This window comes from Chlamydotis macqueenii, chromosome 26, assembly GCF_036417535.1.
Source record: "Chlamydotis macqueenii isolate bChlMac1 chromosome 26, bChlMac1.mat, whole genome shotgun sequence".
Classification (NCBI taxonomy): domain Eukaryota; kingdom Metazoa; phylum Chordata; class Aves; order Otidiformes; family Otididae; genus Chlamydotis; species Chlamydotis macqueenii.
The window spans coordinates 5,791,045-5,912,940 of NC_141581.1; the positions used below are offsets into that span (position 1 = coordinate 5,791,045).

Here is a 121,896-nt window from a genome sequence, read left to right on the forward strand (position 1 = left end):
CGTTTCCTGCCGCCCCCCCGCCACACCCCACCGCGTGAACCCGCTCCCCCGTATGAGGTCACCGCGCAACAGTGACGTCGCACTGCGTCGCTCACCCACGTCGAGGATGTCCAGCATGACGACGTCGGAGACGGCCACCCCCAGCCGGTTGGAGGCCTCCACCCAGATCTCGTAGGGCGTGAAGAGCGCCAGGTCCTTGGGGATGTGGCAGGAGTAGGGCCCAGCCGTGTGGTACTCCTGGCACGTGTTGTCCCGGCCGTACCACCTGCGGGCGGGCGCTGAGTGCCGGTGCCGGGAGCCGCGGTCCAGCCCAGGGAGCCGCGGTCCGGCCCAGGACGCTCGCCCATCCCCGGAGGAAGCGGCCACTCCGGCCAGGACCGCGGCTCGTTTATCGGCCGCTCACCACCGCCAGCATCGAGCTGCCGAGGCGTTGGGTTACCGGCCCCGCGGCGGCCGCTCGCGGCTCGTCTGGCGGCTCCCAGCTCAACCAGGGCTGTGCGGCTTCTCCTCGCCCTCCTCCTCCTCCCCAGCGCCTACGCCCGCCAGCGCTCGCCACGGCTGAGACCCGAGGAAGCTCATCGTGTCCCCGGGAGGCACCCGGCTCCCCGTTCCCCTTTCAATCCCACACTGGCGGTTTTTTTTTTTTTTTCAAGAAAAATGGGAATTTTGGGGGACGGCCCCACCTGAGCTTGTACTTGAGGGTGTAGTTGGTGTGCAGGAAGGTCTCCCCCTCCGTCCCCGGCGCCCATTTGCAGGTCAGGTCCTTCATGTTTTTGGACCAGCAGGTGATGTTGACTGGTTTTTCTGGGGGTACTGGGAGAGAAAGAAAAAAAAAAATTAAAAAAAAAAAAAAAAAGAGGCAGAGGGGCATGAATCGGCACAGTGGTGAAACGCGGCGAGCGACACCACCGCAAACGCGTTTGCTGGAGGGGTTTAGGCTCCCGCCCGCGCTCGGCCCGGGGCTGTTTTCCTTCAGCAAGAGCAACTCGAAAAAACAAACCCCAAGCTGCGTTCCCAGTCCAGCCTAGGGACGCAGCATCGTCCTTAAAATAGCCCGAGATAGAAATCTTACGGTTATTGGTTCGGACAAGTGTAATTTTACCCAGGCTTTGCCAAAACGGCCTCTCCGCCGCGCGCTGCTCCGAGGCAGAGGCTGCGAGCTGGGGCGCGGACGGCAGTGAAAAACGAGCAGCTGCGCGCGACCGCTGCGAGCCCACGGCGCGGTTTGGCAAGGACGGGGGGGGTGTCGATCCCCGCGGGGGACCCCCGGTCGCTCCCGCGCCTTCGCCGCCAGCCGCCGCTCTCCCGCCCCAAAACGGCCGAGCAGCGCTGGGGCCGGGCCGAACCCGGCGCGAGCGCGCGCGACCGCGCCGCCGACGTACGTCCAACGTAAAGGCAGGAGCCGGCCAAGATGCCGCCGTCTCTGCTGTGACACACCAGGTTGTCCCCCGACTGCTGCTTGGAGCCGTTGAGGCGGGCGAGGGCCACGCTGAGCGTCGCGGGGCCCAGGGCGGCGTAGGAGGCGGCGGGCAGGCGGCGGCCGTTCAGCGTCCAGTACAGGTCCTCGGCCCGCAGCCGCGACTCCGGGCTGACCGTGCACGTGGCCACCAGCGAGGAGCCGATCAGCAGCGTGGGGTCCTGGGGGGAAATCACCGCCGGGTCTGCAGCCGGAGGGACAGCACAGGGGGAAATTATATGTCATTGAATATATATCTCCAGTTTTACAGATTTACGTGTGTTTTGTGCCTATTTTCCAGCTATTTTTATAGATTTAATATATTCTACATCAACTTTACAGCTATTTTTATATACTTAATATATTCTACGTCGATTTTCTATCTATTTTTGTGTATTTAATATAGTCTACACCTATTTTCTATCTGTTTTTACACATTTAAATATATTTTCTATCTGTTTGATATACACTCAGGCATATTTGTGTGGATGTATTTCTCACAGCCGCGCTCGCCCTCCCGGGAAGCGGAGGCAGGAGCTCCGGAGACGCCGGGCTCGGCCGTGCTCCCCGAGCTCGGGGGGCTCCTCGCCGCGGGCAGGGGTCCGGCCAGGAAGTGCCGCCAGCCCTACGGCGCGAGGCCAGGGGCTCTTGGCGACGCCGAGGCCGGCGCTGACCCTCACCCCATCCCGCCGCGCTCCGGCGGAGCCCATCGCTCGCACCGCATGCTCCCCGCGCCGTGACGCCCCGCCGCCATGGGAAAGCCCCCCGCCCCGCTTGACTTCGAGAGCGCTCTGCCACGAGGCTCCCGAGGAAAGGCTCCCCCGGCCCCGCTCCGCGATTTTCCACGTCCCTCAGCCGTATCGGCTCCATCTGCACGCGCCAGGCTAATATCCCAAATTACCTCCCGGAAAGCGCCGCGACCTCCGCTCCCCTCCGACCTCCGCAGCCCCTATCGCCTTTCCACACCCGCCGCCCGCGCCGGCTCCTGCCTCGCCGCAATTAATGCTCCGAAATCCCGGTGACCCCGGAGGTTCCCCAAGGAGGGGCTCCCGCCATCGCTCAGGGGACGCTGGCGGGGCGGCTGCGGAGGCGCCCGGGTCCCCTCGGTGCCTGGGGGACCACGAGCGTCCACGGGTGACCACGCATCCCCACAGCGAACCCTTCCCCGAGTGGGGTTCAGCCCCCGACTCGCCCTCCGAAAAAAACGCGTCGCCAGCCCCGCCGCCGAGCCCGGCCAGCGCCCACCCAGCACCCAGCCGCGGCTGCTCCAGCGCTGCCGAGAACGAGCCGGTGCCCCGGGCCCTCGTTCTCCTAAATCGTCATCTAAACAGCACCGAAACGCACACCAGCGCCGTAAAACGGCCACGCTTCCCGTCCTCCGAGCAGGACCCTCTGGAGGGGCCACTTTTCTGCGTATATAGATTTTTTTTTTACATATATGCATGTATTTTTCCCGCATTTTTTTTTTCTCTCCTGCAAGCAGAAGTCTCCGAAGGGACCAATTTTCCTTATGTTTTTTTTTCCCCCCCCTCACCGCGCAGCCACAGCGCCGAACATGTGTTTTAAAAGGGAAAAGTGTGAAGTTTTCAGATCGGAGAGGAAAGGGCCGGGGAGACGCGGGCAGCCTGTGGAATGTGCGAGTCGCAAGGAAAATACCTGCTCGGGGGTTTTTATGGCTTTCCTATTAAAAAAAAAAAAAAAAAAAAAAAGCAGATCAGGTGCTAAGTAATGCTATAAAGTAAAACCACATTTCCAAGGTGTCGGGAACGTTTATGCTCCTCTTCCGAAGGGCCGGGTTTCATTTTATTTTTACATCGGCGTTTAAGGGGTTGGGAAAGAAAAGCAAAACCCCTCCGCGAAGTGTCGGAGATCGCGCAGCTAAGAAAGATTTATTAGGATGTGCAGGGGGGTTAAGGAAAAACAATGGAAATAATTGCCCCGAGGAACAAAAGGAAATTTGGGCAGCCCTGAATTCTGCGAGAAAAATACATTTTAGGAAATAAATATCTAGAAAATGAGTAGGTAGAGCTCTTGCAGGGCTCGGTGCGGGCAGACGCGGCACCAAACCCGCCGTCCCGCTCCCGCTCCCGCTCCCGCCGGTGCCCGCGGCTCGGCCCGAGGGGGGGTTCGCGAGCGGCCGGGCCGGGCCCGGGGCCGCGCTGGCTCCGAAGGGAGATTTGGCTGCGCCCCGTCCCGGCGCCGCACGTCGAGGGGCCGCGGGGCGAGAGCTGGCCCCGCTCGGCCGCGCCGGCCCCCCGCGTGGGGGTCCCGGGGGGAGCCCCTCGTTAACTGCTCCCCAAGGGATTTGGGGAGCGGCTTTCCTTCCCCCTCTGCCGTTCCTGCCCCAGTTCCCGCTCTCCCAGGCTCTCCCGCAACCGGCGCGGCCGGGCCGGGGTCCGAAGCCCGGGTGGCCGGGACCCCGCGGCGTCGCGCGTGTCGGGGGACGCGGGAGCGGTGGCTTCTCGTGGCGGGACCCGTCCGCGCCGGGGAGCGAACATCCATCGCCTCGCGAAATTCCCGTCGGCGGGAGGAAGCCGAGCTTCCTCCGCGGGGAGCGGGACCCTCGCCCGCGCGCGGGCCGGAGGGGAAGCAGCGGTGGGGACGGAGGGCAGTTCGGGTTTTAGGGCTCTGCGGGGAGGGGGGAGCTCTCCCGTGTGCCCCCCCCCCGGTCCCCCGCGCTCCACGGAGAAGGGGGGACCCCGGTTCCCGCAGGGCTGAGGCCGCCCACAGCTCAGCTCACAGGTGGCACCTCTCGGATCTGCCACCGCAAGGTGGGACCCCCCCCAAATGGGCAACTGCAGAGCCCCACAGGGGGATTTTTTTGGGGGGGGGGATTCATTGTTTCCCGTGGGGGAGGCAGCTCCCTATTGTTCTGGGTGGGGAAAAGGGGGATTCATTGTTCTCTGGGACGGGGGGGGCTCTGTGGGGGGAAGGGGGGTCCCTGCTGGTCTCAGCAGGGGGAGGGGGGGTCTCAGAGGCTCGAGGGGGGAAGGGGGAGTCATCGCTCCCGTGAGTGGGAGGGGGCCGGGGGGGGAAGGGGGTCGCTATTGTTCTCCGGATGGAGGAGGGGGGGGTTCCATTGTCCTGGGTGGGGAATGGAGCCGCATTGTTCTCCGGGATGGGGGGGGTCTGCACAGCGAGGGGGGGAACAAGGGGGGACCGACCCTCCCGGGGAGGTGGGGGCTCCTCTCCTGCCTGGGGGCGCTCGGGGGGCGCACAAAAAGGCTCCGCTATTGTTCTCTGCGGGGAGGGGGGGTCCCGGCTGGGCTGCGGGGTCGGGAGGGGAGGGGGGGGTCCCGGCTGCCCGCCGGGGGGCGATGGGGGGGGTCTCGGCTGCCCTTGGCAGGGGGGTGGAGGGGTCCCCGCTCCCCCGCGAGCCGCAGCCCCGAGGTGCGCCCGGCGATGCCCCCGGGATGGGGGGGGACGACGAGGGGCCACGGGACCGGCCCCGCAGCGACCGGGGGACACCGCGCAGCCCCCGCCCTGACGGGACCCCCCGGCCTCGCGCCCCGCGCCCACCTTGCGGGACCCGCCCGCTGCCCCCGGTGCCCCCGGTATCCCCGGCGCCGCCGGTACTCACAGGCGAGCGGCTCGGCGCGGAGGAGGCGCAGGCAGAGCAGGAGCAGGGACGGCAGCACCGGGAAGGGCGGCATGGCCGGCTCGGTCCCCGTCGGTGCCCCGGGGGCGGCGGAGCGCACCGGCACGTCCGGGGAAGTCCCGAGCAAGTCTGAGCAAAAAAAAAAAAAAAAAAAAAACCACCCAAAAAAAAAAACCCCACACCCATCCCCCCCCCCCCACCCCGTTACCAAAGCCCTAAATGCCGCCCTGGCCCCGCCCCGCCCGGCCCGGGCCCGCCCCCGGGGGGCAGAAAGGCACCGGCCCCCGGGGTCCCACCGCCTCCCGCAGCCGGTGCTGCCGGCGGGATGCCGCACCCCCCACCCCTCCAGCCCGCCACCCCCCGCCCGGGGCCGGTGTCCCGCTCCCCCCGCGCCCCGCGGAAGGTGAGTAAGAGCCGCCCCGGGGCCGCCTGCCCACGCGTGACTCACGCGCGGCCTCCACGGACCCTCCCGTGCCCGCGGGGCCGCTCTCGGTGCTGCCCCCCCGGGGTCTCCCGCACACCCACCCCCAAAAGTGCCTTTAGGAGCCCAGAACCCCTTTATTCCCGGTTTTTGGGGGTGCAAACGGGAATGCCTTCCCCTGAACCCCGACGTTTCCTATCAGACCCAGCATCGCTGGGTTTTCCCCCAAAAAGGTGGGGAAACGCCCCGAGCGACCTCAGGCCCCCGCTGGGCTGGGGCCGTGTTTGTCCCCGGGGGTCCCGCCGGCCTGGAACCGGTGCCGTGGCCGGTGGTGGCACCGACACCGCGGCCAAGCCGCCAGCCCGCACACCACCTCCCCGTCCCGGGGCCTCCCCTGGCCCCCCACCCGGGTCCGGGGGCACCGCCGGCTTTGCGGACCCCCAGGTGGATGGCAGAGCTGTGGGACAGGGGGTCCGGGTGGCGGCGAGGCCGCTGTCCCCCCGCACGGGCCGTCCCCGGCTCCGTGTCCTTTTGGTCTGCCCGAGCCTCGGGATGCGGGACGGGGCGCAGAGGGGTGGCCCGAGAGCCCCCATGAGAGGGGGAGCCCCAGTTGTGTCCCCCCACCCACAGCAGTGGGGACATGGAGGGACACGGCCCCCCTGACCTCGGGGTCGGGACGGGGCTGAGCACCCAGGCCGTGGGGCGGCTGGCGTGGCCGGGGTCCGGGGGTGAGTCTGGGGGCTCAGAGCTAGGGGGGGCATTTCCAGCCCTTGGGGACATTGTCCGGTGGCCTTCCCTGCCCCTCGGCTCCCTGTCCCGGCGCCCCGCGTCCCCTCGGCTGCGAGGACGGGGACATCGCTCCCCGCAGGGCACGCAGCGTGGGGGGGGCGGCAGGGGACACCGGGGCGGCTGAGGGTGCCCCTCCCGAAAGGGTGACACTGTGGATTGGCGGGAGGGACAGGCTGAGCCCCTGCCCCACAGCGCAGGGGGGGCTGAGACCACACAGCTGCGCGAGGACAGGGGCGGGGGACGCTGCGTGGGGGTCAGCGCAGGGCTCAGAGGTGGCGGGCACCGGCCGGAGGGACTGCACGGATTGAAAAAATAATAATTAAAAAGAAAAGGGAGCGGGAGGGAGACAAAACAATGCCTTTTCCCATCGTCCTGTTTTTTGGAAGCTTCTGAACTGTTTTTGTTGAAATTTCCCAAAAATGTCAGGCTCCGGGAGCCACCCAGCCTGAGAAACTGCAACCCCAGCGGCCGCAGTCTGGCCGAGTGAATCACGGCTGCGCTGGGGCCGGCGGCCGCCCGCGCTCCCGACCCACCGCCCGGACCCCGACCCACCGCCCGGATGCCCCCCGGGATCCCCTCCCTGGGACAGGAGCCAAGGGTGGGTGCTGGGGTGGGGGAGGAAGGGGAAATCGCGCCCCCGGAGCTGGAGGGGGACCACAGCCTCCCTGGCGCCCACCTGCGCTGTCCCCTCTGCCTTCCCCTTCTCCTCGCCGAGCCCCCCAGCGCCAGCGATGAAGCGGGGTTCATTTTGGGAAGCGGGAGTGGGTGGGCTCCTGGGGCGGGGGGGTGACGTCCGTCCTGGCGCTGACAGAGGGGACGTGGTGGCTCCGGCAGAGGCATCACCAGAGGTGGCTTCAGGCTTTGCTGGGGGTTACGGGGGAGGCTGGGGGACAGCGGGGACGTGCCCAGGGTGTCACCCCGGGTGGCCCAGGGACCTTCGCCCTCCCAACCCGCGGCAGCTGCTGCGGAATGGGGCCGGGGTGGGGTGACAGGGATCCCCAGCCGTGCCCGCAGCCCCCGGCCCGCACAGTGGCGGGGCGGTGGCAGGGTCCGGGGAGCAGCCGGAGATGACGGAGCCGCTCTCCCACTTTCTGAGTCAGCGGCAGACGCGGCCAGCGCTGCCCTTTGCCGGTGACCTTTCCAGGGCTGCTCCCTCCTGCCCACGGGCCGCCGGCCTCGCAGGCACCAGCGGGCAGGATCCGGCCCGGCGGCCCCCCCAGCCCTGGTCCAGGCCGATGGCGTCAGCGCCGTGGTCCCCCCGGGGCCGTCGCGGTCCGGCCGTCCCTCCGCGGCGTGGCGGCGTTCCCAGGGCCTCTTTGCCCCGTTGCGGTGCAGGATCCGGCCGTGGGGCCCAGCTCCGGAGCGTACGGCCCCCAGCTCCCCGCTCTGCCCGGCCCTGACGCAACTCCCCCGGGGACGGACCCCGGGGTGGCCCTGGCGACGTCCCCAAACCCCGGCACCCTCGGGCCGCTTTCCCGCCTTCCCGCCAGCCCTCCATCGCGTCGCTGAGGCCGGGCCCGTCCGTTCCGAATTAATCTAATTACTCCGTTTCCCAGCCAGAGCTCGCTCCGTGAAGTCCTTGGACAGAGACAGCATCTGGCTCAAGGGCCAGGGTGTAAAAACCAAACAACAACAAAAAAAAACCCCAAACCCCAGGAAAAGCAGGGGAGAGGCGCGGCGGAGCTGCCTCTGACTGCCTGCATCCTTTTAAAGTGACCTGGGGGAAAAATAAAGAGGCTAGCAATGCGAGGAATCCAGCAGTCAGAGTTTTCTTTCTGCTCCTCTCAGTCACATTTCCACATCCATGGGTAATTTATAACCCGCTTAACCCCTTCCCCGCCACGGCCCCCTCGCTCCGGAGCATCCTCGTGGCAGCGGCCGCGCCTTCCCGCCTCTGTTTGCTTTGGGAAGCACAAAAAGTCCCGCGGTGGAGTTTGGAGGGGAAAAAAACGCGGCGGGTGTCGAGGGGGTGCTGGAGCAGGAGGGATGGGCTCTGGGGGGGGCCGGGACGCGGGGTGGCGGGTCCCCTGCCCGTGGCAGGGGGGACGGTGGGGACGTCCCAGCTGGCTTGGGGAAGCCCACGGCTTCGCGAAAGGCTCCGGGGGAGAAAAAAAAAAAAAAAAAAGTAGGTCAGTAGTGATAAATGCAAATGGCATCGAGTGCTTCTGGAGAGGGGTGGGACGAGGAGGGAGGCAGCAAATATTTGCCAACTGGAATATTATTGCCTGGGAAAGGGGTTTTTCCGTCGGGGGGGGAGCGGACGGAGCGCGGGCTGGCGCCGGGCGTGGCGCGGGCAGGTGCGGCGGAGCTGCCGGCGCTGCTCCGGGGGGGTTCGGCGCTCTGGGGCTGGGGGCTCCGGCTCCGTCGCTCCCGGCCGACGGAACGCTCACCTGCGGCGCGGGGCCGTGATTTACGGCGGCGGCCCCCAATCTATCCCATTTGCTTGGCCATCCGTCACCGGTGCTGGACACCAGGCCGAGCGGCTGGAGGGGCTGCGGGAGGGGGAAGGGGGGCAGCCCCGCCAGCCCGGCCGGACCACGTTTTCTCCCGGCCCTGCTTTGATTAACAAGATGAATAAGCTGGCGGAGCGCAGCGGGGCGAGGAGAGGCCCCGCTCCCCGCTCCCAGGGTGGGGGGCACGAGGCTGCGCTCCCCCGCTGCGTACCCAGCCCCCTCCACCCCTCTCCCCCTGCCCAGGGCACGGGGCACCCCTCAGCCCCCAGCTGGGACCGGGAGACCCCCCCTCCTGTCTCTGTGCCATGTGTTCCCCATTAGGGCTGGAGGTTAGCAAAGCCCCCGGCCCTCCTCCTCCTCCTCTTCCTCCCCCCGGGCCGCTTTGGGGTGCTGCCATAAATAAGGCTCACGGGCAGGGCAGCGGCGCGCGGGGCCAAGCCTGCGCCTTTTATGTCTTTTAAACCCTGGGAAATCGAAGCTGTAAATCTGGGGTGTCAGGGAGAGCCCAGCACCCCGGCTGGGACGTGTGAAGGCCACTCGGGGGGGCCCCGAGGAGTGCGGGGAGGGAGGGGGGCATGCGTGGGGCCCAGGCTGGCTGGGGACAAGGGGCTCAGCCCCGGTGCGGGGGGCAGTGGGGCCCCAGTGCAGACATGCTCCCAGAGCCAGGGCGGCCCCGTCCTCTGCGTCCCCGTCTCTGCCACCAGTCCCCCTGCTCCCCCCAGTCCCTCTGTGCTGCTGGTGTCAGCGTGGCCCCCAGTCCTGCTGCTCCCCCACCCCCGGTCCTGCTTCACCCCTTCAATCCCTGTGCATCCCCCCCCGCCCGGTACCCCTGCATCCCCTGGGCCCTTAGCACCCCGCGCACCCCCTGGTACCCCTCCATCCCCCGGTGCCTGGGCACCCCCCAGTCCTCCCGCACCCCCCCGTCCCCCTGCATCCCCTGGTCTCCCTGCATCCCCCGGCGTCCGAGCATCTCCTGGTCCTCAGGGCCCTGCACGCTCCCGCATCCCCGGGCACCCCCGCATCCCCCGGTGCCTGAGCATCCCCCCCATCCTCCTGCATCCCCGGGCACCCCCGCATCCCCCGGTGCCCGAGCATCCCCCCCATCCTCCCGCATCCCCGGGCACCCCCGCATCCCCCGGTGCCCGAGCATCCCCCCCATCCTCCCGCATCCGCTGGTGCCTGAGCATCCCCCCCCCCCCCCCATCCTCCCGCATCCCCGGGCACCCCCGCATCCGCCGGTGCCCGACCATCCCCGGTCCCCAGCACCACCCCCGTCCTCCCGCATCCCGTGGTCCCTCCCGCATCCCGTGGTCCCCTGCACCCCCCCCCACCCCGCTCCGTGCACGCCCCCATCCTCCCGCACCCCCCCCCCCCCCCAAGGCTCCCACCATCCCCGCTGCCCGCCGCTGCCGCGGGCGGGGGCTGCCGGTACCAGTACCGGCGCAGCTGCGGCAGGTTGCGGCGGCTCCCCCGCCCCCTCCCCGCGCAGGGCGCGCCGCGGCGGGGCCGGCGGCGGTGGGTGCGCTCCGCTCCGCGCCCGCCATGTCGGCCCGCCGCCCCCGGGCCCTGCTCGCCCTCGGCCTGGCCCTGCTCGCCGCCGCCGCCGCCGCCGCCGACCCCTTCTCGCCGCAGCTGGGAGACACGGCCGGTTGCCGCGGGCAATGCGACCGCAGCCTGCAGCGCCCGGCCGCCGCCGTGAGTCCGGCCGGGCACCGGGGGCGCCGGGGGCGTCGGGGGTGCCGGGGGCGTCGGGGGTGCCGGGGGCGTCGGGGGTGCCGGGGGTGCCGGGGGCACTGGGGGTACTGGGGGCATTGGGAGCACTGTGAGTACCGGAGGCACGGGGGGGTACTGGGGGCATTGAGGGTACCGGGGGCGTCGGGGGTACCGGGTACACCGGGGGTATTGGGGGTACTGGTGGTACTGGGGGCGTCAGAGGTGCCAGGGGCACCGGGGGTACCAGGGGCACTGGGGGCACTGGGCGCATCAGGAGTATTGGGAGCGTCGGGGATACCAGGAGCACCCGGGGGGTACTGGGAGCGTCAGGGACATCAGAGGCACCAGGGGTACTGGGAGCACTGGGGGCATCGGGGGCACCAGGGGTACTGTGGCCGTGCTGTGGGGGGGCCGTGTGGCAGCAGGTGGGGGTACCTGCTTCCCCCGGCCCGTGCATGCAGATTCATGTGATGACCCCCCCAGTGTGTTCCCAGCCCCCCCAGCAGCCCCCAGCTCCTGCCGAGCCCCCCGACAGAGATGGGGGGGGGGGGTCCACCGTGTCCTCAACGGGGCGAGGCCGCGTGCAAACCCGACCTTCGGGTGCGAGCGTGGGCGGGCGAAGGCGGCTCTCCCGGCCCAGGGACGCCATCGCTGCGGGTTCGGGGCGCCAGGCCCGGCCGTGGGTCTGCGGGCGGGCGGCGGTGGCCGGTGCCCCCCAGGGAGGGTCGCGGTGGGGGTCCGGCACGGCCCCTGGGCCGAGCGCGGTGCCAGCTCCGCGCCCTCCTCCTCCTCGCCGCAGGATGCTGTTCTCAACGCCTGTTACCGGGGCTGCCGGCTGTTCTCCATCTGTCACTTCGTGGACGCCAGCGCCCAGCTGAACGCCACCACAGCCCAGTGTGAAGCAGGTGAGGAGCCGGTGGCACATTGGCCCCCGCGTCCCGCGCGCCGTCCCGGGGGGGATCCCCCACGTGCCGCTGGCACCGCCGCGACCCCTCCCGAGCATCCCGCCTCCGCTCAGCCCCGCGCTGCGCCCCGGGGCCGCGTCCAGCCCCCGCCACGAGCCAAGCAGGGTGCAGATTTACACCCGCTGGGCGTAAATGGGGTGGGGCTGGGGGGTCTGGGAGCGCAGGGCTCCTGCAGGGGATCGGGCCCCCCCCTAACCCTGCCCTCCCTCCTGCCGGCAGCGTGCGCCGAAGCCTACAGCGACGCGGAGGAGCAGCTGGGCTGCGTGACGGGGTGTCGCAAGCAGCTGCCCGAGGTGGAGAGCAGGAAGGAGAAGGTGAGGGGCCGGGGAGGTGGGGACCCCCTCGCTCCCCCTCAACCCCCCCAGCCTGTCCCTGGTGCCACCGGCCAGTGGCTCTGCCAGGCTTCTCCGGCACAGGGACACGGGGCTCGGATACTGGTCATGCTGGGCTGCCGGGCAGACGTGATGGAGACCCCTGCTACTGTGCTGAATCCATGGGCCACCCCCGCCCGGGACCCCGCGGCGGGACACTGACGTCACGGCTGGACCCCTGGGCCCCACTTTAGGAAGGACTTGTTCCTCCCGTGGGAGCTCAGCCCAGTTCCTCCTCTGCCAGGGGATGGAGGATGTAAAACCCCACATGTGCAGCCCAGCCATCCCTCCCTCCCTCCCTCCATCCTTCCATCCCTTCCTCCATCCCTCCCTCCATCCCTCCCTCCATCCATCCCTCTCTCCATCGCTCCCTCCATCCCACCCTCCATCCCTCCCTCCATCCATCCATCCTTCCATCCATCCCTCCCTCCATCCCTCTCTCCATCCCTTCCTCCATCCATCCCTCCCTCCATCCCTCCCTCCATCCCTTCCTCCATCCATCCCTCCCTCCATCGCTCCCTCCATCCCACCCTCCATCCCTCCCTCCATCCATCCATCCTTCCATCCATCCCTCCCTCCATCCCTCTCTCCATTCCTTCCTCCATCCATCCCACCCTCCATCCCTTCCTCCATCCATCCCACCCTCCATCCCTCCATCCCTTCCTCCATCCCTTCCTCCATCCCTTCCTCCCTCCATCCCTCCCTCCATCCCACCCTCCATCCCTTCCTCCCTCCATCCCTCCCTCCATCCCTCCCTCCATCCCTCCATCCCTCCAGCCCCATCCCAACCAGCCTCAGGGCTTGCTTGGCCCCGGCGCGGGGCCCTGGCTCCCTCGCTGCTCCCCCTCGCTGCTCTCCCGGGGCGGACGGGGACCACGCGCGCTCCTCGCGCGCTCCGGCTGCGCGGCACGGCCCTGGCTGCAGGACACCTGCCCACCTCTCTTTATTCCCCCCGCCGCCGCCGGCCCCTCGCCCCGCGGCGTCCCAAGCACGAGAAGCAGCTGAACCGGGCCAGCGCCGGGCTGCCAGGGGTTCGGGCCGGGCAGGGCGACCGCGCCGGATCCCCAGGGCCAGGGCGAGGAGTCTGACCGGTGACCGTTGCAGATTCCCCCGGTTTTTAATTGCTGTTCTCCTCGCCAGCAATTAGCAACGCTTTTTCCTCCTCCATTTAATTAATTCAGCTTTTGCCCAATTAATTGAATGAGACTTTGGCCCAAACTAGGGGCTTTTGGCTCTGCGCGCGGGCAGGCGGAGATGGATTTGCGCTGCGCAGAGCTGCGGCTCCTTTGGAAAGCCGCTCTGCAGCCTGTTTGTCAGCCCTTCCCGGCGTCTGGTCCCGTTCCCCAGCCCCGTGCCGGGGTCGGGATGGGGACCGGGCGGCGAGCGGCTGGCCGGGAAGGGCCGCCGTCCCCTTCAGCCACCCGACATGTTTTTTCCTCGGGTTCCCAGACGAGCAGGCAGAGCAGATTTAGCATAATAATTAGATACAGAATCTGACCTATTTATTTCCTGTTTGCTGGTTTGACCGTGCAAGGGGCTGTCGGAAAATGTTCGAAGCCAGTGGCAGGGAGCAGCCAAGCGGATTCCAGCAGGGATGCTTTAAAAATAACAAACCGCCGCGACGGCCAAGAATCCGGGGCACGGAGAGGCTGCCAGGAGAGCAACGCCCTCGGCATCTCGGCCGCCGTGCTCCCATTGTTGAAGGCGCTGGCGCGAGCGCGGGGCTGCGAGGGGCTGGGTGGCGGCGCTGGGGTCCGCAGCCCCGGGCTCGGTGACCCTCCCGGGGCTGGACCGCGGGTCCTGCACGTCTCTGTCGCCGGGAGAAGCAGACCCGAGCCCCAGACCCGAGCGCTCGGCTCGCCGCGGGCCACGGCCGCAGGGCGGGACGCTGCGCGGCACACGGGCGGCGAGGGGCCGGCGGTGACGCGGTGCCCCCGCTCCTTTGCAGGGCCCGGAGCTGAAGGTGCCGTCGTTCTCCGTGTTCGATTTGGTCTCCACCTTCTGCAACGACATCGTCAGCTCTGCCCAGAGCTTCATCTCCTCCACCTGGACCTTCTACCTGCAGGCGGACGACGGCAAAGTCCTGGTGTTTCAGGTGGGGGCGTCCCGCGTCCCCTCTCTGCTGGGTGCGAGAGGGGTGGGACCCCCTCGCTCACCGCTTTCCCCCTCTTTCCCACCCACCAGTCCCAGCCCGAGATGGAGTATCCGGTACCTGAGGAGACCCAGCCGGCGGGGCCGGGACCGGGGTCCAGCCCCCGCGTCCCCCAGCCCCATTCAGGTGCGGGGGGGCCCAGGCTGGCGGCGATGCGGGGCCAGGAGCCTCCCAGCTCCCCTGGCTCTCATCCGATTTCTCCAGAGCCAAACAAATCACCCGCTGCTCGGGCCTGATTCGCTTCCCGCACCCCGCGCCCACGCAGAGGGGGCGAGCCCGGATTCGGGAAGCTCCAAGAAGCTGCTGGGACCCTCTGTGTGTCCCCGAGTGGGTCCCTGGGGCGGGGAGTGGGGACCACCCGGCGCCCCAGCACCCCACCGTGCGCCGGCGAGGGGACGGGGAGCGGGGCAGGCCTGCCCGCAGCGGGTGCACGCGTGCTCAGCGTCGCCTCTCCCCTGGCAGGCCCCCGGGCGCGGGGGGAGAAGCCCCCCGTGAGGGAGCCGCGGGGCAGAGCCAGGGCGCAGCACCCGGAGCCCCCGCAGCCGGAGCACGACTTCCTGGGCTGCATGGCCAAGTAGGTGCAGCGGGGCCGCGCGGGGGCCTGGACCTGCTCCCCCCCTCCCCAAATTCCCAGCCCGTGCCCTGCCATAAACTCGTCCTGGTTTCTTTGGCGGGGGGCGGTGGGGTGTTACAGGCGCTCGGGCCTTCCTCGCTGGATCCTGGCCGCCTGCCTCTTCCTCTCCATCATGGTGATGCTGTGGCTGAGCTGCGCCAGCTTGGTGACGGCCCCCGAGCAGCACGTCAAGACCCAGGTACGGGGCGAGCGGGGCGCAGCGTGGTGTGGGGGGGGTCCTACGAGGGTCCCGACACCCTGTGTCTCACCATCATGGCCGGGTGAGCCTTGCGGGGCCGAGACGTGGTCGTTCGCTGTTTGCGGTCCCCGGCCACCGTGCTGGGCTCGCCGGCGTGTCCGTGCCGAGCGGTGCGTCCCCCGCTGGCCCCGTGGCGGTCCCGGTCTGGGACAAGGGGGTCCCGTCCCCTGCTCCGGCTCTGCATGGCCGCCCCTGCCTCTGTTCCAGCCTCTGAGCATCAACGGGGACAAGGAGTACCTGGAGGACCTGGACGGCCCCGGCGCCTTCCCCCTGCCGCCCGTCATCGCCGTCGCCCTGTGCCCCATGCATGGTGGCGAGGACGCGGGGCCGCTGCCCCTCAAAGTCGACCTGGACAAGACCATCCTGTAGCGCTCCCAGCCCTTCCTGTCACCTCCACGCCACCTCCCTTGTCACCGTCCCCATGGCGGCATCCCCCGCTGCCCCACGGCCCCGGCTCCTGCCGGAGCATCCCTGGCTCTGGCCCGGGGGGGACAGGGGCCGCGATTTGGCTGGGTCCCACTCTCCCCCGCAGGGACGGCCGCTGCGGAGGAGGCTCCCCGGAGCCGGGCAGCGGCTCTGCCTCCTCCGTAGACGTGCCGTTTGCTGGGATCGTGATTTCCAGCACTCGGGAGCCAAGAGGGGAGCTGCCAGAGCAGGGCAGCCGGGGGGAGCGCGTCCCTGTAGCGGGGCAGTCCCATCTCCTCCCGACCGCAGCCCCCGGGGCCCCGCAGCCCTCCGGGCAGGGGTCCAGAGCCGGGCAGGAGGGAGCCGGCCGCGGTGGGGGATGGAGAGCGCGCGGGGCCTTGGCTCGGCGCATCCCCGGCCTCCCACCTTGGGCTGAGCCCCCGAGGCGCCGGCTCCGGCCCTGGGAACTCCCTTCCGCCGGCCGGAGCCGATCGCCCTTGGGGAGCCGAAACGTGGCGAATGGATTTGGCGTTGGCAGCCGGAGAGAGGAGCGGATCTCGCCGCCTCTGTGCCCACGCGAGGACCCAGCCGGCTCCTTCCCGGAGCTGCAGAGGGCCCCGGGATGGCTCCTTCCCCTCCTCCCTGCTCCGTGACGCCTTTGGGGAGGCCGGCCCGACGCCAACGGGACCGAGCAGGGGACAAGGTGGCATTGCCTTCCCTCGTGCTGCCGCGGCTCGGGCAGGAAGTGGGAGCTGCCGGGACGCCTCTGCCCTGGGCTCAGCATCCCTGCCCTGGGCTCAGCGTCGCTGCCCGATCCCGGGAGCGGCTCAGCCTGCGGAGCCTCCGGGTCCCGGGGTTCACAGCGCTGCCCTGGCACCCCCAGCCCTGGGCTGTCCCGGCCCAGCGGGGACCCCTCACTGTGGGGAGGCCTCCTCCCTCCCTCCGCCCTGCAGGGCTCTGGCCCCGCGCGAGCCGGGGCGTCTCCCCCTCTCCCCGCCGTTCTCCATCACTTGACTTCGTGCGTCGTTTTGTGGTTTGATTCGCACCGGCATGCGGTTCGTCGGCCCCCGGCCCCCCGCGGGGACACCCCTGCGCTCGGGAGGGACGCGTCTGTACAGATTAACTTATTGCCCTGACCCCCCAGCCCTGGGTTTTCGGGCTCCCCCCGCGCGCCGGCTGCTCCCCGGCGCTGAGGGATCTCAGGGGGCCGTGGCATGGCGGGCGGGGGGGTCTCGCCCCCGTCCCCGCCAGTTTTGTGCTGCTCCGTATCACTTTCACCCGTGCAACGTGTCCGAGTTTGGGGAACGGGGTTGGGGAGGGTAGGGGGGGTCTCGTGTCCATTTCGGGGTACACTTTTTGTTGTCGCTTTTTGGCCGCCCGGCCCAGTGTAAAGCTCAGTGGAGCCTGCGGTGTCGTCCCACCGCGGCGTGCAACCACGCCGGGCCGCGTGCTCGGGGGAGACGGTGGCCACACGGCCCCCCGCCCCCCAGCTTCGCTTCTGGAGGGCAAACCCAGCCCCGGGCCGGCTGGGCGGCGCGGGCGGAGGGGAAATAAAAGGTTTGTACCAGACCCAGGTGAGTCGGTGGCTTCACGGGGAGCCCGTCGCCGGCCGGGGACCGGGTTTGAGCCGCGGCGCGGGGCCGGAGTGGGGGCGCAGGCCGGTTCCCAGCTTGCCATCCCGTCTGCAAGCTGATCCCCCCAGCAAACCGGAGAGAAATCCGCTGCTCGGGCTGTTTTGCTTGGACACGCGGAGCGACGCGATGCTGCGCTGCAGGCCGCGGGGCCAGCGGATTTGCCTGATGGAGACGTGCGGCACCAAGCGCAAAGGGGCGCTGGGACGGCACGGGCGTGCACCCCAACACGCGCACCTGTCAGCTGCGAGGAGGAGGAGGAGGCTGAGACCCGGCAGCGGGGGCGACTGCGCGTGCGTGCTCACGCGTGCAGGTAACGAAGGGCTGGGGAACGAGGGCTTTTCCCACCGAAAACCACCCGCCGACGCTCGGGCACCCATTTTGAGGAGAGAGAGCGTAAATTGCGTCGCACGCGTGTGACACGTCAGCAGAGCACGGCGCCCGAGGTGCTGGGACACTCCTGCCCGCGCCCACCTTTCCCCCGCGGCGTGTGTTTTTCCTGGCGCGGCGCCCGCGTCCACGCCACAGTTGAGCTCTCCCCGTGCCAAGCCCTGCAGAGCGGCTCACGCGGGGGCCCGGAGCCTCGGCTCCAGCGCTTCGGGAGCTCAGCGGGGTCCCGGCCTCGGAGCCAGCAGCGGCGTGGGGCCCCCGAGGAGCCGGCGCTGGCCTCAGCTCCCGGTTTTCTTCGGGATGCGGGGCCAGGGATGAGGTGCTGCCCAACCCGGGGAGGGCAGTGGATGGGTGCTGGGGTGCTCGACGCGAGTCGCGGCCAAAGAAAGGTTTTTCAAAAGGGATGCGGAGCCTGGTCTGCTGCGTGCCAGCCGCCTCTGCTGCCGGAGCACGGCCCCCGCCTGTCCCTACGTTGGGGGCGCAGTGTCACCCCCACGCAGCGTGGCGATGCCAGGCGCTGGAGGGGGACGCCGCGCTCTGCGGGCTGGGCTGGGCTCGCTAACCGGGGCGGGGAGGGATGGCGGGCTCAGCTCGCTGCCGCGCGGAGGATGCTCGGGCAGCCTGCGCTGCGTGGAGCCGGCGTGGGAGGCAGCGCGCATGCCATGCCGCATCGCCAGGGTGATGGGATCCGGGGGCTTGTGCGGGGTCCTCAGCAGGCGGCTGGGTGCCTCCGGTCCTGGGGTGGGCAGAGGGGCATTGGGGCCAGTGGGACGCGAGGGGAGGGCTGAGAGCTGGGAGCCCAGCGCCGGGCAGCTTTTGGCGTGGGCGCACGCGGACGACCCAGCGGTAAGAGCCCCCCAGCTTCCGAGTGCCCCCCGGACGGCGGGTCGGGGAGTCTTTCTCCGGCATTTTCCACGGGCCTCAGCGTGGCAGCCGCTCGCCCCCGACACCCTGCAGTGACCGAGCAGCGCTGGGTGCGAGCAGCAGCAAATAGGGAAACCCCAGGACGGTGGGGACCGGGGGTGGGACCCCCAACGCGGGGCTGTCCGCGTCGCCCTGCCGGGGGCTGGGGCAGAGGGAGACGGCAGGGCGCGAGATCGGTGCGGACAGCTGGCGAACCCTGCCCGCCGCGGGCCGCGGCTCCGAGCAGGTCCCCTCCTGGGATGGGAGCCGGGCTACGAACCGTGGACAAGCTCCTCGCCTTTAAACTGGAGTCAGATTCCTTCCTGCTGGCGCGGGGTGCAGGAAACCGTGCCCAGGAGCAGGTGAGGAGGGACCCCACTCTAACGAGAAGGAGACGCATGAAATTAGCTGGTTCCACTCCCCCCAGCAGGCAGCCGGGGTGTTTTCCATCCTGACGCCTTTTCCTCCTCGCTCCCTCTTTCATTTTTTCACGGGGGAAGCAAAATTCGTGGTGTGTGGCCCCATCGGCAAAGAGAGGAGCAACGGGCGAGCCGGCACGCGGTGGCATCGCACCCGCCGTCCCACGGCGAGGGGCCGCGGCACCACCAGCCCGCGGCGGGCTGCGTCCTCGCAGCGAGCACCCGCGCGCCCCCGCTCGCCGCCCACGCCTTCGGCCACGGGTCGGTGAGAAACGGCAGGCCGGTTGGTGGGCACTGCCAGCCACACTGCGGAGAGAAGCGGTCCCAAAAAGCGGGGGGAGGCCAGCAAGCTGCCCCCCACGCCCCCGCCGCGGGCGCCTGCAGCATCTCCCCGCTCGCGAGCCGCCGTCGCTCGGCCTACATGCCGGCGGCGGGTGCCGAGGGCTGCGGGGGTCTCGCCGGCCGTGGCTGGGGTGGGCAGCCCCCCTTGGCCGCTCTCTCCGCGGCAGCATCGCGCTGCTGTTCTCACCTCCAGAAAATGCCCCCTCCTTTCTGTCCCCCTGCAAATCTCAGCTGCCGGGAGCTGGCTCGGCTCCACGGCCGCTCGCGCGCTCCAGCTGAGGAGCCGGGCCACGCGGCGAATGCATTTGTGCACGGATTTCCCTCCCCTCTTGCCGTCTGCTCCCAGCGGCGTCGTTCGCCCCTGCCCCTCCTCGCGCTCTCTCACGCCAAGGGTCGGCTTTGGGAGCACCCACCGCTCCTTGTCCCGCTGCCGGGTGCCCGGGGCCCTGTGCCGCGTCCCGCCGGGACGTCTCCGCTTGGGAAGAGCCTTGGGCTCCGTGCTCCAGAGACGCTGTACGGGGCAGAAAGCCCAAGACTGAGAGCAGGGTGGGGAAGGGCTCCGACAAATCCCTGCCTCGCACACACGCGTGCCAATCCCCGTTTTTGTGATTTGCCACCCATTCTCCCCATTTGGAGCGGGCGCGGCGTCGGTTCGCCTGGGCCTGCAACCCCTCGCTCCCCCTTCGCGCCCGGGGAGACGCTGCTGGGCGCAGAGCAGCCGGCGGGAGGTCTCCTCTTGTCCCGTGTCGGAGGAACGAGGGTCTGTCGTGAGAAAGCACGACCAGGGGAAATGGCAGCTTTGGGCCGTGCCAGAGCAGGGCTTTTGAGGAGGACGGAGCCTGGGCTCCTGCCTCAGCTGGGGAGAGGATATTGCCGAGCCGCTCCAGCTGCCTCTCGCTGGCCCTGGCCCGGCTCCTGCTAGCACACGGCTGCAAGCCGCTGCTGTCCCGACCAGCACGCAGAGCTCTCAGCTCAGCCTGAGCCCCGCGGAGGCAACTCTCCATCTGGAGACGGAGCGAGGAGGAGGACACGGGTGGGAGCTGGGTGGGGGTTCACAATCAGCTCCGGCGGTGCCGCCGTCCCCACCCCGCACGCCGGAGCTGAGCCCTGGCTCTTACAAACGCTCCTTCGAACCGTGCCGGGCACCATCCAGGAGCTGCAGCGAAGCTCGTGTGGCCTTCAAAGATGGAAACCTCACGGTGCTGCCGAAATCAGGTGGCCGGGCTGGCGGGGGAGCACCGGGCCGCGGACGGCCACCCGGGAAAACACAGCCATGGGCTTCCTCTCCCCGTCCTCCTCCCTACGACCTACCCCAAAGAAGCGGAGCCACGGGTGATTCAACAGCAACGAAACCAAACGAAAAACAATCTCCTCATGCTAATGGGATTGGTTCTGTCCCTACCACGCACATTCCAGCCCGGCTCGAGGGACCGCGCGGGGCTGGGGGAAGGGGAGGCTAATGAAGCCAAATTATTCTCCTTCTTCAAATGTCAGAGTTCAGCGCGGTGCCGCTGGCCGGGCCTGGCGCAGCTGCTGTGCCGTGGCCATGCCGTGTGAAGGCGAAGCACCCTCTCGGCAGCCGGCACGGAGCGCCTGCGCGCATCCAGCCCGCCGCCAAGTGACATGCATTTTCCATTCCCTGGGCTTCATTACTTCTTGGAACGCAGACCTCGCTCGCCGGGCCATGAGGGGCTTCGCTTCCCTCCGTGTTTATTTTCCCTGCCGTGTGTTCTTTTGCCAGGTGAGGAGCGCAGCCAAGCTGGTCAGGGAAAGCAGGGACGTATGGTTGCGGTTTGGCCGGGCGGACGGGAACTGGGCTCCCCTAAGTGCCGGCGCGGCGCAGCACCTGCTCACCTTCGGGCGCTGGAGCCATCCCGCTGGTTTCACGGGGAGGACACGTGTGCTGAACACCGCAGCACGCGCAGCGGGGATTTGATGGATCCTGGCCTCGCGCCGGTGCCGAACGGCGCTGGGGACAGCCAACGCTTCCGGCTGGTGTGGGAGCCGGCTCCCGTGGGCCGTGGGAGCGGACGGAGCCCAAGACTCGTGAAAGAAGGTGTCCAGCCTTCCCACGGGCCGGGCCCCGCGTGGCTCTGCTGCCTGCTTCCCGCTCGCGCCCGCTCCTCCCGCTTGCTCAGCAGCGCAGGGCATGGCGACGCCCACACGTGCCCGCGCGGGCGTACGCGCACACATGCGTTATCTGTGCTGGATGAGACGGCGCCGTGGCTCCGCAGGGTGGGCGACGCTGCCCGGCGGGTCGGAGCCCAACCGACGAGCCAGGTCGTCTTCATCCCGGCGGCTCAGCCGGCGTGTCGTGCCGGAGCCCCAGCGATGGCTGCTGCGTCGGTTGGGCTCTGCAGCAGGAGACCGGGGAAGGAGACAGCATCTCACCTCCACCAGCCTCCCAGGATAGAGCGGTGATGTCTCAGGGAGCTAAATCACCTCTGAGCCGGGCAGGACCGCGGGGGGGTGCAGGCGGGGTATCCCGATGGGGCTAAATAAAAGGTAGGGAGCAGGACCAGCTCCCGCGATGCCGCGGCTCGTCGTTACACGGAGAGCCCTGGCCCCGCCGGCACACGCAGACGCAGCCCGGCCCGCGTGCTCAACCCCTCCCCGGGTTCACACGCTTGCCGGGATTACATGGGGATTAGCAGAGAGCAGTCTACCAGAAATGGAGAGGGAAGAAAACAGCCAGAAGCACAGGCACCGAGAAAGCCCGCAGCACCCTCCAGACACGCGTGGCAAGGAGACGGAGCGGTGTTTGGCGCCGACGCTGTGCGGAGGCAGGCAGCGAGAGAGAGGTCGCTCGCAGCCTCCTCCTAACAATAGCGAATAAAAGAATGCAGAGGCTTTGTAGTGCTGGGGAAAATCTAGCAAGAATTGGGGAAAAAAAAAAGCTCGTTGCGGCCAGCTGTCCGCCTCCTCCACCCAACACAAACTGCGTGGACCGACGGCGCTGCGAGCTGCGTGGAGTTCCTGTTCCTGAGCTCTCGCAGGATGAAACGAAAAGGTCGGAGGAAAAGGCAGCGCTGCCAGCTCATGATTTTGTCATTAGTCTCACAGCGCCGGACGCAGATTTGAAAGCCCAGCTGTGGGAGCCGTGGGCTGCGCGAGAGCTTGGCTTGCAGCAAAAGGTACACGGCTAGACCTCACGTTTTGTAGTTGGGGGGGGGGAAGCGAAAACATGACTCAAATACATCCCGATGGCTTAAAATAAGGATCAGAAAGAAGAATGTAAATAGTTTGGAGTTTATTATTTTATTATTTTTTTGACCCAGTAAGTTAGACCTATGATTTACGGGCAGACCACCGCTCTCCACGGTAGGAACAGCGGGACTGCGGCGACAGACCGTGCGCGCGGGATCAAGGTATTAGAGTTGTGCGAGCCGCTCAGCCGCTGGGTCGTAAAATCCACCTTCGATATACGGCAGGCTCCTCGGGGAAGGGGCTAAGTGCACTCAACAAACAATGAATGGAAATAAAAATAAATATCCAACGGCCCATAAAATCAAACAATAATGGTAACTAAAGAGTTCCTGGATTTGCTGCGAGAGATAAATCCCATCAGCGGTATGAAATAACAAGAAATACCCGCTCTGGTTCCCTCTCCACAGGACACGAGTCAGCACGCCTGGTCACCAGAGCGGTTATGGAATACATCTTCCTTCCAGCGCCTTATAAATGCATTTTTCATGCTTCGAGAGACCTTCTGGGGTTCGATTTAACTGGGATCTGGGGAACATGTGAAAGGCATTTACAGCATGCGGCGCAGCCGGGTTTTTCCTGCAGGGGAAGCAGAGGTGTAACGTTCACAGCTCCCACCCAGGACGGAGGGGTCCGCGGCGAGCGGGCAGCCCGGCCAGGCTAGCCGTCGGCAGGGCTGCTTTACTGCTGTACACACGTTGAACAGAAATAATGCACTTAAAACATCTACGTGGACCTTAAAAAAATAAAGGGAAAGTGCTTCTTTTGAACCTTTTAAAGAAGGAGGTGTGCTGCAAAGCTACAGCTGCAGAAAGCGGCCCTGGGAGAAAGCGGAAGGTGTCAAACGAAGCCGAGCCGGTGTCGGAGGAAGCAGGACAGGCGTGGGGGGTTCGTGAGGACGGGCAGGAGCCCCCAGACACCGCCAAAATGCACAACAGAGAGGTGGGGGGAGAGCTGCCTTGGGAGCCGCGTTCACCCGTCGCGCAGGCGGCACTGCCCGGCAGAAAGGGCGTCGCGGCGAAACGCCGAGGCCGGGCCGCCGCGGGCTCTGCCCACGGCTTACAGCACAAACTTCCATGCGCCGCCCCTCCCGTGCCTCCTCCCGCGCTCCCCGCACCTCGGCGTGCTGACATCTCCTCTTCGGTGTAGGTCAGGTCTAAAATAACAGGGCCCCGAGGTCCCGGCCGGGGTCTCCGTGCGCCGCAGCAATACAAATAGCAAATTAATAAGTACTGCTTCCCTTTCTCCCAAAGGTTTTATGAGGCTTAATTAATGAATGTCTGTAAAACGCATTTGGAGCTGGGAATGAAATGTGCTGTGGAAATGCCAAATATTTTTAATGCTCCAGCAGATTTAGAAGATTTAAATAAGAAAAATACACAGCTTCGCCTCTGAAACAGATTGCTCTCCTTGAAGCGGAGGGCTCCAGAACATGAAGTTTTCATCAGGCTGACTTGAAAGAGTATTGTCACGGCTTTCCAAGTCCGTTTATTCTCATCTACGAATTCCCCCTTTCCCTTATACAGATGTGGACACCGAGGCATGGGAAATCAAAGACATTTACCCCCGGTCGCTGGCAGAGCCACCGCTATGAATAATTTCCTGATTTCCACTGACGACTGGAATGCCCTCTAGACCGTCCGCTCTCTCCAGATGCGCGCCGGCTTTAAAAATTACACGGACCCCGCGATGCTTGGCCTCGGCCCCGCCGGTCGCTTTGGGGAGAGCCGGGAGCGGCTGTGATGCCGACCATGTGTGGGGGGGCGCGGGGCGGCGCGGGCACCTTTGGCACGGCGACAGCGCAGCCGGATCGGCGCGGTCTCCGGCGACAGGATTGCACCCTCTGGAGGGTACTGTTGCTCTTGCATAAAGCGCTGACGGCCATAAAACCTGGCCCATAACTGGCCGGATGGCGTGGCGGGAAGGCTTCGTCCCCGGGGTGACAGGGAGCCGCGGTGTCCCCGCGGCCCCGGGCTGGTTGCGCACGGGATGGGCCCTGCGGGAGACGTTCAACGCGTCGCACGTCAAATTGCGATTTGAAGGTGCCAAGCACTGGGGCTCAGGCTGCGGGCCGGGGCCGCCGGCCGCTGTTGGGTGGTGGGCAGCTGGAGGGGGCTGGCGTGAGGAGGCCGTGGCGGCCTGTGGGGGGTGACAGACCCCTGGGATCCCCCCGCTGTGGGGGGTCACGGGCCCCTGGAACACCTCAGCCGTGGGGCGGTGACCCCTGGGACCCCTCAGCTGTGGGGCGGTGACAGACCCCTGGGACCCCTCAGCTGTGGGGTGGTGACGGACCCCTGGGACACCTCAGCCGTGGGGTGGTGACAGACCCCTGGGATCCCCCCACTGTGGGGTGGTGACCCCTGGGACCCCTCAGCTGTGGGGCGGTGACAGACCCCTGGGACCCCTCAGCCACTGGGTGGTGACCCCAGGGACCCCTCAGCCGTGGGGCGGTGACAGACCCCCGGGACCCCTCTGCTGTGGGGCGGTGACCCCTGGGACCCCTCAGCTGTGGGGCGGTGACAGACCCCTGGGACCCCTCAGCTGTGGGGTGGTGACCCCTGGGACCCCTCAGCTGTGGGGTGGTGACAGACCCCTGGGACCCCTCTGCTGTGGGGTGGTGACCCCTGGGACCCCTCAGCCGTGGGGCGGTGACAGACCCCTGGGACCCCTCTGCTGTGGGGTGGTGACCCCTGGGACGCCTCAGCCGTGGGGTGGTGACAGACCCCTGGGATCCCCCCACTGTGGGGTGGTGACCCCTGGGACCCCTCAGCTGTGGGGCGGTGACAGACCCCTGGGACCCCTCAGCCACTGGGCGGTGACCCCTGGGACCCCTCAGCTGTGGGGCGGTGACAGACCCCTGGGATCCCCCCACTGTGGGGTGGTGACCCCTGGGACCCCTCAGCCGTGGGGCAGTGACAGACCCCTGGGACCCCTCAGCTGTGGGGCGGTGACAGACCCCTGGGACCCCTCAGCCACTGGGCGGTGACCCCTGGGACCCCTCAGCTGTGGGGCGGTGACAGACCCCTGGGACCCCTCTGCTGTGGGGTGGTGACCCCTGGGACGCCTCAGCCGTGGGGCGGTGACAGACCCCCGGGACCCCTCTGCTGTGGGGTGGTGACCCCTGGGACCCCTCAGCCGTGGGGCGGTGACAGACCCCCGGGACCCCTCTGCTGTGGGGTGGTGACCCCTGGGACCCCTCAGCCGTGGGGCGGTGACAGACCCCCGGGACCCCTCTGCTGTCGGGTGGTGACCCCTGGGACCCCTCAGCCGTGGGGCGGTGACAGACCCCCGGGACCCCTCTGCTGTCGGGTGGTGACCCCTGGGACCCCTCAGCCGTGGGGCGGTGACAGACCCCCAGGCCCCCTCGTCCGCGGGGCGGTGACCCCTGGGACCCCTCAGCCGGGCACTGGCAGCCCCCGGGCCCCCTCGTCCGCGGGGCGGTGACCGGCCCCGGTGGCGGCGGGGCGGCGCCAGGCCCGGCGGCAGCGGAGCGGCTCCCCGGTTCCCGCCGCGGGCCCCGCTCGCTCCTGCGCCTTTAACGCGGCCGCTCCCGCCGCCTCCCAGCTCGGGGCCCGGCGGCGGCGCGGCGAAGATGGCGGAGTCCGGCGGGGCCGAGTTCGGCGCGGAGCGGCCCAGCAGGTGAGCGGGGCCCGGGCGCGGCCTAGGCCGGGGGTCCGAGGGCGGGCGGCGGCGGGGCGGAGCGCGGGGGCCCGGCCCGGCTGGGCCTCGGCGGCGGCGGTGGGAGGGGGCCGGCTAGGCCTGGTGGCGGTCGGCGGGCTTCGCCGCCTTCCTCCGCCGCGACAAACGCCTGCGGTTTAATTTATTTTCCATTTATTTTCGGCGTTGCCGCTCCCCAGGGGTCCCGGCGAGGCGGAGAGCCCGGCCCGGTGGCTTGGGGCGGGGATGGGGGGGGGTGTCCTGAGCAGGGCCCGGCGGCAGAGGGTCCAGTGGAAGATAACGATGGTAATTAACCACAGCGCTTTCTGGAGGAGTTTCTGAGGAGGAAGGCTGAGCTTTGAGGCAGGCTGTAGGACAGAGAACGTGGCAAATCCCACCCGACCCCGCTGGGGCAGGGTCTGTGCAGCCACCGGCTCTGGGGGTCTGTGGAGGCACCAGGCTGGTGGGTTTGCAGACACAGCAAGATTTTGGTGTTTCAGGCCCGTTCTGCTGCACCTCATGCCCTCTGCCACCCCCCGAGGCTGCAGAGCCCTCCCCGGGGCGCTGGTTTGGTCCCCGGCGGGTCGCTTGGCCCTGGACGGGTGGCAGCCGCCGGGTGCTGCGGGGGTGGTGGTCGGAGGTGGTCCCTGTTCCCAGGGCTTTCCCGCCTGTCCTCGTCCCGCAGTTACCGCGCTGGACAGAAAGTGGTGGTGGTGTCTGTGGGATGTTACGCTGTCAACCTGTCACTTCACTTCAAAGCATCCTTGAGCCTCAACTTAACTCTCTCTGTGTTCGCTCCTGAAATAACCGCCCTGCACGTCACACCGCGGAGAGGGACGCTCTGAAGTCATTGTTCGGTGCTGGAGAAGCCTGTCTGAATTCTCACCTTATATATATATATATTTTATTTTTTTGTCTCTAATGACCACCTGTGTAAACTCTTTGCTGTGCTGCCTGGGGCATTTAATTTTATCTCTCTGCACCTCCTTTTTCTTCCCTCTCAGGACAGAAACAGCAGCACTTCTTTCACACGGATGTCGGTAGGGCCGCTTGCGTAGCGCTCGGGAGTTTCTCGGGGCCGGGTGTGCAGCGGTGAGAAATGGAAGCAATTTGTTTCAGGGCTGTGATAAATCACCCAGGCTGGAGCTGGAGCAGTTTTGTTCCCTGAGCTGTAGCTCCATCCTGTTCCCTATTGCTGCGTGTTTATTTTCTTTGCTAATTTTAAAGTAAAGGAAAGCCTGTTGAAGTCGGGATACTGCTTCTTGTTGGTCGTTTGTCTTCGGTTTTAAAGGGTGGATTTGTTGGAGAATCCACGGAGAAACCTGATGGGGGACGTTGGATGTGCCACATCGTCTCTGTAGAGCGAGAGGAGAATTTCAAGGGCATTCCCTGTCAACAATGATTCCTTGTTAGGTGCTTCCACTTGTGACTTTTTCGCACTTACTGCGTATTTACTCTCTAAGGCAAAAGGACAAAGTCCTCTCTTGCTGTAGCACACATGCCATTTCGGTGGTGCGCTGTTACGCAAACAGCACGGGCAGAATTTCCATCTTTGGAATTGCTACCGCGTGGCTGATGCTAGTTACCCATAAGTATGCTGCCTTCCCCAAAGCAAGGAAATTCACTTGCCTGCTGGGGTTCCTGCGCTTTTGTTCGATAAAGAACGTGCTGTGCAAGATGGTGTGGACAAAAGGCTTTCGACACACTGATGGCATGAGATAAGGCCGTTGCTGTGCGTTGAAAAGCAAACAGCCCGCGTCTTCTGTTTTGAAATAAACTTGCTTTTTCTTTTTCTCTTTTTCCTTCCTTTGCCTATGGGTAGAATTTAACGACCTACAAGTGGGTTTCATATCTTACTCCCAGCTCTCAGAATCGTGTGGAGGGAGTTAGAGGCTACGCATTTCACCCTGTCACACCGTGCTGCTCCTGAAGACAGGCTTTGAGAGCGGCGAGCAGCTGAGTACAGAGGGGACGGTGACATCCATCCGTACCCTCGGTGGAAGCTCTGTCCGCTTCAGACAGCGAGGCGCGTCAACTCCGCTGTGGTGTTGCTGAGGCAGAGTTGTGCAAAGCAGGGTGACAAAGATCAAAGAAAAACTTATTTTCAGGTGCTGGAGAGGATGTTATTGTGCAGGCCTTTAAACAGGAATTAATTAACGAGCTGCTGAGGAGACCTGTGTGTCTCTCCAAGTGGGAATAACCCCGTGGCGACAGGGAGGCAGCCGGGTTGTACAAGCACTCTTCCAAAACCTCCCCGGTATGGTTACACGCCGGCGCGTTCGCTGAAAGCGATCCCACCTGCCCGCACCGGAATGGGTGGGCGCGGGAGACCTGCAGGTCCTTCTCATCTGGGTTCACCTCCAGAGAAAGCTGCCCGGAGCTCCCCTCACCTGGTTCCTCCCGAGGAGAGCGGTGGGAGAGCACGCGTGCGCAGGAGGAGACAGCCAAGCCGTGCCGGGGGCTGAGAGCCTGCCTTGCTGCCATGTTCCTGTGGTCTCACGTGGCTTCAGGCCTCAGTTAGACTTCTTTTTCTCCTTTTGAAATGCTCAAAGTCTAGTTTTGTGTGGTTTCTGTGTTCTGCACTCTGCCACATGGCAATTTAAACACAGATTTAGTTGTTAGATCTGGTAGACGTGGTGTAAATGTTTACGCTCTAATCGTGTCTCTGTAAAAATAACCGCTGCTTTCGTTTTCAGCGCTGGGAGACTTCTGAGCTGGAGGTTTCATCTAGACCAAAAGTAAACTTCAGTGATTCTGAAAAGGTTCCTGTCTTACCTCCAAGTGTGGCTGAGCGTTGACTGCTTTGTAAGGAAGCCAGGGTGATGGCTGAGGCAGCTTTTCACGGAAGATAAGTGCCGAGCTTGCACAGGAACCGGTGACCTTTAAGAAAAGCTGTTACCGCACTTCTGGTGGGCTTGGGTTATTGCGTGCAGGCGGCACAAAGCCTGTGCGGAACCCAAGTGCTTAAGGATGTTTAGGATGGGGGCGAGCCTGTCGGAAGGTAGGCACAGAGGGTTTGGGTAACGAGGGAAAGGGGCTCCAAGCAGCCGCGGCAGTGAGAGGATTTGATCCTGGAATCGGAACCGGTCCTACGATGCCAAGGGCCGGGGCAGCTGCTCGCATCTGCTAGAAAACACGACTTCTTTAGCTTGCGTTAAAGGGGTGGTGAGTTTTTCTTCTCTTGTCTGCTGTTTCGTCATTTCACATCGCTTTTGCCTGAGATGCGGAGCTGCTCCGAGGCAATAACCCAGAGGGTGGCGGTCCGGGGAGCGGAGGGTGTGCTGCGGGTCGCTGCGCGCTGTAGCGCCTGTCTGGCATGTAACTCGTCCCGTCACTTCTATTGCAACACTGCCCAGAGGATGCAATCGCCTGCCACAGAAACGGGCTGGGACAAACCCCGCTCCAAGTACCTCGCAGACGGGTTTGAAGTTTTTCGAAGTTCTTTTCCAAGGTGTGGCGCGACGGGCCCAGTAGGGTTGTGCGGGAGAAGGTCGTGGAGTGATTTCCTGGGTGGGGGGCACTTTCTGCTCTGCTGGGAGCTGCTAGCGGAGCTGAGACGGGCCGTCCCCAGCGGGAACGCGACCCGGCCGTTGCTGACCTGCAGCGAGCCGGGAAGCTGAGACAGGTCCCGACGGATTTTTGCGTGAAAGCGGCGGTAGCTGTGCCGCGGCTCAGCTTCGCTCCGTTTCCAAAGGTGACGATGCCACCCTGGAGTGGGGCGGATGGAAGAGCAGGGTGGGAGGTAGAAGGCCGGCAGCAAAGCGGTGCTTGGGGCTGGACTGGGTGTCACTTTTGGGGTGGCCTTGGTGGCTCTGCTGTGCTTCCCAACACCACTAGGTGCCTCCCGGCCTTTGCTCAGCGGCTCTGCCACGGGTGCTGCTGGAGAGGGGTGCAGGGGATGGCAGGCACAGAAAACACCCGCTGTGGCGTCCGGCTGCTGAAACCACTGCTGTGGGGTGTGGAGAAGGACGGTTCTGCTTTTTCCCTTTTTTTTTTTTTTTTTTTTAATCCGGCATTGCTGTGGCGTTCCTTTTCCTAGCGCTGGGGTTGGCAGGGCTGGGCCGTGTGGCGGGGGAGACACGGAACTGTTTAAAGGCAGCGCTGTCAGCAGGAGTATCGGGTGTGCAGAGGGCCCGTACTTCGCCGCGTACCGTGGATACGCAGGCGAACTTTACGTGGTGTAAAATCCACCGTCCTTCTGGGGATCCGCGTGCGGCTGGCTGAGCTGGGGAGCAGGGGAGAGCAGCTGACTTTTTCATTGCTGTGATAGCGCCTGTGGCTGCCAGAGTGATTTATGTGCTTCCAGAGATTTTTATATTTGCTCAGTTTGTTCCTGGCTCAGTGGGATTAGGTTTGGGGCTGACAAGAATATAACCACGGTGAAGTTTGGGGGGTGGGGTAGTGTCTTCCCGCCCTCCGTCTCCACACAAGCGCAGGCTGAGGCTGTGGAAGGGCAGGGTGTCGTAGGTGACGGGTGATGGGTGTCGTAGGTGACGATGTGCGTCGCCTGCGCCGGCTCCACGCGCTCTGCTGCCGGGGAGGCCTGGGGCGGGACTGGGGCGCTCCAGCAAGATCCTCGTACAGGACAGGATGCTCTGGGTGTGGGTAGGGAGCACAGAAGTGGCAGACCTCGGTAAATTATCATCTCAGCCTGACCTGCTGTGCCTCTTCAAGACCCCAGTGCTACCAGTGTGCGAACTGGGGCTCACGGAGCCCTCACCTGCGAGTTGCAGCAGCTGCTTCGGCTGCTGAAGGAAAAGGACCAAACTGCTTTTCCCCGTTTGTCCCTGCACCAGCAGAAAAATGACTCTGGCTCTGCGACACAAACATTTTTAAGAATCTTTCTTCCCTCCCCCCCTGCCCCCCAATTTGTCCTGAGTACAGCGCGTCCCGACCAGTCCCCCGCTTTAAACTCCATGAGGTGGCACAGAGTTTAATGTGTTCAGGTATTTCACCCTCAGCTTTTTTGTTCCATGCTCCAACGCTCCGTCTAACCAGGCCAGCCAGCTTTTGACAGATATCCAGTTTTATTAGCAGAAACCAGAATCCCACCTCCTTTGGCTTGCGAACAACCTTCCAATTGAAGCCTGGGAGCAGAACATGTTTGTGTGTGTGTGTCTGCTGGGCCCTGTGTGAGCCCAGCTGGGAAAAAAGAAAAAGAAAAACGGAGATTTGAGATTTGGCAATGTGTCTGGGACTTCTCAGGGGACAAAAAAAAAAAAAATTAAAAAAAACCCAACAAATTGAAAAGCCTTTTGCTTCAACTTACTGTCTTACTTTGGTTATCGAGATTTCCTCGGTTCCAGCTTGGGAGAAGTAGGATGCAGGTAAGCAAAGGGGAAGAGGCTCAACAGGACCTGATTCAGAGAGCACTTAAAAATGGAACATTAAAGCACCTCCTGACTCTGAAATACGTCCGTCGTTGCTGTTGTCACTACTTGAAGGCTGAATCCGGCGTGGGTTGTTGGCAGCTGAGAGCGTGGGAGCCCAGCGGTGCCCAGTCCCGTCCCAGCACCGGGCAGTCCGTTTGGAGACGCCGTTCCCTCTTTGTGCTGGGGCCGGGCCTGCTGTGTCCCTGCAACACAGATACACCAGCTGGGTTCGTGGGGCTGTGTTGTGTAGTTGTGACTGTCGCTTGTTCTCCATTTGCCACGCGTTACTGCCCGTAAGTGCTGAGGCCCTAAGTGTGAAGGATGAAAGGCGAGGCTCTTCAGGCTTCACTGGGCAGCTTCAGGCGTTTTGCAGAGGACCGTTTTTTTCCCCACAAAGTATTGCTCCTTCTAAAACTCAGACTGATCTGTAACCCCTCCGTTTGAGTGCTACGGATTGCTTCGCTTCTGAACAGAGACGTTAGTCTCGGGCTTTCTGCTTGTGTGTGTTGGGTGTCAGGAGAGGAAAGTGAGCGGAGGCAGGGGAGACAAATGGGAGAGATTAAGGGAAGGAGGTGGAACAGGGAACAAAGAACTCGATTAAATCATTTTGCTCGCGTATCTTTCCTAAGGATGATTACGCTTCTCTGGAAAACATCCCCTTCGTTCGATGTGTTAATATTTAATTAGTTGCTGATCATTAACCGCTTATTGTTGTTGCCAGTTTGGACAGGGAAGCGCTGGTGAATGCTGTTTCTGCCGGGCCAAAGCATGCTTGCTGTTGGGAGTGTAAGTAGGCTAACAGGGCAGGCACTTCTGAGTCTCAGTGCCTGGCAGCATCTAATCTTCCTCGCACCCAAACTTCAGGGAACCCTCTTGGTGCCTTTTCGCAGGGGGGCGCAAAGGCCACGGGAGCGTTGTCCGAAAGTCCCGACGAGATTCTGTGAAACGGCAGATCTCCAGTACCGGGCTTAGCCTTTTTGCCCTGATGTAGCACTTGTTAGTGTGAGGGGCTGAAAACTCATTTTCATCATTTGGGCATGTGATATAAAGCCTCAGGATCTGAAATATTACAGTAACCATGGCTACTAGTGACTTATCTGAGGGAGTTTGACTTTTGTTTTGATTTTAAGAGTCTTAATTGTAGTTTAAAAATCAGAATCTGAATGTGTTTTTTACTTAGGCATGAAACTAAGGGCATTAAATGATTTGCATTATTAAAATATCTATAATGCTGCCTTTCAAAGGTTCTTCAAGAAGATCCTTAATATTCATACCCTATGTTCTAAATAAAGTTACTCCTCAGCTTTATGTTAGTTCTGCTGCTCTCGCCAGAAAAGATTTCTTGCAGGCTGGGGTGCTCAGGAGGTGCCTCGCTGGCTATTTTGCAATCCCAAGTCCTTTGTTTATCCCAGAAAAGCTGTGGCACTATGTCCTGCGAACACACACACACGCACTCTGCCGCTTTTCCTCCCTCCTCTCTTGTACCCCGGCCATGCCCCATGGGCTCCTACCTTTACAGCTTGTGTTTGCTGGAGAGGCTGGCTGTTGGAAGTTTGCCCTGCTTAGAAACCTTGCCAACCCCCTTGAATTCCTCCTGTACGAAAAATTACCGAGCACCACCTGCCCAGAGAGTGGGAGAACGTAGCTGGGTATTAGCAGGGATGCTGAACTGGGATGGAGAGCGAGCCGCGCTGGCACCAAGCTGTCCCTCCTTCCAAGGACGGCCACCTTATAAAAGAGGAGGAAGACGACAGGCAGTTGAGTAGCAGAAGATTTTTTCTTATTTAATTCAATCACTGAAACGTTATAATCTGGCCGGGTATAATTCTCTCCGTTTGTACTTGTGCAGTGGTTGCAAACATGCTGAAATGTGAACTCGGGCTCGGTAAGCCTTTAATTCCAGCTTTGATGTTTTTAATCATCAGTACAGATTTGGTAAAAATGATTCATTAGCTCGCAACGCGTCTTGGATTACATGTCATGCTGTGGAGAATTGAGGAGGCAGAGACAGAGGACGGTTGTTCGTTGGGATGTTCTCTGTGCCTCATCTGAACTGATTCTTGAAGTACGGCCTTTAAATATCTCTCGGCTCGTCGGCTTTAGGGGCCTCTTGGGCGTCCAGATGCCTCCGTGCTGCATCTGTTTCTGGTCAAAAACCCAAGCAGTCCTTGCGCAGAAACATGTCAGCTGCGGATGTGGTCAGCGTGCTCGGGGCGAGGAGGAGCACGTGGCCCGGCCCCTGCAATAGGTACAGCAGCAGGAGACTTTCTGGGCCTGTTGGCCTTCCCTGCCTGCTGTCCGGCTGGAACCGCTCCCTTCGCCCTTGCTGTGACGTTTTCAGAAGCCTACAGCGTGCGTGCAGCTTTGGGTTGGTTTCTCACCAGGCGACGGTCGCACACGCCGCGCTGAACTCTCACCCTGCGGTGCCTAGAGAGGGTTGAAAGGAATCTGGCTCCAGAGCAGCGGCTTGGAGGCAAATCCTCAATCCCATTACTCGTTCCCTGGCAGTCCCTCTGTGAAAACTGGGTACCGTAATGTTCCCCGGAGTCCTCGAGAGTGCTGCCCAAAATGGATCGCCCTTCTGAGTCAGCGTGTCTGTTAATTCCAGCTGCCCCCGCCGTTCGCGCTAGGGGTGCAGTTCCCTGAATGTAAAGATGCCTTTCACTGCGACAGCCATTTCCGTTGGGAGAGCGGGATTTCTGTTCCCGTAAGTCACCTTTATAACAATGTGTTCATGGGACAGGCTCCAGCCATGTGAAGATCCCCTTGCAGATCGCTGTGAAGCTCGTGGGAGTAGCTGCCTGGTGTGAATGTGATTTTTGTGTTTTACATTTTTTTTCAAAGGATAAATGTCACCGGGGGCAGCCAGACACACTTGACCCTGCTCTGAGCTAGCGTGCCCGGCCCCTGCCGCCGGACGCTCCGGCTACAGAGACCTCCGCAAAGCTCTGCGGCAGGGGAAGGACTTCACTCAGGGCCATCCTTTTGAGGAGGAAGACAAAAACCCGAGGAAAATTCCAGCAGCTCTCCTGCCCTGCCTCCATCAGAAGGGGAAGGGGGAAGGAGCAGAATAAACACTTCGCTATTGTGCGATGAAAGGCTTTTATCTGGAAGGCGTGTTCGGAACTGCTGAGGAGCAGATGCAGCTCTTCCGAAGTTTGTCCGCGAGGCTGTTTCTTCTGTAACAAATTGTTAAGCAACAAGTACACATCATCTCCAGATCTCAAATAAGATAGGGACAGCCTCACAAAGGCACTTTCAAATGTTCAAGGCTTCCTTTTGTGCCTTGGTTTTGTTTTTTTTTCCCTAGGCTCTGACATCCAACTGCCGCCTGTCTTCTCCCTCTGTTCGTGGTGCAGCAGGAGTGGAAAGCAAGGCCGTGCACACAATGCGCGCTGCGCCGGCGCGCCCCGTGCGCCGCAGCCTGCTTTGAGCCCAGCCGCCTTTATCGCGCTCCCTTCCCTGCTAACGCGGGGCACATGGTGTTTGTTGCTGTTTTCTCCCGGCTTTGTTTTTTGTAAAGTCTCTTACTTGCTTTCTCATGCTTTATGTGGATTTTATTTTGCTTCTAGCTTATGTGTTTCTTCTAAAAACTCTTTTTTTTTTTTTTTCCCAGACTGAAGAAAGCTGGACATTATCAATGCTTCTCTTACTGTTCAGTTTTGTTTTGTGGTTGTTTGTTTTGGTTTTTTTTCCCCTCCCTGGAGGATTGTGTAATCGTTGGATCCTTTTATCCTGTACCTGTAAATAGACAAAGGAACGAGAACAGGGAGTTTTTCTGGGGTAGCTGTTCACAATTACCTATTGAAATGAAACACACATGCAAACATGTTTATTCCAGCACAGAAATATCCACCCGCCGAGATTTTGTCCTCCGTTGTCTTTAACCTTACAGCGTGGTTATTGATGGCGCCTGGAAAAGTTAACTGAGAAAAAGGCAAAATGAGGAATGCTTGTTCGGGTAAGGTGGTTGTGCGAAGAGGCCCTCGCCCCGGGGAGGGGTGTGGATGCAGTGAAAGCAATCCTGTACGGGTAAGCCCTTCGGCTGGCAAACGCAATATTGAGAATTGGTAGGAAAAGCCGCTGAAGAACGTACCCATGAGGAGAGTCCCGCAGGAGATGGGACCTAACGGTTATGGTACGCTCGGGAGTTACCGTCTCTCAGCTGAGCGCCGGAGCCGCCTGTGCGCGTTTTACCTGTCCGGCGTGAAGCAGATGGGTTTGCTCAGGGAACGGCACTGTGTTCAGAGGCAAGGTCGTTTCCTTGCTCCTGCTCGATGTTTCCTCCTTTCCAGTCCAGCGAATCAAAGCCGTTGTTCAGAGAGGAGAGTAAAACGCGTCTGGCGCGATGAATATTCATGCACTCGCTGCCTCCCATCTCCTTCCTCTTGCGCCATGGGAAGAGCTGGAGTGGTGAGAGGTTTCTTGGCTCGGGGAGTCATGGATAAAGGTCTTGTCAGCAACTGACTCTTTGCTAATCCTTTTTATTCTGGGAAGGATGTTGTAGCTGGGCTCCGCGCTCTGAACTCAGACTCTCTAGTATGCTTTGACTTTAAGGCAGGGATTTCAGATCTGCGCTAAAAGAAGCACAGCTGACCGGTATCGGTCATGCCGGTAGGAACTCCTGTGCATCCTGAGGCGCGTTCCCGAGCCCGGGGAGTTTTGAAACTGACTGCAAAGGTTTGCTATCCGCATCCTGCGGCATCCCAGAGAGCTCTAGAGCTACTGGCGCAAGGCGGCTGCCCTCAGCGCTCTGATGAACATCACAGATTTCCCCAGCTCGCCTCTTCTGTAAAGCTCGCAGGAAATTGCAGCCCGATAAGTCAGGCCAGTAGCAGGTCCTGTCCATTGTTCCGTATTGTTTGGGGATTGTTTACATCCCCTTTTTGGTTATCCCATCTCCCTGACTCTTCTCTGACCCTGCCGGCTCGTTTCGTCCATTGTGTGTGGCTTTTGTTGTTGTTTGGGTAGGGAACTCTCCGGGACAGTTGGCGGGATTGTACAGCCCCCAGTACCCCGGCACCTCGCCTCTGTACTGTTTTTTTTGGCTTTGTTGGATTATTCTACCTAAATAATAACAATACCCTTTAAGCCCAGCACTAAGTGCACTCTCCCGCTGTGGGCTTGGGAGCAAGTAATGCAGTGTTCCAGATTCGGTAGGATCTGCTTAGGATTTTTTATGTCATGCTTCCATAAAATATTTATTAAAATGCTGAGACCAAATAGCAGGGTGCTTCAGCAAACATAAACCCCATCCTGAATACTGGTCGTCGTGAATGTTTTCTTCCCAGAAGGATTCGGATCTTGATCCTGGAAAGTAGTTCAGAGTCGGATTAAATTTGCAAATTAATTTAGAATTTTGTGCTTCTGTTGGCGTGAGCGGACCCCGTTTGGTGGGCAGGGCGTGCTGGCCCGCTACTGCCGTGCTGAGGAAACCTGCAGCGTAACTGTAGGTATTTTGAGAGGAGCACAGAGCATCTAAGAGTCTTTCCCAGTTGTGCAGAGATACTGCTGATGCTTACCTCTGGCTGACAAGTGCGTCTGAGGCCAAGTGAATCCAAGGGTGATGCTCTCCGCACTGGGAAACGTGTGCGAGAGGCACTGGGACAAGCAAGGAGATGTTTACGCTGGGAGGGGACCGTGTACAATGCTGTTCAAACAGCTGATGTTATTTAGAGGAGGCAGGGCGATAATACTTTGCCTTTGCCCTTCTCCTGAGGGTCAGGGGTGCGGGAAGGGTGAAGCAGGGCTAGCAGGGCCGTCCTGGGCAGAACAGGGTGTCTCCTGCTGCAGCCAGGATAGGTGGTGAGGCTCCGCTGTGGCTCGGCCTCGTGGCTGGAGTCAAGTCAGGGTGGCTCCGGGGCAGTCGTGGCGTGGGGACACCAGTGCTCGCTGGAGATTCTGGGCCTGCTAGCTGACGTTTGCACGGCCTCTGGAGCCCGCCTGCGCTGCAGCGCGCTGGGCTGTCAGTACAGTTAAACATTTGGAAGTCTCTTTTGTGCCGGGAGAAGGGAATACAACAGAGGTACTGATGTCATGATGCTCTGTGTGGCGATTGAGCTGGGAATTTGCCTTCAAACTGCCTCATGTTACAGTCTCCTCCCCAGCATGCTTTGTAGGTGTACCACATATTGTTTTAATTTCAAACCAGCCTGTCTCTCTTGTTCTGTTTTTAGCATGGCTGACAAGAACAGCACCCTGAAATGCACGTTCTCTGCTCCTGGCCACAGCACCACTCTGCTGCAGGGACTGGCCTCGCTCCGAGCTCAGGCTCAGCTGCTTGATGTCATCCTCACTATAAATAATGAAGTGTTTCAGGTTCATAAAGTTGTCTTGGCTGCCTGCAGTGACTATTTCAGGTGAGAATCCGATAGGGAAGCAGGCATTTTTACTTTTCCCATTGGTTTTCTGTTTCCCCATCCTCCCTCACCCCAACCTCCCCACCACACCCCAAAATCACACCCACGCACAACCCTCTGGAGGGATGGGTTGCCCGCGGCGGTCGGTGGGATTACCTACAGGCGCACAGAGGCTGGAGTCAGTCCCTCTGCACGCGGATGAGGTTTGCTCAACTACGGCGAGGGCTCTGAAGCGAGTCACCCCACCAAACGACGGTGCCCCCTGTAAATACACTCCGTTATCTTTCCGTACCGCTGATCCGTCTATAGTGCTTGCTGCTCACAGGCTGAGGAGTGCGAAGGATTTTATGTGTGCGTTCCCCAGACCCCCCGGGAGATAGGGCAGGATTGTTCCCTCTTGTGTGGGTAGAAAACCGAAGCCCAGAGATGACTTTTCGCAGCCAGTTTAATGCAGAGTGAGCCAATTGCAGGGCAGGAAATTCATCCATCTTGCCTCTGTCAAACTCCTTTGCAATGGTTCTCTGACTTGGAATGACTTCGCTTTTGAGTCGGGATCTTTTCTGGCAGCAGCAGTAGCAGCGTCAAGCGAGGGGCGTGCTGGAGGCAAGGGGCAGAGGGAGGGAAGGTTCAGAACCGCAGCAGACTCGCCCTGGCGCTGTTCCACTGCACGTGCAGATTCCTTCCTGACCCGAGCAGACGTGTTTGCTGAGCAGGTAACCAAGAGCAAGGGACTTCAGTGTCCCTTGGCACCTCTCTTGTATCCCTTCGCCCGTGTCTTCAGCGGCTCTGATGGTGTCTGTCCTACGTACGCGTGTTTTCTAGGCTCTTCCCTTCTCTCTCCCTCTGGTAACGTAAACCTCCCCAGCTCATCGCTCTCCCTAACCGGCATGCAATTAGCGATGGAGCTGATCTCCCCCCAGATGCTAATAGCGCTCTTTGTATTCATCAGTGCTGTGTGCAGTGCCACTGCTAGTGTGTTCTCCCTGCCAAAATGTAATTGCTGAGTAGGTTTCTTGTTATAACTTCTGCGTGCTGAGGAAGGTTGTCCTGGGGAACAATGGCAGAATAATGTAGCTTTTGAAAATATTCTGGTTTTATGCAGAAGGGGGGAAGGAAAAGAGTGAAATTGAGGCATTTATGTAATCAGCATCCTAGAACCGTAACACTTTTTAAAGGAATTGCATTCTATTTGATGATTTGTCTTCATCATGGCAACAATGATGCTGCGCTTTCCTTCGCGCATCCAGCTCCGTGTGGCTAATGCACGCGTACACGTGTTTCTGCGTGTCCCCCGGGGCAGGGGATCAGGGCAGCGTGCTGTTCTGCGACCGGGAGATGTGGGGGGATTTCAGCAGAGTGCTCTCATCTGCTGTGTGCACACATAATTGCAAACAGTGTTCCTGGTCACCGGGTTACAGAAAGCCCACTTCATGTGCAGATATTTCCTTATTTAGGTCATGTAGGATTCCTCGGGTGTGTGCTGGACGGCAGCAGGTTTTCTAGCCTGGTTTGGACAGGAAACTTGGAACTCCTGTCTTTTGACAGCGTTCCCAAGATATTCCTTCATTCCTCAGAAGAGCAGGCTCTGTTCAGCATTTTTTCTAACTCGCACCTCGGAGTCACTGCGGCTTCCTGAGGCAGCTCTGGGGACACCGGGCCTTCGCAGCGAATTCACCTTTCTGGGGGCAAAGAGCAGGTTATCCGCGGTGGCAAACAGCCCGAAGCGTGCAGGCAGCTGCCAGCAGTTTAAAAGATCTCCCGTGTGACCGTCCACAGCCTTGCGGTGATGTGTGCGCGATGGCAGGGGATGCCGGCACTCCACGTCAGCGTTCTTCCAGCGACCTGTTTCCACTCTGGCTTCCCCAGAACCGCTCTGCTACTGCTTGTTGAAGACTGCACAGAGCGCAAACCTTTGCCCCCAGGCTACCCGTATGTAACAAAAACTGCTGAAATTTAACGTAAACGTATAAAAACCCAAACGTGCAGTTACGTCCCGTCACGCCCAGCGGCTCTGCGGCTGGGAAAGGCAGCGCGGCTCTAGAGGAGCGGTTTACGAGATGTCTGTGCGCAGTCCTTGGCGGGTATGTGCTTCCTGTGGAATTTAGGAGCCTCCCAAGGAGGTGATCTAGGGCCTAATCTCTGCCTGGCCTGGTCAACTGATGTGCTTGCAGCTGTGCTGTAACAAAATCTTTTTTTTGGGTTTTTTTTTTGTTGGTTTTTTTTTTCTTAATTGCCTGTTAGCCCCCTGCTGTCGTACTGCAACATGACAGACGTTCTCTGAAGTGGCTGCAACTCCTGTTTTCCCAAGGCGCTGGGAATGAGCTTTGGCGGGAGGTCCTGTTGCGATAACCAAAGCTGTTGGGACAACGTGTGGCGCCTGCGATAGCTAAGCCGTTCCGCAGCCAGCCCGCGATATAACTGGTAACTGGAATCCTTGCCTGGAGGCAGCGCTGCAGGCGAGCTCCGAGGCTCGCAGGCCTCCTAAACACAGGTGTCCTCCCAAGTGTGTTCTTTCTTGGGCTCACAAATCCTGCACGCTTGGAGATTAAACTCCTTCGGGTACGGTTGCCAGTCTCTGCTGGTGCAGATCCCGTTGTGTCCTCTGGCTGTGGAATATCATGGATTCGTTGGTGTCCGCTGTACGACACTCCTAGCTTGACCAGCTTCCTGAAGCTTTGTCCTGTGGTCTGCTCTTATCTGTGCTGCCAGTGGGATTTGAAAACCGTAACTTTCTGATAGCTGAATATTACTTCTTAGCGCGCTGTTCATGCAAGCTTTATGTAAGCAATTGTGTAATCTAATTTCTCCTGGCTCTTAGAGATTTAGCCTTGATTTATTCCCTCCCTTCCCCATCCTCCCTAAGGGAATCAGCAAGTTTAAAAAAATAAAATAAAATTCTGCAGTGATGCATCATGTTACATGTATTTAAAAGGGGGGAAAATTTTTGTTTGTGTTCTTGACCTCCAGGGCAATGTTCACAGGCGGGATGAGAGAAGCCAGCCAAGATGTGATCGAACTGAAAGGTGTGTCTGCAAAGGGACTGAAGCACATCATAGACTTCGCGTACAGTGCTGAAGTGACTCTTGATCTTGACTGTATTCAGGATGTGCTGGGAGCTGCTGTCTTCCTCCAGATGGTGCCTGTCGTGGAGCTCTGCGAAGAATTTCTGAAGTCCGCCATGAGCGTGGAAACGTGTCTCAACATCGGGCAGATGGCCACCACCTTTAGCCTCGCATCCTTGAAGGAATCGGTAGATGCATTCACTTTTAGGCACTTCCTCCAGATCTCCGAGGAAGAGGATTTCCTCCACCTGCCGCTGGAGCGCCTTGTTTTCTTCTTGCAGAGCAATAAGCTGAAAAGCTGCAGTGAAATAGACCTCTTCCGTGCTGCCGTCCGCTGGCTGCAGTATGACCCAACGCGCCGTGCCAATGCCAGCCAGGTCCTCTGCCACATCCGCTTCCCGCTGATGAAGTCCTCGGAGCTGGTGGACAGCGTCCAGACCTTGGACATCATGGTGGAAGACGTCTTGTGCCGGCAGTATTTGCTGGAGGCCTTCAATTACCAGATCCTGCCCTTTCGTCAGCACGAGATGCAGTCCCCTCGGACCACCATCCGCTCGGATGTCCTGTCCCTCATCACTTTCGGCGGCACTCCCTACACCGATAACGACCGCACCGTGAGCTGCAAAGTCTACTACCTGCCGGATGCCGGCATGCGCCAGTTTAAGGAGCTGACGGAAATGGAGGTGGGCAGCAGCCACTCCTGCGTGGCCGTGCTCGACAACTTTGTCTACATCGTCGGAGGGCAGCACCTGCAGTACCGGAGCGGTGAGGGCGCCGTGGATATCTGCTACCGTTACGATCCGCACCTGAACCAGTGGCTGCGCATCCAGGCCATGCAGGAGAGCAGGATCCAGTTCCAACTCAACGTTCTCCACGGCATGGTGTATGCCACCGGCGGGAGGAACCGGTCGGGGAGCTTGGCCTCCGTAGAGAAGTATTGCCCCAAAAATAACGAGTGGGCTTACGTGTGCTCCCTGAAACGCAGGACGTGGGGGCACGCCGGAGCCACGGTAGGAGACAAATTGTACATCTCAGGTGGGTATGGCATTTCAGTGGAAGACAAAAAAGCCCTGCACTGTTACGACCCCGCCGTGGATCAGTGGGAGTTTAAAACCCCGATGAACGAACCCAGGGTTCTGCACGCCATGGTGAGTGCCAATAATCGGATTTACGCTCTGGGAGGCCGCATGGACCACGTTGACCGTTGTTTTGATGTGTTGGCTGTGGAGTATTATGTACCCGAAACAGACCAGTGGACAACGGTGAGCCCTATGCGTGCAGGTCAGTCAGAAGCTGGCTGTTGTTTACTAGAAAAAAAGATTTATATCGTAGGAGGGTACAACTGGCACCTGAACAACGTGACGAGCATTGTGCAGGTGTATAACACAGAGACTGACGAGTGGGAGCGGGACCTGCATTTTCCAGAATCCTTTGCTGGGATAGCGTGCGCTCCCGTTATACTGCCGCAGGTAACGACGCAGAGGTAACTGCGGCGACTGCCTCGGCCCGTCGGATCCCCGCGCGTTGCATGCTATCAGGGTGCTGTGGTCTTGCTCTGTTGTTTGCAAATGGTATTGTGCATTTTGTGGGTGAGGGAAGGAGCAAAATAGCTGGTGTTCCCTCCGCCAGAAAGTCCCTCCTCCTCTTCTGTAGTCTTCTGGCAAGCATGTTTCGTCAGAAGCACTTGTCAGCTAGTTAGACTTAACAGATGTTACAGCTGGAAAAGGCTTTTCTCTTTTTTTCTTTTTCTGATGGGGGGTGCATTTTGCCAACTTTTCATATTTTTAACAATATTACACATTGCAAACATCGGCAGCTCAGGAGTAACTAAGTACTGTGGTATGTTTCAAGAGTTCAGGTGTGATTTTTATCAATAGCTCCAAAAATCATTGTGTGTGGCTTTGTTGTTTTTTAGCAAACAAGAAAACCAAAACCAGAATAACTTACTGACCTCCAGAAGCAATAAAGGGACAGCGGGAGCTAGAAGAGCTCGGGTGCTTGGATTACGAAAGCATATTCTTGCTTTTCAAAGGTGACTCCCCCCCCCACCAAAGGGGAATAGTTATCCCTGCACACCGCTGGTCTCCGTTGTTCTTCTCGGCTTGGATTAGACTGCAGTTCCAGATCCCCTCCTCCCGCTCCAGCTCGCAGCATGGTACTCTAGTCCAGAAATTCTCCCTTAGGTGGGGCATCCGGAGCTTGCAACACTAAAGCCATGTTGATAACCTGATTACGAATAAACAGGCATGATTTTTTTTTTTTTAATAACTGCCAAAAATGGGTTTGGCGTTGCTGGCAATAAGCGGTCCGCAGTTGCTCACCTGGGCTGACCCGTGAAGCAGGGCGTGCGGAGTTCCTGGTTTAGGGCCCCGCCGCCTTCGCCTTTCTGGCCGCTCCAATACACCTCATCCAAACTCTTCTCCTACAGCCAAGGGGCTGGGTGCTACTTGTTCATAAGCCCGAAGGTTTTCTCCCTTGACTTGTACATAAGATGGGTGGCATCGTTTTGTGATGGAAGTCTGCGTGGAATGAGGTTTGTTGTGGTTGTTGCCGGTGGGTGTTTTAAATCAAGAGATCCATTTGAAGATGACTCTGTCATTTTAGTAAAATCTCTGTTTCCTGCACAGAATACTGTTACTTCCTGAACCTTCCTTTTCTCCAAGCCATTTTTTCACATTAATTTGACTGATTAATGAATTCAAAGTTTCTTCTTTTATCAGGTATTCTGTTTCAAGGGCTTTGTTTTGTATCTGTATGGGTTTGATTTTGATGTATGCAGTCTTCTTTTTAGAGAAGCCGTTGTGTTCTGCTGTTGAATAAACGCCGTGCTGTAACCTTTAGAGACAATATATAAGGTCTGTGTCGCTAGTGAATCACTGAGCCGGTCTGTGTGAAGCATGAACTCCATACCTCAGATTCACCTCAAGGTATTTTTCTCTGATAATGCAATAAAGCACCTTTGGATATGATCCGGCGAGGGCACGTGCTCTCTCAGTTAAGCCCTGCATTCTAAATTTTAGATAAAATGATGCATCGTTACATCTGCTCCTATCTGTTTGCTGGTTTGCCAATAATAAATTAATGAAAAGTGCTTGTTGCTGTGTAGCACGCTGAAGTCAGCGGGCGAGCTCCGCTCTCTAGCTCTCAGGCAGTTAATTTACTCCATTCTCTGTTCATTTGGTCTGGCAGAGAAGCTAGAAACACTGCAAAACAGTCTTGGCAGATAACAAGCCAATTTTGAAAGGATTAAATGTAACTCGACACAAGCTTCAAAGTTACAAAATAATGGATTTTATTTTTTAACGCTTCCATATGTTTATGGAAAGGGTACTTTCTTGGGTTGGTGACAGACGGAAGGGTGCTCGCTGTCCTATTTGTAGAATACATTGATCCTCTCGGAGTGTGTCGTTCCTCTGTCATTGCTTTCCCAAAATACTTGAGCATTCTTCACTATTTTGTTTAAATTTTCCTCCCAAAAGCATTTCTACTGCGGCAATTGACGTTTTGGGTGTTCTCTAATGACTGGGGTTTTCTGAACGTGCAGCCTTGGTGATCGCAGGCCACACCGCAGCAGGTGACTGCAGCACCCACGCGATGACCGCAGCTGGCGTCTCGTCGTAAGGAGACCCTGCTTTATTTCTCACCTCAAGCTTCTAAGGTACGTGTGTGTGCGTCAGGGGGTGAAAAAAGAAAAAGCCTTGGAAAAATGAAAAAGGATCTTTGGTCTCACTTTTAAAACACCTGCAAAAACGAACTTCAGCTCTGCATTCATTCATGTTGGAAGGGTGGCTTTGCAGACGGGAGGACGTTCTGCGACTGCGTTTAACAAACAGACCGACTCCTGCCTGCCGCGCAGCAAGCTGGCCTGGCACCCGCCTTCCCCTTCCCCGGCGCTGGGAAAGGTTTCCAGGTTCTTTCACTGAGGCGCACGACAAAGCGCGGCTGTGCACCACATCTCTTTGTTACCGGAATGTTCTTTTTATAGCAATATAAATAATTATTTTTCATAATGTTAGCTAGAAATATCCTAGCTATTCTAAATTTAGCAGAGACTGGCTAAAACATTTGTGGAAGTGCGTATCATCTGTACGGATAATAAAGTTTGTTTTACCCCTGCGCAGTATGTAGCTGTGGCTCAGGGCTGTTCTGTGCACAACCTGTCTGTGTTCTGAAAATGAACCGGCTTGATTCTTCCGCTGCAGCGCAGCGATTGACAGCTAGATGAAGGTTTGCGCGTACGTATCGAAACGATCGTGCTCCGTGGCTGGGCTGGAGAAATCGCTTCACAGGATGCCCCGCATGAAAAGCAAGTGGGCTGGGCTCCTCTCGTCTTCGAGAGTGAGCAAAGCCAGATAAAATGTTTGATTGCACTCGGAGTCATTTATTAGTCTCAGAGCAGCAATAAACATTACGGGGGTAAACCTGATTTGGTACATTTAAAATACCCCTGGACAGACGGGGAGCAGTAAAAGCACGGCATCGTTAGCTGTAGGTATTTGCAGAGTATGCACGTCCCATTAGGGACCGCTGTCAGGGCCGGGATAATAGCTTCTGTCTTCTCTGATGTTTTATGGCCCTGAAATTGTACTTAAAACTAGAAAGCAAGCAAGCACTGGAACTCTTGGCAGGGTGCGGAATAGCTCGCGATCGGGAGCGTCTGCATCCCATTAATGGTGTCACTGACCCTCTTCCAGAGGGTCTGGCGGCTCGGCAAGCCGACTGTCACTTCTCCCTACCCTAGAACCTTGCTAATTCGCGCCGACGTGTCCTAGCTTTCAGCCCGAGGTCTTGGAAGTTTAATAGCAGGGGAAAATTTCCCTTCTTTGATTTACAGTGAATGAGGGCACTCCCACCAGCTCTTCGTACCCGGTGCCGATGTAAAACGATGCTGTGCAACAGAACTGCTGGGGACCTCTCATCAGCCGCATCAACCTCGTCAGACGTTTCCACTTCCACGGCTGTGATAAGGTCTTTAGTTGCTGAAACTCTGCAAACTTTAGGGACATTTATCATGCTAGGATTACTGAAGCCAGACTACTGTCAGAATAAATAAAACATGTTTCCCAGTGCAACTCTAATTATGATTTTTAGCCAGTTGTGTAATGTGCAGAACTTTATTTACAATAAATCTTCCCGTTGCTTGCATAAATGAATGAGATTTCATCACTTGTGACTTAAAGGACCAGGAAACGTTCACGTGGCTGAGTAAATTCACGGTCCAGCCCGGGTGTGCTGGCACGTCGGGCGCGTGAGGGAGCAGAGCGGGCCAGCCACGGCCTCCGTCGGAGGGCTCGGCTGTCCTGAACGCCAGCCGGGAGCGCGCATGCGTCACAGAGCCGTCTCTCCCTTCACGTTGTTTTGTACAGAGACGGCCGAGATTCTGCTCTGCGTTTTAATGGTGAGTAGGCACAGTATCATCCCACAGACTCCAGAACTTTTGTTTCTCATTCCAAACTAATAACTGAGTTTCAGTAACACAAGTTTGGCACTTTTCAGTTTAACCTTTGAACTTTAGGGAGTTTCACAGAGAAGTTTTAAAATTTATTTGTGGGGCGGGTACGATTTCAACTGCTCCAACATAGAACGTTCCCTAAAATGAACACGAAATGTGCTTTCTGCTTGGAAACAGCTGCCGGTTTAGCTGTGCAACCTGAAATTAGCCTCAGATTGTAAGACAAAGGGTAAAGATTTAGTAGAGAGCAACAGTGGGGGCCTGCAGAAGGGCAGCATTGGAGGAGTGTGCGCAGTTTGCAATGGAAAACAGAAAAGCTGCTGGAGCAAAAGTTTTCAGAAGGTTTTATAAGCTGTAGAGAGCAAATCAAAGGCTCTTGGCTCGGTCCCTCAGGCTTTGCAGTTGCTATTTCACACCCAGGCCCCTGTCACGTAATTAGCTAGAACTATTTTATATGGCTTCTTAAAAAATGAAAATCTTTTTTTTGCTTGTTTATGCAGGCTACCAGCCAGTCTGCTTCTGGCTACACTGCTTTATATCTGGAGCAATTCCTTTGAAGTCACTGGAGTTGCACTACATTAACACTGCAGTACCTAGAGCAGAATTTATCCTTTTAGCCGAGTTTAATATTTTTGATGTGTCTCTTCCAGTCACGATGCTTTGAAAACGTACTGGAAAGTATTTTACATGTGGTTATCTGATGTTTGTCATCAGGCTGCTAATCTGTGTCTCCTTACAAAGTTTGCAGTCATTTGCTTTAAATGCATCCATTTTTTTTTTTTTCTTTTCCCTTTCCCCTCACCGTGGCCTGGAGTCTTGTTTAAATATGTGAGCCTCCTTGCGGACGCAGATTTACGCTTTGGCAGTATCAGTACTTGCATTCAGTGTTAGTGCCTTCAGGAGAGTGGTTCACAACGGGATTTAGAAGGAATGTATGAATTTCACTGAGGTTTGGAGGAGAGAAACTTGCCCTGCGGTGCAGTTAGCACGTCTGGACCTTAATTTTGCACGCTTCGAGGTTCTCGCGTGACGAAAGCTTCCTTATGCCAAAAGCGTGTACTTGCTATTTCTTAGGCAGGAAATGGGTGTGTGTACCGTGGAAGGAGGTCAGGTTTAGTCCTTGGAGGAGCGGAGGTGCTCTCCACGTGCAAGCAGGGGTGTGTTTGCCCAGGAGCTGCGCAGGCTGGGGCGGCTGTCCCGCGCTACTGGCGACAGCCTTCCTCTGCTTTCCGTGGGGCGGCACCGTGCCGGAGGCTTTTCCTCATGGCCCGCTGCGCTCTGTTGGACTGCGGCTGTTGCAGTTATGCTGGGGGTAAGAGGAAGGAGGAGGGACCCCATCCTTCCCGCTTTTGTGGGCAGCGTTAACCTAGAAACGCGCGCGCCCCTTGTACCACGAACGACCGTCAAAGCAAGCCTTGATCCCACGCCCGAGGCTCGGCAGGTTTGCGGCTTATAGCTTGCAGTGGAGAACCTTCCATTTTCACAGTGAAAAACAAGTTGTTGCGTTCCTTCGGAGGCTTTTTCGGGACAGCAATTAGAGTTCGAGTGAATGCCTCGCTGCTGCTATCCAGGAGGCCTGAAAGGAACTTCTTGGAAATGCGCTTTTCCGGAGGCACGGATCCCTCATCTGCAGAGCCTCGCAAGTGGCGCAAGCTGCCCCGTTCTGCGCGGCGCTGAAGATGTGCTTCAGTCCCGTGTGGAGTTTGCTGCTGAACGTGCGCGGAGTGGTTCTGCTGAAACAGGGTATAACCACGTGTTTGGAGTTGCCGTGTGCTGATGTGCTCTGCTGAATCGCAGCCTCAAAATGGCCACGGCCAGCCACCCGACCCGCGCTGCAGGCTTTGCAGGAGAAATCTGCCAGCGTTCCTGACAAATGCCGTTAGTTTCTCCCCCGTCGAGCTGTCCTGCTTGGCAGGGTTATCAACGCAGCTCGTTTCGCTTCAGTAGCAGGAAGAGGGAGGGAGAAAGGAGGCACTTTTACTTTGCGGCCACAAACCAGTTTGCGAGTACGGCCGCGTCGTAGAAGCAATGAACTGCTGGTTGGGCACGCCGCCGTTCCTGTCCCAGTAAAGCACTCCTCGCAGAGACACGGCCTGCGCTGCGTTGGCACGCTTTGGCCGCTCAGTGCGCAGGTGGCACCGGTGTGCGTAGGGCAGAGAGAACAGCCCGGTCCCAGGAGCCACGAAAACGGGGCTGCCGTGGTGGTTGCTTAGTCTCCTGGTGAGAAATCGACTTGCCGTAAGTTACCTGTGCCTGCAAAAATCCATACTGAGTTCTCCTCCATCCTTAGATTTTATTTATTTATTTATTTTTAATACCTTCAGCATGAAAATCGAGCCTTTAAACACCTGTCCTGAGGCGTGGAGACAGCAGAGGCTGGTTTGCACCGGGCCGTGACCGGGAGCGGGCAGGCAGTTGCCGCCGGAGCCCGCGGGCCGCCGCTGCAGCTGACGGTTCACGGGGCTGCATTGCTGCTGCCTTGTGTTTCTGCGCCACCGCAGCGGGAGAGAGCGGGCCGAGGCCTGATCCCTGTGCGGCTTCACCCCAGGGCTTGTTGCCTACCCCGTAGCTGCTTTATTACACCCAAGCGCTGGGGAATGTCTGAAAAAACCCTTTGGATTTTCAGTCTGTTACTTTTAGCACACGGCTCTGAAGCTGGACCATGAAATCTACACAGAAAATATTTTCTGATACTTTCTATATAGGATGTCACCAAATTCTCTGAACCTTGGCTGGACAGCAGGCTATGGAAGGAAACAGCGTGCTCTCCGACATGCTCCTCTGCCTGATCTACAGTTCGGTTTGCAACGGTGGAATCTCTTAGTGGTGAAAAAGTATTTCCCGGTTTCCTGTTTGTCTAATAAAGTGCATGATTCTTACTGGTGCCTCACGTTTTGTGCTGACCGTGGACATAGGTGCGTGGAACGCTTTGCCTACCATCCAAGTATTGTCTTTGGAAAGACATGAAGTGGCTGCGGCTTTACCAGCTCACCACATCACCTTCGCATCACGGGAATACTTCTTGCTTCAGTGTGGCGTGAAGCCAAGCCTTGATTCTGGGAAAAATAACCGTAACAGAATCCTCTGCGTGGCTGCCAAAGTATTTCAGAGCGCCAGAAGATATGACTCGTAGAAATGAGAATAAGATCTTTTAGCAGTCGGTGTTTGCTTACTTTTAGAATTCACAGGGCACGGTAAAGCAGCTAAATGGGAAGGATGACAGGGGAACAGTGGTTCAGAGAGCAGACCTGCAGGTTGCTTTGCTTGGACTGCTCATCAGATCTGGTGAGTGGTGTAGAGAGGGTAATCGGGGCTTTTGTTTGCCCTCTGGAAACAAGGGTATCTTAAATTAAAGGCATGGTCACAAATTCCAAGAGAAACAAGAGAACGTTTCCCCCCTGAAAGCACAGTGTGGAGCTCAGTTCAAAACAGCACTGGAACTAAGGGCTCTGTGGGCTTCACAGGATATTCTTCTCTGAGGATAATGGGAACGTCAACAGGAACATTAACTAGGAAGTGTGAGAGATCAAAATCTTTGTGTCTGCAGGCAAAAAAATGTCAGCTTCTTTGTCGATCAAGGCACAAGCTCATGCTGTCTGCTGTTGTGTAAACTGTTCGACCTCACACCTTCCTCTGGAGCCTCGAAGGGAGAATAGGGAAGTAGCTGGATCTCGTCTGCCAGAGCGATTCCAGAGGACCTGGAGGATAACAAACAAGCGGGAAGTAAACACAGCCTCCTCCTGCAACCCCCTTGCTCTCGGCTGCATCTGCGCTAAGAAGCTGCAGGTTGCTCAGTGAGGAGTTGTTTGCAACAAAAGCAGATGTGAAGGCAACAGCCCGCTCCTCCAGTGCCTCTTTGTTTGCTCCACAGCAAAGCTCTGACTCTCGGTTACAAGAAGCTTTTTCATAATGCGCCTGGAAGGCTGGGGGAGACGGAGCTGCTGTCTCGGGGGATCCCGCCGCAGCTTTCCAGTGAGCTCGAGTTGTTCTCGCATGGCCCCATATGTGCTCAAGGTGAAGACGGCAGGAGCCATAAATAATGCTTCTGGTATGAGCTCATCATTTTGTCAAATGCATGGCATATCTCCTTCGGTGGAGGAAGAAGGAAACCTGGCACCCGTCTAAACCGTCTCCTTGCCAATGCCTTAATGCAGTCAAGATTTACATTGTCTGCTGGGTCGCGCACTTAGCAGCCATTCAGATCCACCCACACCCCAAAGCCGTGGAGTGAAGCCCTGAGTGGGTGAGAAATTCCAGAAGCGACTGGGCAAACGCAAACGTTGCATTAGGGAAGTTTGTTACGCAAACTGTTTTAAAATGGGGGAATTTAAGAGCAGAAGCAGGGTCCAGATTGCACGCTGGAATTCCATCTGATAAAGCTGCCCAGGCGAAACAATAAGAAAAGGGAGGCTTCGTAAGGGAGGAAGTTGTGACCCCCCCACCTCCCTGGCCATCTGCATGCCTTCCCTGCGAACCACGGCAGGAGCAGCCGTCGGAGGGGATCGTGGGAGATCCAAGAGGGGGAAATTAATCAAGTTTCATCTTAGGCACTTTATCTTTTGGTGCTGTGGAAGAGGCAGAGTGCCAGGTGGGTCTCTAGATGTCTGATATTACCACCAATGCTATTAAATCCAGGATAACTCAGCAAATTATTTATCATCGTCTCGCTTCTCAAGCCAAAACAATGTGGCTAATAGGTATCTTAGTGTTAAATCTTTATGATTTATATGCTTTTAGCATGAGAGGCCAATTTGGCAGGTCATATGCCGTTCACGTACGCAGCTGGAGGGTATTTAACGGAAGATGCGTGCCGTTTGTTTATTCCTGGTGAAAAACGCGAGAAGCGGTTAGCCTAACATCTGTCAGGAATGACAGAGGAAGGGCTGATCCTGCCAGCGCCTGGACGGTCTTTTAAGTCCCAGCTCCGTTTTCTGCGATGGTATCTCGTACCATGTTATAAACTTTAAGAGCAAGCTGGGAACTAGACTCGAGGGTAGAGCGTGACTTTGTGGCTAATACTAATCCTGACAGTTGCTGAACTGAGCTCCGGCCATCCATCTCCAACAGCCTTGCAGCGGGGGATAATTATAATCTTTTATTTTTACGTGGGCAGGAAACGCTTATAAATGACTGGTAACCCGACTGGGCCGAGGCCGCAGAGGTGCTCAGCAGTGGAAGTGAGAGTGGAGTCTGATTTCTTTGTTCTGATAGTTCAGCCGTGACAGGATTTGGTGACTGGAGTAAGCGCTGTTCAAGGGCAGAGCGATGCACCAAAAAAAGGAGAGTGTCCACTTTATCTCTGCGGCTTTGAGAAAAAGAAAGTGTAAAGGGCAACGTGTGGGTGTTGGAAACCAGTACTGTCAGGATTTATTACTGCCTAACGCGCGCGTCCTGCGTAGCACAGCGCTTTGCACCCGTCTGATGTTAACACAGCTGGAATCAATGGCTTAGCAGCCTCGGCTTGTGTTTCGAAACGGCCGTACTCCCCAGAACTGCCCGCTCACAGCCCATCAGGGTCATCTCTGCCTCTCATCCCGGCCCCGCGACAGATCCGCTGCGTCCCACACGCATCGCCCGCCAGCTGCGTCGGCCAAGGTCCCGACTCCTCGGGGAGGGGGAACGAGTTTCTGGTGGCGTTGACGCAGACTCGGGGTTCACCGGGAAGAAGTCTGCGTATGCAGAACGCCACAGGAGAGGGAGAAGGGTGGAGCTGGACGCGCTCGCAGGAGTTTGGCAGTGAAGACGTGCTTGCGTGGGAAGACTGCACCGCTTTGTTCTGTGGAGTTCAGAACAGAGCTGCGGCAGCATCTTGTGCTTTGCTGTACAACGCGCCTAAGTGGTCCAGGAAAACGAGGGACTTTTCCCAGTTCCTAAACCTTTCCCAGAAATAATGCGTTCCCCTGGTACCTTGGCACTAGATTTCCACCGTACTGGGTTGGCCTGTCTTTTAGCTTCACCTGTCTTATCTTGCAGGAAGAGGCAGCAATCGCAGTCGGAACTGCTGCTGATCTGAAAGGACTTGCTAATGCATTCGTAGCTCGTTGTCCTCTCCCTTTCCTTCCCTGCCGCACGCGCTGCTCCGTCGAGCACTGGCAGGTGGAGGAGCAGGAGCTGGGTCTCGTTCACCCCGTGCCTCCAGAGGACCCAGCCTGAGCCCCGTGAGGCGCTGGGGTGACTGGTTTGTTCAGGAAATCCTCCCAATTCCTTTTTCGGAAGGGGGGGGGGGAACCCCTGTCAAACAAGCTAAGTAGCCTCTCAGAAATTTTACACTGGAAAAAAAAATAAAAATGAGATTTTGAATCTGCTGGTAAAAAACCACCTGGCTTTTCAGAGCTTTGGGATTTACCTCCCCCTTCAGGGCGAAGTCTGCTCTGTGAGGGGCTAGGGGACACACACGAGCGCACAATCCCCCCCTTTTTTTCTCCCTGCGCCGCCGAGGCCGCCGGACGCGACACCGAGGCCCGCGCCACGTTTCGGCGGGAAGCGGCCGCAGCCGCGACGCCTGCCCGAGGGCTCCCGGCCCCGGCTGGGGCAGCACGAAGCCGGGGATGCCCGCACGCCTGGCAGGAGGAGCCGCGGCCTGGGCGGGGAGCGGCCGGGGAAAGCGCGGGGGCGGCGGGCAGCGCACGGACCCCGGCCCGGCCGCCGCCTCGCCCCGCCGGACCGCCCGCGCGCATGCGCAGCGCGCACCTCCCGCCCCACGCACCCCGACGGGGGAAGCCCCTCTACTGCGCAGGCGCGCCGCCGGCCACCTCCTCCCGCGCGCGCCGCCGGGGGCTCCGCGCATGCGCCTCACCGCCCCCTCACCGCCCCCTCCCGCCCCGCGCCTCGGCCGCGCAGACGCCCTGCAGTCCCGCCCCCCCCCCCCCCCCCGCCCGCCCGGTTGGTTCGCCCGGCGCATGCGCCTCGCCCCCTCCGGCGCGGGGAGGGGGATGCGGACGGGGGAAGATGGCGGCCTCGAACAACCCGCGGAAATTCAGCGAGAAGATCGCGCTGCACAACCAGAAGCAGGCGGAGGAGACGGCGGCCTTCGAGGAGGTCATGAAGGACCTGAGCCTGACCCGCGCCCACCGGGTGAGCCGGCAACGCCGCCCGCCCGCGCGCGGCTCCGCCGCCGCCCCGGCGCGCGCGCCCCCGGCGGAGGCGGGCGGGGAAGGGGGGGGGAGGGGCGGCGCCCCCTGCGGCGCCCCTCGGCCCGGGGGCAGCGGCGGCGGGCGGGGCGGCGGGCAGCGCCCCCTGGCGGGGGCGGGCGGTGCCCTCCGGCGCGGGGCGGAGGGCCGCACGCCGTCTTCCCCCCCCCCCCCCCCCCGCCCCTTTCCCGTTTCCCCGGCACCGGGCCCGGGGCCCGCAGCGTCTTGCGGAGAGCGGGGCGGGCGGGGGCGGCGGGAGCAGGTGCGCTGCGCGGGGCGCCGGGGCTGGGCCTCGCCGGGAGTGGGGGGGGTCCCCAGGCCCTCCGTCGGAGGGGGGGGGGGCTCTGCCCCGGGTCAGGGTCGGGGCAGCCCCCTCACGTCTCCGCAGGAGCGGGCCCGGCTGGGCGGGGGCTCCTCTGGGCCGGGCCGGGCCGGGGGAAACCCCCCCTCCTGTGGGCCGGGTCTGAGGGGAGGTCCCGGTTCCTTCTCCCGGGTCTGAGGGGGGGAATCCCAGCGCCTCTCCCCGAACGGGCCCGGCTGTGGGGGCCGCGGGCCGGTGAAGCCCCGGTTTCCCCGCCGCGGGGGCGTGCGGGCGCGGAGCCCCCGCCCGTGCGCGGAGACCTGGCGGGAGCTGCTGGAGTTGGTGTCAGCGGTGCCGTTCCTGGCCGCTCCTGCCGTGGTAGCGCAGACTGCTGCACTGCCCGGTCCTCCCTGGCTCCCGCTGCTTCCGCGCAGCCCGTCAGCCGAAACCGGCAGCGTCGCGAACGCGCGTTCCGAATGCTGGGTGCCTCTTCTGCTGTAGCTGTAGGCATGTCTGAGCTTTTCTCTGTGCTGCTTGTCCCACCTGCTTGTGTCGACGTTTCTGGTTTAACTGTTGAGAGAAAATGTATGATCCTGTTTGTGGCTGAACCCTCACAGCAATGGGAACAAGTTGGATTTGCAGTGAAATGTTTCCTTTTATTCCTCCCTGTCAGGATAGGGTAAATATTTGTTTTGAGCCGTGCTGCTGCTGGTCGGGTGGGAAAACGGCGTGCTGCTCCTGTCAGCTCCCGCCGGGGAAGGTGCGAGGCCCAAGCTTGCTTTGTGCTGAGCTATCTGTGGATGTTTTGTGGAGGGTGCTGTTAGAGCAGCTGGCAGTTAGCTGCGAGCAGAGCGAGGACGGTTCAGGGATGTGTTCAGTCGCTGGGGTCTTGTTTCTCGCGCCTCTGTCGTGCCCGAGCAGCTCACCGCCCCGGGATTTTGCCTTTTGGTGGTCGGGCCTTGGCTGTCACTCCAGTATTCTTGAGAGAGAGTTCTCGACATCTGCAACGACAGGTTGTCCTTCAGTCAACTCTCACGTTTAGCGTTCACCTTCCACAAGATAGGTCGAATCCTAATTCAGTTTCTCCCAAATCTGAGTGTTCCTCACCCGGGTTTTGCAGATGGAAGCTCATCTCGCGTTCAAGAACCCGGTACTGAGCAGAGGACCCGAGATGAATAACGCGCCTGAGGATTCCGGGTGCTGAAGTGGTGGAAACACTGACCGAACAGCGGAGCAGAATGTCTCCTTTGTAGACTTTTTCTTCTAAATTCCATGATTTCATCTGTGTTTAAAATGCAGTATAAAAGCAGAAAGGGGTTAAGCGCAGCTTAGCTGTTTGCTCTCATTTTAATTTGGCAACCAACACTTTGCTGTCAGTTTGAAAACGCGTTACTCAGTTTGTGGAAGCAGCCCAAAATTTCTGTTGCCTTTTCATTATTAGTAATTGTCTTTTTGCAATGTTTACCATCTCGTCTGCTTCACTGTTCGTTACTAGTCGGAGCAGAGGCAGAGAACTACCGTTCCACCATTTCTTGTGCGTACGCACGCTGTTTCTGAGCTTGCTTTCTGCCTTGGTAATCTCCCACCTATTTATGCCGCTCGGTCCACCTGAGATTTTAAAGTTATGATACATCTTTCTCGCCCAGGACGAAACGGAGCGTGATGTTAACTCCTCCTTTCTCTATTGCCCTCACCACTCCGTTGGGGGGGGGGAAAAAATAAAATCCTTTGGAAAATAAATCCCTTTGTTTGTTTTTAAAAGCGTTCCCCTATTCTCGGGAGCGACAGGGTCCTGTCTTTCAGCTGGCAGATTGGGGAATGCGGCGTAGCTTTTCTGGGAGACGCAGGCCTTGTGAAGAGCCGTGGAGGTGGGTGGCCGAGAGGAACGCTGGAGCTGCTTAATTGTCTTGTGAGTGGGACCTTCGCGTCGGTAATGCAGAGATTTCTGAGTCCCATAGTAACAAAGTGGGTGAGAAGAGGGGGAGGGTTTTTTTGTGTGTGTGACATTGGCTCCTGCGTTTTGCTTGTGGTTCTGCTCCCTTCCTTTTTTTTTTCACGTAAAGCCTGGAATTTTAGAAGCGCAGCGATTTCTGTGTTCTAAGGACGGGTTGTTTACCAAGGCCTGCTCTCAATTTCTGTGTAACACAACCCAGCGATGCTTGCTGCCGTGCCTGTATTTACTCATACAAGGCTGTCACTGCCTTTAAAATGTTAATTAACAAAACATTAATATGCAAGGTAATGCAGACAGCGCTGAGCTCTTCAAAGTACGGCCCTTCAAATGCTAGAGGGTGTAACGTTTTTAAAGAAAATCTGGGCATAGCTTGTGACCTGCATTGTACTTGTTCCTTTTTTTTCTCAGGTTTCCAGGGTTGTTTGTTTTTTTTTTAATGTACATTGTCAAAGTCCCCTAGTTCAGAGGGATGAGTTTGAGCTCCCTCTTACGGACCTCGCAATCTTACCTTAAAAAAAACACCCCACCCCTCCCAAACCCCCAAGTCCAGAAACCTGCCAGCCAGTGCTGTTTCCCAGCCCCACCTGCCTGGAGAGCTGTGCTGGTGTTGGTGTTACTGGGGTGGAAACAAGGAAGAAAACCCCGGTTAGCGGTGATGTTTGGGACCGTTCTGCAAAATTCCGCCACTACTAGCGCAGTTTTTCCTGCACACGAGGCCCCCGTGCAGGCGACTTGCCGAAGGTGTCTCAGTGAGCTACTATGAAGAGTGCTTTTCAAAAAGAGGATCTTTGGGAGCAACCCGTGTTCCTCGGTGACGCACAATCATCTTCTGTGTTCCCAAGTAGATAATTCGGTGCTTTGTCCACCTGAGTGGTGGTGCCGTGACAGGGTTTGCGGGCGTATTTTGAGGTGTTACCAAAAGCGCTGTGTGCCTGTGTTCCTTTTTCGAGTTCTTGAAAACTACATGAAGTAAAAAGTTGGTGTTTGTATTTTAGACTGGAGCATTTGTAAAATGAAGATCCTGTTTTACACTCATTTTTTCAGGTGGAATTTACTGTAATGGCATAGCTGTCCATAGATGGCCATTTGACTGAAGCGGAATTAAACAAAAATCAAGCGAAAACCGCATCGTTTGTATTCGTGTGTGTGTGTAAAACAGACACAGGCACACACCACCCTGTAACAAAATTTGTATGAGGCAGTTACTCGGTTACTCGTTCCCGCTGGCTGCGGAAGGGATCCAAACGTCTCTTTGCATGTTCGCAGATCGTCGTTCAAGGTAGATAGTATGCAAACCGGTATTGAAAGGCTGAGTTAAATCAGGAATGCTAATCTGTGGTTCTAGAAATGAGAAACACTGATGATGACGGCACAGCGCCGTAACGTTTCCTAATGTCTTCAGCATGTTTTTTGTTAAATAATTGGATAAAAAAGCAATTCCTGACTAAGTAGTGTGTTTTTGAATGCCTGAAATGTATTAAGGAAATGCATCAAAACCGGGGCCGAGCGCTCCGAGCACGGAGAGTAGTACTTCCCGCTGGAAGTAGTTTTGGTCAGTTCTATGGTATGGCGATTGTCTCTCCAAACAGAAGTGTTAATCTGACTTCAAGCTCTAGTCAGTGTTTTTCGTCGTTACTTTTCCAGATACAGGCCTTGCACCCTGTGTTTGCACATTTCCAGGCCAAGAAATAGGTCGCCTAAGCTTCATCCGTGATCCTCCTCTGGCTTCTCTGACGAAGCGGGACGCGGAACCAAGCGAGTCAGTTTGCGTCCCGCCAGATAGGCTCCCCGCATGGCGGCATGCGTACCGCCGTCCGCGGGCATCGCCGGCCTTTGGGCAAGCGCGGGCTGGGCGAGTAGCTGCATTGAACGTGCTGAAATGATGGTGCGGTGTCGTTAATTCTTTGAAAGAATTATTGTAAAGCAGAGAGTGAAAACGCAGAGGTGAGCTACCCGCAGGGGCACAAAGAATCTCTGTTCTTGTGCAACGCTGGGCTTTCCTTAACTCCGCTGAGCTGTCCAAGGTAAACACGCGCCTCGGCTTCTGATGTGCCATGCTGCAGAGCTCGCGCACTTCAGCCAGCAGTGTAACGTTTCTTCTGGTAAGCCCGGTCAGGTTTTTGTTGTGGTTTTTTTTTAAGGAGACAATGACTTTTTTATTATTTTTCCGTCATTACCGTGAATTACAGCTGCTTGCCTCAGCTCTCAGACAAAGTCTTTTTCTGTGCGGTGGCCAAGTCCGTCTGTTTTAATGATCCAGGAAAGCTATGAAGGATCTGTAGACGTGCGAAACTGTGGTTGTCTAACTGCTGTATTTCAGTGTGTTGATTGTAACTCGCAGGGCGAGCATGTGGAGCTCAGCTCAGTGGGCTGCGTTTCCAAGTTTTCTTTAGCTTCAGCCGTGGAGAGCATTTGCAGTCATTTGCATTCAGGGAAGCTACTCATTTAGTAAGAGAATACGTTCCCGAGGTTGTGTACGGTCAGCTCTTCCAGCTCTTGGAGGGTGATTTGGGGTTTCCCCCTGGAGTGAATTGCCGAGCTGCAGAGCCGTTCCTGCAGAGGTGAGCTTTGCCTGGAGTGAAGATCCTGAAAAGTTGAGGTCTGGATACTGATTTCTTACTCCTGTGTTTACGAACTGAAGTTGGTAGTTTGGATGACTGAGTTATAGTTGCGGATCCAGGAGCTACAAGCCTCCCGTAGAAGTTACGGACATGGCAGAAACATCAGTCAGCAGGAGCTGACGCTGTGTAATCCGAGTGATGTGCTGGCGTCCGTAGAAGGGTAGAGGCAAACGAGCGTTCTCTGCGCAAGTAAAGCGTTCGGCCACAAAAACGGTGGAACAGGAATTGTTCCTTACAGTAGTTTTCAAGAATATGTTGTACTGAAACGTAATTTTAGTAGCAGTGTGGCCTAGGCTCGGACTTTCTTCAGTACCTGTTAGATGAAACAGAAAAGAGCTGTTCTTTACACGGCCCCTCCCAAAAAAAAGGAGGGGGGAACCCCGAAGCCCTGGAAAGCCTGTAACGTGCCTGTGTAAGGACGCGGTGTTGAAAACCATTTTTAACTGGATTTAGGTTTCTCAATCAGATTACTTTGTATTTGATTCTGTTTTAACCATGTAAACGAGATTTTTATTTTTCTAACCATCTTGGATTACCCGTGCTGGTTTGGAAACAAGGTTTATTTTAATCTGCTGTTCATCAAACCCCTACTTGTAGCGCTAGCCATTTGTTTGCAGTTTGATAATCAAAGTATTGGTGTTGTTGACGTTAGCTGCGAAGCCTTCACCGTGCCGTATCGGGACCCTGAGTTTTGGCTGAGGCGGCAGCACGGTGCAGGTTTCGGCTCGCGTAAGCTTTCACCCCCGCAGCTGTCCCGCGCCGTGCCGGTCAGGCTGCGCGTGGGTCGCAGCGGGGATCGGCCCTGTTAAACCCGCGGGCTCGGCGTTTCTCTGCGGTGAGCTCTGGGCCTGGCGGTTTCCCCCTCTGACGTGGACGCTGTTCTGTAAGAAGTGACCCGGTGTTTCTAGACGCTTTCGTTGCAGCGGTGATAAAGTACTGCTCTGGCGAAAAGTAGGCGTCCTCTCAAAAGTGATCAGTGGGGATTGAAACAAAAAGTCTTAAAGGCTAAGCGTTTGTCTCTGGGTCCTGTTGCCGGTCTGACTGCAAAGGCGGTTTTCTCGGGCTGCGTTACGGCAGTTCTGTCCATCTCCCCGCCGGCGCTGATCACTCTGTGCGTGTTCCACCCTGGCGTCAGCGTTTTGTGCCTAACGCAGCATTTGAAACTCGCGCACGCTTCAGGGCGCTTTGCAGCAAATGCAACAGTAAAGAAAAGAAGCTTTTCTTTTTTAAAATAAGACTTCTGGTTGTGACGGCTGGAATTTTACCCCGGCGTTTTTGTGGATGTGCTGGAGTGGCGGTTGCTTTGTAGTCGAGGATATATGGTAGCTGACACGATTGGCGTAAGTGGGTGAAAAGCAGCAAACTGTCAAAATCTGGTAGGTTTTTTGCAAACACAAGCTCGCAGCCGTGTTCATTTTGTGACAGCAACCGGTTGCGACCTCGGTGCTGCTTCCCTTTTTTTTCTTTTGGTCTGAACTCCTTGCGTTTCGATAAAGACACGCGGTCCCAAGGGCTTTGGTGTAAACTTGAGGTGATATCCGAACTTGTGAGTCGTTATTAAGTCATTAGCGAAGATAAGCGTATCCGATAGTGCGTAGGAGTTAATATTTAAAATGCTGCTTTGATTTGTTTTAAATTATTTGCATAGCATGTTGAGTGCTGTGTAAGTGATACGCAGGAATAAGATTTCTGTCAGGATCTCCGCTGGCACTTGTCGAGCCAAACGAGCGTTGCAGAAGTGCGCGCATGATCTCACTGGTACTTTATAAATTATAAAGTTGTAACTGCGTGTTGATAATCGCCTTGTTTTGCCAATTATTTCTTGGGAACTGAAAATTCTTCCCTTTTACCAGAACAATCCTTTGCAATAAAACAACACCACCACACACCCACAAAAAAAGGGTCTTAAATAATGAAGCAGAGGAGATTGCAGTGGTGTGTTCTGGCTTTGGGCTTCAGTGATGATTCCACAGCGCTTCACCGTCCTTGTCTGAAAGCCTGGGTTTTACAGGCAGATGCTCTCAGTGCGTATTTTACTCTCTGGCCTGCTTGGTCTGTCGCTTTTCTTGACGACTGGGAAAATATCCCGTGTGATATCCCTGCTGGGCTCCTCGCTTGTGTGTTGGTGCGGTTACTTACCACTGCGTAGTCGTAAGACGTGTTAACGGCAGACTGCAGTTCTGTAGATGAATTTTAAATTAATTTTGATACCCAGCTATTACTATTTATGTTAGTATTATTTTCCTTGGATGACCAGGGTCTCAAAAGGGAGGGAATTCGAGTTGATTTTCCAAAATATGTGTATGTTCGGGCAGATGGGGTAGTTCTCAGCTCAGGAGGCGTGTCAGGTATTTGTGGCCTGCCTTTCTGTCCGTTGGTGCCCGCCGCAGAAGCAGCGTCTTGCAGCCATGGGAGGCTGTGCAGAACGTTTTTCTAGCTCTGGAGGCCTGAAGTTGTGTTTTGACATCTGTAAGCTGGATTAAGGGGAAAAAAACTCGGTGGCAGAAGGGGAGACGGTGATTGTTTCGTATGCTGACTTCTCACCTTTTTTTTTTCCTTGTGAAGTCTTCTGTAGATCATATTCGTGACACCGGATTCTGCACCCACTAACTACTGGGGTGGTGTTACTGGGTTTCTCCTTGTTCTATGTGGACACGCAACGGACGGGGATCGACCTCGTGGCACTCTTTTAGTCACAGCGCCACGACACCCTGCTCCCCTCCGCCAGCTCTGCGGCATTTCTCCACTGGCGAGGGAAGAACAGAAATAACACCGTAAATATTGCACCGGTTTCCAGCAGCCTGCTCAGCCTTATTGACCTCCTCACTGTAATTAGATTCTTCTCTTGTGCGATGAAACGGTTGCATTGTACGAGCCTTCTGCATTCGAAGGATTTTGGCTCCCGTGGCAGGTATGTGGAATACCTGGAGAACGGTCAGGTTTCTCACCGTAAGAGCCACGAACGGTGTGTTGAGCTGTCACGGGAGGGTTTAGGGTTGAGCGGCGGTGCGAGGAGTTGTTGGAGGGAAGGACGTACCGCACAGGCCATGGTGACTGGGGCACTGGAGAAGTGTGATCTTGGTGTCACGGCCCGAAAATCATTGTGAAGTGGCTTTCTCTGCCTGTGAACCCACGTGAGCCTCGGCCGCAGCTGAACCTGTTCCTTCTGTACCCGCAGATTTTCCACAGCCCCAGCCGTGCTGGTGGCTGCTGGTGGGGCAGAGCCAGGTGTTCCGATGAACTCCGGGGAGCGCAAACGTGCCCTGCTTGTCTCCTAATTTACGAAACTTGTAGGGTTATGTAACTGAATTTTCATTCTTTAGCTAAAAATAAAAAATGGAACATAAAAGCTATTTTTATCTTGCTTAATGAGGGCATCTCTGCTTTTATTTCATCTTTTCTGAGACATTTCAATAGAAGGAATGGGGATGGCTTAGGCAATTTTTAATTTTTTTTTTTTAGACTGGACACTCATTCTCTGTCGTTCTCTGAAGTGTTGTCCATCAACCAGAAAACAGACTTGTTGGCCTGCTCAGAACAAGTATTTTCTTTAGAAGTACCTTGTTAGCTAATAATGATCATGAAAATTAAATGGATTTTGGGAGTGCTGCACTAGGTTTAAATAGATCAGGGAGGCAAAGAATTCTTTTTGCTATCAAATAATGGATGGGCTTCACGTACGAGTCCTCTCTGAGGTGTTACATTGAATTATCAGCAGCATACACGCCTTTCTCTTCTTGAAACCCTTTCAGAGAAGAAGGGTGGCCGTTGCCGAGCTGGCGGGGGATCTGGTTTGTTTTTGAGAGCAGTGCCAGTCGGGTTTGGTTCGTGCTGTAGCTGGGCTTGGCTCTCTGCCCGGTGAGAGAGCACGACTCTGAAGAATAGTCACTATTTTAAGTTTCTAGTTGTGCTGTATCCTGTTTTTGCTTGCTGCTCGGTTGTGACTGTTAAGTTTTAAACAGTAAACCTTTGTTCCCCAGAAATAGCAAAGTGGCAGCCTGTGTATTAAATTTTATTCTTTATTATTAGTGCTTTATTTATTCAGGTTCTGCAAGGTGTGTTCATACTGATTCTTTGCCCTCAAACACCAAAACCTCAAAAAGTTCATGTTGGTTCATTTTTTTTTGAGAAAATTAAATGCAACTAATGCGTAACGAAGTGCCACTGCTCAAAGTTCTACTAGTGTAAACCAGAAATAAAATATTTTTTTAAAAAAATTGCAGCATTAAATGCTACCGCCCTCTTCCCTGCCCCCTCCCTCTTTCTCCGCAGAAGTTAAACATTCTGCTTTGCTCTCTTTGGGTTCACAGGAAAAACGGTTTCGATCTGGGGTGTAGTGTGGATCTGGGGTGGTGCATAAATAGCAAGTGTACGTTAGGGGTGAGGTCTTTCCACTTTCACATGGATTCTAGAAGCCATCTGGGGGTCGAGGTCCGGGGATGTGTGTAACTTTTATAACCCCGCTTCCTCGCGGTTTTACGGCTGAGGCAATCTGGGGAGTTGGTTGCAGCTCCTGAAGGAGAATCTAATGGTGCTGTGGAATTTGTAGATGACTCATAACAGGACAAAACAATCCAGTTAAATGATTTGAGGTCTTAAATAATCTCTTCAGCAGGAAGGTGAAGAAAACATCACGGACTCATGAGTAATAATTGGCTCCCTTGGAGTGCTAAAAGTGCAGCGATCGCTAGTTGGCAGGGGTTCAGACGATTCCTGGTTAAGCTCTGCTGATCAATATATATCTCAGCTCTTATGAATGCAATTTCTTTGACTGGGCTATATGATGGTTTTAGCAAAGCAGTATTAAAGTTACCAGCCGGGGGACGTTTATTTTAAGTTGGTTTATAGCAGTGACACTTTGCACCTCAGCTGCAGGGGCTAGGGCCGTGTCTGATCTTTCCAGGTTTGCGTTTCCTCCTGTTCTGTGCTCTTTGCAACGTGAATCAGCCGGGTGACCAAAATGGTTTTGGTTGAGAAAGAAGCTACGATAACGGCTGCACCTCCAACAGAGAGAAAGCGATCTTTGCCTTTGCAGGTCTTTGCTCTATGGACATGCTGGCTGCAAAAATGCAGTGGTTTTAGACAGTCCCCGGAATAAGCCTTCCTCCAATGGCTAACTTTGTCATAGCCTCTGGAGAACAGAACTTCATCGTCTCCTTTCTCCTTCTCAAAGCACAGCATCATTCAGGACGGCACTAATTTTGTGGAGGCTTTTATGCAGCTGCAGGGGACCCACGCGGGTGTTCCAGTAGACGCGCGCCCCTTGAGACCTCACAGTTTTACTGGTAAGCCACTGGAATCGCAGCGTGTATGTAATGCTATCGGGTAACCTTTCGGCTTAGGTTTCTAAAATCTTGTGTTAGCTATCTTGCCGTTTCCTTTACTCTGACTAGCAGATTTCATTATTGATGGAAAACTCTTGTGATTCGCAGTGTGTGTTTTCACGGCATCTGGGGCGAGCTCGTGTTTCCTTTCAAGCTGAGATAGAGGGGGAGGATTCTGCTTCCCCTTCCCCTCAGCGCAGACCCTCGTGCTGAGCTCGTGTGGGCTGGGATGCTCGCAGGCTGTGGCGGAATCCCTTTGGTTCTGGGCCTTGAATATGCTAGCTCCCATTCTGGTGTTAATTTCTGAAGGCTTTGAGAATATTTGGGTGTGTTAGTGCGTTGGGAAAGCCACCAAACCTTGGACAGTGTATTTGGTAGTGTACGGTAGCTGCCCACTGGTAAAAATCAAGCGCAGTGCTGGCCTTGCGTTTCCCTCCCTGGAAACGTTCCAGGCCAGGTTGGCCGGGGCTCTGAGCGACCTGATGTGGTTGGAGATGTCCCTGGCAGGGGGGTTGGACTGGGTGGGCTTTGAAGGTCCCTCCCAACCCGAACCCTTCTGAGATTCTGTGAGTGAAAAGTTGGTTGTGAGGTGTTTCAGTGTGGCCAAAACTGTTGCTCTTCTGTGGCTGCTAAATTCCAGTATATTACAACAGATTCCTTCCCTAAAAAAAAAAGAACAAGAAACATGCATTTTTTCTTTTCTTGAGTTTTTCTTCTTAATGACTGCATCTGGCTGGCCTGCAGTTTGTCTGTCTGTGTCCTGCCATGAGGATGTGCTAATGGAACAAATACTGGGAAGTGCCTGAAACGGCAGTGAGGGTGATGGAGGAGTAAACAATGATGTAGCAGTTCTGAAGGCAGGGGTTCACGTCCAGTTCATACCATATGTCTGGAGTTTTTCGTGGTGATTTTCACTTAGTTTGTAGTAGACGTTCGGCTTCCTGTTTTGGCCTGGTAACGCTTTTCTCTGCAATATCTATTACGCTAGGATGCTAATAGCGTTAGAAGGCCAAATATGATTGGCAGAGGCAACAAGGGAAACTTCTTCTCTGCTTGTCCGCACTTGCCTGTTTCCAGCCAGTGTTAAAATCTTCACTTCTATGAAAATAAAAGCATACTACAATTTAAAAAAAAAAAACCTGTTGCAAAACATTTTGTTGCAGAGCTGCTGATGGAATGTTCTAAATCCCAAGTGACCCGGAGAGCGCAGCTGCTATCACTGCGGATTATACCTTTCCTCTAAACTTCAGCCTTCATTTCCTTTACCAGTCTTCCTGGAGGAACAGCTGCGCGTTTGGATCCACCGCTGCTGTTGGATCGGTGCTTGAAACTGCAGGAAATAAGTTACTTTAGAAATCTGGCTTGGTGGTGTTTCTTCCTGCTCATGACAGCCCAAGTGAGAGCGAAACGCAGGGGATTCTCTTCTCTTGTTCTTTGATGAATTAGTCAGTGTAGTCTGTCTCCATTAGCGAGGAAGAGCTGTGAAGAAGCTAGCGATGCCTTTTCTATTCTAGAGTGACTGTGTGCTGCGTTCGCTTTTCGCTGTTGCCGTGAATGACTGATTCTTCAGAAAGAAAAGAACAGTGTCAGTGGCTTTAGAGCAGGCACGTTTAAATGCCTTCTGATTTTCCGAGGAGCGCGGTTTTCAGAGTTCCCGCTTTGTGTCTACGGTGTGCGTTAGCTTTAAGGGGCTGGTAGCAGCCTGCATACTTCTCTGTAATTCTAGGTATTTTTTAATCTAGAGAATAGATATTTTTTGATAAAAGAACTTGATCTGTAGTATCCTGATGCTGCACCTTTCTATTAGGCTGAGGCGCACTAGGCGCTCTGAAGGGCGATTTAACAGAAGTGGGTTTACATCATATCATTTATTTCCCCTGACTATCGGGACACTCTCTGGATTGAGGAGAAGCATCTATCGTAAACACCCTTCTGCGGGCGTGTACTCGGGTGAAAGGAAAGTACTGATGTTATTAGATTTGCATCAGCTAATTTTTAATTGCTTGGAAAATGAAGGTAAAGGGCTAACGTTGCAAACAGACACTCTTCTCTTCCTTAGCCACCTGTTAAACAGCATACCTAACTGGATTTTAATCTAAATAATGGGAGTCTTTTTAATTATTTGCAATAAGTTCTAAAAAAACCCTGATAGCAGTATAAAACCAGTCGTTATTAACTTATCAGTTGTACTGAAACTATAAAAGCATTATATAGATTAAAAAGTCAAGCATTCCAAAAGTCTTTCCGATCTTCATCTCCTTCTGCACGAGCACTGTGATAGTCTTTAATTAATTATCATATGTTCCCCACTGCCCTAGTGAGACCAAGACCCCTGCCTCTTTCAGCACAAAATTAGATAACGGTGGCTTTAATTATTAGATAACGGAGGCTGTTAAGTATCTTGATTTATCCACATTGTTCAGCGTATGGCTCTGGGCCTCAGGGTGCGCCAGTCAAACTTTGGTTTGCCGACAGGATAACCAAACCCCCCGCGCCCTACGCTGTTGAGGAGTCCGAGTGGTTCAAAAACAACTCAATCTTTACAATATCCTTCTGGTGTGATTGTTCTCGTTTCACAGGAGGATAACTAAGATGCAAGCAGTAAAACGGAAGACGTTCAGGCTTTGAGTGTCCACTGTGACACACGTGGTAGGCGGGGGAGAACCCAGCGGCAGAGCTTTGGTTCTTCAGGTGCTCTGTACGCTCGCAGCACAGGTCCCACTGGCTCCAGGAGCAGTATTACTTTAGACCTCGCCCGGTAATTGTGACAGATCCACCGCATTTTGTGTTGAGTGACCTGGAAATGAGCAGTTGCCTCTGACCCGGGCCTTGATCGCTCCTGTAGCGTCCTGAGGAGCTTTGGTAAGGCAGAAATGCCGAGTTGCTGTGGCGCGATGCCCTGTTCTCTCGCTGTTCGTTTGACTCATTCCTTTCACGCCTTCCAGCTTCTGCGCAAGCGTGGATGAGGTTTGCCCGGCCATCGGCTTCCATGGGCAGCCCTGAGCCGCAACGTGAGGTGGGGCCACGCGGCTGGGTTGGTCTGAACATGGAGTAAACCGTCCTGTTGGCTCTGGCTTCCCTTCTGCTCTCAGAAAATCATCGGGTTGTGGGGTGAGCAAGTTAAGAGAAACCAAGCTGACCTACACAGCTTTTCTGCTGCTTCAGGTTTCTTTCAGGTCAGAGGAGCTCGGGTGCAAGGAGAGAGGCAAGGGTATGCAGCTTTCCTGGGAAAGCAGAGGCAGGCAGAGGGCTGGGACCGCGCTCTCCACAGCGTGATCTCTTGGTTGTGGTATGAAACTACCTCCTCCGTTGCTCGTGAAACTTTTTTCTGCTATTAACTTTCTGTGTCTTCTCCTTATTGATATTAATTTTAGGTTCTTGGCTTTGGTGAGATTGCATCTGGGTCTGTTGATGTAGAGAGGGACTGGAAGCTGAATACCTGCCATAATTAATGAAATTGTGGATAACATTTAAATTTTCTTTTCCTTGACTTACCAGGATTATCTTTTATTGATTTGAGAATCCTTCCTCATTTAATTAAATACGGCTTTCATGGAGGGTGGTTAGTGAAGGAGCAGTTATTTTCATGTATATTAATTTTAGTAATTGGTTGGGAAGCAAGTGCAGAGTTTTTAAAATTCAAATTCTAATACGGGCTGTAGAATATGAACACAAAAGGGTTAGTTTGAGGGGAAGGGAGGAGCAGTTAGTTAATTGTTGGATAGTTTTTGGCAACTTGGACACAAACGTAAAGAACTTTTAAAATGTGGTAGTTGGATGGGTAATTGGGTGATTTTTAGCTAGCGGCTGTCTTGCCACTGAGTCTAAATGCAGTAACTGTGAATCATTAAATTGATGTTAACTTATCTTTCTTTTAAAGGCTGTATTTACTTTTCTTCTCAACACAAGGGCTGTGAATGGGAAGAAGTCTCCCTTGGAAGAAAATACATCCACTGGGATTCCACTGAGCCCTGACAGTCTGGAGGGTTTGTTTGACGTGGTGTTTAGTTTCGGGCTGCAGAAGGAAGCCAGATGAGCAGTTTGGGAGACGCTGCGCCTCCTGCGCGCCCGCGGGAGAGGCAGAGCGTGCAGGCTTGACCTGGGAGGTTTCTCTCTCGCTGCCCTGTGTAACGTGAAAACCCCAGTTCTGAGGATGAAAGGGCGCTTGGTCCCTGCTGTCCGGCCTTGGCTTTGCTGCGGAGGCCAGAAATGGCCAAAGCGGTGCCTTTTCGCCGGGGCAGGGCTTGCTGCCGGGAGCTGGGCTGTGAGCTCCTTCCTAGGCAGAGATCGGAGAACAGCGGGGACGCGCTGACGGGGGTGCCCAATCCACCCCGCACGGTTTAAAAACTCCAGGCGGGTGTGTATTCTTTCCCGTGGCAGGTCCTGCCTCTGGTTGCTTCAGGGGAAAGCCTCCCTGAGAAATTTCAGACGTATCCAGCTGGGGAACTTTGAACTGATCTGAACAACAGGATTTACCTATAATGCAGTCTCTACAACTCCCAGTTAATCCTTTAAACGGCGTTTAATTTCCAATTAAGCTTTAATAATACTTTTCTAATTTTAATCTGCACCAGTTTTGCTGCTTGTTAGCCTCAACGTGCTAGAGAGAAAGCTTTCTGAAGTGAAAAGCTAAAATTTATAAGAAAGCTTGGTAAGGAAACTGCAAACCAGCAAAAGAGCAGTTATCGTGAAATCTGACTTCCTGTATTCGTCAGATATCGCAGGGGTTTTTATCAAACGGACACCCCACCCTTTTATTATGCTTATGGGAATCAAATTTTAATGTATTAAAAAGGGCATTTTAAAAGAAACCGTTACAGTGGATTTTGATTGACTTAATTCCAGTGTCAGATTTGCGGTTCGATTACGGTTGAGTTTTGTCCATAAGTTTGTAATTTGCCCAGAATTTTGGGGGAAGAATTTAGAGAAGTTGTTGAATTTTAATAAATGCTTCCTTTGATTCCCATCGGCATATTTAGAAAGTCTGCAGGAAAACTGGATATGCTTTTCTGTTTCTCTCCCTTTTTCTTTCTTTTTTTTTTTTTTTTTTCAGTTGTATAACCTGAATTTCTCCCGACAAACACAGCTGTATATCCAGCGAGCTTTACCCAAATCTCAGTGGAAAAATTGAGGTAGTTCACGTAAAAGCTGGTGTCTGGAAGAATGTTCCGTTGTTAGCAAGTCCGTAATTGTGTTAAATCCAGTATGTTTGATTTCTTTACAAAGTTGTGTGTGTCCAGCTTCATTAACCGGAGTAAGATCGTGTCCTGTTACTCAACTGATAGCGGAGTTAAGAATGTAATTGCTTGCGAATTCCTAATTCCTGCATGGAAAGGTAACGATTCCTTTCCTGTTTGCTCTGAAGATGCTCGACCGACTCCCAGATTGTTAGTCTTGCTCCTTTGCAGAAATTTATTGGTTTTAACGTAACTTCAGATCTGGGGAACCAACAGTGCGTCGACCTTTTATTTGAGGAACGTGTTCAGCTGTTCTAGAAAACTGCTTGTGCAGAAGTATTTGATTTTTAACAATTAAATTTGATTTAAACTTAAAATCTTCACTTTTTCTTTAAGTAGCATAAGAGAAGTGCTGCTGGAATTACAGATTCCGTTAGGATCTGTTGTTTGGGAAACATTTCTTCTGAAAAAGAACGCCAAGCAGAAATAAAATGGTTTAACAAGCAAAAGCTTTGTCCGTACCAAAAGCTTTCTGAGGAAAGAACTGGAATATTTAGCAGCATTTTCAGCTTTCAAGGAGCTGTTATCTTGGCCACATAATACACAAATGAAAGAGTCGCTAAGTTCTCGTGGCTCAAGAAATCAATGGACCCGGTGAACACCAAGTGATTCATTATCGCACTTCGCTGTCTGAATTCGTACAGAAAGCAAGTTGACACTAATTGAATCTAACCCCAGGAGATCAGGCTAGAGTTGTCAGGAGACTTGTTAACGTTTTAAGAGTAATCTGAATTTTTCTATTAAGAAAAGGCTTTTTTCTTTCCTTTTAACATAAAACTCTACAATCTCCCTCTTCAGACCTAATCCCCAGGCCCCAGGTTGTGCAGTACACTTAATTCACCTCATGAGGTGGTGTTACAGCAAGGAAGTGTTCATTTCGCCTGTTTCCATCGCTGCTTTTCTGTGTGCGCGGGTCACCTTAGCGAGGCTCGAGGCTTCCGAGTTACCTCGGAGCACGACAGTGACGTTGGCAGGTGTTTTTGCTGCTCCTCTGCTTTGAAAGCCTGGAGCTGGTTTTGCTGGAGGTCTCCGGTTGGACTTGCCGTAAGGTCTATTTAAAAACGCTTGCTTACCGGTTGAAAAGCTGGAGGCTCGCGGTGCTCGGCAAACTGGCCTGCTCTGCTTACTCTTGATCTTCACAGATTGCAAGTGGCAGTTGTTGACGGTCTCCGCAAACCGCGTAGTCTGGGGGCCGCTCGCCGTTCGAAGGCGGGAGGCTGGAGAGAGGAGCAGGTACAGACCTACGCGCTGGTGTGGTGACAGATGACAGCAATAACTAGCCATCAGTTTTCTTATTTTTGGCACAGATCTCCAGAAGTGTTTATCGAAGGTAGCGTTACTGTAATTGATGGTGCTGCAAAGCCGTTCAGCAGGCTCGTTTTTGAGAACGCCTTAGTTCTCGATCTCCTGTGTTTCCTCGTTCCCACGTTTAACGGCAGCGCAAAGACAGCCGGCCGTGACCTCCTTGTTACACTGTGCTGTGAGGTGGGGATGTGCTGGGGAAGGCCAAAACGTTAAACAAACCCATAAGGCAGCTCTCCCCTCCCTGGGCGTCTCATAGTAGGTTTTTTAGGAGAAAGCAACACCTGTTGAAATAGTTACTTCAGAGTTTGGCACAAATCCCAAGCAAGCCTTTTTTTAACAACAAAAACATATGTAGGGGCCAGGCGAAAAGCACAGCTAGTTCTGATATTGTGCTTTTAGCCGTGCGCAGCCGCGAGCGAGAGGGGCTGTGACTCACTGCGCGGAACCGGCGCAGAGCGTTCCTCTCACTTCGTGCAGTGCTTGGAGAGCGCCGACTGGAATCGCCGTCAGAAGGTTGCGAAAGAAAGGCTGAGGGGGCTTTCCTGCTTCTTAGATGGGATCTTGTTGAGCCACGTGATACAACACACCCCGAATATTTTATAAGCCTTCGAGCTGAGGGGATTTCTCTGCCCTTTGGTTAAAAAACCCCATCAGCTGCTTTGTGACTGGTGTCGTACCTGAATAGCTGGGGCTTTTGAGAGCCCCCGTTCCACAGAGAGGTTTCCTCTCCAAGAGCTGTCTCGTAAGTTTTGAATTAATTCAATCCCTCAGGTGAAGCGTAAGGATTTTGGCTGTCTGTTTATCTGGAAATTGATGGCTTCTGAGGGAGATCCTGCGAATAAAGGATATTTGAGTTGCTTTCCCAGGAATGGTTTTAAAGCTGGAAGAATGTGTGCGCTATTTTCCCTGGGGTGGTCTCGTGTTCTCCCCCTCTGTTTGGGGAGTGCTCTGATAGATCCCCGGGCGCGTCGGCGTGATGTGGGCAGGCTGGTCCCCTCGCCCTCTGGCCCGTCTTGGTGCTGTCAGTGCGCGGCGCGGTATCTTCGCTGTCGGCTCCCCTCGGCATCCCTGCTTGTGGTGCTACCCCTTTGTCAGAGGACGGCGCAGATCGCCTCGACAACGCGCAAGGCGCTAGCTCTTCCTTCGCTTTCTTAGAAACACCTTGGCTCGCCCTCCGAGCCTCTGTGGTAAAGCTGCAGAGGCAGGGCCGCTGCTTTCCATCCTGCCGCTTCCTTTGCTTGAAGAAAGCGTAATGAAAAAAAAAACCTGTGTAAACATCCCGGTTTGGGGATGCCGTGCTTCTAGTACTTTTCCAAACTTCACTCTTCAAAATTCTGGCATCGTGAGGCAGAGGCTTTCAGATCTATCTGAATGAAGCTAAACCAGATCTGTTGATGTACACACTACCGTGCCTTAGCAACCAGCCTGCATCAAGTCCAAGATCTGAACACTTCGTCTTTAAACAATTCTTTGCTACCAATCTAGGAACGCTCTTGCGTTTCGGAGGGCAAAACCAGCCAGTTGACATCTAGTGAGGAACAACACACGTTGTAAAATACGTACTCCTCCTCAGTGGGAGGAGAGGGAACTTATGTAAGCCCATTTCTTTGCTCCTTGAATTGTAGTTTCTTGAGTCCTTGGAAGATGCGTTCCCAGGAGCAGGATGGCTGTGCCGAGACGATTGCAAATTCTGCTTTGTCAGTGTAAAAGAGAGCTTGGGTAGCGGCGTGGTGTTAAATCTGTAGATGTATTGGGTGGGAGCGTTACAGAATTGAATGAGAAATTATTTTAAATATTGGTACTACTAAAGTAAAAAACTGAGAACGGTCACTAACAAAAGTTTAATTAAAAATTGTAGGTCTTATTCATGAGCTATTGAGACAGCGTAGTCTTCTGAAAGCAGCGACAGTGAAAATAAGTTGATGTTTGAGTAGAAAAGAAACAACCAACCTTCTCTGCACGCTTTTTTTGTATGCCAGGAATTTGTACAGCTACTGGGGAGCGCGCGGGGGTGTTTCAGCAGGGCCGTGCCATTCAGAGCTGAAGGGTGGTGCGTACCTGGCATTTACTGCAGCTTTGCAGGCCGTCGCGTTTATTTGCCTTATAGCTGTTCAGTAAGGAACTATTTACTGTTTTTTTCTTTAGTTGGTCGGATTTTGTTTGTAAGCCCGTGTCTGTGCCCTTCCTACAGAGCTTTTTCTGATGTGCGCAACAAGAACCCTTACCTCGTGGTGGAAAGTACAACTCGCTGTAGCGTCTCTGTGGCCGGCACTGCTGAGAGATCCAGTGCTTGGTTCAGCAGTGTCCTCGGTATACTAAATTAGGATGCCCTTCTTATTTGTGTGTCACACGTGGTCAGCTGCTTAATTTGGGTATTAGAGCCACGATCAGACTGACAGGGGTTTGTACGTCCCGGTTTCAGAGCAGCAGGTGGCTCCTGCTTCAGGTGGTGGTTATTTCTTGGAAATTGGCCCTCGGAAGTGGATTTTTCTTCCTCGCTTGATGCCATCACTCAAGATCTAACGTGGCGGTTTGCCAGCTGTGCTTTCTGGAGAAGGGTGACATCTCCTCGCTGCAGTTGAGTTCATGCTGTTTGTAGGTGGCATCCGTTCTCGGTGATAATGGACGTGGTGTTGAGCTGAGTCAGTTGAAACAGTTGAAAATTAAATTACTTGCTCTTACGTTTCCTCCTCCTTTTCTTTCAGTTACAGCTGCAGAAAACCCAGTATTTGCAACTGGGACAGAGTCGTGGCCAGTACTATGGTGGGTCGCTGCCAAATGTGAATCAGATTGGAAACAGTGCCATGGATCTGCCCTTCCAGGTGGGTTTAATAAGGTGTTTCTTTCTTTTTGTTGATTAATGCTGTGCTTGCGTGGTATTTTTTCCTCGCAGGAGACCATGAGGTAGCTGCTGGTTCAGATTATAGCACCGTGGCCTCAGCAAATCACGCTGTTTTAAAAACTTTTGCTCTTTTGGAATGAAATATAGTTGTGTGTGGGATATGTGGATATTTTTCTATCGTATATCCGTAGGGGTTAAGATACCGGTTCTCCTGTCCCCAGCTGTGATGCCTTTGTGTGAAGAATGTGCAGAGGCCACGCAGGTTCTTTGTCAGTGAATATTCATGGTGGTGGGGGTGTTCGCCACCAAATTCGTAGCGAAATCTTGTGTGCAGATACTGTATGCTCAAAGCAAAAGGGGAAGCAAATAGCGCAAGGCGAGGTGGAAAGCGCTGGGAGAGGGGGTGTGGAAGAAGGTGCTCCATGGCAGAGTGTGCGTTCCGTGGGAATAACGCACGGATCTTAGGAGAGGAGAAGGGGGAAATGGGACACAAACTGGTACCAGAATGGTCACTCTTCTTTGGGCTGGCTGAAAGTAAATGTAGGGGTGTGCTGGCTTTTCTTTGCCCCGCTGTGGTGGCTCCAGAGGGTAACGCGCTGTAAGCAGAAAATCAGTGGTTTGTGTGAGCGTGGCTCTGTCAGTGAGCACATCGGGACAGAAGATGGTGTGCTGCGGGCAGGGTTAGGTGACGGCTGCTTCTGGGACTCCTGATCTCTATAGTTAGTTGATTTAGGATGCTCAAAATAATTAAAATTTCTGCATTCGTTTTCCCTTTTTAAGTAGTAACGTTTACGTTTTCTCTGACAAGGATGTGGTAAGTAGTAAATCTTGCAGTTTGTGGCTTTCTGATGAAGGCTGGCTTAATAAACACAGAGGAAACTATTGATGACGTCCTCTGCCTTCTGAAATACACGTAGGCAGCTGAATTTGTGGAGGTCTAAAGCTTTAATCCTGTGCATGAGGAGAAGAAAACGTCTATTTAATCTGGTTGCCTTTAGGGAATACAGAGCAGAGGTTTGTAACGTTATGAAGTCCTTAGTGTTACTCCACAAGCATTGGGTTTCGTCAAGGTTTTGTCTTCAGTCTCTTTTTAAGGAGGTTGGTAGTCACTGTTCTTTTTAAGCAGTAGTATTTAAGTGTTTTTGTGCTTGCTGGCCGTTACTGACGGTTATTACGTAGACTGTTTTAGTCCTGAAGCTGATGGAGTGCTTGAAAGGGAGTATTCAGAAATGCGTGAATGACTAGAGGAGGATACGGAAACAAATCGTCCTTCAAATCCAGATCTTCATGTGTTTTTTCACACACACAAAAATCAAAAGTTGATACTGTTACAGGTAACAAATGGTGCCACGCAGCAAAATAAACCCGTGTGTTTGAATTAGTGGTGAATGCTTTCCAGGGTTTTCAGTTCTAAGCTAACGTACAATGAAATTGCCAAAAGATACTCGTATGATGTGCCGATCAGGTGAAGCCTGTCTGGGTCCCTGGGAGCGGCAGTGTCTGAGAATCTTGGTTCTTTGCATTTACAGCACAACGGAGCTCTGGCAGAAGCCTTTGGAGCAGTTCCTGTCTCTTTGGTAAACAAGTACTTAGGTTTGTGCAAATACGTATTTCGGACTGGTGTGCTGTTTGCCCAGGCAGATACGTATTTCAGCACACGTTACACTTTCTGGTATGCGCAGTATTTGTTTGATTCACCGGCCCAAAGGAGTTACGGTCTGTCACATAAATACAGGTTTTGCCATGCATCCCGGTTTGGAACATGCATAATGACTCCTGTACAGACTCCTGGACTTGCTCTGGTCTGCCGTGTGGTCACGTCTGGTTTCTGGGGGATTCGTTTGGTGGTTTTTTTGGTACTGTCCTGGCCTGTGATGGAAGCAATCTCCGAGCATGCGCGCTTAGCCTGCATGTTAACCTCCGGCGGGAAAGGCGGAATGGTTACCCAAAGCTGCTTGTCACCGCGGGCACCGCACTGTAAACTGGCAGTAGGTACCGCTCCTCTCTTCCCCCCTCATCCACCTGGCTTGTTTTGATTCCTTAAGTCTGTGTCTTGGTAAATCTTGAGAGGGACACTGTTGCTTTCAAGCACTGAGCATTTTCCTTCCTGTCTGTATTTAGCTGCTTTTCTAAAAATACTTTTTGGAGTTCTGGTTCTGATCTCAAATCCGTGACTGTTTTTCAGGGAAGCGAAACAGTTCTAGTTTTTCATTTTCCAGATAAAATAGATGCTCAGATCGCTTCTATTTTTTTTTGTTTACCGCGGTTGGTTGCTATAGTTAACTACCGCGTGCCTTGCGGAGATGGGGGTTTTGGTGCAGGTCGTTGCCCAGTGTTTGGCCCAGAGTAAGTTTCATGGGCTGGTTGCTGAGAGAAGCCAGACCTGTTGGAGGTGATGCTCATTTTCGCCAGTGTTTGTGTTCTTGCTGGTTTCCCTCAGCAAGTTAGGAATTCGCTTGGGATCTTTGTTCCTGGAAAGCCAGAGAACAGTGTTGCCCACAAATCCCTCGCTCTGTAAATTGTAGCCCTGTGACGGGACCTGGTCCGTGTTTACTTGTGCCTCTGTTGCGCTCAGATTAGACTTTGGTTGTGTTTTTGTGTGGGAGTTATGCCAAAAAAGGGAAAACTTATTCTGAACCATTTTTGTGTTCAAGTTTTTGTCTGTATACTAGTGTGCATTGGCTTCCTTTGAATTCCAGGTGAGGTCTGCATACTGTGTGCTTTAAATTGGCTTCTCCTTTTTTAGTAACACTGTGGTTGGGACCACTGACATAGGAAATTGCTTCTCCTGTTGACCTTCCAAGCCTGCACGTTTGCAGATTTTACTGCCTCTTGGGGTAGAATTGGTGTAACAACAGTACAAAGAAGAGTTTGAGACCTTTAGTTGTTATTCTGGCGTTACGAATATTCCCAGTTCTGTGATGGCAGTTAGGCAGAACTAGATGTTTGTTTAGTGTTTGCAGCAGAGATTAAACCGACATGTTTTAGTTAAAATTAGGTAAAATTGAGATGCTGTGACTTGAGGTTCCTAAGTCTTTGTACAAGAGAGTCGTGTTTGCTAAGGAACTGAAGCGAAACGCTGCGATCTTAGTGGCTGCAAGTGCAGTTGGAAGTCACTGTGCTCTCCTGCTAGTGCCGTCATGCGAAGTGCTGGCCCCGAAAGGAGAGGATAAACCCCGCAGCCGCTCTGCGTCCCTTTGTGTGGGCACAGGCCGCGTGTGCCTAGAGGGAGAGGAGGCGAAGGTTTGCTAAACAGAAAAAAGGTTAAAGTAGTAGAAGGACTCTTTTTAAAAAGTTATTGTGAACAAAACATTTAAAAAGAAATGTAGAAGTTTTTTAGAAATAATCATTGAACAGCCAAAGCTGGACACTTTAACCTTTTTTTTTTTTTTTTTTTTTTTAAATGTGGAAGCCAGATGGTTTCGTGGCTTGGCAGGCAGGACAGTGCATTTGCCACGTGCAGCACCTGAATGGAGGAGGAAATTTTGGATTTCCAAACAGATGGTGTTGAGGGACTCAGCAAAGCTGCTCACATTGGCAGGGAGTGGAAGACTGTGTAGCTTTTTTTTTCCCCTGGAGACCCATAAATTGCTGCTGAAGTACGAGTAGAGGTTGACCGTTCCGTACTTCCTTTTCCCCCCCGCAGGTATACACTGGGAAGGGCTTTTGAAAACGTAGGAGAAGTTTTCCAGTGAGCCTGGGAATTCATCTTCCCTGTCCTTTCTCTGCCGTTTCTCTGAAATCCCTTGCTGACAAGTAAATGCTCTCAAGCCACAGGCGCCAACAAGATTAAAGGTGGACTCTGCCCACCTAGGCTCACTGCACAGTCTGAATTAAGAGAAAATCACTTAAAAACTATTGGATGCTATAACTTTTTCTACACAGAGGAGGAAGGAAACTGCTTTTCTTTTTCTTTTAATTCTATCAGTGTCCCCTTAAAATAATTACGCGGAAAGGAGGGGTGAAAGGAAGTTTTGAGAGAACATGCCGTGTTCTGGCGGGTCTCAGGCTCGCTGTGCATCCTCTTCCTGCATCTCCTGCCCTTGTAGCGTAAGCCCTGACTGCCAGCATGTTCCTTCTGGGTGCATGCTGCATGCCACGCCGAGGGAATGCGAACAGCCGTTGGCAGCAGGCTCCCTGCCGTGCTCAGCGGTGGTGTTTTAGAGGTGCAAAGGTTGGAGAGCAGTGCTGATTTGGGAGGGCAGGTCTGGCGTGGGCTGCCTCCGCTGCTCTCTGATCTCTGTCTGGAAGAGATAGCCGTGGTAATTGCTTTCCATGGCTGTAGCGAAACCTTGTTGGAGGAAAAATTTACATGGTTACACTTGTCTGTATCTTTTTTTGAGTTTTGTTCCCTAGAGTAATACAGCCTTGCACACAATGTGAAATAGTTCTGGGCAGACTGCTCGCGCGTGTACCTTTCTGCTTCTGACGCCGTGTGTCTCTCTCAGACTCCTTTTCAGTCGTCGGGCTTGGACACGAGCAGAACAACCCGGCATCACGGACTGGTGGACAGAGTGTACCGTGACAGAAACCGCCTCGGCTCCCCGCATCGACGCCCCCTCTCTGTGGATAAGCACGGCAGACAAATATCCTTTGGTGTGTGAGCTGGCAGTGAACACTTACCTTTTCAACAGTACCACAGTTCTCAGTTTGTACAGTTCCCTTCTTCCTCCCCTCCTCTTCTGTCAGCAGAGCTGCTTCCCATCTCCGTGCAGTTCATGTCATCTACTTTTCCTGTGCTGTGGTCTACTCTGTAAATACCCCCTGTTCTGTAAAGTGAGCAGTTACCTTTCTCTGTTTCCTCAGCCCTGAGTGGGGATGATGATAGGCATGACGCTGAGAAGGACTGAGATCCTTTGATGGAAAAGGCAAGGCAGTCTTGGAGAAACTGAGTTTCCCTTCAGAACTGGGTAAATCCAAACCAGAATAATTCTTTGCAGTTCATTGTGCATTTTATCACAAGTTGATTCATCAGTTTAGCGTTTGCCAAGTGCTATTTCTTCTTGCCGTTTGTGAAAATGAATTAGCTTATTATTTCTGACTGGCTTAAAATGTGCCGCGGTCTGGCTGGCTTGATGGGGCTACAGGGGCCGTGTGAGTGGAAGAGGGGAGAGGTGGTGGCTTCTCAGGGAAGAGTTAGATGCTCAGAAAGGGAAAAGGAGGATGATTGTCCTGTTAAACATTACAATGATCCAGATAATATTTTATTTTGAGTGTCCTTTTAAAGTCAGTCTGTTCCCCGTAGGGAGTCTGCTTGCCTTTCTCCTGTGAGCTCAGTGGTTCTGACAGGGTAGTTGGAATTATTCCTCAGGAAAACATTTCAAATAGGCCTCCTACTTAAGTGAGAAGTGGTGTTCTTGCCCTTAACCGGTGGCATCACGTGGACAGCTGTCCGTACGGCACTGTGTACCTGTCGCCTCCGTCAGACACAAGCTGGAGAAGGTCAGTAGCGCAGTTGTGTGCGTGTGTTGGTGTTCGGACCGTGTTCTCTGATAGCACCTCCGTGTGCAACAAAGGCCTTTCTTGTTCCCACAGCAGCTGGTCGTCTGAACCGCCATGACTTCCTCAATTTAGAAACCAAATATTTTTTTTCTTCCATTATGCTTGTTCTTTTAGATGATTCGCTTTTAAAGTGTGTCAGCTAATCTTTTTAAGGGTAAACCTTGCTGGGTGTTCCGAGGCATACCCCAAAATTGTGGAGTTGTAAAAGACGTGGATATTCCTCACTGCGCGGAGGCTGGGCTAGTCTGCCCTCGCAGGAAGGCGCGCCAAGCTGGCTGTTCCTCCCTTTCATCCTCCTGACGTTGGAGGTGCCGAGTTGCCTACGTGGTGGCCTACGCTCCCAAGCGAAGGACAGTTCGTCGTGAGAGATGCGTTGACCGTGGAGGTTCCTGTCTCCACAACATACTTGCATCCTGAACCAGTCATTTTCCCTCCCTCTGGGGCAGGGATCCTTTACGTTCAAAGATTAGCGTAACCAAAGATATATAAGCAGCTTGCAACTTAAAAATGGCGTTATTTGATCATGCGTAATCTGAACAAAGCATATCAAATTATTTTCTAACGATGGCAACCAATTTATCCTGTATTCCTCTCAATCCCGTTATTGAAACAATTGCTCTTCAACCTTGAACTAATTTGTTCTGCAAATTGATTGTTTCACAAGGAAATTGTGCCTGGTATATGCCATATATAGATTTTGTTTTTTTAATGCAGAGTATTCAGGTTTTACTCAGACATTTATCTGAGATTAAGCATTCTTTTGTTTAGAGAAACTGACAATAAAAATATTTTGTTGCCTTCCTTTCAGGACAAATTCCGATTCTGCCTTGCACCAGAGTACCATGACTCCAGCTCAACAAGAATCCTTTTCAGGAGGGTCACAGGACATGCAGCAGAAAAGAGGTAAACGGAGAAAACCGGTAAAAATATTTGTAACATTCAAAGCAATGTACTTCAGATTCTATGCACGTGTGTTGGTGTTCATCTGTTCCCATGAATACACGTGTGCGTAACACTTTCTGGATTCAGGCGCCAGGAATTGGAGCAAAGGAGCGTGTTTACTCTGCCGGTACCGAAACCCAGCAAAGATTATACAAAGCTAAGACAGAATGTTTTCCTGAACCCCTTATTTCTGTTCTTCTGAGACCTGGCCCCGTGGGAAGAAGCAGTCAGGGTTGTGGGATGTTGGTGATCAGACCGCTCTCGCGGTACCAGAGGTCTGCAGTTTGTAGTAACGTCCAGACAAGTGTGGAGATCACAGGCATTTCAGAGTCAGCGAGGCAGTATCGTGAAGTGGCAGGGCTTCATCTGGTTCTGACTGGCGGGATTGCAGGCACTAGCGAGCGTACCCTCGGAAGCGACGCTCACAAACCGCACTGGTAACGTTTCTGGTTGGAGCTGCAGCAGCGCAGCCTCCGCACCAGCAGTTCTGGTGCCCTCTGCTGGCCCTGGTTCTGCTGCCAGGTTGAGGCGGAGATTAAAAGTTCTTAAATCTGTGTGGAGAAATGTAATCCTTAAACAACCCCCAGAGACAGGTGAACATGCAACACCGGGATGCGTGTGCGCTGTACTGCGGCTCTTCCAGATACATCTAGAGCTGTAAAATATTAAATAACCATCATCTGAAACAGTGCTGCATAAGTACGGGTTTGTAATCACCAGTGAGAGACTTCTGTTGGAACATCTCTGACTGGGCTCTCTTTTCATGTTTCTTTGTCACCTGAACATGCTGTTAGCATGATGAAACAGTTGATGGCTTTGAACAAAGAAGTGTGCTTGGAATACGGAGAAGTAACAGCCTTATAGCGTTTCTCTGTCCCAGGGGAGATGGTCCCTTTTCCCCCACTGGAATTATCCTGTGGGCCACCCGTTAGCTGTGCCAGGAGCACCTCACTTGTGCCAAATGCAAAAGACAGGAAAAACCAGGTCCCGAAATACAGTCTTCCATTTAGATCTGAGCAGTCTAAATTGGAGGCCAAAATTTTTTGGAGCATTATTTGGGCGTGTTTTTGAAGCTGATAACGTCCCCTTGCTAATTAAATAGAGCTTTAGTATCTTCTGGTGTTTGGTTTTGGTTGTTTTTTGTTTTTAATTTTAATCTCATAACAGCAGAGTGCCGCTGTTTCATTCCCACCGATAATAGGTTACTGAAGAGTTTTCCAGTGGTTAAACTTCTAATCTGAACATTTCTTACTGGGAAGGTTACTGTTATGATACGATCCCTTTGTTCTCAATTTTTAGTTTTATTGCTGACTGTCCCTGGAATGGAGGAAACCACCTCTGAGGCAGACAAAACCCTCTCTAAGCAAGGATGGGACACTAAAAAGGTAGGAATCTCACATTTCAGAGTATACAGATTGTATTTTCTGAACATAATTAGGTAAATTAATGCTCTAAATATTGTCAACCAAAACAAACTACTTGCAGAGATGAGAGATTAAATGCTGTATTTAGCAACAAATCTCCAAACATTTGCTCGGAAAGGCACTTTATGTCCGTGTGTGCATGCACGTGTTTTGATTGTATCAGGACAAACTCCTTCAGCTTGGGGCTTGTTGGGCCAGTAAAGCAAAAGAGGTGACAGATATCTTCTAAGAGCTTCACAGAGCTCTTGTGTGGAAGAGTAGCTCCAATGTATTACATTAAATAAAGCTGACTAATTCAAATCTATCTCTCGCGGTACCTTTGCCTTTAAAAGTGTCTTCCTTCTGTTTCAGACGGGGTCATCAAGACCTAAATCCTGTGAAGTTCCAGGAATCAAGTAAGTTTTGAGCAAATAGTTTTTTAAAGAGCATTGAGATGTTTGAGAAAGAACATTGCATATTGAATGTGCTCTTGTTTGTGAGTTTTCTGAAAAGCCCTTGGGCAGTGTAGCACTGTGATGAGACAAGGCAGACCCTCCGAGTGACCCGGTTACAGCTCTGGTTTTCAGGAATACAATGGATAGTTTTGTATATGGCACCTTTGTTTTTTAAAAAGATTTTATAAAAGTCTGTCCAGGCTGAAATTTAAATTGAGTTGTGTCTTTTTTTTTTTTTTTTTTTTCCCTCTCTCTCCTTTATTTAGCATCTTTCCATCAGCTGACCAGGAAAACACTACAACACTGATTCCTGCTACGCATAACACGGGCGGCTCCCTGCCAGACCTGACAAACATCCACTTCCCTTCCCCTCTCCCGACGCCGCTAGATCCCGAGGAATCCACATTCCCAGCCCTGAGTAGCTCCAATAGCACCGGAAATCTTGCTGCCAACCTGACTCACTTGGGCATCAGCACTGCCAGTCAGGGTAAGAGCGTAACTGCGAGGTGCTTCACACATTGGCCGTGATGCGGCACTTAGGTTATGGAAGCTGCACCGCTGAACGTTGCTGTTCTGTCCGAGAGGGGATTGCGCTTCACCGTTGGTTGACGTTTCCTTGTAAACAAGTTTTACCAAGCCACTTCTGTACGAAAAAGTGAGAAAGCTGTATTTATTTTATGGCTTATGAATTGTCTTTCATTTTTCTTGAGTTCTTGGTGCCCAAATCTGCTTTTTGGGGTGTTTTTTTTGTTTATTTTATGCGTAGGACTACAGGAGATACAAGGACCCAAAGCTGCCTCCCTGGTGATTCATTGTACTTAACCCCAGCAGTACTTGTGTTACGGAAATACCTTAAGTAGGCCTTTTGTTTTAATTCCTTTAGAATTGTTGTTTGTTTGTTTTTTTTTTTTCTTAAGCATGAGGATTCTTTTGGAGAGCGAATATTGCTTGCTTCATCCGAAGCAAATTTTCTCTTTTGAGCAGTCAGGAATAATGTGGAGCCTTTACGAGGTGTGCCTGTTTTTGTAAGCTTGGCTGCTTAGGTTTTGAAAATATCCTGAATATTCAGGCTACATAATGTAGCGAGGCTTTGGGAGGCAGTACCAAGCGCACACCGGAACCTCTCAGAGCTCTCGCTGTAGAGCCTTTGTGCTGAATTTGTTGCCTTCCTAGAATGTGGTGGTTGTGGCAAGTTCTCCTCCGGTGCTGTTGCTGTCTGAGCTGTTCAGCATGGTGAGTCTGAGTTGGGTTTGTTGGGGTGTTTTTGGACATTTGCCATACTGATAGCTTTGTTTAAAAAAAAAACAAAGCACAAACAAATGTTATTTGCCATGCTGGCAATGTATAATATTCATACTGATCAGCTGATAATTGCAGGACTTGTTAATTTATAGGCAAAGAGCCTGAACTGGTGATTGCTATTTTCAAATAATTTCACTGGGTCCTACTTGAATAGTTGCGAAGAGGGTTGCATTTTTTTATTGCTAGTGACAGTGGCAGTCAGTTGATTCCTAGAATAGAAATGAGGCGTTGTATCCAAAAATGCAAGTGTGTTTCCTGTGTTAGGCAGGGTTCCCTCACCCGCTTAAAAATCCTCTCAAACGTTGGGAAAAGGAAATAATTCTCATCAGGTCAGTCTAGGGTTATGACTGAGCAGTTCTATTTCAGAATGCGGCAAAAAGATGGCTTAACAGTTTGAGTACAGAGTAGGTCAGCAGCTCTCAGCATCCTTTCTGCTTTCTGCTCTCAAAAGGAACTGTGCAAAGTTTGAGATGGGCTGTCGCTCCGCTAAAGCTTAGCGAGTCTGTGGGAAGAGAGCTGTTTTGTGTGTAGAAAGGAACAACCTGCCTGCGTGGAGTTGGGCCAGATTGGGTCGCCGCATTTTTTGCCGTACCCATAATTAGCAAAGTAAATGCTCTAAAACCAGTAAGTGTATAATTGCTTTGAAAACGTTTCCTAATGTATCAAAGACACAACACACTGAAAAGATACGCTCCTTGATGATTTTGCTGCTTCTCTTTGGAGACTGTCCCGTAGTTGAATCATTGGCATGGTCAGTGTTTGGTGCTTTTTTAAACTGATTTCTCCAAACCTTCCTCGCCTCTCCTCATCTTCCAGCTCTTCAGCAGAACGTGGAAATGCTCCTGCACCTTTCGCAGGCGCTCTGTGCGGAGCGCGGGCAGTGCCCTCAGCGGCCCCGAGAGAAGGGGGGAACAGACACAGGCGGGTTACAGAGAGCTCCCAGCAGCTAAAAGCGACACGTTCGCGCTTTTAAGTTTGTCAGTTCGCTGACATGTTCTGTGAGACGATGTCGGGTTTGAAAACATTGCAGGGGAAGCCAGGCAGTCTGCAGAGTTGCTGTGGTTTGAGCCAGTTTGCCTGCTGGCTCCTTGGCAGCCCGGACTTCCTGGCTCCCTGGCAGCCTGCCTGGAAGCCTTGAACATTTGCCAAGGGCCTCGGAGCTCGCAGGCTCTTACGAATTCCTCCTCTCTGGCAGCTTGAGAGGAACAGCTCGCTAGCTAGATTGTCCTGAAATCACTTTCCAGGGTGTCTTGGTTCCTCTAGGGTGAGGCAGAAAATGGGAGAGGCTTCAAAACTTCCAGATTTTTGTCTTGAATTTGAACAAAATTACAATGCTTGAATTGTTTATCCCTACCCCCCGCTAGGTTGAGGCTCTTCAGAGTGTGAAGGATATTTCCTGCCTTCCTGCGCACTGCTATGCCATTAGAAAGGGAGTGCTTCCTGTGTAACCAGTTCTTCCTCTGCATTTTCCATTAAATGGGTGTTTGCTTTTATAATATCTCAAGTGCTCTCTGATTAGTCTTGTTATATGATCTGTTACCTTCTTCCTGAAGTCTGAGCCCTTGCGAATGGAGCGGAATGTGCTTTTCCTGGGTTCAGCGCGTGCAGCCCGGCAGGCGTGCGGGAATGGCACCTGTGGTTTCTGGAGCTGCTCTGCCTGTTTCTGTGGCAAGTCAGTGTCTGTGCGCCAACCTGAACAGATGTGACTGGGTTTGGTCCAGGATAAACCACAGGGACCTTCCTCTCATCCTGGTGCTCTTCAGCCTGACAAAATTAATTGCAAATTAGCTAACGAGTTTCAGCCTGATTGGCCAAGGCGCATTCAGCACTTAGCATTAAGTGGTTGTCCACTTACGCCTTTCATTTTTCATCGTTGAGGTAATTATCTCCGCACAAGTATCAATAAACCATTGCTCTGTTCCCGTTTAAGCTGGCTGATTCCTTCCTGCAGGAATGACGCCGCCGCCAGCCCCTTCCCAGCAGCATCGTCAGCCAGCCGTCAGCCCTCTCTCGCTGAGTGCAGACTCACGGCGACCACAGTCGCAGCAGATGTCTCCTACGCTTTCCCCTTTGTCACCAATTACTCAGGTAGGAACTTAACTCGGAGAAGTAAAATTTTTCAGCCACAGATTAATTGTTTCACTCTACCGAGGAAGAGGCTGGCTGTAACTTCATCTCTCTTGTTCTGTAATTTTCTTCTTTAAATGTATTTGTTACTTCAGAGCCTTAAAAAGGGAGAGGTTTTACTTTTGCTTTTCTAAAACTGTGGTAAAAAACATCTATTAGGACACTTTGTAATGGCATCATCCCAGAGTTAGTTGTGAACTCTGAAAGACATTTCTTTAATTCATGAGAGAAGCTGCTAGCTTTTAAAATTGGTTTCAGAAGTGTGAGTGCGACTGACTAGATTATCGATTCTGATCTGGACATTCAGCTGGGCTTTTAGAGTATTTGTTTATTGTACGCTGGAGGTGATACCGAGTCTTTGGAAACATATTCTTGACTGTTTGTGAAAGCTTTAGGTAACACTTTTTTTAAGTTCAAGATGAGAGTGACTTGGTACCGTTCACCTGGTGTGAAACTTGATGGACTTGGAAATGAGGGGAAATGACCTGGCAGTGCGGGTGATTTTGATTCTCCTTTTGAAGGCCGTGGCTATGGATGCATTGTCTCTGGAGCAGCAGCTTCCCCCGTATCCATTTTTCACCCAGACAACTTCCCAGCAGCAGCAGCAGACCCAGGTGGCAAGTACCCTGCCTCAGAATACTCCCTTGATGCAGAGCTCTGGCTTACAGCGAGGAACGCAGCTCCCCCCGCTCTCCGTCACGGTACCTTCAACCATCCCGCAGTCGCCTCCGGGTAGCCAGACCCAGCCGTCCATGGGAATAGACATCAACTCGGTAAGCTTGGGCTGGCAGCGGTCGCGCTTTCCCCCTGGAAGCCTGGCAGCGCAGCGCGTAGGGTCAGAGTTCGGGCTGGACCGCCCTTGGAATCAGCACGCTTCTAGGCAGAGGCTGCAGCAGGCCTAGACGAGACTTAGACGGTGTCCCCAAGACACCGTGTGTTACAAAGGGCGCTGTAGACTGCGGGAGTTAGCAGACCTTTGATAAAGAAACCTGCTAACGAGCATTTCCCAAAAGTTGGCGAGAACCAGGTATTTTCTGTACCTTCTCTGTTTAGAACCCTTTCACTTTAAGGAAATTTAGAGCATCCATGGTTGTCTTCAAAAACTGGATTTGTGGCTGCCTTTAGGTGCCCAGAGGAAATGCAGTGTATACCTACATATAGCAATGATTTATGCACGGGTGTTTTTTCTCCTTGCCTGTTTTAACACAGGCTGTTACAAAACGTTGTGTCTCTCTGCATATAAAAATCCCAAGTGCAGAGCAAGATCAGGGTTACAGGCTGCCTAGGGCGGAGTTTCACAGCTCGCGCTCTGCTCGTTCTGCCCTGCTGTGTCCCAGCCTGGTCGCCCGACCTGTTGTGTCCTTCTGCAGCGTTGTGACAGGAGCTGGTCTGAGAAGAACTCATTGTCACTGATCTAGCACTGGGTCGTGGATTTAATTTGTGGATGAAATTTTTAACAAGTTGTGCTGATAAGTGCTTCTTGAAAGAAGCTGCTTCCTTTTCAGGACTGGCAGGAGAAGAGGAAGGGCAAATCCAGCAGTAGGAAGGATGCTGACCCGCGCAGCTGACTCTAATGCTCATGTAGCTGCCAGTACAGATTATTCTGATTTTCATTCTTTGCTATCTGTGTTGCTTTCTCTCCTAAACTTTTTAATGACCTTAACTTTTAGGGTGCTGTGCTTATCTTTTAAAGCAACTGAAATGATTCTTAAATAAATTTAAATGCAGTTTATCAAAACGCTGTTGGAGCTGTGTTACAGTCTCACACGGGTTTTGTAAGCAATATAGCAATGAATTTTGCTGTCGTTTGGATGTCTGCTTAAAGTGCCCAAGCAGCAAGGCTTAACAAAAAGGGTTAAGACATGTTTTCTTGAGATTGACGGAGTTTGGTGTCAGCAAGCATTGGTAGTTCAGCGTTCTCCCACACTGCAAAGCTGTGCGATTCAGCTGCTCCTTTTCGTAGAACGACTGGATTGCAGATTTTCCTCAATCATCTGTTAATTCCTGAAGGTAGTATGATGAGAAGAGCTGTACTTGCTATTCATTTTAATTAGCGCAAAATTCTATTTGGGTGCCATTAAGGTTATTAATTTGTTCAAATCCAGGGTTCCTTATGATTAGATAAAGGTAAATCTTTGAAAATGTGTTCTCAGGGTGACTGAGAACAATGTAAATGTGACTAATGTAAACCTGAAACAGCGTGAGTTCTCAGACGACGTCTGGTCCATGTCCCGGGTAAAATGCAGCTCTGAGGAGGGTTCCAGTCTGTGTGGTTATACGCTTCCGTCTTGGTAACGCACCTTGAGAGCAGGCAGAGTCCTGCAAGGATTTCCAGAGCAGTGTAAACACGGGGTAGGAATGTGTGAGTCTAGCAGTTGAACTGAAGAATAAATTACATTATTTTTGAGTTATTCCCAGCTTTCAGTACTTCTTTTCCCTAAATTGTTGGCTGACCAGATTTTTTTTTTTTTTAATTGAACGTATCTGAGAACAGTGAGAAAATACTGCAGCAGTTTTGCTCGTACAGCAGCCCTGCCCTGCTCTCGGCCGGTCGGTCGGACAGGACCGTCCCACACTGGTATCTTAACGCTCTCCTTTTTGCGGCGTTGTTCACAGTAATCGTGTCTTCGTACGTGGCCGGGAGTTGCTGAAGAGGATGGTTTTCCCCGCTTCCTCGAGCCGTGTATGCCGGAAGTTTGTAATTTTCCAGCCTTCCGTCAATCCCATGGTCTTTAATTCTGTGTTGTTCTGTAGGCTTCACTCCAGCAGTACCGCAGTAATGCTGGCTCCCCAGCCAACCAGTCTCCCACCTCTCCTGTCTCCAATCAAGGCTTCTCTCCTGGCAGCTCCCCTCAAGTAAGGGACTCTGTGCTTCCACAGGCCTTGCTTCTCGTGTTTGTTTTTAGTTGAGTCTCTCCATTACTGACCCATAGTTGTCTCACTGTAACTGTGTGTGCCTCATGCATTGCCGGTGTTTCATCTTGTCTGCAGTGTCATTCAATAGCTGGTGAATTGCCTTTTCATCGAGCAAAGCTGCTATTTGAACACCGTTAAAGCTCCGCTGTTCCTGTGGGGTGTACCGCACACAGGACCCCCAGGTAGAGCCCTTTCAGTTAGCGATATCTCGCCAGAGCTGGCGGAGAAGGTTGGGAGGGCAGGGGACAGAGAGAGGGAGACTCGGGTGCCTGCTGTGGGACAAAGTGTCCCTGCTGTGGCCAGATGCCCTCCCAACCGGACCTTGTTTTACCTGAGAACGTACACTTTGAAAGAAAGCACTGGAGAAAACGCTCTGAAAATCAGCAGTTGTGTCTTGTGGCTCGCAAGGAATGGGTTGCTAAACACGCTTTCTTGCACGCTAGCTGATTTTCCTTCCTGTGTATGTACACATCCGTGTCCCACGCAGGTCATAGCTTGGGGTGTGCGCAGTCCTAGGAAGGGGAAGTTTTATCTGCCGGCAGCAGGGCAGCAAAAAGCAGGGCGGTCTTTGGAGGCGCCCTCACCTGAGGGAGCGAGTGCGTTTTCGTACAGAAGTAACCTGCTGCTGCTGAAATAGCTCCGTGTGGCGTCCCTGTTCCCACATCCCGCCTGCAGAAACGAGGCGCAGGAGATTCTTCCTGAGCATCACAACAGTCTGAAAATACATTTTCTGTTTCATCATTTAACGTTTAAGGCTGTAAGGAGGATCCTATCTAAATAAGTGCTGCCCCTTCATGGTTCCAAAGCAGAAGCTTCGTCTCTCCTTGCCATTAGCCAGAGACAGGTCGCCGGTAAGCTCAGCGATAGATCCGAGTGTCAGGACTGTCTGGATTTTCTTAACCCTTGCCTAATTGCTTCTTAACTTCTCTCTCTCCCGCCTGCCCGTGCCGGTTCCGCTGTGCTCCACGTGTGGCTCAGAAACGCGCGCAGCGGTTGCTCTAGGCTGCCGCGTAGAGCAGAGCTGCTGCCAGCCCTACTGCACGCCTCAGTCCGGTTCTCATCTGGGCAGTTCATCCGAGGTTGATTTTTGGTTGATTTTCTTTCCCCCTTGACTTTTCTTTCTTGGTTTTGTGCCCGGACTTGTTGCCACTGGTCAGTCCAGAGGACTGGAGTGCAGCAAGCCCTCCCCAGTGCAGCACATGCCTGACTGTCCTTTTTCCTGTTTCATCCTGTAAACTCCCTTAGGTTTTGTAGTTTTCCAGGGAAACACCGTAAATCTGCCTGAAAGGAAAAGGGTTTATTAATCCTGCCTGCTTTAGTGTTGGCCTCTCAAAAATACCCGCATAATTCTTTATTTTTGCTAAATTAAAAATGAGACGGCTTTCCTGCCCCCATCAGTGAACCCAAAGCTAGTGGTGGCGAGCAAGCTATCTGTGGCGGTGGGTGCAAATACTACGTGTGGAGAGAAGCAATGGGGGAAGAAAAAACAGTTTGGAAGAAAAATTTGGGTTGGTTGTGATTATGGGGGCAGCTCCCAAACAGCAAGATCCGTTAAACTGCAGAGAAATCTGCCAAGAGCGACGGCAGACTGGTTCCAGCCGCAGAGTGAGCCCGTTGCGGAACAGCCTGGCGCTGGCTGACGGGAGCGGAGTAAAGTAGGTGTGGCCGGGCGGGCATCCCCCGCTTGCTCCTCTTCCTCTGATGAATCTGAGGTTAAATCGCTCTGCGGCGTATCGGTACGAGGAGTGCCATGCCCTAAAAATAAAGTCTGTGGTTTGAATTTAATCACATAGGGCTCATTCACCAGAAGTGACTTTTCATTTTTCCGCATCTCCAGATCTCTTTGCTCTGGTGTTCCAGGCGTGTGTTTGTGATACGGGGGTCTCCCTGTTCAAACACGAGTTGGAAAGCTCTGCTTGCAGTTCTCAGCTTTGTGTTTGCATGGCTTTTCGTTGGCAATGGCTTGTTTGTGACTGCTGCACTTCTCTCCCCGAACACCTGGCATACTGTTCCAATTAGGCAGAGATCTGCTTTTTTGTAGTAGAATGGCTGTGTGCTGGATAACATGGTATGTATTTTTAGATTAATAATTTAAGCCAGGGGTTTTGTGGTTTGGGTTTTTTTTTTCTTGCAGTCACCACATCATTAACCCCAGAAGATGTACTGTTGACAAAACAGACCTCGTGTGATGTTTTGGGAGGAGATGGTGTTAGCAAGATGTTTTTCACAGAGCTGTTGATAAATTATTCTGGAGCTCCGGAGTGTTGAAGTAATGACATTTCCAGTGGATTTCCGTCGGGAGTTTCAGTGCTTGCAGATGCAGTAACTGGTGTGCTTCAGAGCTGAGGAGCAAGTCCGGGCTGGTGTGTTAGGAGTTACTGATGGGGACTTGCACAAATACAGCTTGCCCTCCTGTTTAGTGTTTTTCACGTTACCCAGACTCTTTAGGAGGGGAGCAGTGCTTAGTGGCATGCAAAGATTTCAGGTTTTGCCCTACTTCTGAAAAGCTCCTGTAAAAACGGAATGTCAGAAGGTAAAGATAAAAACCTTTTTCCTCCTTGGAGCCTCCAGTAGCAGTTGGATTTCTAGTGCCGGTCCAGACTGGCTCGGATTCACGTCGCGTGTGTGACATCCTGCAGCGCACGTTTTTCGTTAGAAATTGCTATCAAACATCACGCAGCTCTGAAGCCGCGCCTGCCCCTTGAGATGGGAATGATTTTCCTGTGGTAGAGTTAAGCTTGGTGGTCCTGATCTATTGCTCGAGTTAGCTCTGTGCTCCCGCTCCCATTTTTGTTGTTTTAGAAGAAGGTAACGCACGTAGCAGGTTGAACAACGTGGAGTTCGAGGAGCTGACCAAAGCCTGACTGGGCAGCCAGTAGGATATCAGTCGTTTAAAGAAAAGTGTGGCTTGGTTGTTTTTTTTATATTTTAGTGTTTTTCTTTTTCTCTTATCAGCTACAATACAACTCTTGCTTGTGGTATCAGTAACCTCCCCTGTCTCACACGAGGGATAGAGCCACCGCTGTAGTTTTGAGGAGCAGATGATGAATTGGAAGACGGGTTCCAGTTACAACCATTTTCCGTTTTCACACGCTTCTAAGGAGAGCGTTGAGTGGAGTTTTAAGCTGCAAAGATGTCGTTATTGTTCTGTGGTCGTTGCTGTGACAGATCACAGACGTCCAGGAAAGTGGATCAAACTCTTATTTTTGTCCACAAAACCCTGTTCTTGGCTCAGGCTCCGTTTAATCAGTCCTGAGGGTGAGCGGGCTTCCTTTCGTTAAACCGTTTCTTACCCGGGAGTTGCCGTTACGACCTTCTCTGACGAAGTTCTGGAGGCGGTTTGCTGCCTTTCCTGGCTGCCAGTATCGCACATTACGCGCAGCCCTGCGGTGGTCCATGCGCCTCGTGGTTCCAGAGCTCTGATGGAGCCTGGCAGCGCTGTTCCGCAGCAAATTTCTCTCTTCTCCAGTTGCATTCAAACCGTGCCCGCACCTTGCGTGCCGCCCCTGGAAGGTGCTTGGCGGGGAAGCTCCGAGCAGTTCTTGGGTCAGGCAGGATCTGCTCAGCAGGGAGTCGTGCAGCCGCCCTGCCCCGCGGAGTCTCCTCGGGCTGTGAGTGCCTCCCTGGATGGCACGGTTATCCAGAAGCGCCCGTATGATGCGGCAGCCGAGGATCTGGCTGAAGGTGGGAAGGTTTCTGGTTGCTTTCAAGAGAACAGATTGTTGTTTCTGTCCTGATGGTCCCCTCTCGTGGAGGTTCTGGGCAGTATAGGTTTGGGGTTTTTTTTTTAATACCAGACTTCCGTTATTTTCCTTGCATGCCACCTGCAAACAAGCTGTGCTGAGAGACGCTACCGACGCAGGAGGGGAATGTTCACAATGTGCTGTTTGCTGACGTTGTTCTGTTCGCTGTTGTGGACGTCATCCCATGGCTTCTGAGAATCTTAATCTCCGACTGCCCTCGGTGCTGGTAACTGCGGTGGCTGGTGTCACTCTGTTCTGGTGTTTCCTAGGCTTTCGCTTAATTTCCTGTGCTGATTAGGAGAAAAGGTGTAGCTTTCCTCTTCTAGAGCGTAGGTGAAAGAGCTGCAAAGTGCCACGCAAGGTATTGAGGGTTTTTTCCCAGACGGGTACAAACTCTCCATGCGGATTGCCTTTTACAGACACCTTTACAGAGGCTCTCTTTGTCAGCAGATGGTTTGTTTTCAGCTGGTGCATCGCAGCTGGACAGTTTTAAGGGAGAAGCGATCTCTCCGATTTCTTTTGTATCTGGTGGTTCCTTGGGACAGCACTGAGTAGTACTAAAACAGTGACCTGCAATTCCTGGGCACCTTTAGAAAAATCAGTGAATGGTGGAGAATGATGGCTAATGCTTGTCGTGCTGGAGGGCCGGCAACACGAGCACGGCTGAGGAGTTCCTCCTCAGATTCTTGCCTTCAGACTGCTGGTAACATACTTCCCTGGGCTTCCTCGTTAGCGTTCCTGATCTGCAGCTGAAGTGAAACGACTTTAACCCCTCGGTTCTGTGTTGGGCTGTTGTCTCGGGGAGCCTGGCTGTCCCTGAACACGAGCGGCGGGGGCCGTGGGCTGGTCACTGCCGGCGTGCTGGAGATGGGCTTCGCATCGCATTTCGTTTTCATGTGCAGTTCACTTCTGTGTGGGGTTTGTCTTTCACCATGAAAAACCAGAGGTCGCGCAACGGCCAAAGCTGCGGAGTTTCCGTTCTCGTGTTCGCTAGCGCACCTGTCAGTGTCCACAGACCAGCGGTTGTGTGTTGTGTGTCCCCCGTGAGGAGGCCGGTTTGGTTTCCCTGCCTGTGTTTCCGTGCTTGCCGAAAGGCAGCGTGACGCGGAAGGGTTTGTGTCCTGGAGGGAAAAACTGACTGTTCCATGAATGTGCTGCTGGTTAGTGCTGTTAACGATGAAGGGCACTGCTAATGACCCAGAGAAGAGCCGGTTGGAAGGCTCAGGGCACTCAGACACCGTGGGCACGTCTGTTTGTGGGATTTTTGCACCATAAAGACTCTGTTTTGTTTTCAGCATTCTTCCATTCTGGGGAGTGTATTTGGTGACTCCTATTATGATCAGCAGATGACAGCTAGGCAGGCTAATGCCCTATCCCATCAGGTGAGCAAATTCATCTCGGATTTTCAGCTATATTTCGGCCACTTTCAGCTTAAAATAAATATAGATCAACTTCTGATTATTTGCTGTGAGATCACATTTTGGCATATAGTTTTACTTCTGTTATTCTGAGTTTGCAATACTCAGGGATTTGTTTTCTTCTGTTTTCTTTTCTCCTCACTCTTCCTTCCCCTTTTTCCCTCTTAGCCACTGTAGCAGATGTTAAAGGTCTTCTGCCAAATTTATTGGATTAAAATTAATGACAATAGATGTTAAAAAACCATCTCTGACCGTAGCTGCACTTGAGAGGGACTCACTTGTAGGTGGTAACGACATTGAGTCCTGAGTTTGGCCAACAGCTCGTGCACGGTACCAAAACCTGGCGAGCAGAGCCATGCCTTCGTTAGTTTGGCCAGCCAGCGCATTGATTAATTAAACTGTGAAATGCGCTCTGGCGGCAGGAAAAAAAAGAGATTGCTTCTGAGAGGCGCTGCTTGGCAGGCAGATACCGAGTTAGCGGCCTGACTTACGGGGTTTTTGGCTTTGTTTTAAGCTACCTTTTCTTTTGTTCTTACAATATCAAAAGCAGCCATTTTATTTTTGCATCCACCCTCTCCTCACTCCCCTGCGCTCCGAATTTGGCAGTAAGCTGTTTGGAAGGCTAACTGCAAATAGACCCATTTTGAGCCACGGAACCTACAGATGAATTTGTTTGCCTGCTCTTTGAGCGTTACTTCCTCACCTGAGCTTTGTGAGTTGTTTGACTCTGTTTCCTGACGGTTAGAAGTAATCGTTCCGTTGTGCCTTGGTCCTCAGCTGGAGCAGTTCAACATGATCGAGAGCGCCATCAGTTCCAACAGCCTGTACAGCCCCTGCTCCACGCTCAACTACTCGCAGGCCGCCATGATGGGGCTGACCGGCAGCCACGGCAGCCTGCAGGACTCGCAGCAGCTCAGCTACGCCAGCCACGGCAACATCCCCAACATCATCCTGACCGGTGAGCAGTCCCGGTGAAACCGTCCCGCCGGCGGCGCGTCTCTTCCTGGGGAGCGTTAGAAGTGAGCCGGGGAAGGGAGGGGATGGTTTTGCCTCAGAAGGCTTTGTTTCACCTTGTGTAAGCGTTGGTGTTACCGCTCTGGCGTGTTCCCCGCGTGCCGGGGAGCCTGGCGGCTCCCACTTAGTCCCGGCGAACAGGTAGAGCCGCAGCGGCGGCACTGGCTCTTACAGCCCTTCCCTGCCTCTGAATTTGCTGGATTTTCCGTCGCAGCGAGGGAGAAGCGGTGAACGCCGAGCTTCCTCCTCTGCGGCTCGGTTCCAGCTTGCCAGCAAAGGATTTTGTAGTGTCACATATGGGAGCGAATCTGGTCGCGGTTGGGCGTTTGGAAACAATTCCTGCGCAGGCCACTGAGAAAATGGGAGTTCAGTCCGCGTTCCAGCCAAGGAATCTTGCTGATTACGGTAACGTGAATCAGGGCTGTGGCTCCTGCGGGGCAGAGAAGAGACTGGGGTGACACCGCTTTGTGCCCCCAGAGATAGCTGTATTAATTTAGCTTTGGGTGAGGTCGGTGTGGTGGTTTGAGATGTTCTCACAGATCTGTAATTCACCCAGGGTCGATGTTTTTCGTCTGAGCCTCAGTCTTGGCTCATTAAATTATCCCGGAACTTTTGCAAGCTGTTTCGTGGCTCGTCTGCCTGGCGAGTTTGTATTTGCAAAGCCCTACCGACGCCTTTCTCTTCCTCTTCCCTGCAGTGACAGGAGAGTCTCCTCCCAGCTTATCAAAAGAACTGACCAGCTCTTTGGCAGGAGTGGGAGACGTCAGCTTCGACACGGATTCCCAGTTCCCTCTGGATGAACTCAAAATTGACCCTTTAACCTTGGATGGACTGCACATGCTGAACGACCCAGACATGGTCCTCACCGACCCCGCCACAGAGGACACGTTCAGGATGGACCGGCTGTGAAGCGCGGACGCCAGGAGCGTGGGAGTGGCGCTTGTTCCTGGAGCCCAGCCGAACTGGAGAGCCCGATGGGTCAGTCGTGTCGGAGCAGGAGCTGCTGCGAGCAGCGGCTCTGTCCTGTACAACGTGTACAATGAGTAAAGCTTGTCGTTCTAAGCTTGCAGCGCTGCAGACCCCTACTCCCTGTCGCGCCGTCCTTCGCCCCTTCTCCGCTCGTTGCCGTCGATGAGTAAGGAGTTCCCGTCAGCCTTTTCCTCTCCAGAGCCCCGTTTCCCCACCAAAGCTCCAGCGTGAAGTTGTCGGTTTATCCTTTGCACTAGAAGAGGGGGTGTCTGGGGGCAGGCGAGGAGGGTCCAGAGCCACGGGCAACGAGATCCTTTCTGACGGACCAAGGTGTTGGCTGCTGGTGGAGATGGTGAGGGGGAAGCGCCGACCGCGCCCCCCTCTCCCCTCCCCGCCCATTCGAGGGCAAATCTCTGCGTGCCCACCCCCTGGGAGCGGCCGGGGGCTGCGGCGGTTCGGGCTCTGCTTTGTGACAGCTGCTTCGTAGGGTAGAGCACCCCTTCCCTTCGCGATATGCCGTCTTTGTTTGCAGGTTTGGTTCCTCGGCTCGTGCCCTGCGCCCGCAGCCCCCTCTCGTGCCCTGAGCAAACGCGCGTACCTGGCAAGGCGGCAGAGTGGCCCGGCGGCCCCGCGGCCTTCCGCAGCCGCCTGCTCAAAAAGGCAACTGTAAACACTATTCTCAGAGCTTTTTTAAAAACAACATATATGTAATATGTATATTTATAATATATGTATACATATATAGAGAGCGTTTCTGAGCACGCAGAGTACTGCATCCATTGCTCGCTGGGCGCGGAGGGAGGAGCGGACGTGTTGCAGCAGCCGAGGGAGTACAGGAGGCTAGCGTGCAGAGCGCGGTTCTGGTGTCACTTTGCGAGAGATTCCTGGGCAGCAGGAAGGGCATTTCTGTAGCAACGCCTGGCTCAAACCATGATGGCTCTTTTTTATTTTTTATTCTTGTTCATGACTTATTCTGTTACCGTTATTTATGATCTTTTTGTTTTTTATTTAAGTGTTTGGGTATTAGGAGAGTAGCTGAACTACGTACAGCCAACGGGAGCACTCTACGTCATACCTGTACAGTACATCTTTTTGTGTTTTTACTCCAGAAATATATTATATATATTATATATATAGATATTTTTAACTAACTGGAATTTTAAACAGATGTTGAGCAGAAGTAAGGAAACCTAAGGCGCGTCGAGATGTTTTCCTTTTCTCTAGGCAAAACAGGGTGGCAGAACTTCCACATTCCGTCTCTGGCCCTGGGGACGCGAGCGGGCTCACAGCGACGGGCGCCGTGTCCTCCGGCAGGCCGGGGTGCCGTTAGTCTGGAACAGGCCGGTTTGTCAGTCCTCGTTACCGCTCTGCTGCGGCGTGACGCGCTGGCGGGCGGCGCTTGGCAGCGGCAGGTGAAGAGAAAAACCCGAACCTCGCACCACCCGTTGAGCTCGAGCTGGTGGGTTCCCTGCAGTGTCACAGCTGGGTTTAGGGTGGTTCCCAGATCTCCGCGCTCGGCAGTCTTACCAAATCTGACAAACGCGTTTCAAGTTTTATCAAGAGCCCGGCAGGCTTACGGTAACTGCCGGGGCACTGCTGGGACGCTGCCTGCCTTACGCTGTGATCTGCGCAGTCCCGGCGGCGATAAGCTCAGGACCCTTCTCTTCAGCGGGAGTCACAAGTGAACGGTGTGTGGAGGCTCGTTAACGAATCAGAACTGACGCCGCGCCCGACGGCCCCCGCGAGGTGAGCGCGCGCCTGCCAGAGGAAGGCGGTTCGCGCAGCGGGGCCGGACGGCCGCCTCTGTTCTTGTCCAGCCTGGGTCAGTAGAAGAGCCGGTGCCGCGGCCGCGTCAGGACGAGCTGTGCTTTGTTGACCCCCCCATGGCAGCTCCCCGCCTGCTCCCAGCTCGCTCTGCGTCAGCTGGGTTTGCTTTTGCTCTACAAACCTGGCCAGTTTTTCTCAGCTGTCGTGACTGTCGAGTGAAAAAAAACCCCTCAGCACTTCTACCTGTCCTGTTCCCCTCAAGAAAGGGTTTTATTATGATGATGATTCTTTTTCCCTTGCTGTTTTTGGCAAGCGGCACCGAAGGCCTGCAGAGGAGCCGGGCTGAGGAAACTGGGTCTCTGTGTGCTTCCAGAACTCGGCGGGACGCCGTGCTGAGGCGCAGCAAGCGCTGCTGGGCAGAGCCGTTGCTGGGGTCTCTGACGGGGCGCGTTTGCTCACGTTTGTGCCATTAGTTGACCATTTGCACTAAAAATGTTTTTTCTTTCGCTCTTTTAGCTGGCGTGTGTCTTTCTTTTGTTCCTTCCTGCGCAATGGGAAGGTTGTCCTGCATCTCTGTTAAAATGTGCTTTGTCAGGGTTTGAGCCCAACAGTCCACGCTAACTCCCGAGGTCTGCTGCTTTCCGATCGCTAGTGCTTTTTCAGTTTAAGGAGAGGGGAAAAAAAAAAGTAGCTTGGAGCAGGAGGATACCCTGAAAGAACAGGAGCGGTCTGGGCGCTGGTGGCTCGGAGTCCTTGGCTTTGGCAGCCGCAGGTACAGGCGAGTCGCGTACGCTTCGCGCAGTTGCGCGGTTCCTCGGCGGGGTTTCTGTCTGTATCGCTCGCGCTCCATTGACTCTCCTGCACGTAAACTCGCTTGTGATCTGTTTTTCGAAAACCAGAGTCACTTCAGAGCGAAGCGTCCGAGTAGGAGATGAGATTCCTCCCCGGAGGCTTTCACGGGGAGCTGTTGCTGAATGCCACCTCGTTTCTTTAAACTGCGTGTGTATGCAAGAGATTTGTTTGTTCGGCTGGTCAGCAGACATTTAAAACGGCCTTAATTTAAAACTAGCGCGGCTGGATCAAGGTCACACTTAGGGACCACCTAGCCAGGAGAGAACCGGGTCTGTTCCTCGCGGGCGGGGTAGAGGAGGCGCTGCGGGGGGGCGAGGGGGTGTGTGACGAGCTGCGCTTCGCTTCGCCTCGCAAGCCCCGGTGCCGGGCAGGCAGAAGCTGCTTTAGGTGCTGACCCTTTGAGACGCGCAGCGGGTGTTGCAGCAGCTCTTGCGTTTTGCTTCCCGCAGGGCCGGTTTCCTGCCAGCATCATGCGGGAGCAGCGGCTCGAGGGGGATTTTCCTCCCCCTCTCCCCTTAAAATCGACGCGTTTGCAATGTGCGTATGCGTAAGGCTGATTTTGAAGCGAAACCCGTCTGTTGAGGTGTCAAATGGTAAACGCGGAGCAGATCCCCGGCGTTTTCGGAACAAGTAATCTGACTTCATTTGAAAATTTGTAGTGGGGTTTTCATTGCAAAGCGTGCGTAGGGGCGAGCGCTGTTTGGAGCGCGGGCCCTTCCCATCCAGGCACGGATGAGAGCAGCGGGAAGGAAAACACTCACCTGGCAAAAAAAAAAAAACCCAAACAAATAGTATTATTTATCACCTTTTCAGTTAAATGGTGGTGGAAGTGTCTGGTGTCTCAAAGGGTTCCAGTCTGAACATCCCTGCTGCGCGAACCCGGCCCCCAACACGCGCGTGTACGTATTTACAGACGTCCGTACGCTTCCTGCGCTGGGCTGCTGTGTTTGCCGGTGCGATGGGGAAACAGCAGGGATACACCTTCAGAGTACGAAGTACTGTGATTCCCAAAAAATCCCGGAGCTGCTGCTGGCGGCGCGGGCCGGGAGGGGAGCCCCTTCCCGCTGCACGGGGAGCGCGGGCAGCGCCGGCGGCGAGCAGCCCTCCCCGGCACAGCCTTCCCTGCGCAGGCACCCGCCCGCGGCTTTCCTTTTTGTTTTTAAGGGGGGAAAAGGTTTCCAGAGAGAGGCTGCAAATTAATTTAAGAAGTTGTTAATTATTTGTACATTTTATTACGAATTTAATTTTTATGAAAGCGTGCCTGAGAACCCTGTGTGAAGGCAGAACGCTGATGGACGGACGTCAGCCGAGAGAAGGAGCCGCCCTCTGAGCCGGCGTGACGGCAGCGCCCGGTAATTGCCAGAGTCGCTTAAACTCCCGCCCAAACCAAGGCCTTGGCTGCGCGTGTTTGTCAAAGCTTGAATTTGTGTCGAAACAATAATTAAGGCTTGAGATCCGTCCCTTAACAAGCATGGAAACCCCCTCTGTGCCAGAGGGCAGAGGAAGGCCCCTCCTCGTCCCACAGGTCACACCGTACGCTGCGCTTGCAGGAGAAAAAAGCGTTTATTCCTCGGGAGGCGGAAGGCCCGTCACTGTGATGGCAATGTGGAAGCGCAGGTAGCGTTTGTTACGTGTGTCTGTTCTTTTTAAAAAACAAAAAAAGCAAAACAAACAAACAAACCTTTGTAGTGTTCCTGTTCTTTGTATTTAGTTGCGTATTATTTATACGGCGCAGCGCAGCGTACGCATGGATTGCATGTCGGTTTTCTATGCGGGCACCACGGCGACATTCTGACTGTGTACTATAAATCATTTTTACCTTTTTAAACAGAACCATTGTGCAGAATTTCTATACTGCGAAACGAAACACTACATTACGTACTCTCTTCATTTGTGTTATTTATTTTATTATTTGGGGGGCGGGGGGTGGTTTACCTGTGGTGTACATTGCCTTCTGTGGGCGTGACCAATTTTATCAAAATAAAGGCCTAACGGGGTAAAACACGCTTACTGTTTTCTTCAGGAGTGGGCTGGTGGCTGCTGGGGGGCAGCTGGGGAGAGCGTGAAGGGGAGCAATCGTGGCGCGGGGGTCCGGACAGAGGGGAGGCGCAGCTGCGCGGTGCCGTAACTCCCCGCAGCGAGAAGCCGCTCTGCTGTGCAGGGATCCGAGTCTCGCAGGACAGCGTGGCGCTGGAAATCGCGTGGCGAGGGTGAGGAGCCCGGTCTGACCCTTTCAGACCCAGCTGCGCGGCTCCTGATCTCTGTTACGGAAACTCGCTCCGCTGTGAAAACCTCTTCTCCCGCGACCCAAACCCGAACGATCTGACTCCAGCCTTGCCCAGCGCGCGCAGCGCGGCAGCTTCGTTAGCAGATCCCGCTGCTCTTCATCTCTTGCAGGCTTTCCGCTTCTGGAATACGGAGCGTCTGTCTGAGCGCTGGGGAGTTCTGAAAGGCACAGGCAACGGCTCCGGAGAGAAAAGAGCGAAGCTGTGCCTGCGCCCTTTTCTCAGGCTAAGGTGCGTTCTGACCCCGGCTGTCTCCTCGCGCCAAGCTTTACCTGTTGCTTCGTTAAGGTGGTAGCTGCTGTCGTGTGACCAAGTAGCAGGCGGAAGCGCCTGACTTGCGTTTTTGTTTCAGCTTCGTTCGTTCTGCTTCAGTTTTTGCTGTTCAGTAGTTACAGGAGAATGAAGTGAACGCTGCGCGTTGAATTCTGATGCACGTCCTCTGCTCGGTGGGGGATCAGAGCGATCCCGTGTCGGTGTTTTCGGGCGCGTTCTGTTGAGTGTGTTCTAACTTAGTGATTGGTTCAGCTTTAAGGCGACATGATTTGGGGCAGAAAACCCAGGTGGCAAGAGACACATCTCTGCTGAGAGATGGGAAAGACAAAGGGAAAAAGCCTCACGGTTCTTGGCGTCTCAGCCGTTTGCCGTCACAGTCGGCCTGTGGACCTCGGCAGCAGGTCGCCAGCATTGGTTCAGCTGTCGCTGGTTGCTTTGAGTTTATCCAGCCGCTCTGAGTTTATCCGGTTGCTCGTCCCCGTTTCCGCTGGTGTGGCCGTGCAGCAGGGCAGGGCAGCACCAGAGCTGCTGGCGGCCGGCGCAGCGAGACCGCGCGCAGGCTCGTGGCGTGCAGGGATGGGTGAGTCGCAGCCTGCGGGGTTCCGCTGTCCCGCTGCGACGTGTGCACAGAGCCCGCTGCTGCGGCAGCACTGCAGCCTGGGGAGCAGAGACGATCGCCGGGGAATCGCCCGCTCTGGAGCCAGCAGCGGCTGCTGGGGGCCTGCGGCTGCGGCTTCGCCACGTTTGCCGAATGCTCTGCGTGCCGTCGGTGTTTCTGTCACCGCCGTCACACAGGCGAGATGCCGCTCTAAACAATGAGGAGACTTCAGACGTTTTCTCTCAGCACGATGGTAGGATGGAGACGGAGATGACGGTTTAGAGGATTTTACTCCTTCGTTCTGCCTGCCTCCAGCCTGTACCCGCTGCCAGATGCTGCTGGGGTGTGGTTGGATTTTTTTAATTGGCAGAGCGTATTTCCCCCGGCAGCTGCTGGTGTGTTCGGGCAAGAGTGATAAACCTGTCAGCAGAAAAACAAACCCTCGCGTTTGCGGGAGCCGCGCGTGGAGCTGCACGACGCTGGGGATGAATGGTGCTTTCTTGCCGTCCGTGTCCGTTGGAGAGCCGGGATCGGCCCTGCGGACGGGCCCGCGGTACCGCGGTTTGTTTTGGAGCGGGGACGTGATGAGCTCGCTCTGGGTTCACACAGGAGACTGCGCAGACGAGCCCTGGCGTCGCGTGAGCGGGCGTGTTCCTGTTAGCACGGCTCTTACCGGTCTTAAAAGTGCTGGGTTTTAGTCTGTGTTGGGTCGAGGTTTTGTTTTACAGTGGTTTTCTCCGTGTTGCGTGGCGGGTGAGTCGGTGACGGGGGCCTTGCTGTGTTGGGACTGGTGGGTGCTGGACCTGCTGGGAGGTGAGCGGGGTGGCAGCTGCTCTCACGGTACCGGCTCCCCTGCGCGATGCAGTCAGACCCTGGGGGGCTGCGGGGGCCGCAGCGTTAAACAGCTCCGGCTGACTCAGATTTCACCTCCTGGTCCTCCCGTAAGTCAATTCCCCCATTCTCACACGGGAATCGAGAGGCTGCCGAACCAGCCACGAAACCTCCCTCCCCCTCTTGTCAGGAAGTTGATGTTCCTCGGACGGGAGCTGTATGTGAGCCTTGTATTAATGTGCTTAACGAACAAAGGAGGCATCGCTCAGCCCTCGCTGAAAGTGCCTGTGAAAATGGGACAGAGCTAAACCAGTTGGTGCTTCTGCTGGAGAAACGCAGGTCTTGGAGTCGGAGGCCGCGAAGGCTCCTGCGGCGCTGGTCCTGCGCCGCGTCCGTTCAGATCTCGCTTTTGTCGTTTGCAGGGGACGAAGCCCTCCCAGGCCCCGGCAGCGAGGTCTGCGAGCGCAGAGCTGCTCACGTCTTTAAACGTCTCCAGAGCCGCTGTTTGTGCCGCCCTGGGCGATGGCGGGGACTGAGCCGCGTTGCGTCGCCCGGAGGCCGCTGCTCTCTGAGCCGCCCTCCAGTGGCCCCGCGCTGTGAGAGCGCGTACGCTGGAGCTACATTTGCCGGGCTCCACGCTCCGACCCGGTACGGTTTTCTGCGTTGAGTGTGGTCACAGCCCCACGCAGACAGAGCTTAAAACCTGCCAAAGGGCCCCTGTGCTGCTGGGCAGCTGAGTTTTTCATTGCGGTCGAGACTTTGAACTGGGAAAGGGTAGCGTTACGGGGAAGGGTGTGCTCTGCCCCGGGGGCGCCGTTCTCCACCAGGTGCAGATTTTGCTGAATGATTAGCGAGACCTTCGGTTAAGCTTCAATCGTCCTAATGGAGTAATGGCAAAGGGACGCCTGGGGAGGCTTCGGCTGCGGGGGGAGGGTTGTACCCGTACCGCGTCTCAGCTGAAGCTGGGAAATGGGGCAGGGCTTGGATGTGGAGGCAGTCGGAGCTGGGATCGCTAAAGGTGACGTCCTGGGAAAGCGCTGTGCGAGCTGCTGCTCTCGGGAGCCACCCGCTCTCGGAGCGCCGTGTCTGCGCGGTGAGGTGTCAAGTTCGTTGCGCGTGTCCTGCGGGCGATGCGGTGCAGCAATTCGCTGCGGTCTGGAAACGAAGGGATGAAAGGTCTCCGCTCAGAAACGCAATTTAAGAGCTGGTTTGTGCAGCTGCAGTCGTGGAGCTGTCAGTGTTTCCTTCAGAAACGCTGCAGGCCTAAACCTGCTCGTAGAAGTTGGGGTGAATCGTACCATCCCGAGGGCGATTTTTGAAATTCAACCAAATCTGCTCTGGCTGTTTGTCAGGAAGGACGAGCAGGCAGTTCTCGAGTATCCTTGCGTGCGTGTCATGTCACATGTCTCCGTTTGCCAGGAAAAGATTGAGCTTGTCTCCATTTTGGAATTTCTGAGATGCTGAATGTAGAGAAGATAAGTAGGTAAAGCTTCTGTCCTCGCAGAGGAGCTGATGACTTGAGAGGTTCTGTGATAATGTTTTTTGGGGGGGGTGTGGGGCTCGCTTAGACAGAACATCCGGTGCTGGACCCTGGGCGTTCACGGCACGAGCGCCGGCGCAGCGGGAAGGTAACTGTGTACAAACGTAGCGCGTTCACATCAGCGATCGCCGGTCGGATCGCGCAGCGCTGTGCCTGAAATACTGTATTCCAGTCAGCTGTTAACTAAGAAGAGTAGACGCCGAGGTTTGATTTTGGGGAGGAATTAGAGCTTTTGGATACTTTTTCTTCTTACCTTAACGGAGCCCCCATCTGCGGAAGGATTCCTTGTAGGCGAAGTGGGAGTTAAATGTGTTAGTGCTCATGAAGGGAAAGTTTGATTTTAATAAAATTAAATACAGCTGCTTGTGGCAGCTTCTCACAGACTGGCAGCTAAAAACAACTTCATGTCGTTCATCGAGCTTGGGGAAGAGTGTCAACTTATGCATTTCAGGGACAGTTTCGTATACTGTTCCGTACAAGCTAAACTTTTTCTATCAAAATGATTTGTGGATTATTTCACTGATATATGCAATCCTGTACTCAGCTACAGCGTTGGTGGCACAGGAACTCTGGAAGAGTTGTCCCTGCGACATGCAAGTTTATTTATTGTGGTTTTCTATGGGTAAAGTGGGAAACTGAAGTTGGCTTTAAGTGTTTGCAATCTGAGAAATGATGTGAAAAAGCAGCTCAACTAAATGTACATTCTTTTCAATCTTTTCTTTTTGTGTGAAGGCTTTTGTCTTTGTACCTTTGCATTATTTGTAAATGAAATGTAATAAAAGTTCAAATGTTTTTGTCTCTGGCTGCTCAGCTTTTTCTTAGCTTCCTGTGTTTGTGTTTTGACTCAGGTTTTTCAGTGTTGCTGTTTCCAGTGCTCGTGTTTGTAAAGAAACAGCAAAATCAAATTGTTTTGGTTAGCTGGCTTCCTACAGCTACGAAACTGCCCTCTGGGTTCCTCTTCCAGGGGAAGCTGGAGACAGATCTGAAAGATGCAAAGCACTGTGATGTTTGAGATGTAAACTGTCCCCAGAGCAGTCCCCGCGTTCCGCGCTCTCGCGGCGCTGCGGTGACTGTCCGCGCCTGGGCGGGGTTTTGGGTAAGAGGCTGGCTGTCTGTCCGAGTCGTTGGGTTTGTGAAGGAGAACGAGCTGTGAATGTTCAGACCTGCCTGATCAGGCTGTCATACGTGCGTGCTTACAGCACTGGGCACAGCCTTCACCGCCGTCAGGCTGGCCGTCAAGGTGAGTAGAGCCGGCGGTGAAAATCGTGTGTTCCTGAGGCAGGCGGGACAGCGACCAGCTCCTCCGCGTCGGCAGTTATTTCCTCGCCCTTCCGAATTGAATTAACCTTCTTGAATTAACCACTGTTTTATGCTTCTCTGTGGGAAAGGTTCAGCTGTGCTCGGGTGCTGCCCCGCGGGACGGTGTGCTGGGGAGACAGCCGTCCTGGTTCCCTGTTCGTGTGAGGCGTCACCCAGCCGATCGTCACCGAGGCTGAGTGACCGCGCCAACTTCCCGGTGACCAGTGTGAGCAAGAGGTGGTTCGTTCTGCTCTCGGCTTGGAGACGTTCCCTCTGTGCCCACGGCCGCTTTGGGATCGGTTTCTCGGAAGCTGTAGTGTCCCTTCGGAACCCGAAGCCCTTTTGTGTGGGGACGTTGTGCTCTGCCCTGCCTCATCAGCATTTTCTGCTGTGGGGGAAAGAAGCCCCGGTGGCTGTTCTGGTGGCAGCTGTAGAGCGGAAGGGAGGTGTTCCCGTAAGCGCTGCGCTCAGCAAGCGCGCGGTCTCTGCACGAGCCAGTGGGCAAACCTCTGTTCCGGCAGATCTCCGCTTAGGCTGTTGCCTCCAGAATGTGGCGTTCCAACGCGTGCAGCTGTGCAGGCCCACGCTTGGTACAGCGCAGCTTTTGCCGTCAGCTTTCCGCGAGGAGAGGGAAGGTTGTGTTCGCACCGTGCTGGTGTGGTGGCAGTGACAGAAGCGGCACAGCCGCCAGCCTCAGCCGGGAGCGGAGCTGTGAAGGAGGCTGCAGAGCTGCGCTGCCAGGTATCCAACGGGAACGGCCTTTCTGGTGGCACCACGCGCAAACCACGTGCAAGCTTCAGGATAATTAACGCGGACTGCTTGCCTGAAGCACCGTGTAAACTTTGGCTTTGCTGTCTCCCAGGCAGCGGGGAATGCCGCCAGGTGTTTGTGTACTCGGGAGGACTGGGGATGGCACAGGGCAGGGTTTAAGACTTCCTGTGTTACCAAGCGCAGAAGCCCGTTGCGCATGGCTGCTCTTTCCAGCTCAGGTGAGCAGCCACGACACTACCGGCTCCGGTTTTCCCAGTTCCTCAGCTACGTGTGGGAATCCTGGCATGGTGTCGTAAGACAAATCAAGCATACAGCCTTCACTGATCACTCTAAAACTAACTGCCACTTACCAGAACCAGGCAGGACAGCCTCACGAGCGGGCGGCTCTTAAACACGTGGCCCTGTGCTCTTGGTCTGTAACACAGCTGTGCGCTCAGCCGAGCACGCTCTAGCAGGACTGTTGCTCTCGGCTTTTGAGTTTCTCTGTTACGCTCCTGTATCAGCAAAGTTTCAAAAAACTTTGAGCAAAAAGCAGCACGCACGTGACCAAGGAGAATTCTATTATTTATTTTCCAGCATTCCAGAACAAAGACACTCTCCCTAAAGTGCTTTTTAATGTTTTGTGAGCAGCTGGTACAGAGGCCGCTCTCAGTGTCCTTTTCAGACTGGTGCTGGGTTTGCCTTGCAGTAGGTCGTGAAAAGGAGAACAACATTCACACTTGAGAGCCTTTGAGTAGGGAAAGGATTCCTGGGAACCATCCGTGCTAAACTTCCTCGAACAATTCCAGCTACTGCAAGTAGCTTCTCAGCGCATCTCTTCCACGTAGCGTAGAGAGCTAGTGTTCGCAGCAGCACTGGCTTCTGCTCACACTCGCTGGCTACGCCTCTGCTGCTCCAGGAGGGTTTCATAGCGTTTACAGAAAGTTGCTGTTGTAGAAAAGCTGCCAGAGGAGGCACGGACGTGTGGTGCTGCGCAGAGTGCAGTGGTACGGTACTTACAGTTCTCTGGACAGTATTCCAGCGCAATAGTGGGGCAGCGGAGCACATTTTTTAAAGCAAGTTTGGCTGGACAGACGTTTAAACCGGAAGTTAGTCTTGCTGAACTCTAAATGTTTCGTAGTCTTCTGGAATGGTGTCTGAGGAGGATGAAATTAAAGCAAAGTTAGATGAGAAGTAGAACCAGAAATGGAAAATAGAACAAGCTACTGCATGCCATCCCATTACAGCTGCATGCGCAGCCCGACCAAGAACAAATTGCCTTCAGAAAGCAAAACGGCAAAAGTGTCTGTATCTGCCTTTCCAAACGAACTCACCGTTGCAGCGGTAACGCAGGTTTGACCAAATAATGTTCTCTTGGGAGAAGCAGAAGACTCCCAGGCGTCCTCCTCGCATAGTTGTGTCAAGGACAACTCCAGTGTCTGCTACTACTTCAGGGCCTTCGTAGAAGCGAGCTCTAGGAGAGAACAAGCGCGTGCAGGACATGGACGTGAGACTGGCGCGCCCTCGTAGACACCGTTCCTCAGTCAGACCCTCCCTGCTCTTTGCAGGGACCGCACTGGAGCTGCTGCCTTCACGTGTTAAACTTCCACGCAGCCGCGCAGAGGGAACGGTGGAGGCCTCACCTGATGTATCCAACCTGAGGCCGATGTTGCAGGAACCAGCGGTAGGACGTCTTGTCCTTCCAGCCGGAATTGCGAGGGTCTTTCCACAGCAGTTTGACCTGGTCTGTGGTGTCTCCGGTGTGCCAGAGAGAATTGCGGAGATACTCCCCCGGGCCTGTTTTAGACTTCACTGCCTAACATGGAGAAGAGACTGGTTAAATGTGTGCAGAAGGGACTGACTGACGGTAGCTGCGTGCCCCGCTCTGTCCAAGCAGCACAGCCAAGAAAAAGGCAAAAATCCACTCCACAGTTGTTTTCCAGTGGCTGCTTTACCTTCAGCTGAATTCCAGGTTCTGCCACTGCTCGGAAGGGGTTTGCCTGCCAGTATGTCTGCTCCATCTGCTTCCACATGACCACGTAAAAGCTGGAACTGTCCTGGTAGCCAAATATGAAGCCAGCGTAATCATCGTCTGTGACAGTGTTGACGTGGAATGTGCCCTCGAAGTCCACGCCGTTGAATGCCGTGTAGCCTGTAATTGGGAGGAAAACAAACATTCTGTACTCTAAGACAGAATGTAAATCCAGTTCTTTCTGGTTTCAGGTGGGGGAAATGTATTTTGCTAAGCCAAATCTGAAGACACTGCCTACTACAGAAAATACTTTGGAATCATGAAGCAGTGTCTGAAATACTTGTAAAAGCTGCGGGTTACGAGTGACAATTTTCCGAGAGGACAAAAATAAGCGCCTCACCTACAGCCAGGCCAGGATCGCTGTTCATGGTCTGCACAATTTCCATGCCCTGCGAAAGACGAATGTTGGCTCATTAGGACAGCGCCAAACCTACCGCCGTTCCTCTTGTTAAGGGACCAGAGGTGGAGCAGGGAGGAGACTCCAGGATGAGGGCGTTGTTGAGCAGTACCATTAAGCCTGCCGAGTCTTTTAATGAAATCTGCCCCCCGTTTGGTACAGGCCCCTCCCACCTGCCTCGCTAGCCCGTTCTGGAGCACTCTCCTACCTGGTTGAGGACAATCCAGTTGGGGTCAATCTGTGCGTCCCCCTCAGGGTCCAGTACGACCGTCTGGAAAGCCCTGAAGTCCGTCAGCGTCACTTCTGCGTTCTCTGGGCACACGTCGATTCTGTCGATCACCATGTCTCTGTCAAAGTCATCCTCACAAAGGTTTCCCACACCATCACCTGAGCGCGTGACAAAGAAAAGGAGTAACAAGCTTTCATTAATTTCTCCTACTACTCAGCTAGCAGACAGTTGCAAAGAAACCCTGAGGCTTCTCCTGCTTGCAGGGTTGCTGTGAACAGAAGAAACACCTCAAATTGTAGACACTTCCAGAACTTTTCCCTGATATGATCCTGATGTCAGGGTCACTGCAGATCTGAAAACGAGGTAAGACTCCCAGGTCAGTGCTGAGGAGATCTTGCTTCTTGTCTTTCTCTGGTGGTCAAACTGATCTGCGCTGGCCACCAGGAACGGAAGGCCACCGAGCAGAGCTAATGCGCATCCATTTTCCTTACCATCTGAGTCTTCTTGGCCAGGGTTAGGGACAAGCCGGCAGTTATCGGGGCCCGGAGGTTTCTCATCTGGTATCCCATCGTTGTCGTCGTCATCATCGCACTCGTCTCCCAGCCCGTCGTTGTCTGTGTCCACCTGGGAGCTGTTGGGCACTGACGGGCAGTTATCCCGCGTGTCCTGGTGGCCATCCCCATCACTGGTGGAGAAAATTACAGGTAAAGATTAGCCGCTGATGTGCTTTTAAAATAAGCACGCAACACCTTTCTAGGAGCTGGGATCCTCAACAAGAACAGCACAATTGGTGATTTTAGACCTAGGAAGTCCTAAATTATTAGTTACATCATGAATGTCAGAAATACTCCAGCTGTAGTGCATGAACAGATCTGAGTGCAGCGGCTATGACGAGCACGCCTGCCGGCAGCACGCTTACAGCTGCCAGCCTTTGGGCCTTGCTTCCACTGGCAACTTTTTCTGAGGGCTGAAGAAAATTCCCCCTTCTTGGTCTGATAAAAAGACAGAGGTTAAGGCCGAGCGAGGTCCCACAGAGTTGCCACCACATGCCTTCCCCGCTCCCTGGCCCCAAGATTTCATGCAGCCTAGGTATAATTTTTGCAGCAGGCTCTCACCTGTCCTGGTTGGTGTCACAGACATCTCCCACTAGATCATGGTCAGTGTCTTTCTAGTAAAATAAAGCAATAATAATTTAAACTTCCCAGAGATCAAGAGGGGGATCAGGCAATCAAGAGAACAAAGAGAGCTGTCAGCGATTGAAAGCAGAGCTGACAACAGGCAGAGAAGTCCTTCTGCAGGATTTACAAGCTGCCCTGCGCAATCCAGGCAGTGCTATTTCTAAACACAGATGAGCAAGGCAGGCAGAGAGACGCCCGGGGGCAACACTTCCTCTCTGACTTACTCTTCTGTTCCCCAGGACCTCTAATCTGAGGGGCCAGGCTTTTGTACTGCAGGACGGCAGTTGACGTTTGCGAGGGGCAGTCTGGGTGCGTTACCAGGTAAGCAGGCCTTAGACAGATGATGTGAGCGCTGTCTTGCCCGGGGGAAATGAACCCATACGGCTGCGAAATCCGGAGTGCTTCCTTACCTGGTCTGGGTTACTGACCGTGGGGCAGCTGTCACACACATCTCCTACTCCATCACCATCGCTGTCTTTCTGATCAGCGTTAGGAACCCTTTTACAGTTGTCCACTGTGTTTTTGATCCCTGTGAAACATGTAAAGCGCATGGCAAAAATCTAGGACAGCTGAATTCATGTAAAAAAGCAACAATTTCAATTTTTGCTTCCATTTTGCACACTTAATTTAAGTTGCATCCCAGCAGCTATGGGGGATGGAAGAGAGCACCAGCAGCTGATGTTAAAACACCCTCCAGACTGCATCACAATGGGTGTCTGAGCATGCTAGTGCACGTGAACCTGGGAGGAACCATCCTTAACTGCATTCCTCAGAGAAAGCTGAGGAACTGAAGAACTTGGCTCCAAACTGGCATCGTGTCTGTGCAGGACTGAGTGGGCAAGAGGGTGAAGATGAAGCTGTCTGCAGTTTCCTAAACCACAACAGAGCCTTTTTCCTCTAAAGTAGACAGCTATGTAATTATATAATAAGTCCAGGTCACTCTTGGCTATTTGACGTGGACAATTCAGACGGTGCCTTTTCGAGGCCCGAGACAGGACAGGAACAATCTAATTGGCACCAGTATGACTTCACTTCCCACGTCTCTCATTCACCTACTACACCAGCAAATCGTGCCAGCAGGGAGCTGCTTGGCAGGATGTCGCCAGACCCAAACAGCACTAGCTGCGCTGGAAATACTCTGTAAATAAATATGTATGTCTCAGGCCAGCAGCAGTTGTGATTTCTGGCTTTTGAAAGCAGGCTTTGTGCAAATACAGCATCGTTAGCACACAGACTGTTTCTAAAGCCAGCCAGGTTTTTGGTTTGGTTTGTGTTTTTTTTTTACCCCAGAAGACAGCCCTGACACATGCTGCCTTGAGCCAGTGGCTGCTAACAACTAGGGTATTCCCATACTGCTTCATGAGTTTAAATTGCAGCACGAAGTAGCATCCTTGTCTGGGCTGAGCTCAGTGTGTATGGTGCATCTTTCTTTTTTAAAAGTCTGACACAGGTTTGATGTGATTGTGCACAATAAGAGTGCTAATAAAAAGTTTTAGCACCATCATGATAGATCTTGAAACCCTGCAAGAGCTGAACTGCGAAGGACCCTGGCTTGACTGCTCATCTTGGTATCTTAAGAACTGAGCTGCGCTCCACCCCACCAGAAATCAGTTCTGCTCCTCTAGAGCTCAAGCCTCTGAAGGCTGGCACTGCCGTGAGGATCTCTAGATGCATGCTGAATAGCTGCCTGGTTCTCAGGTCAGCATACATGCACCTCTCCGAGGATGCTCTCCAGCTGCTCTTACCATCACCATCCATGTCATCGTCACACTCATCTCCCCTCCCGTCGCCATCGATGTCTCGTTGGTCATTGTTCTTCACTTGGCGGCAGTTGTCACAGGCATCACCAAAGTTATCCTTGTCTGCATTGCGCTGGTCGGCGTTGCGCGTGTACACGCAATTGTCCTGTGGGAGAGAGGCACTGGCTGAGGGAAATGTTCAGCGCTGGGCATGCTGCTGAGGAGTGAAGAAGACAAAAGCTCTGAGGTTTGTGTCCGGCAGCTCCGAGAAGCCCAGGAGCCTATCTGCAACCCCAGTCTTGGGTTCCTCCGTTCAGCCTAGTCACTGCCTGTCCAGGGAATACCAGTAGCACCAGAAACGATCCCCAAGCAGTGCCTGACCAAGTGAGAGGGAGGGACTCCCTAACTGTCAAGGGACCACGACTTGTAAAGTCCCTTCAGTGCCACGATGTTCTCTCCTGCCTTCACACCATCCAGATTAAAAGGAAACACCGCATGTTGTGACCTGCAGGTTCTCTGAGTTCACGTTAGAGGTGTCAGCAGTTGCTTTGCAGGATTTCTAGGTACATTTAGGGTAAGAGACAGAATTCAAACCTCGACATTTGATATCCCGTCTCCGTCAGCATCATCGTCACAAGCATCTCCAATGCCATCTCTGTCTGCGTCCTCCTGGCCAGAGTTGGGGACAGTGACGCAGTTATCCTGAAAGCAAAGCAGCAAAGGGCCTGTTAGCAAGCTGTGGGTGTCATTTAGCCTGAGGTCTGAAGGCTGGGCAGGGTCTCGCCGCTCCCACGGCCTGCCCTCAAATCAGAATTGCCCAGTTCTGGTCAGGCATGCCTATGGTAGATCGTTTCCGGCTAAACAGGAGACAACTGCCTCTTACCTTGCGGCATTTTTTATCAGAGCAGCGCTGCTTCTCATCAGGGACTCCGTCAATGTCCGTGTCCTTCCCACAGACGTAGCCGTTCCCTGCCCACCCCACGAGGCACTGGAAGACAGCAGATAAACAAAATGAGGCTGCTGGTGAGTCCCCCGATGGCCATATGCCTCCAAAATTGAAGGCTTTGCATGAGAACCAGCACAAAACATTGCAAATATTGTCTGGCAGAAACAGTTATGCTGTAAATAGCATTTTAAATAGCTCAATACAAGCTCTCTAGCGTTCCTGAGCTTATGAAGACAGATGCAGCAGCAAAACTTCTTGGCTCCAGCAGGCTGCTGAGCGGTTGTTCTCCCTGCTCAGCGGCGTGCAATGTTCCACGACTGACACGTGTGCAGTGCTTCAGGCAAAAAAAAAAAAAAAACAAAAAACCAAGCAAAACCAGTGCTCTGAGCTGCCAGGTGCAGCCCGCTTCGCCAGAGCACTGAAGGAGCTATTGCTGCAGCTCAGGTGTGGATGTCTGTGTCGGGAAGCCGTGCTCTCCAGGAGAGGGCAGTGGCAGACCCACAAGCGAGCACGGCGCAAGGAAACCGGAGCGAGCAGAGCCCGGTCGCGGGGAGGTGTGGGCCTTACCACGCAGGAGATGGAGCCGTCCCGCTCCACGATGCACTCAGCTTTCTCGTGGCATGGACTGATTTCGCCATTAGGGCAGCGCCTCGCTGTTTGGCTCTTGCAGCCATTGACTTGATCCCCAACAAAGCCAGGTTTACAAGCCCCGCACTTGTAGGATCCCTGCAAGAAGCAATGGGAACTGAACTATGACATGAGCCTTGGCAAACCCTTGCTGTAACTTTTCCCAGCAGCTGGATTGTGAGGGCTCGCAGAGGCCGCAGAGCCTGGGGAAGCGATTCACGTGAGGCTCTCCAGGACTATTTACCCGCGTGTTGATGCAGATGGAGTTTGGGACACAGTTTCTGGCAGCACCTGTCTCACATTCATTGATGTCGGTACAAACCTGCCCAGGAAGAACAGAACAGAGTAAGCATTCACTCTCAAGCAGATCCCACACCAGACTGCAGAATTAGGGCATCACTAGCAGCAGAAGCAAAGCCCCTGACACACCTTACCAGGACCCACAGCTCAAAGATTTCCTGCAGAGACGCTTGAGCCAGATCCCAGCATAGTCCTGACCCCAGGCAAGCTGGTCACCCTCTGCAGAGTCACCAGAGATTTCAGCCTGGCAAATAGCTTAGCTCTGAGCTGAGCTGTCAGAGTATCTCCTTACTGTCACAGGACAGGAGAGAGTCAGTGGGGCAAGAAGGTCAAAGACTGCATCCTGTGACCAGCCAGCAGCTCTCTAAATAACACAGGCCATGTGCCATTCCTGCATCCGCTCTTCTGTGGCCTAGTATGACGGATTCTCCAGGCTGGCTCCACAGCCACGAAGGTGTCAGGGACACAGCATTCTCTCCAGCATAGACTCAGCAGAGGTAAGGTGCTGGAGCAGAGGCTGCTGACATGCTAGGACAGCCGTGGCAACTCTCTCCTCTCACTGCAGTCCCACCAGTCCAACGCAGTCATCTTGTATTTCCCTCACATTTCTTTGAGGGTGCCAAGACCTTAGAATTACCGTTACAGAGGGGAAAGAGTGAATGGCTTCTGACGAGAAAGAGAAGTTTCTGAGTCTTACCTGTTTGTTGGCCCTGGCATAAGCCAGTCCCACCCCTTCGACCCTCTGCCCAGTGAAGCCGGGAGGGCAGGGGTCACAGCGGAAGCCAGGTGTGGTGTTAATGCACTGGACCTTCGGGAAGCAGGGGTTTGCGTTGCACTGTAAACAAGAAAGGTTGTGCAGAACTGTGAGGCTGGCTCGCTCAAGGCCAGCTGTGAAGGCAGCTCTCAAAGGAGGCCTTGCTGGGTGAGATCCAGCTATTGTACTTTTATTTTTAAAACATAAACCAAAAATGCATAGAAGTTCCTGGCTTTGCTTGAGAGTGGAAAATGCAGCTTCCTCATCTCAGTTGTTCTCCCAAGTTCCAATATGTGCAGACAAGTAAAACAAATCAACTTTCAGGACTAATTCTTCTTCGGTGACATCAATTGCCCAGGCAAAGAGCTGGCTTCACTTCCTGGCAGTCTCTGAATCCAGAGAACTGGACAATTTCTTACACTGGTTTTGAAAGACAAGACCACTTGTTTGTTTACTACTCTGGGAAGCAATTGTCTTTCCAAAGTTGCTATTAATACTTGCTTTATTTTCTCCAACACTTCATTATTTTCACTGAATTCTTACGCTCTGTACTGGTAGATGCAGTGCATTAACACAGTGGTTCCAACATTTTGGTGACTGTGAGATTCTCATCAATCTCCAAAGCTCCCTTTGACCTTTTTAACTTCAGCGGGTTTTTAAACTGAAGCACCGTAAAGGTGATATGGCTTTGCAAGACACAGTTGCTTGGTGGACTAATCAGCAAGCACAGGACTACGGTTTGGGAACCACAGAACTAAGGAGCCTTTTGGAGATGCAAAATTAATGGTTGAGTAAAGATTTGATACACACACAGAGTAAAGTTGATGGAACGCCACACTTTCTAACACACACACAAAAAAATTAAACAGCATCTGCCTAGCAAGGTCTGATAGAAAGGCAGGAGTAAAGCAATACAAGTAGTGTGGGCAAGACTTATTGGAGAAAGGACTGTTTGGGAAGCATTTGATTCTGTTCCACACATAATAAATCTTATCTCTAACAACTCGTCAGCCATTAGCTCACAAGATTGTAAGAGCAAAACAACTGTTCTGGTCTTCCAAACTTACCTTCCTGCATGGTACAAACCAAAAGATTTATTTTGTGTCAGCCTGTGTGTCTTTTATAAAGAAATGCCTAGTTAGACTGGCTATAAAACCAACACGGAACAAAGCTTAAGGGAGGGTGAGATGCAGACTTCCTTCCATTGAAATGGGGTTTCTGTTGAACTTCAGCTCCTGGGGGAATTGCAAGACTTTTTCTTTACAACCACAAGACAAACTCGCAACATTCCCAGAAAAGCGAGCCGGTTTTGTGACTTCCAGCCTCTCCTACTTTTTTTTTTACCTCATTGATATCTGTGCAGTGGGACCCATTGCCTGAATAACCTGGGGGACAGGGGCCGCAGCGGAAGCCAGTGCCGGTCTCGGTGCAGGCCACTCCAGGGAAGCAGGAGTTTGGGAGGCATCTGTTAAACTGTGTCACAGTGATGACAGGGCCTGTCGCCTCCGGGTGCATGCCTACAGGACAAAAGGAATGTTAAGAACAGAGCTGTCACTGCCAGAGACTATCGTCAGGTGGTCCCATCGTCTCAGAAGATATCAGTGTGCTTCAGTCTCCTTGCATCCTTTCTGAGGCTTGAGCAGTTGTAGCTGTTTTCTAAATGGAGAAAAATGAAACCAGAAGCAGCAGCTCGACAGATTTCTGAGTCAGAGTAGGCAAAAAAAAAGTGAGTAAGAAACCCCAGAAATCTTAGCTCACAATCAAAACTCTTGTGCTGCCCTCCTTGTGGGTGTAATGCCCTTGTCTTTGGAGTTCCACAGAGATCAGTTCTGTCCCTGGTTCCTCTACAACTACACCTCACTGGCAGGATGGACTCAGACACCTGGCTAAAGCAGAACTCACACAGCATGGGCTTAGATCTGGGACCCGTTGCGGGGGGCTGTCGGCCAAAATCTCTGCTGCGGAAGGCAGGCATGCTAAACAGGAATGCACTCACATCAGGCTGACGTGAGGCTCTCGTGCCATAATGTTACGCATAACGTGCTACCTGTTACCTCCACAGGGCTAGGAAACCTCGCTGCATCCTGGCAGATGAGAAACCAGTCTGTTACTCAGACATCCCCACTTCTAGGCTGGAACACAGCAATGCGGTCTATCCACGCATGAAGTACTGTGATGTGCAGGAAATTCTAAGCCATATAAAATGCTGCTGCAGTTCTAGAAGTGCATCAAGCCTATCCTCACACTGCTGCACACCAGCTTCCCTTGAAGTTTTCAGCCAAATGCCAGGTTTTTTGTCCTTATCCTCACGACCTAACCCACAGCACAAGAGAATTTGAAAATTTAATCTGTACGGGACACAGAACTTCACTTAAGGCCAATTCAAGACTGTGAATAAACTTTCCCACAAACTAAGTTTGTCACAAGTCTCCCACACCCCCTACTCTAAGTAGCAAGGACACTTTTTGCTCCTGATTTCTCCTGCTTAAAAGCCCAACATAAAAACCCTGAAACAAAACAAAACAAAAACCAACAGTCTACCACCACCAGCAACTAAATCTTCACTAAAAATAAGGCCTCTTCTCTCCATGCTTCACTTTCTGAGACACAATGAGAGAAGCACACGACTGCTGTGAGTCACATTGCTCAATGCATGACTAAAAGAGGCTCAAATTCTACAGTAAGGAGTGCAGGAGAAGGACGCACACAAAGCAGAATAGTAAGTGGGGAAGGCAGAAATCAAGTAACAGAGAGAAAGTTCAAGACAGTTTTATGAGCAAATTATTAAAGCAATTGCTGTGGATGAATGCGTTTCTGTACTGCGGGTCCCAGAAGCTTTGGCTAATCTCTTTTCCAGCAGACACACAATCTCTCCAAGTGCAGAAATGGTTATTGCTCCACCCTTTGAGCGTACCGGCAAATAACAGAGCATCTCCTGGAACCATGCTATCTGAAAGCCAGATATACTGGCAGTAAGTTCCAGTCTAGAAAAAAAAACATTTACTGGGGAGCAGAGAGCAAGATCTGTATGGGAGAACTTATCACCCTGTTTCCCGAATCCTCTGTAAACGACCTCTTTGGATGGTGGCAGCACTAGGGTGGAAGGAATAGCAGAGCAATGCCTCTTGGGGGTGATGTTCTCTTCCACTTGCAGCTCAGGAGTAGCAGCTACATCCCACAGGACACCCAGTGTGCATTCCCAGGGAATTCTAACACCGGCCAGGGGCTGGGTTATCGGGAGACGTGGCCGGGCAGCTTTCTGCAGCAGAATGCAGCTACCCTGAGAAGGATAGTGTGGTATGTCACAAAACCACTAACAACTCTTATTTCAGAAATAACAGAAATAAGAAGTACTGGAAGTATTTGCTGGAAGGAAAGACGAGCTTTTTAAGGCTGCTTCTGCACCCCATGCTCAGGCAAGGGGTAAGAGCTGCCACTGAATCACGAGAACAGCGTGGAACATTGGTCCATGCGTGCAGAATGTCATGGGGTAAAAAAAAGCATCACTAATATTGAGTATTACTCTGTGACACAGGTTAATTGTGAAACAAGCTGTTTCCTTTGGGGAGATGGTCACAGGTGGCATTTTCCTACTTGTTTGGACACAAAGGTATGAAGGACTTGGAGAAGGCAGCTGAACGTAGGACTCAGCTCAGTAACTCACCACAGGCATCACACTCCATGACTGTATTCTTCAGGAATGTTATCTCCTTAATCTAGAAGAAAACGAGAACCACCAGTTAGCCAAAGGCTCGGTTTTGCTCCCACGCAAACCAATAGCCCCACTGCCAGAAAACAGGCTGTCTCTGAGCCTGCGCAGCTACTTACGAACAAATCAACTCTTACCCCAAAGTCTATGTTGCCGACTTGAATAATCTCTGACATTGCTTATGCCATTCTTTGGCCCTAATGCCCTTGCCACAAGGATATTCCGAATCTATTCATTAAAGCTCCTCCCTCCAGACTTCCTCTGATCTGCTCTAGGCTCCTGCTCCTTCCAGCTTGCTTCAGTAAAGAGCTAATCTGCAGCACTGGCAGTGCAAAGACGCCGTTCCTTTGGTGAAGAAAGGAATAAGGAGCAGGCACAGGTGAGTGTGTCAGTCTCAAGCTAACATTTATATGACTCCCTAGCATCTCAGATGGCAATCCTAGCAGGCTTCATTCCTGCAAAAGCCTTACTGGCTATCTACAACCCATGCTCAGGGCCACTCTTCCGCCCCCTGTAGACTTCATATCTCCACCATTAAGTCATTTCACTTTGTCAAAAGCTTCCACTCACGTCTCTCTGCCAGCTCCCAGGTATAAGAGCAGGTTTTCATTCTGTTAGATTCCCTCTTCCCTCCAGCACAGCCTGGGGTCGTGTATTTTGAAAAGCTAATGCAGAAACAGATCTAACCCAAATCCCCAGAACATCTGCCATTAGAAGGAAGTGACAGAGGGCAGAGGGGAGAAGTTGGAGCACTGCTAAGGAGTATCAGCGGCTCCTTTGTGCCAAGAATCCTCTGGTCCTTGGCTGAGGAGAGTAGGTCTGGCCTTTTATTGTTATGCTTTTTGCCATCCTTATTGCCAACATCCCAAAATGCTGAATCAAGGAAAAGTAAGTTTTAGAAAATCTTTGCACAGATTAAGAAATTATGAACTGCCACCTTGGCTCTCCAGTGGCATATGCAAGTTTTTCTTCTGAAGAAAAAAGAGTTTTCTTGAAAGCACCATTGAGAAAAAGGCCATGGATGAAAAAAAAAAAATGTAGTGGCCAGAGCAAGAGAAAGAACCAACAGAAAACCTGCATGGAGAAGCAGTGCTAAGCTGGAAGGGGACACTGGAAATCATTGCTTGCGGCTGCCAGGAGCCATGTCTGACCTGATTCCTAGTAAACACTGGGTATTTATGCAGCAGCCTGAAATGTGAGAGTAACTCAATGCAACAGATGTTTTTGCAGATTAGAGGCCGCCCAGTTTGCACTGGCACACAGACCTGTCTGCCATTCCAATTATCTGGCAGGCAGAGGCTGCTGCCCTCAGCTCCCAGAGAGAATGGAACCTTTTTCTGTACTTAAAAGAGAGCTGACCAGACAAACCACCATCTCCTTGTTAAAATGGGAAAAGATCTAAGCACCCAAGAAGTTCCAAATTCCCTAAGAAACTACTGGAGCCAGAAAGGCTTAGGATTAAAACAACAAGAGGAAAGAGTGAATACAGAGCTTGTTTAGACTCCATATGACTTCCCTTTCCAGGACCCTAATAGATGGCTGAAAGGTCTCTTCCATCTTCCAAGTTTGGACTCTCGACTGATTTCATGAGCCCACAAAACCAAGGAAAAAGTGACTTGTTTTTCCAGTTACATATATACCCACAGTGCGTGTGCATGGGTTTTTTTAAGAGCTCACTCTCCATGCACGCTGTTTTTCAGCAGACACAGTTCTAAGCAGCAGATTTTGGAAATCAAATGAATTCACTTTATCTCAGAATTACAGATCTAATTGTGAGACCACCTCTTGGTCCTGGTTTCCAGAGCGGTAATTCTATTGCTCTTTTCACCTAATGCAGAAATCCCCCCCCAATTCCAGAACTCGGCACACAAGGCAGAGGATTCAGTGATCTCTTTTGTCCAGCATATAACAAATTAGGTCCCTTTCTCACTTACCTGCTGTTTCAACAAGTCCCGAACTTCCATCAGCACACGGTTAGTTTCTCTCATCTCTTCCAGCATTTCTGGCCCAACTTCACCTCCTAAAAAACCCAGAGTGGTTGGGAAAAACACAGAAGAGCCATTAGCAGTACAAACCAACTGATAACTTCAGCTGAATATCAAAGATACAGACTCCTCCGCACCAGTCTCTGGAGCTTGCTGGAAATAACAGAGACGTGCACATAGGGTAGGATTTGCCCTGGGCAGGGCAGACCGTGATGATCAGCCGTGCCTGTCGGGTAGGTAACTGTCACCCCTCAGCAAACAAACCGGCCTGGCAGGCTGGCGGTTGTGGTAGCTGTGAATCTGGCATGGTCTCCGCAGTTCACACATGGGAAGGCTTTGCTGCCAAAAGAAGCAAATTAATAATTCAGTGCTGCGGAGGCTGCTGTGAAGGGCACCACTAAAGCAAGGCTCTTTGCTGAGTCTATCTCAAACGTGCTGCCAAGCACTGAACCTGGAAAATCAGCACATCAGCCGTTGCCTCGCCTGTTCTCAAGGTACAGCCTTTTTTCTTGCTGGAGACAGATTCTTTTTGGGTGATGGCAATTTCAAACTGGTGAGTAGTGGCTTTGGGACACAAAGGATACATCTGCTCATCCATGCAACATTGCAAAATCCTGGTTAAGATGTGCTGAACAGAGATATAAATGATCTTACAAGGGCATCTAGGGCAGATGGACATTTCTTTTCCCTCCCATCTGCTAGATTCTAGACTTGCCAAGTCCTTTGAGGCATGCTAAAAATCTAGTCTATACTCCAGCTTCACTCAAGAAGAATGAATGGAAGTAGCTCATTGTTTCTAGAATTACGTACGTTTTAAGAAAACACGAGCCATTTAAAGGAAACTGGATGCAAATTTCAACTCTGGTATTCTCCAGGCTGCCACGAGAAAGTACAGTGTCATTTCTCCATTTTTTTTCTAGATTAATCTGTCCTCTAACAGCAGTCACACCTTGCCTACAGTGTGAGCAAACCTTTATGAAGAGAAAAATAGCAGTAGTTTCTACAAACAGCACTGTGTGTTCAGGAGAAAATTAGCTGGAGTTGGGGATCTGCCTCCTCACACATGAAGAGTTTGTCAGTGCCGAAGGCAGGACGCGAGGCCGTGCCACTGACTCGGTACAACAGCGTTGGCCGCCTCGTGTGACAAATGACCCTGAACGCCTCATGGCTCTTCCCCGCGCAGAACCAAGAGGACTTCATGAATATTTGCAACCTCTCCAATACATTTTGGCTTGGAAACTAAATTGAAAGTACCACAAATGTGTCGCTCTAAGACAGAAAGACTGAACTAAAGTGACGTTTCTTATTTTATTAAAACAAGGAGCTTGCACATAATTTCTAACTTCAAACAGAGGTTTTGAATAAGCTCTGCATGAAGGCTTCAGGCAGTTTCCTTTATTCCTGGGAAGAATTTTCCATCCCCAGTAGCAAGATGTAATTTAAAATAAAAGTTTGGAGTTTTTTTAATATTCAGATTCACAATAATGCTTCAACCACTCAGGAGCGATTTCCAGAGGAAATCTTTGCACTTGCAGACATTTCCATGACTAGGCATCCTTCTCCACGGACTCACTCTGTCTCCGCGAGCACACGCCTGAATCTCTGGGACACAGTCTGAGGCTGTCGGATCTCACCGATCCTCCTGGAGCTGAGCACTCCCCTACTGGGCTGTTCAGAGAAGCGGAACTTTTGTCATTAACTTAGCGTGGCTACGTTCCTGGAAGTCAGAGCTTTCCTGAGCTTTATGTGCACAAGCAGAGAGAACATGCAAGGATCCTCCCATAGGACATTCTGTATGTTCTGTTTTTTTAACTTAAATCACATGCAAAATGCAGACTGATGTAAAGTGCCACTTGTAGGTCATTACAAAACACAACAACATTTCCAGATGCCCTAGAATAAATGTTTTTCTTAAAAAAACTTCACTACTCAGGAGGGGAACTCGGGGAGAATCTAAGACTGAACATTTACAGAGTTAAGCTTCAAGTTTCATATGAAACTACAAAATCCCTAAACACTGCTTTCAGGTTTCAGCAGATGCAGTTGCAATGTTACCTTCTTCCTCATTCTCTTCTGCAAAACAGAATTTTTATAGGAATCTAGAAACCATACGAGTCCAGAAAATATAGAGAGAATTAAAATTACTTACCTGCTCTTCTCTGCTGACATGATGAAAAAGGACAAGAGAGGCAGAGGAGAAAAACAAACGCTAGAGCTGAAATCATCTTTGAATCTCCAGGCAGTGTGGATGTATAGGCTTCTCTTGCAACGAATTTTTAACCTGCAGGTTTGCCTCTGCTCCCCATTAGTGTCTGTGGTTTGCTATTTATGAAGTTGCATTCCTTCCTCCAAAGTTCTTATTCTCTGATGCTGGACGAGGGGTGGACGTCACTTCTGGCTGCTAGTCCACAGAGAACGTTACAAAAGTAAACAATATGAGAAACTCATCAGGAGAGTACTTTAATTTTTTTTTTTCAGACCAGCTTGCACCAAAATAGGTCAGAAAATTCCAGAATTAAATGGATTCTTTTTGGATTGTGTTTTTTATTTCTTCTTCATGGACACAGGATAGACGGATGATTCATATCCCTATCCCTCACAGATTTTCCTTCTAAAACTTCTTGCAAGATCACAAAAGCTATGAGACATCTGGACTTCACTAGAGTTTCAGAAAAGGCTCTTTAAACTTCCAAAAGACAGTTTTACCACTCACACTTGGGGCAGAACTATTGAATCATCCTCCAGCTCCAAAGAGGAGCTATCACATCCTATTTCAGAGAGGGACGGGGCAAATGTGGCAGCCCTAGAGGCTGACGTTCTTACTACCCCTGCCCAGGCTTGTCTAAAGGAAGGGTGCAGTGCAGAAGGGAGGGCATGAAAGGAGGGTAGACTCTGCTGTTTCTTGTCTGTGAAGCAATGAGTCTCAATCCAGCATTTTCCATCAGTCAGTCTCAATCCAGCACTTTCCACCAGAAGACACAGAGTGGATTGAGAAACTCATCTAGAGCAGCCAAAGGAAATCTGCCCAAAGAAAATCTTAAAAGCTACTACCTCAAGGAAATGGCAAGTTAAACTGTGACCTGTAAAAAAGGTTAGTCTGAAGACTAGTGAAATTCTTGATCCACGTTCTCACTGTTTGATTGTGAAATCTGTCAGTGTGTTGATCACACAACACCCTTGGGGACACAGACAGGAAAGCCCCAGGAAACAGTAGCTCAGTCTTTAAAGTGTTACGGCAGCGGGATCCTTGGATATTTACATAAAGATTTTTTTCTCATTTTGACCTCAGACCTCCCGTGTTCAGGAAAAGACTT

The 121,896-nt window shown here is 53.8% G+C and overlaps 5 protein-coding genes and 1 long non-coding RNA gene across 15 annotated transcripts in view; 3 read left to right on the top strand and 3 right to left on the bottom strand.

Moving 5' to 3' along the window:
* CRLF1 (cytokine receptor like factor 1) overlaps positions 1-5,186 on the bottom strand; it is a 6,969-nt gene extending 1,783 nt beyond the window's left edge. For 5 of the 6 annotated variants that reach the window (XM_086767515.1, XM_086767513.1, XM_086767511.1 and 2 more), the window contains exons 1-4: positions 5,037-5,186; positions 1,383-1,661; positions 684-813; positions 96-265 (exon numbers count right to left, since the gene is read on the bottom strand). In XM_086767515.1, the coding sequence (XP_086623641.1) occupies positions 96-265; positions 684-813; positions 1,383-1,661; positions 5,037-5,109 (652 nt within the window). In that variant the 5' untranslated portion in view covers positions 5,110-5,186. The remainder of the gene's footprint in view (positions 1-95; positions 266-683; positions 814-1,382; positions 1,662-5,036) is intronic. The other variant, XM_086767514.1, reaches the window with a different exon arrangement.
* A 5,069-nt stretch (positions 5,187-10,255) lies between these two features.
* On the top strand, positions 10,256-15,241 carry TMEM59L (transmembrane protein 59 like). 2 transcript variants are annotated; one of them, XM_086767318.1, is made up of 8 exons: positions 10,256-10,412; positions 11,230-11,335; positions 11,615-11,709; positions 13,715-13,861; positions 13,951-14,044; positions 14,381-14,492; positions 14,589-14,730; positions 14,998-15,241. In XM_086767318.1, the coding sequence occupies exons 1-8, from the start codon at positions 10,260-10,262 to the stop codon at positions 15,157-15,159; spliced, it is 1,011 nt and encodes a 336-aa protein (XP_086623444.1). In that variant the 5' UTR covers positions 10,256-10,259; the 3' UTR covers positions 15,160-15,241. The 2 variants fall into 2 exon arrangements, with proteins under 2 accessions (XP_086623444.1, XP_086623445.1); XM_086767319.1 differs by having other exon boundaries at positions 14,613-14,730.
* A 17,630-nt stretch (positions 15,242-32,871) lies between these two features.
* LOC147597601 (uncharacterized) lies at positions 32,872-35,345 on the bottom strand. The gene is made up of 2 exons (XR_015261166.1): positions 35,210-35,345; positions 32,872-34,854 (listed from the first exon to the last, which is right to left on the bottom strand). It is a non-coding gene; the product is annotated as an uncharacterized LOC147597601 (long non-coding RNA).
* Positions 35,346-35,713: 368 nt separating this feature from the next.
* Positions 35,714-45,683, top strand: KLHL26 (kelch like family member 26). Its single transcript, XM_010117620.2, has 3 exons — positions 35,714-35,951; positions 37,290-37,472; positions 40,440-45,683. Exons 1-3 carry the CDS (start codon positions 35,722-35,724, stop codon positions 42,019-42,021), a joined length of 1,995 nt encoding a protein of 664 aa, XP_010115922.2. The 5' UTR covers positions 35,714-35,721; the 3' UTR covers positions 42,022-45,683.
* Positions 45,684-52,904: 7,221 nt separating this feature from the next.
* Positions 52,905-94,591, top strand: CRTC1 (CREB regulated transcription coactivator 1). Of its 4 annotated transcripts, XM_086767087.1 has the most exons (14): positions 52,906-53,060; positions 72,564-72,680; positions 77,149-77,286; positions 78,081-78,142; positions 79,011-79,105; positions 80,444-80,529; positions 80,920-80,963; positions 81,269-81,489; positions 84,256-84,392; positions 84,953-85,204; positions 87,186-87,287; positions 92,386-92,472; positions 93,286-93,466; positions 94,220-94,591. In XM_086767087.1, the coding sequence occupies exons 1-14, from the start codon at positions 52,935-52,937 to the stop codon at positions 94,429-94,431; spliced, it is 1,860 nt and encodes a 619-aa protein (XP_086623213.1). In that variant the 5' UTR covers positions 52,906-52,934; the 3' UTR covers positions 94,432-94,591. The 4 variants fall into 4 exon arrangements, with proteins under 4 accessions (XP_086623214.1, XP_086623213.1, XP_086623215.1 ...); XM_086767088.1 differs by lacking the exon at positions 92,386-92,472 and having other exon boundaries at positions 52,905-53,060; XM_086767089.1 differs by lacking the exon at positions 87,186-87,287 and having other exon boundaries at positions 52,907-53,060.
* Positions 94,592-105,258: 10,667 nt separating this feature from the next.
* Positions 105,259-121,120, bottom strand: COMP (cartilage oligomeric matrix protein). The gene is made up of 19 exons (XM_086767091.1): positions 120,732-121,120; positions 118,532-118,617; positions 116,553-116,604; positions 114,233-114,405; positions 112,832-112,969; positions 112,079-112,156; positions 111,775-111,933; positions 111,145-111,249; positions 110,856-110,963; positions 110,268-110,427; positions 108,933-109,051; positions 108,460-108,512; positions 107,836-108,029; positions 107,324-107,502; positions 107,059-107,107; positions 106,642-106,838; positions 106,330-106,502; positions 106,021-106,160; positions 105,259-105,843 (listed from the first exon to the last, which is right to left on the bottom strand). The coding sequence occupies exons 1-19, from the start codon at positions 120,805-120,807 to the stop codon at positions 105,797-105,799; spliced, it is 2,286 nt and encodes a 761-aa protein (XP_086623217.1). The 5' UTR covers positions 120,808-121,120; the 3' UTR covers positions 105,259-105,796.
* Positions 121,121-121,896: the final 776 nt, after the last annotated feature.

Coding starts and splice junctions, on each gene's coding strand:
- TMEM59L (XM_086767318.1), top strand. CDS start 10,260: ATGTCGGCCCGCCGCCCCCGGGCCCTGCTCGCCCTCGGCCTGGCCCTG. Junction 14,493..14,588: donor TTCCTGGGCTGCATGGCCAA/GTAGGTGCAGCG, acceptor CTGGTTTCTTTG/GCGGGGGGCGGTGGGGTGTT. Junction 14,731..14,997: donor AGCAGCACGTCAAGACCCAG/GTACGGGGCGAG, acceptor CCTCTGTTCCAG/CCTCTGAGCATCAACGGGGA.
- KLHL26 (XM_010117620.2), top strand. CDS start 35,722: ATGCCGGTAGGAACTCCTGTGCATCCTGAGGCGCGTTCCCGAGCCCGG. Junction 35,952..37,289: donor ATAAGTCAGGCCAGTAGCAG/GTCCTGTCCATT, acceptor TTCTGTTTTTAG/CATGGCTGACAAGAACAGCA. Junction 37,473..40,439: donor GCCTGCAGTGACTATTTCAG/GTGAGAATCCGA, acceptor CTTGACCTCCAG/GGCAATGTTCACAGGCGGGA.
- CRTC1 (XM_086767087.1), top strand. CDS start 52,935: ATGGCGGCCTCGAACAACCCGCGGAAATTCAGCGAGAAGATCGCGCTG. Junction 85,205..87,185: donor TGGGAATAGACATCAACTCG/GTAAGCTTGGGC, acceptor GTTGTTCTGTAG/GCTTCACTCCAGCAGTACCG. Junction 93,467..94,219: donor CCCCAACATCATCCTGACCG/GTGAGCAGTCCC, acceptor TCTTCCCTGCAG/TGACAGGAGAGTCTCCTCCC.
- COMP (XM_086767091.1), bottom strand. CDS start 120,807: ATGATTTCAGCTCTAGCGTTTGTTTTTCTCCTCTGCCTCTCTTGTCCT. Junction 106,839..107,058: donor CGATCCTGGCCTGGCTGTAG/GTGAGGCGCTTA, acceptor TCCCAATTACAG/GCTACACGGCATTCAACGGC. Junction 105,844..106,020: donor CCTGCGTTACCGCTGCAACG/GTGAGTTCGTTT, acceptor CATCCTCCTCAG/ACACCATTCCAGAAGACTAC.